We start from the raw sequence: 105,022 nt of genomic DNA on the forward strand, positions 1-105,022 counted from the left end.
ATTACATAGATTTAGGTAGGAAATTTTGTTAAATACCTCTCTGGCACCAATTACCTAATCTAAGACTCGGACTTGAATTAATTTATAATGGTATCTAATCCACATTCAAGTGAGATTAATAGTAAATGATAGAAAGTAACTGAGCCTACAGGCTAAAATTTTCTTCACATCTTCTGTAGTCCACCTTATTTTCACAACTTGACTAACACGTACAGGTAACCAGTAGATAAATTTGTCCTTCATCAAAGAATCCAAAATAATAACCGTAGGCCTGTGGTTCGTAAGAAACTATAATTTGTTATATTCTGACATTGGCACTTAAAAAAATGTTAACAACTAAAGTTTCTCTAAAAATTTCAATACATTACAATAAAGGAGATACACAATTTAAGACTTTAAATCTGTTACTGTGAAATTCCAATAATTCCCATTTTATTATGCATAATTAGATCTTTAAAATTGTGGCCATTCCCCAAAGACACCAATCTATATTACGACACACTCAGGAGAGAACTCATCTCCTTCATAAGAATGGTTGTTTTTTTCCCCCCAGCTAAAAATTTCTAATACCCTAAACCCAATCACTCTTGGTAAACGTTTTGGTGACTCACACTACTGAAAATAATTTGAAGCAGAGAGCTGAAAAGAATGGAAATGACCTCAACCAAAGGTAACTACACATTCTTGCACCCTGCTTAAACACTTAGAAAAGTCAAAGGGATACTTTCTTGAACAAATATAGATTCAAGGTCATGGTACAATTTTGATTGTATTAAGGCTTTGCTATCATGATCTCTTTTAAGTCTCTCCACTTTAGTGTTCTCATTTTGATTCTTATGGTGAACATAAATGGTTATTAAGGGCCTTGTTTTGGCTTTTCAGTGGGCAAACACTCTATCATCTCTGAATGTTTAAGGTGATCCCACAGAGCTCAAAGAGAAGAGGCAAAATGGTAAGGGAACAACTTGAAAGTCTGCAATACCAAGACAATGATCAACACTTTGAAGCAAGATGAATAAATTAAAATTCTTGGTTAGACATTAAAGCATTCTTGCCAAGAATAAGTGTACGCTGTATGGAGGGATATTTGATTCCTACACATGAGTCCCAATATGCCCATTACATTTGTTTATGGGAGACACTGCAAGTTTAAGGTAATTTACATTCCTTGGCAATCAAGTTACTCTGTTATAGGCAATGTCTTTTATTGTTCCATCTGGCACTTGCTAACACCATTCTTGAAGAACCTAGAAATGAAGGTCAGTCACTCTGTTAATCAGGAACAGAACCAAATGAAAACAAATTTTTGGAAAACGACCAAAAAATTCTGGTTCATCATTATTTTCCATACCTAACGGTTCCTTCAAGATAAAACGTTAACTCTTCCTTCCATGATAGCTTTCAACAAAGGGAGATTAAAGAAAAAAAAAAGAAAAGAAAAGAAAAGAAAGTTCCCCATCTTACCCCCCTAAATTGTCATTCGTACTGGTGAAAGAGCCAGTCTTGTTAGCAGCTAAATATTGCACTGCCTTTCATTCTGTGTACAGTCAGGGTCCAATGAAAGTGGCACACTCATTGTCTAAGTGATGGATGATGACACTGCCGGCTCAAGAGTGAAGACTCAGTATATGGAGGGACAAGAAACATGTCAGCACTAATCACACATCCAGTTGCAAAAGTCTGGTTTCCGGAAGTTAAAACTCATCACTTTCAGCTGCATGAAGTTGTGTGTCGTCTGCATCTGTCATGCTGCTCTCCTGGGATTCATCTGTTCCCACTTTAAAAATAAAACAAAAGTCTACAGTCAGGTGTCTGATGAATATCTCTTGTTGGTTCATGAAAACAAGGGAGACTATTCTACGTAGAGATGAGATCTTAAATTAAGGCCCTTAAAATCCTGACATCCTTCAATCAAATGCAATTCAGATTCCTTATTTTACAGCATGTCTGACAAGACTGGTTTACTGCATTTAACCTTTAAGAGTTTTAACAAAGCTACCTCTCCCTAATAAATTCCTTATTCCAACACTAGGAATTAGAACTAGTTCTCCATGACATTAAAAAAAGACTGACATTCCCTCCAACTGTTGACTCCCCTCTGGGAGTCCCTGCTAGTCCACAGAAATATAGAATATAACCCTCAGTTCAAAAAGGGTTATTGGGATTATAGGAATTATAATTTTAATTACAGCCTTTTGCCAAGTTTTCTGGAAAAAACCATCTTAGTTTGCCTCATCAGAAGTTTCTCAATTCTCTTATTAAAAAATACTACTTTTTTTTAAAAAAAGTATTTATTTACTTGAGAGAGAGCACATGTGCATGAGTGAGGGAGGGGCAGAAAGAGAGAGGGGGAGAGAGAGAATCCCAACCAGGCTCTGTGCCGTTAGTGCGGAGCCTGACGTGGGGCTCGATCTCATGAACCATGAGATCATGACCTGAGTCAAAACTAAGGGTCAGACGCCTAACTGACTGAGCTACCCAGGTGGCCCTAAAAAAATACTATTATGTGAGGACTTAGTTCTCACTACTTATTTTAAGATATATACTCAATTTAGGGATAGAGTATTTACTACTGCCTTAAACTCTGTTCCTTCCTCTTGACCCTTCAATTAATACATATAAGCCATATTTTTGGATTGTGAATTTGCCAGAGCTTCATAGAATTTGAATAGTTACTGCAGATCTGTCAATACTTTAAAATGTGCAAAATTGGGGCCCCTGGGTGGCTTAGTCGGTTAAGCATCTGACGTCGGCTCAGGTCATGATCTCAAGGTTCACGAGTTCAAGCCCCGAGTTGGGGTCTGTGCTCAGCTCAGAGTATGAAGCCTGTTTCGGAGTCTCTCTCGGTGCCCCCTTCCATGTTAGTGCTCTGCCTTTCAAAACTAAATAAATGTTAAAAAAAATTAAATATATTTTTAAAAATGTGCACAAATTTATTATTCATTTACTTATCACTTATAATGTCTTCAACATATTGTCACATCTATCATCCTGCCCATCCCACTCTGAATTCCTATGAAGCAGATAAGGCAGGCAGGCATTAGTTACATATTTAAACTTAAACTGAGGTCCAGGTAAAAATCTGCCAAGGATTTGTTAAAGTCACACAGCAAATTAGGTTCAAAACCGAGACTAGTTACCTGACTCCACATGCACTTTGTTAATATATTGCCCTAATTTAATTTCCCTAAAATTCTATTTGGTATAAAGAATATACCATGGTTAGAAAAATAAGTTAGGGGTGCCTGGGTGGCTCAGTTGGTTAAGCGTCCGCCTCTTGATTTTGGCTTAGGTCATGATCTCAGGGTCATGAGACTGAGCCCCATGTTGGGCTCAGCATGGAGCGTGGAATCTGCTTGGGATTCTCCCTCTCTCTCTGCCCCTCCCCAACTCGTTCTCTCTCTCTCTCAAATAAACTTAAAAAAAAAAAAAAAAAGAAAATTAAAAAGCAGCCCACAAATTCTTATGCAAAAGGTAGCTTTCTGAATACTCAATACTTGAAAAAATGTTTACTCTGTGTCATAAAGAAATATCTGTACTGCTCTGCCTACCTCTGGGTTGATGTTTTACTAGCCCTCTGGTTCGATACACTTAGAAATCTAATTCATATGGATGGTACTCACTGATTTGCTCTTCTTGGGTTATTGGCTCCTCATCATCTGGAAGGTAGCGCTTGTCAATTGCCTCTTTAATCTGGTTATTGGCTCCTTTAGGATCTAAATCCATAGCCCAAGAGAAATTCATCAGGGCGAGGTGCGTTTGACCTAACTTCTTGTAAACCTAAAAATAAACAGCAGCACTACATTTTTCATTAAGTTGTGAGCTTCAATTATAAAATCCTAAACATTAACAATTTAAATAGGCTTCTAATTTACATGCTGTAAACCCATTCTGATGAGTAGGTCATTTTCATCCTACAGAGGAACTCAGACTAACTTTTGAGTTACTTTTGATATAGATATTTTCAGAATTCCTTGTCTCTGTCTCTCCAATAGTGAGCTTCCAATAAATCACATTCTGATTGGATCAATGACAATTGAAAGAAACGGACTATAAGCTGCTTGATTAGCAATTCATTTCCACTGATTTCAAACGTTGTTATATCAACTCCGAACACCTGTCCACCGTTCTCAGCCTCCTTAACCAGTTGGCGTTTAGGGGCCCAGTCTGTAAAGTCCTTACTAGTCTGGCTTTGGAAATCTCAGAAGTCGTTTCTTCTAATTAAGACAACACCAGCCATTAATTGACTTTTTTGGGGGGATGCCTACATATTTTTTGGATAATTGGAAGCTAAGAGCTTTCCAAGATATAGTCTCAGTTATGAACTCACGGCCACTGGCTGCAAGTGCTAATATACTTCCAAAACCATAGTATGGTTAGGATATACGGTGTATGTTCTTATTCCTTCAGCAGGATATCATCTTCTTAGATCTTATAACTAACTCTGTTCTTCATTCCCAGAGCATTTAGTTCAGAGATCTAGTTGAGTTTGCTCAAGAGATGTTGCATAATATGTATAATATTTCTCCTTCAGAAGTTAATGTTTGTTACGAAAGTCACAGTTTAGGACCTTGGCCCCAATCTTTACCTTTCCTATTAAGAAGTAAACGAGGGATTCTTTGGGAACAATTTGTTTCAATTCTTCAAGTTCTTGTAAAGCAGACTGAAAAAAGCAAAGAAAAACAGAGTAGCAAAATTTTACAAAGTTCTAACTAAGCAAGTGTTATTTGATTTCCCAAATCATCTTAACTAAAGCTTACTAGATCTTTATCAATGCACTTCCTTCTTGCATTAATTCTTGTCATGAAATAAAATGCATGAAAAATACTTATGACAACAGGGACTAAGAAATGGCAGGAATTCACCAGAGTACACTGAGAACACACACACGCAGGTGGTGACAATACTTGCTTTGGCCACCATTTTATATAAAATAACAATGCTCCATTACACTGTGTGTGTAAGAGCTTCGGAAACTAAGTTGCAGAACAAAATAATTCTGAAATTCTGTTCATAGACCTTCTCCCTGATGCAAGCACCAAGCTTTGAATACCAACCTGCTATTTTAACTAATGATGAAGAGTCTAAAATTTAACCCTCTGAATTAAGTCAAAATTGTCTACAAATCTTTTGATCATCGCTAAAGGGGTTGGGGAAATTGAGAGAAAAGATAGAGAAAAAAGATTTGTATTTAAAAGAAAGACATGATGATCAAAAATAAAACTGGGTCCCCAACTGAGATACTGTCTGCTTTTCACCTAAGCAAATGGACAAAAATAAAAATAACTTGATATATAAAGTTACCATGACTGAGGGGAATGAGGCATTCTCATCACTGAAGGTGGAAATGTGAACTGATGCAAAGCCTGTTTGTGAACTCTATTTAGCATTACCTATTATGTTAAAAACTGCATGTAACCATTAATTCAGCAATCCTGCTGCTAGGAATTTATCCCAGGGACATATTCAAAAAAGTTCATTAAGCCATCTTTGTAAGAAGATTCCATTCAACATGTTACTGCAAATCATTAGAAGCAATGAAGGCGTGTCTAATCACAGCCTAGTTAAAATAAATTATGGTCCATCCTCTATGGAACACTAGATCTGTAGGTACTTAACTCTATGCTAAAAAAAAAAAAAAAAAAGATACAATAAAGTATGTGCAATACTATTTCTTTTGCAACAAAACATATATATGACACATATACAAATAGTTATGTGGGTATTCTCATAAACACTTTATAAATACACTTATGTGAGCACATATATGTTTCCTTTTTTTTCTGGCAGAAATCAATACCTATATGCCCCTAATCAAGGTAAAGGTGGCTTACCTTTGGAGAGGGGATGACTGAGGTAAAGGGGAAGACTTTCTATTTTTAACATGGCAGCTTTCTCAATTTTTTGAATTTTCTAAAATAAATATTATACTTTATTTCTCTTTAATGTCCACAGAGATTATCTACTTTTCTTCTCTATACATACCTCTTTGTAGTAAAACAAAATCCAAAGTAAGTCAGGTTAAAAAAAAAAAAAAAGATAAATACCAAATATCTATCCACAGAAACGTTAAAGTGGAAGAAAAAGCAAATTACAGAATACGTGTAGTTGTATTAGCTTCTTATTTTGTCATAACAAATTACCACAATTTTGATGGCAAATAAAACACATTTTTTCATCTTATAGTCTGTGCATTAGAAATACAATTTGAATCACACTGGGCTAAAATCAAGGTGTCTTCCTTTCTGAGGGTTATCTGTCTCCCTGCCTTTCTTCCCAGACTTCTTAAAGGCTGCCCGCATTTTTTGGCTTGTAGCCTCCTTCCTCCGTCTTCAGAGGCAACAGACGTGGGCCGAGGCCTTCTCACGTTGGTTCTGACCACAGCTGGCAAAGATCCTCCATGTGATCTTTAAGAGCCACGTGATCAGACTGGGCCCACCTGAATAACACAGGATACTCTCCCCAACTCAAGGTCCACATCCTTAATCACATCTGCAAAGTTTCTTCTGCCGTGTAAGGTAACATAGTCACAGGAACCAAGGATTAGGGCCTGGACATCCTCGAGGGGTCATTACTCCGCCTACCACAGTAGTGTAAGCCTACTTTGTTACAATTAAAAATATGTACATGATGAGAAAAAGATCTAGAGAAGTGTGTTCTGAGTTGTTAATAATGCTCCTCCCTTGGAGGGTCAGCTTATAAGGCACATTCAACCTCGTATTTTTTTTATACTTTCATATTATTTGAGTTGTTTGGTAACAGGCCTATTACTTTCATAAAAAGCCCCCACAGAGATACAAGGACTAAAGCAGTGATCAAAGATAGTGGGCTCGCAAATGTATCAGAGGATTATAGAATTTAGGTAACATAAGAGGATTTATACGTTGATTGGTATAAGACTTTAGTTTTATTTCTCTGAAAAGGGTGGAAAGGAACCAATCTTACTTCCCAGTTATAAAAAAGTTTAATACAGTCCCATCCCACCCTCCCTTCACCTAAGGCCAAATGTAATTTCTTGGCTTTTGTAAAATTTCTACTGGCAGTATCTAAAATGAAAGGTTCACATACAATATTTTTGTGGAAAGCAGTGTGAAAGTAGCTGTGTGGTAGATTCCACAGATTCGTTACCATACTAGAGTGATGTGTGAAATTTTCTGTAATAAAAAGGATTGAGAAAAGAGTAAAGGCACACACACACACAAACGCGCGTGCACACTCTCTTGGGACAGTGTGTTTGTGTCAAAGGCTGTGTTTTTTACACAAGTATGTAGGGGGCTCTGGTGCAGCCTGAACATTTCACATGTTCCTAACTGCTGGCAACACACGAGAAATAAACTCAAAGGACTGCTGGGCGCAATGGGTCTGAGAATCACATCTGCCTGTCTAGGAATGGAAGATTTACTACATGTGGTAAGTCTACGAGGTAGACTGTTCTCTTTTCCTTCCATACTAGTAAATATTGTAAAATATACACGGAATAAAGTCTCAAGATAAAAGATCTGTGGTCATGGATATTAGTTACTTAACGATCACGGTTACACCTGTCCGACATTACTGACAGGGACTGATGAAGCCTGTATCACAATGAAGAAGCCTGGGGCTGACTTGTAATACCACAGAGAAGCAGTTCTCACACTTGTTGGGTCTCCAGACCTCTTTATACTCTTAACGTTTATTGAGGAACCCGAAGAATTTTTGTTAATGTGGGCTATAGCTATCAATACTTACCATATCAGAAATTAAAACTTGAAAAGCTTAAAAAATATTGATCCATTAATTTAAAAGTAACAACAAAGCCATTACTTGTTAACACAGATAATATCTTTTTAATGAAAAATAACTTTTTCAGAATAATAAGTCAGTAAGAATAATGGCATTGGTTAATATTTTTGCAAATCTCTGGTTGACAGAAAATAGCTGCACTCTCTTATCTGCTTCTGCATTCAATCCATTATGTCATGTAGCTTTTGGAAAATTCCACTGTACATTCGTGAGAATAAGAGTGAAAAAGGCAAATAACATCTAAATATTATTATGAAGATAATTTTGACCTTGTTTACTCCTTGAAAGGATTTCTGGGGACCTCCAGATGTTCTCAGACCACACCTTGAGAATCACTGCTTTAAAGCAATCTCAGTCGGAACAATGCACTCCAATCCTTCGCTGCTACACCACACACGTTTCAGAACTGACAGCTTTTCTCACTGTGTTGTAATTGTTATAAAAATTTCATGCATCTATCATACCTCCCCACCTTGATAATCTAATTACAAAGACTCATTGAGAAACAGTGTCTAACATAGTGTCAGAGTTCTCATTTTTGCCCTAAAAAGACTTAAGATTTACAGCACATTAAATGGGGTGATATTAGCAATGCTTTTGCCACAGAGAGGTTGAGGTGGCCCTCTAACACCATTGGATTTTCATTTTGGAGCCAAGACATTTTGGAAGCAATCAGTAACTTTTACTTATGCCCCTTTTTATATTATTTTAATATAGGTATACTGGATACACCCGTGCTTCAAAGTAGGTCTTATAATTTAGCTGATACTCAAAAATGGCTATAACTTGAACAACGGGAAAGATTAGAACTTGGGCTTCTTGAAGCAAGTACAGGGCTGACTTAAATGGCATAATATCTGGTAGGTGTGTTGGCATTAAAATGGCCTTAAGAATAATTGAATAAAATCCTTCAACTGAAGACCCTGACCCCATATCTAAAGAGGTTACAGGGGTGCCTGGGTGGCTCAGTTGGTTAAGTGGCTGACTCTTGGTTTCGGCTCAGGTCACGATCTCATGGTTCTCATGGTTCGTGTTTGGGCTCTGTGTGGGGGGCTCTGTGTTGACAGTACGGAGACTTCTTGGGAGTCTCCCCCCCTTACCCACCCCCCATCCTTCCCCTGCTCACTCTCTCTCAAAATAAACAAATAAACCTAAAAAAAATAAATAAATAAAGAGGTCCAGTGAAGCAAAAACATGAAAACAAATGATGAATTACAATTACAGCACCTCAAAGAACAAGTTAAAGTTGAAAAGTGCTTATTAGATCTATTTTTTTCTTTTTCCTTTTTTTTTTGGAGAGTGTGTATGCACGTGGCGCAAGCTGGGGAGGGGCTGAGGGAGAGAATCTTAAGCAAAAGGTCTATGCCCAGCGCAGAGCCTGACACCGGTTTGATCTTATGACAGTGAGACCGTGACCTGAGCCGAAGAGTTGGGTGCTTAACCAACTGAGCCAGCCAGGCGTCCCTAAAAGTTGTTTATTAGATTTAAAAGAAGCTTTTATAAAAGAACAAAAACAGTAAGGACTAGACATCCACTTCTTTGATAAAGAAAAACAGAGTAAGATTAGTGGAAATCACTGAATAAATGACAACGAATAAATTAGATGACTGATCCCTTATATATCTTTATTAGTCTGCAAATGTTAAGAGCTTAATATTGGTCTTGTATTTTTCAATTTCAGCAAATGTCAATGTGTACTGGAAGAACTGACTTCTTGGGAGAGTCTACTGAAATGGATTATTTGGTCCAACATTTTCTGTGCACTTAACTTTGGGTTTTTTGTTTCTTCGGTAAGTTTTTACTCTTTTTAGAAAGAAGAGCCTAAATTTATTAAAAAAGTAAACTGAACTTTCAATCAACACTTTGGAGTCATGGTTTGTGATTCAGTAAATGATAACAAAAAAACCCATGTCACTTTATGCCTCTTTTCTCTTTCTCAATTTTCCTTCTCTTCTTTTCTCAGTATATGTATGTATGTATTTTTTTCAGGCTACAGCTCCGTAATTGGGAAAACAGAGTGAGAACTAAAGAGAGAAACACATCAGACTAGATCAAGTAGCCTTGTTCTAAGCTTTTATAACTCACTATACTTTTCCTTTATGTACTCAGCACGCACTTTTTTTGTGATTATTTGATTAATGTCTATTGTCCCTCTGGAAGGGTGCTAGCTGGTGAGCTCTTCAAAGGTAGGAAATGTGACTGCTTTGCTTTTGCCCCTTTATCCCTAGTCCCTGACATGGAATAGGCAGGTACTCAGTACATATTTGTTGGATTATGCACAAACATTCATTTGTCACCTGCTCAGATATATTGGTCTTAGGGGATGGTTTAGGTCTTACCTTTAAGATAACTCCCTGATGGAAAAACTGCCGTTCTATATACGGAATCTTTATAAGGGATAATGACATATTCCTAAGTAGCCACACACTCATCCTGCATATCAGTATTTCATGAAAAAATAAAAATCACAAAAGAAAATAAATAGCTTTTGAAAATGGGAAAATAAACTATCAGAGATGAAAACTATAAATAACTTTTGGTTTATTAAAAGAAGGGGCAAAACTTAAGCAATAAAATGCTGAAAACCATTAAAATATGTATCTTACCTTATATTTTTCATTTGCAAATAAAACTGAGGCTCTGTGAAATTTGCATAGAGGGTTCTTGGGATCAATAACAATGGCTTTGTTTAGGGTATCCAAAGCCTTCTCAGATTTTTTCAGTGCATGCTGAACCTGTAAGAAGTAAAGATCACATTAATGTTTCCTTTTGATATTTATGGAGAAAGGTGAGAACCAAATACTGTCACTCAAAACCAACATAGAAATAATAAAATCACTGGGGCACCTGGCTGGCTAAGTTGGTAGAGCATGTGGCTCTTGATCTTGGGGTTGTGAATTTGAGCCTCACATAGAGATTACTTTAACAGCAACAACAACAACAAAAAGATAATAAAACTACTAAAGATGTATGGTCTAACTGGATTTTCCACAGGGTTAGGTGGACTCAATAATTGAATACCTGACTATCAACAGAGTATCTCTAAAGTCTCTTCCAGTTCTATCTAGTTCAAATGCTTCACTTTCAAGAGGAGAATACTGAACCCCAGAATGTTAAATACTTTGCTCTGGGATCAGAACCTAGGTCCTCTGACACCCAATCCACCATTACCCATAATGATAATCCATACTGATAATTCTATCTGTAGAGCAGATATTCAGTTACTTTTAAGTCTAAAAGACAAGGAAAACCCTGGTTTTCCCTTCACAAGAAAATCTGTACTATTTAGCTAAATAATACTCACATTTCAATAGGTTTATTATGGTCCTCTAAATATCAGGCTTTGCTTTTTTTGTTGTTGTTTATTTATTTTTGAGAGAGAGAGCATAAGCAGGGGAGGGGTGGAGAGAGACAGAGAGAGAGAGAGAGAGAGAGAGAGAGAGAGAGAGAATGAGAATGAATGCATGCAAAGCAGGCTCCAGGCTCTGAGCTGTCAGCACAGAGCCTGAGGTGGGGCTCGAACTCACGAACGGTTAGTTCATGACCTGAGCTGAAGTCAGAAGCTTAATGTACTGAGCCAATCAGTTCTTCTCCCAAAATGAACAGTGAAATCTCAAACTAACATAATTTCCTCACATTGTACACCCATTCCCACAAAAGCCAAGCTTGCTGAGAGAAAGAGAAGGGGAGAGGAGGGAAAGAGGAAGGAGCTGGGTAAGAGGCAAGAACAAAAACTTCTGGTAGCATGCTTACAGAGAAACTAGTACGAGATTTCAGAAAGCAAACAGACTTTTTCTCCTATCAATGTACAACTTATCAGTTAAAACACTTAAAAAAACCCCCATGAAAATGGTGATCCAAAAACGGACTCAATGGAATAATTAGAAATATTATCTACCATCATGCATGGATTTGAATCATTTTTAATATCCTATCCTAGAAACATCGTACAAATCTTATGATTAAAAAAATTAAGTCTCTGTTCTGATTTTTGAAAGATATCTTTTGAGGCGCCTGGGTGGCTCAGTCGGTTAGGCATCAGACTTTGGGTCAGGTCACGATCTCACAGTTTATTAGTTTGAGCCCTGTGTCAGGCTCTGTGCTGACAGCTCAGATTCTGGAGCCTGCTTCAAATTCTGTGTCTCCGTCTCTCTCTTCTGCTCCTCCCCTGCTCGTGCTCTGTCTCTCTCTCCCTCTCTCAAAAATAAATAAACGTTAAAAAAAAAAAAAAGGTATCTTTCTATGACAATATCCGTAACATTGACAGGTATGTGTTAGGGCTAGTATCATAGCCTATTATGAATTTTTTTGACCTTTTTTTTTTTTTTGTTTTAAAGAAAGATAGTAAAAGCCGGACTCCCTTGGGGCTTCGAACTGTGCGTACAGAAGACAAGTGCAGTGAACACAACTTTCAGTCCCGTAGTCAGGATGAGGCCACTCCTCTCCATTCCACCGGATACTGCACCTTTCTGACAGGTGTCACCCAGCGAGCCAACACCTGCTATTTTCCACCATGCGCTCTTCTACCTGCAGCACCAAACTAACTGGTTATGGCTTTTTTTAGACAACTGATCTGCTCCCGACCTGCTAAGTTATTTGAAATCTCTGTGCTGAGTTCATCAAATTGGTAATCTTTGCCTTCATCATTTTTCTATTTAGTCCACTGAGTCAGTCTTTGTGGTCAGTTGTTACCAGATCAAACAGGTCATGTAGACAGAGGGTACAAGTATTTTGGGGAATGCTGCCTGTTACCAAAATGTTGGAAAAAATTTATTTCAATATCTTTCAAATTTCAAAAAGTGCAGTGGATAGAATGCCTACTAAATGACTGTAAAATACTAAAATCTTCCATCAAGCAACGTGTAAAAAAAAACCCAAAACATTCAGCCTATAAATTGCTCTGTGATTACACTTCACTGTCGTCTTAACGTAGTCCTTTTTCTTTTTCTTTTTGAGTGAGAGAGCACTTGCGATCAGGGGCAGGTGCAGGGAGAGAATCCCAAGCAGGCTCCCTGCTGTTGGCACAGAGCCCAAAGTGGGGCTCAAACCCACTAACTGTGAGATCATGACCTGAGCCGAGATCAAGAGTGAGACACTTAACTGACTGAGCCACCCAGGTGTCCCCATCTTAATATGTTCTTTGTATGTGCATATACACACACATATGTGTATACACGTATTATGTGATCTATGCAATAGAAATTACGGGAAGGGGCAGCTTTGGAGTATATATCCTGTAATTCTTTTACGGGAACAGGTGGCAGTGTTTACATAGCAGCACTTCATCTTCAGGCTTGTACTGGGTGCTGTTGCTTGCTATCTATGAAATGTGTCACACAAGTTTAAAGTTAAGTGTGTTCTGAAGAAAGGTGTGAACAATAGTGTTCATGGGCTTTTAGAATGCTTTTCACTTTCAGTCCTTGTAACCCAGCTGTTTAGCAGCTAGAAGCAATTCAAATAATATGAGCATTATCTCCTGCTAAAAGTAACGTTTTCAAGTTTCCATGGCATATTATGATTGTAAACATCTCTCAGTTTCAACAGTAAGTCCATGGGAGTCCCATGAACTTCCTGAAATGTCTGTAGTAACTGTGAGTTATGTTGAATAAGTATAGCATGAACAAAGTGTTTTATTGCACAGAGTTAAATAGTATGTTGCCTGACAAGGCTATTGCTATTTTATTACAACCTTACCTCTTGTTTTTATAAAATGTACCAAGATTTAATTGATAACTTTATTTTACAAGTAAACAAAAGTTTCTTTAAAAAAATGGCGATCCACATCGCCTTTTAAGAATTTTAACTAGTGGGGGGCCTGGTGGCTCTGTCGGTTTAGCGTCCAATTTCGGCTCAGGTCATGATCTCACAGTTCATGGGTTTGAGCCCCACATTGGGATCTATGCTGACAGCTCAGAGCCTGGAGCCTGATTCAGATTCTGTGTCTTCCCCTTTCTGCCCCTCCCCTGCTCATGTTCTTTCTCTTTCAAAAGAATATATAAATATTAAAAAAAAAATTAAAAAAAATAATTTTAATTAGTTCTGGGGTACATGGGTGGCTCAGTCGGTTAAGCATCCAACTCCTCATTTCGGCTCAGGTCATAATCTCATGGTTTAGAGGGTTCAACTGCCCCACTGGGCTCTGCGCACTGACTGCACAAGGCCTGCTTGGGATTCTCTCTGTCCCTTCCCTACTCACGCTTTCTCCCTCTCAAAATAAATGAATAAACTTAAAAAAAAAAAAACCGATATTAATTAGTTCTGACATACCTATGTCACTCAGAGGCTAAAACACAGGGAACCATGTCTTGAAATATTAATTACTGAATTTAGGAGCTGTATTAATATGGAAAAGCACTTTCAAAATATGAAGTATCTCATGCGAGTCTTACAACAACCCTAAGAGGCAGGCAAGGTGGTATTACTTGTCATCCATAAAATAAAAGCTCAGAGAAATGGACTTGCCCAAGGAATAAGGGTACTCCAGTGATTTCTCTTTATGTCAAGGAAAAAGGTGATATTTTTGGCTCTAAAATAATCCATGATATTGTTCCAGGAATATGAAAAAAAATAACAAAGTCCTAATTCTCACCACAGCGATTAAGTCAATAACCAACACATTTCAAAAGGGAGATTAACTGAAAAATATTTAGAAAGCTACTTACTACTCCAATGTGGCAAAGTAAAACTGAACTTTGAGGGTTGATATCAAGTGCTTTCTGGAAATGCATTTCTGCAAGGCTGAATTTTTCTTGCTTGTAATAAATCATTCCTAAGCCATACCTGAAAGTATAAAATAAAATATAAATTTAGGGATATGAACTTTTGGCTGCTAATTTAATTCAACTTAATACAAGGGTGTATATGGAATCTGGCTTTTTAATAAACTAAAGAAAAATACTGGTGGTGTCAGAGAAGGCAAAAACTATCAGTCATGATAAAAAACCATCAAGACATTTTAGACAAGTCCCTTTTATAAGTAAAAACAATAAATCAAATTCAATCAATCAATCAATCAAATAGAACTTTAGCAATGAGGAAAAAAGAAACTATATCCTTAAACCCGTCATTACAATCTAGATTTAACACCTCATTTTCACTAAGTGGCTAATGATGTCTGTGCCAATTAACTTTGTTAAATTCTTTCATTTAATCCTAGAAGGAAACAAAGAGATAGGTACTGTTATCACTCATATTTTCAAATAAGGAAACCAAGTTGAGAGAAGTTAAATAACTTGCCCACATTCATACAGCTAATAAGGATTCTAATCAGAGCCTTCCTTTATGATTCTCAACTCTAAACTCCTAGTAATGCTACTTCCATATTCTTGGTGCAAACACATGTGTATCATTATAATTACATATGCATAGATAGCATCATGTTCTGCTTCCCCTCTCACTCACTGTATCAAAAATACACTCCTACATGGGGCGCCTGGGTGGCGCAGTCGGTTGGGCGTCCGACTTCAGCCAGGTCACGATCTCGCGGTCTGTGAGTTCGAGCCCCGCGTCGGGCTCTGGGCTGATGGCTCGGAGCCTGGAGCCTGTTTCCGATTCTGTGTCTCCCTCTCTCTCTGCCCCTCCCCCGTTCATGCTCTGTCTCTCTCTGTCCCAAAAATAAATAAAAAACGTTGAAAAAAAAAAAAAAATACACTCCTACAGACTTCACATTATAAATTTGGAAGGCTATGTAACAATATATTAAGTTGATATACAGGTATTTCTTCTGAATTTTCAAAACCTCAAATGAACATAATGTGACTGATATACATTAAGGAGAACTTTCTTGGCCACTACTAGATGATGATAATGAGGAATAAGCACCAAATTAATGAAATAAGAAAAAAGCACAATGTGTTTTCTTACATCTGATATAATTATACCATTATAATTGTGTTAGGGGTGAAGAAAAGGTATACAAAGCTCTGCACTAACAATGGTGATGGTCGAATAACAAAAGGACTATTGTGGAGTTGGAATAATACATTTCCTTAGTGTTTCATTAGATACATAAAATTACCTAAATACCTCAACATTTAAATTCTTCCTGTGAAAGCTCACCAATCTGAATACTTCTTTTTTTCCAACTGAAACAATTATTTTTATAGCAATTTTTGGTATGGTATAGTTTCTTAAGAACTCAATTATTGCGGGGCACCTGGGTGGCTCAGTCGGTTAAGCGTCCGACTTTGGCTCAGGTCATGATCTCACAACTTGTGAGTTCAAGCCCCGCGTTGGGCTGTGTGCTGACAGCTCGGAGCCTGAAGCCTGCTTCAGATTCTGTGTCTCCCTCTCTCTCTGTCCCCCTTCCCTGCTCATGCTCTGTCTCTGTCTCAAAAATAAATAAAAACATTAAAAAAAAAAAAAAAAAAAAAGAACACAATTATTGCAATATAGGGCAGACCCAAACATTTTAAAAACAACACGAGTCCTATTCAGAACTGAATTCCTAAAATATTACAGAGTGCTTTATGTGAAGACAAGGCAGTGTCAGCAAGCCTGACTGCTTAATATGTCAGCAGAAGCTAGCACCTGTCAGGCCATCTTTCAGGTAATGTGCCTACTTAGAAATGAGACGTACTCCATTAAAAAACATACATACACAAATTAAAAATGTTTTAGTAAGATAGTGATTCATATTTAGTGACAGAATGAAAATTCAACTGCTATAATGATTACTTCAAAAGATACAAAAAAACGTCTGACAAAAACCGTGGCAGTTATGATATCACAATTATACTTCTTGTTATTTAAATTGTCAGTCAAGAAAAATATAATAAAATGTCAGCAGTAGATACAGCATTGAGGCAGAAATAAGAACTTTTTCAATGTCTTCTTAGTTTGCTAACTATGTGAGCCAGCTAGTAACTTCCTAAATAGAGACATCACTTAATAAACTGGAACACTAAATTCTAAATAAACCTAATGAACTGAACTAGTATCTAATAAACTAGAACACAGCCAAAGAGCAACAACTAATGGAGAGTTTTCAATGTTTACTTTCTATGATCCAACAGGTGATTACGCCAGTCCTCTCCACTTTCCCAGTTTCTATCCTTTTTTTTTTTTTTAAACTTTAAACAAATTTTTATTACACAAAGGTTGTCACATAAATGGATATTTCTTTACTTTGTATACAATTATTCTTATTCTCCATGGAAAGACTGCTTAACTTTTCATCTGGTGATGGCAAGCGCTAAAATCCTGATTTTAACAGATAGTAGTAAAAATGCTGCAGTGATTTAAGTTGAAAGCAGTACATTGGCACATGGCTCTTACATTGTTATCGGGAATGTACACACGTCCTGTTTAAAAATACAAAATAAATTATCTGTAGGTATGGACAATGATGGCAGTAAACCATTATATGTTTGTCAACTGAAACCAGTAACTGATGATTATAGTGATTTTCTTAAACATCAGCCAGCCTTTTCTTCAGTCATTTCCTTCAACCGACTTCTCTGAAGCTCTTGTTAAGCACTGCCTTCAGCTTCCTGTCACAGTTCATCAATCATGGTAAAGCGCTATTCTAGGAATTAGAACATGCCACCTCCCATACCACATCCCATTCCACCCATTCCAGGGTCTTTCTCTTCCTTAGCAATTTTGGGGACTCTGTTGTACTTAACAGAGAGGCCACTCCAGCAGCATCCAATAAAGCAGTTCTTAGTTGGATCAATGATTCCCTTTTCTACCATATTCACATCTTCAAGCATAGCATCATAACCAGCTTCTGAGGAACTCTGCATAATTTTCTCAACTATCAATGATTCTTCAACACCTGCATTCTCAGTAATGGTCATTGCAGGAATTTGGAGTGTTCTCTTAATGATTTCTATACCAACTTTTTGATCTTCATTAGCTGGAGTTATTGGATCCAAGGCTGGAACGCACCAAAGCAGGGCACAACCCCCTCCCAGAACAATGCCTTCTTCAACAGCAGCTCATAAAGCATTGAGGGCATCTGTGACTCTTTCTTTTCATTCACTTCAACATCACTTGTGCCACCAACCTTCAGCACAACTACTCCATCTGAGAATTTTGCCAGACGTTCATTCAGCTTTTCCTTTTCATATTCTCTAGTTGTGATAGCCAACTGCTCATTGATTTCTTGGGTACGTTTTTTCAATTTGAGCCCTGTCACCTTTTCCTTTTAAGAGCACGGCATCATCTTTGGTCACAATGACCTCTTCAGCTTTTCCTAAGTCCTGAGGCTGAACATCTTCAAGATTTAGAGTCACCCTTCTTCTCCGAACACTGCACCACCAGTAGCAATAGCCATATCTTTAAGCTGGTTCTTTCTTTTGTCACCAAAACCTGGAGCTTTGACGGCTACAACCTGAAGACCAACTTTTAGCCTATTCAAAACAAACGTACTCAAGAGCTTCTCCACCAGCATCATCAGCAATTATGACCAAGGGCTTATGGTGAGCATTGGCAATTTCAAGAGCAGGTACAATGGACTGAACACTAGAAATTTTCTCTTCACTCAACAGAACATAGGTATCTTGGAATTCACATTTCTGCCCTTTTGATGTATTAATCAAGTATGGAGAAATATAACCTTGATCAAACTTCATGCCTTCGATAATTTCCAATTCATCATTTAGTGGTTTTCCATCCTTTACTGTGATGACACCCTTTCTTCCAACCTTTTGCACTGCGTCAGAAATGATGTAGCCAGTTTGTCTCCATTTGTAGAAATGGTGGCAACCTGAGCAATTTCTTTAGGGGCTGTCACAGGTTTAGACTGCTTAAGTTCAGCAATTACAGCATCAACAGCTAACATCACACCTCTCCAGATTTCCACTGGATTAGCACCTTAGCTAGCCTTCTCGAAGCCTTCCTTGGCAATAGAGCTTGCCAGGCAGCAGCAGTAGTGGTGCCACCTCCAGCCTCTTCGTTTGTGTTATTGGCAACGTCCTGAACAAGTTTAGTCCCGTATTTTTATATTTATCTTTTAAGTCAAGTGACTTTGCAGCGGTTACACCATCTGCTGTTACTGTGGGACTGCCCCAACTCTGTTCAATAATCACTATTCTTCCCTTTGGCCTCATGGTAACAGCTACAGCCATCGGCTAAAAGGTCTACACCTTAAAGCATTAAGGTTTGGGCATCTGCACCAAATTTTACATCTTTGGCATCGGCCTGAGTCAGATGAGGAGCCAGTGCCCTGGACACTGGCCTAATTTGGCAAAGGACTGCGGGTAATCCAAGCATTTCTGAAGGGCAGCGGCAGCGCATGCGGGTGATGAGGCAGGCTGTTGGAGGCGAGTGAGGGACAGAGAGAACGGCACACATGGCAAAGAGACCGTATCCCCTCCCTCCCAATCAGTGTCTATCCTAATCACGATGTCAGTGTTCTAAGAAAAAGAAACAAATCAAGTAACAAAATCAATTACTTTCAAAAGGTTGGTAGGAGAAAAGGTTGAAACTGTAGAGTATAAGGATCTGGTATTCTGTCATCATTAGTTAATTTAAAAGTTTCTTAAATGTATACATTTCACATAAAAAAATTTGGTTACTAGTTAGCAACCAGTATGTACTATTCTTAAGTATTAGTAACTAAGTTCATGACAATAGAGATTTCTAACAAGACAAATTAGTGAGGGTCAGTCCTATCAGCAGGACATTGTCTTTGTACTTCATCAGCACTTACCATGCATTGTAATGTCTCGGATTGACTCTGATAGCATTTCGAAAACAAGCTAATGCTTTGTCTAATTCTTCAGTTAACACAAACTCGTGCCCTAGTAGAGTATAGGCATAAGCATAATTTGGATCAACCTGGATAGCTCTCTGGAAGAATTTAATTGCAATATCATGTTCCCGTTGCAAACTGAAACAGTTCCCTGCAGCACACCAGGCCTTAAAAAAAATGGAAACAAAACACAAGCATATAGTTAAAATTTTGTTTCAATTTTTCTATCAAAACCAAATTTATGACTAAAATCAATGTTTTTTAATAGATACGGTGGATCTTCATTGTTTAAGGATTTCATATTAGTGAATCTGTCTACCTGCTAAAATTTACAGTATTTGTTAAACCCAAATCAACATGGAGTATGTTAGTGATCACTGTGGGCCCAACATATGAGTGGTCCAACAGGCACGGTCTCAGATGAGGTCAAAAAGGGCGACTCTAGGCCTCCCTGTTTCATCTCTCATAGAGAGATGACCAGAGGACAGCAAGTGGAGGGGCAGCTCAGTGCAAGAAACTCTGGCACTGGGGCCAGGTGGACAGTGACAGACTCCCAACTCTAGCACCTTTGCAGGGAGGCCTCAGACAAATGACCTTAGTTAACACTTCTGAACCTCGTTTTCTCTTTTATAAAATAAAGAAAATAGAAATCTACCAGGATGGGTTGTTTTTACGATTTAAGAATATAATCTGGGGGTGCCCGGGTGGCTCAGGCGGTTAAGCGTCGACTCTTGGTTTCAGCTCAGATTATGATCTCATGTGAGATCAAGCCCCGAGTCCAGCTCTGTGCTGACAGCCAGCTTGGGATTCTCTTTTTCTCTCCCTTTCTCTCTGCCCCTCCCTGACTTGTACTCTTTCTCTCAAAAATAAATAAACTTAAAAAAAAAATTATATATATAACCTGTGTGAGGTGTGTGTGCCAGAAGCAATGGTTCAGTCTTTGCTAACTCAGTGTTCACAGAAACTACTGAACATAACTATCAAGAATAACGAGAACTGAATGTTTTTTTTTTTAAATGTTTTATTTATTTTTGAGAGAGAGAGAGACAGAGCATGAGCAGGGAAAGGGCAGAGAGAGTGGGAGACACGGAATCCGAAGCAGGCTCCAGGCTCTGAGCTGTCAGTACAGAGCCCAACGCAGGGCTCGAACTCACAAACTATGAGATCGTGACCTGAGCCGAAGTCGGTTGCTTAACCCACTGAGCCACGCAGGCGCCCTGAATTATTTTAATTCTAAGCTTAAATATGTTACAAAAGTACCACTAACGATTCCTGACATGCAATGAAATAGTATTCTTACAGGACTGAAGCGTGTAAATGAACTGTGCCTGTGTCTTAAAATGACAATAAAAAGCACTATTTTAATTAGCACTTTTTCCAATCTACATAATTTCTGCTTAATGAACACCAATTTTGCTGACAACAGCAATGTTCATGTAGCCAAATCTTGATTGTTCTTGGATGAAATACATGCTCGTGAATCTGCACCACACACTCTAGGACTTTCTCTTCTCTGAATCCCTCTTGGTCTATAGAGAAGGTTGCAAAAGTAAGTACGGATGATGCTAAATGGGGTCTGAATTATTTGCTTCATCCCCACGTGTTAAAGGTGATCAAAAGGCAACTACATAAGCCAAGTGTTTCAGTTAACATACCTCTGGTGAATTTTTATCCATGTCTGTTAAGTCTTTTGAAAGAACTGAAAGAGCAACATCTTTCTGAAGATGCCAAAGTGTTGTAGAGTAGATCTCCATGCCTTCGACTCTGTAATTCTCAATCCTTCTAACCTCGGAGAATATTCTTTCAGCCTGAAATAAGAAAAAAACTAGTTAAGGGGAAAACAAGTTGATACCATTTACGTATATACGGGGAGAATACTGGGTACTGTTCTCATAAGACCTAAATGCTGCCTTGTTTTACAGCGCTGATGTGAATTAGCCAAACTGAACAGCTTTGACAATAGGTCAAACTAGGTATATACAAATCAAGGTAAAAAAGTAAGAACACGAATTGTGAAAGCAAATCCATGTTTCCACCAAACAGAGGAGAAATCTATACAAAATTACAATTTGCAAAGGACGAGTCAATTATTTAGTTCACAAAACACACATTTCTAAGTCTTAATAATGGCTTCACAGAATAACTCTCTCAGGAAAGGTGAAACGATAATGACTTCTGTAACACAAAACTACTTTTGCAGTGACTTCTATTAAGAGGCTGAGTTGAAAACTTTAGGGGAAGGGGCACCTGGGTGGCTCAGTCAGTTAAGCATCCGACTATAGCTCAGGTCATGATCTTGCAGTTTGTGAGTTTGAGCCCCGTGTTGGGCTCTGTGCTGACAGCTCAGAGCCTGGAGCCTGCTTCGGATTCTGTGTCTCCTTCTCTGCCCCTCCTCTGCTCATGCCCTCTCTCTCTCAAAAATAAATAAACATTTAAAAAAATTAAAATAACAACAACAACAAAACAAGCTGTCATCAAAGAAAGAAAGAAAGAAAGAAAGAAAGAAAGAAAAACTTTAGGGGAAAACCAGGTTCTGTTGGCCACCAGCACTGAGGCATGTTGAGTACTGAGCACAACCTCCAAAGTTGTACCTGATGGGAAATGTAGTCCCAACCTAGTAATTCCCTTTTCTTTTGCAGACCTCTCCTGACTTTAGGGTCCCTCCTCTGCTAATTTTTTCCTACCTACACTCACAGCCCTTAGAATTGTTTCTCTCACCTTGAAGCTTTGGGTTATACCAAATGAATTAGTGGTTCCCTGGTTTATTGATTCAAAAGTTCAAAATTCTGAAAGTCAAGTTTGGTTTAGAATAAAAAATATTGGGGCGCCTAGGTGGCTCAGTGGGCTGAGCACAGACTTTGGCTCAGGTCATGATCTCATGGTTTGTGAGTTTGAGCCCTGCATCAGGCTCTAACAACTCAGAGCCTAGATCCTGCTTCAGATTCTGCGTCTCCCTCTCTCTCTGCCCCTCCCCTGCTCACGCTCTGTCTCTCTCTCTCTCTCTCAAAAATAAATAAAAATGTTTTTAAAAATTTAAAACAAAGAATAAAAAAGATTAGGACTGTTCTTAATGAAATGAAGATGGCAGAAAATAAGAAAATTGGATTTATAAAACTAGGAACTCCAAGAAATGGCCATATACTATGTATAATTAGCTTAATGATTTGTAACTTCCCTGAAATCCCTTAAAAGTTATACAGGTAAGTTTTTCAAATCGGCATTGGTTCTAAGAAGATGTACTTAACCACAAGTCAAATATGGGTTCTGCAAATCTTTTGGTTTAAAATTTTTCAGGATCTATTGCTTCCTCTGAAAAGTGTGGCGTAGACCAAAAACAAAACCAACCGACCAACCAAACAAAAAAACCAAACTCATGAAATTAAGTTGAAACAAAGGCTTCTGTTAAGTATCTGTGTCACTGCTCTATAGTTAGAGGGAAACAATACAAATTATGTATTTTAAAGTACCTGTGAAACAATAAATCAGAAATAATTTTGAAAAAGGCTTGCCAAACACAGTTCTTATGTACCAGTAAAGGGCCATTACCCGAACATGGAACTTCTAGAAATGAATAAGGCTATGTGTCTACAACAACACTTTTCTCTTTACCACGCGAAAATACACGAGGTGGTATCTTCTGCATTTATCCTCCACCTGGAAGAACAAACACTTCACCCTCAGGGCTTTGCATGGTTCATGACGGGAGGAGTGACCTTTCTCTAAGCACACTTTTTAGAAAATACCACCATACGTCACTGCCCTGCGATCTTACCATGCCTCATTTTTTACTTCCTATGACCTAGTGCTACCATCCTTATAGATTTATTGGCTTACAACGTGTCTCTCTTACTAGAATGCATGCTCTATAAAGGCAAGCAATTATTTGTCTAGCTATATTAGAGTCTAGAAGAGGCTAAGACATAACACGCACTGAATAAATAGAATTGAAAGAGAGCAAAAGTAACTTTATTATAAACTTTGAATAATTTGTATTAGAGAAATTTTAATCAATATATAGGTTTCTTAACATTGTTTTTTTATTTTTTTACGTTTAGGGGTGAGGAGAGAAAATGCTCGGAAGATGAACTAGGGGGAAAATTTAAATTGGAAATTAGAATTTTCTTTGGCTTGATATTAATACTCTCCTTTTCTGGTATAAACAGATAACTTAAGCAATGAATATAATTAAAAGGGTAAAAGTCTTGTGAAGGACATTGTGTCCTCGATTATATAAAATTTTCTTCATAGCACTTTTCAAGTTTATTAAATATATTAAATGCCAAAAATTCATCCCAGGAGGAACTCTGCATATAGTAGAAAAAAGTTTGATTATAAACATCTGTTACATGGTAATATAGATTTTCAGATCCAACTGAGTATGTACAAATATCCACATAAGAATATATGGATGACTTGGACTCTCTACAAATCTATTTCTTTTTTTGTTTATTTTATTTTTGAGAGAGAGAGAGGGAATGAATGAGCAGGGGAGGAGCAGAGAGATGGAGACAGAACCCAAACCAGGCTCCAGGCTCTGAGCACAGAGCTCATTGTAGGGCTTGAACTCAAGAGCAGTGAGATCATGACCCGAGCTGAAGTCAGACACTTAACCAACTGAGCCACCCAGGCTCCCCTCTACAAATCTATTTCAAGCAATCCCCCCCAATTTAAATGACTCCTTAAACACAAGAAAAAATTTGACTATTTATAAATTACAAATGCTCAGAAAATAAAGACATTACATAATAAATATTGACCTTTTAGGTCTAGCTGTCTCAAACAGAGGCATCTTAATGAAATTTAAATTATCTCTTACCTGCATGTACTCTGAAAGTTCAAAATAGGCCCTTCCAATTTGGCACAGTACCCAACCAGTATTGTAGTGGTGAGAAGGTAGGTGGCTCAAGATATATATAGCTTCTCTGCAGTTGTACGAGCACAGAGCTAAATAACCTTTCCCCATTTCACGAAGAAGGCTCATCAAACCTTCTAGGAGAAAACAATATAGTAAACAAAGGAGAAAAACACAGTAAAATAGTTTGGTTTTCTAGAAAGGCTAAATACAAAATAATTTATTAAAAATCCCAACCTCTATCTGGAAAAAATGGAAGGTACTTTAATGAACATAAAAAAAAAAAATTACTTAAAGTAAGTGAATAAAATAAAATACAAAGGAAACATTAAGCATTGACACAGACCTGCTGCTGCTTTCTGCAGATTAAATGCCTGGATCTGAGGTGTGATTGTGGAGATTTTCCCTTCTGAAATGATGGACGAGTCCAATTTTGTAATTTCCAGGCTGTCATTTAAGTTAGGTTGAGTTATTCCTCCTTTGTTAGTTTTACTTTTAGTTTTTCTGTTTGGGATTTTAGGTGGAAACTTCATTTTTAACTTTTTGCTATTCTCCTGTAAAAAAGAGGAAAATCCCACACTTATTAAACTCATGTATTTTAGATTTCCCAATCCTTTCTCAAATAGTAGACACAAAATAAATGTTCAGTCTTGAATGGTCTATATTTTTCTCAGAAAACATTTATAAATCAAAAATTTTCAAAGTCTTTTAACTTTAAATGCAGCAATTCTGAAAATAAATTGTATTAATATATTAGTATGTAAGGTAAATCTGCATTAAGTATTGCTCTTTTCTGAAAGTTTATCAGTTTCATTTATTACTTAAAAATAAGAAAATAAATGAATGCAATACTACCTAATTGTCTCAGAGTATTATAGCTAATAAGTCATAAAATTGTTGATTTGTTCATGTCAGAGTTAAAAATTGTCCATATTTGTTGATGGACCAAGAAAACTTACCAAGGGCATAATGAGGCCCTCCAATTGTGCAAAAAAAACAAAGGACATGTGTTATAGTATCTGACATAGCCATAGCACACCATCAAATCCAGAAGACTGGAATTGGTTTAATACTATCAACTAAACTACGCTCTTACTTGGATTTCATCAGTTTTTACATGATGAAATCATGTACTTCTTTTTTCTTTTTTTTTTGGTGTGATAAGTCAAGAAATTTTGTCATATGTATGATTTGTGTAATCAACCATGACAGTAAGGATACAGGACTGTCCAACCATTACACAAGAAATCCTTTGGGTTATACCCCATAGTCACATTGTCCCCCAAGTCCTAATTCCTAAAAACCACTGATCTGCTTCCCATCACAATAATTTTGTCTTTAGAACAATGTTTTAGAACATTTATTGAAAGACCAAGAAAATTTACAAATGTTATAGACAGCTTTCCCAATCAAAAAAATATTAAAAAATTTTAAATAGTCTCTGAATTTATTCATTAGAGATGGAGTCATCAATGAACTGAAATTTAAGAGAGGGACGTGTTAAGGAAATGTGACATACAGAAATCTTTAAATTACCTTGGTTGTAGAGCTGTCACTAGTAAAGAGTCGCGAACTTCTTCGAGGCAGTGCGTTTGGGGGAGATGTGATAGTGGGGCTCAATACCTGAGGTGTTGTACTAAAAAAAAATGATGAAAAGTAGACATTAAAAAAAAAAACCCAGCTATGACCATTAACTATGGATTCGATTCAGATGCATTACAAAATATTCATTCATGTTTGCACTCTAGTTTGGTGAGTTTGGTCAGTCTGTCATCCCTCTATGAAAACTCAGGATTTAAAAACTGTGTTACCATAAAATGATGATGATTATAGGACCAGTCTTCACTCTATCTGAAACTGCTAATTTGAACTTAAAACAATCCACATAAAAATTCTGGGTCAATAAATGATAAACACATCTATAAACTAATTCTTTCTAGCCTTCATTTGCAACTATACCAAGCTAGAGAAAAAAGATAGTTGGACAGGGACGGTCTAAATGTGGGATATCTGCCAATAAATAAATACCATTGTAACAACTGATACTTGAGAAATTATTTCCCTATAAATTCAAACAACCACATCAAGGTTTATTTTGTTTATAACAAAGGAATCTAACAATTGCTTGGGCACTTTTTTTTTTTTTTTTACTTTAAAGGCAAACCCTAAGATACAAGGATTCTATTCTTCAAAAGTAAGCAAACTTAGGGGCCTGGGTGGTTCAGCTGTTGAGTATCCAACTTCCGATTTCGGCTCAGGCCGTGATCTCACAGTTGTGGGATCAAGCCCTGAGGTGGGTTCCACGCTGGCTGGGCTCACGCTGGCGTGGAGCCTGCTTAAGATCCTCTCCTCCTCTCTCTCTCCCTCTGTCCCTCCCCCACATGTGCGTTCGCGCTCTCAAAAGAAAACGTGAGCAAACTTAAAACTTGGAGTTATCTGAGAGTGGGTAAGTCTACGGGCTTAATGGTTTACAATTTATGGGAAATACCACTAAGTTACCTGGATTTGAGTCAAAGAGGCTTTGGAGAATAAAAGAGATACTGACTAGTGAGTAAAGAAAGCCCACGTGGTCCTTAACACTGTCAAAAGACAGAATCTCAATGTAGGGATTTCAGCAAAGGATGTCATTTAGGTTGATGAATTAATTTTATTTTATGATAATTTCTTTTAATTAAGATTATTTTTTTAGAGCAGTTTAAAGTGATAGCAGGGGCTCCTGGGTAGCTCAGCTGGTTAAGCATTGGACTCTTGACTTGGCTCAGGTCATGATCTCACGGTTTGTGAGTTTGAGCCCTGTATCAGGCTTGTGCTGTCAGTGTGGAGCCTGCTTGGAATTCTGTCTCTCCCTCTTTCTGACTCTTCCCTGCTCACACACTCTCTCTCTCAAAATAAATAAATAAACTAATAACAACAACAAAAAAGGTTCACAGCAAAAGTGAGGGGAAGGTACAGAGAGAGCTGCCATATACTCCCAAGTCCCCACACACGCATAGTCTCCCCCACTATCAACATCCCCCACCAGACTGCTACATTTGTGACAGGTGATGAGCCTACACGGACATTCTATAAAGTCCACAGTTTATCACAGAGTTCACCCCTGGTTTTGTTCATTCTATAGGTATGCACAAAGGTATAATGACATGTATCCATCATGGTATCTATCATACAGAATATTTTCATTGCCCTAACCTCTGGGGTCTGCCTCTTCATCCCTCCCCCTCCAACTCCTGGCAACTACTGATCTTTTTATTGTCTCCATAGTTCTGTCTTTTCCAGAAACCAATCCATTTTTAAAAGTACAATATTCTTTATTTGAACAACTATGTGTCATTTACATTACAAATGTGAATTATATGTTGTCAATACTATTACCTAACTATAGAAGAGTTTGTCTGAGAAGTGGGAGGGAAGAGTTTGATCCATGGAGCAGTTTATAGGGAGGACAATGCTGAGAAAAATGCTGAGACTGCTTAAATGCCACAAAAAGTTGTATAACATAACTCTTGTGGGGGTAGAAGTAAAAATAATAGTAAGAGGATTCTGGGGCTAGGAGTCTGAAGAGACAAACTCTTCCTCTATTATAATTTTCATTAGGGTTCTGTTAGCTCCGAAGGGCAATGTAACAAAAGAAAACAATGTTCAAAGTCTGACAGGCATCAGAAAAATGAAGCAGGATACTGTGTGAGTTTTGAAACATTGGTCACAGCATGTGAAATATACATATCTCTTTATAACTTTCATCTGTGTAACTAGGAGTTTGAGAAGGAAAAGAATGTGCTCTAGAATCAAGACTGTTGAGGTTTGAGATCAAGTTCTATCACTTATTACCTATGTCATTATGTACCACTTATATTAAACACTTTTTAAAAAAGCTTTTGTAAATAGTATCATTTTATGGCTCTGTAATAATATCCTACTAGTTATAAAAAGATGCCTTGGAAAGATTATAAAAATGATTTTTATAGGTTAATATAGAGAAAATGATATGTAAAAGTTTGGGGCAATTTAGCTAAGAGAACTAGGCTATTCTAATCATCTCTAAAAAAACAACTTTCTAAAAAAAGAACAGACTTCCACTGCCAATTGTAATGAAACCCTATGGACCAGATTTACTCTCCCATCTTAAACAACTATAACACCGAACAAAAGATACGAAACAATGTTTTTCAGACATTGGACAGCAAGCACATATGCCTGAGGAAGAGTCCTGAGGACACGGTGCTGGGAAAGGGAACACAAATAGAACTCAGGGTCTCCCTGTGCAGAGAAGAAAATGCTGAGACTTCTGGGTAGTGAAGGCAACTAGAATATGCAGGGCAGAGTACTAGAAAAGGGAGAGCTACAAAGAGGGAGAGCTTCAAAGATCTGCAGGAAGTTTTCCTAGAATCCTCAGCTGAAAAGTGAGTAGTGCAACTGTGTGTTATAATAAGGTATGTTATAATAAAGAATTCATTTGGTCTTTGTCTTGGATTCTTGAGAAGAAGCTTCTAAATTCTTTAAATTTCCCAAGTGATAGGAGTGTCTGCTATTTATGGCGGGTCCCTGAATTTATGCTAATGAAATGACTCGTGATGGGGCCCTAGACAGTTTTGGGATACTGGGCTGCCCATGCTGAAAAGACCAACCACTGGTTAGAGGGTTAAAGCTTTGAGCTAAGTGTTAACAGCCTGGTCTCAAGGAAGGGGAGGGTGGCTAGGGATTAAGTTAAATCACATAGCCAATGATACAATTTATCATGCCTATGTGATGAACCCCAATAAAAACTCTATCAAAACTCAGTGTAACTTCCAGGTTGGCAAACACACTGATGTGCTGGTGGGGGGACATATCTTGATTCCACAGGGAAAGGACATAGAAGCACTGTGTTCAGGACCCTCCCAGACCTCAGTCTTACTTGTCTGGTCCTGACTGGTACCCTTTATGATCAAGCTGTAAGTAGAGAACTTTCCTAAATTCTGTGAATTGTTCTAGCAAATTACTAAGCCTGAGAGAGTAACGAGAACGCTCAAATTTGTAGCTAGTTGGTCAGAAGTGAAGGTGACCCAGGAAGCCCCTGAATTTGCAGCAGGCAAGTCAATGAGATTTGATAAGTCTTGTCGGGACTATGATCTTATTAGCCTGCAGAGTCTAACAAGTCTGGGTGATTAGTACCAGAACTTACTACAGTATTACAGTGAGGAAAACTACCTGAATCTAGAGAAAGAACTACTGGAAAGGAGCTGGCAGAACCATTCTTGGAGCTCACCCTGGGCTTGGAGTAGCCCATATTTTCAATAGCTAGAATTAAGAAACCTCACACTCAACAGGTCATTGAGTAGATACTCAAAGGATACTGCCTCAATAGCGAAGCATAATTAGTCCAGACTCAAGGCCACTCTTGTCGTACCTAACAAAACTTAACAATCAAGACCTAAAGGAACAAACTGTTAACAACTACATCGCAGAACAAAACAGAAGTACTTAAAAGAAAATAAAGTAGTCTAGCACTCAACAATGTAAAATTTCCAATAAAAAAAAACAAAACTAGGCATACAAAGATGCAGGAAAATATAATTTATATTGAACAGAGGGAAAAAAAATCAATAAAAAACAGACCCAGAAATAACATAGTAAAATAGTAGACAAAAATCATTAAAAAAGCTATTATAGACATATTCCATATGCTCAAAAAGGTAGAAGAAAGAATAGGCATGTTAAAGGAGGGAAGCAAATCAAACTTCTGGAGATGAAAAATAGGACATCTGAGATTAAAAATATCTATACATACTGGATGGGATTAACAGCAGACCAGATGTTGCAGAAGAAAACATCGGTAAGTTGAAGACACAGCAATAACCACTATCCAAAATGAAACAGAGGAAAAAGACTAGAAATGAAAATGAACACAAAATTGAGCTGTGGGGGACAACTTAACAGTCTCATACACATACATTTGGTGTCCTAGAAGGAGAGAGGGGGACATGACCAGAAAAAATATTAGAAGAAATAATGGCCAAAAATTAGCTAAATTTGATAAAAACTATGAATTCATAGATCCAAGGAGCTCTCGATCTCTGGCCAAGAAAGAAGAAAACTACGCTAGAGCACATCACAACCAAATGACTTAAAAATCAGTGATAAAAAAGAAAATCATAAAACAGAAAAAAAGAGATAGATTACATATAGAGGAACAAAAATGAGAATGAGAGCAGACTTGTCAGAAACAACACAAGCTAGAAGTCAGCAGAACATCTTTAAAGAAAAAACTGCAAACGAGAATTCTATATCCAGTGAAAATTCATTTCAAAAACAAAAACAAAGGTGAAATAAAAATTTTTTTCTAGACGTACAAAAGCTGAAAAATTCATTACTGGCAGACTTGGACTATAAGAAATTTTAGTCTTTCAAGATGAAGGAAAAGGATACCAAATTGAAGTTTGGACCTACAGAAAGAGGACCAGAAATAGTAAATATGTGGGTAAATATAAAATAAATTTCTTTTTCTTATTTAAAAAAATTTCTATAGAAGATAACTATTTAAGGGAGAAACCACAACAATGCACTGTAGAGTTTATACACATACAAAATATATGCCAACAATAGTATAAAGATGTGGAGAGGAGCATGAAAACATATTTTTATAAGGTATATGATGTATATGAAGTGGTACAACATTACTTGAAAATAGACTTTAAGTTAAAGTGTATACTCTAAACACTAAAACAGCCTCTAAGAAGACAAAATAAAGAGTAATTGTTAATAAGACAATGTTATGGGTTGAACTGTTTTCCCAAAGAATATGTTGAAGCCCTAACCCCCCAGTACCTGTGAATGTGACTTATTTGGATGTAGGGTCCTTGTAAATGTAATCAAGTTAAGATGAGGCCATTAGGGTGAGCTCTAATTCAGTATGACTGATGCCCTTATAAGAAGAGGGAAATTTGGATACAAAGACACACAGGGAAGATGGCCATGTAAAGACAGAGGCAGATACTGGGTTATGCCCCCACAAACTAAGGAATGCCTGAGGCTACCAGAAGCTGGACAATATAAGAAAGGATCTTCCCTTGAACGCTTCGGAGGAAGTATGGCCCTGTGAGCACCGTGACTTTGGATTATAGCTTCCACCATGAGTGAATGCATTTCTGTAGTCTTAAGTGACCCAGTTTGCAACACTTTGTTATGGCAGCTGTAGGAAACTAATACAGGCAATAAATAAGACAAAATGGAATCAATAATACAAAAACAAAACAAAACCCAAAACTCATACAAAATCATTAATAGTTGCTTATTAAAGTTAGTGTATTTGTTTAGCTTGAAGTGAAATGTATTATTCACTAAATTACGTTTCCAAATTCTTTAGGATTAGCATTTACTCAGCCTCTATCATGTTGTTCTGCAGGAGGCCTCAGGCTCCTTCTCATAATCGAGCCCAGGCAATCACTGTCATCTGTCTGTGAGCTGGCTCTCATGATAAGATTACCATCCTGGCATTTCAGAAATATTGAGGCCTTTTATATAGTCAAGGTATATGCACGTGAGTGACTGTTTTAAGTCTTATAGTACACATTCACTATTTTAGAAGACAGAGCCGTATTCTTTTAAAACACTAGCTATGATTTATTTTTGAGTGCTTGAACAGGAAAAGAAATCCTATTTAACACCATTTCTGTGTGGAAATGGATTATTTAAAGGTTTACCAAAAGATGATCTGTATACAGAAGTGCATAATAGGGGAAGAGGAGAATGAAATCTATTGTACTTGACCAACGAAGGTCATATAATAAGAAGAAAATTATTTTGGAGGAGTGTTCAGAATATCAACTAGGGGCACCTTGGTGGCTCAGTCGGTTGAGCATTGGACTTCTGCTGGGGTCTTGATCTTGCAGTTCATGAGTTCGAGCCTCACAATGGGCTCATTGCTGACTGCGCAGAGCCTGCCTCAGATCCTCTGTCCCCACTTCTCTTTCTGCCTTTCCCCTGCACTCTTTCACTCTCTATAAAAAAATAAGCCTTTAAAAAAATACTCAATTAAAAATTATACTAGTCTTTTCAGTAAGTTTGAAACTTTTTTCTTCCTTCCTTCCTTCTTTCCTTCCTCTTTTTAAAGATCTTATTTTTAAGTAAGCTTTACACCCAATGTGGGGCTTGAACTTACAACCCCAAGATCAAGAGTCTAATGCTCTACCGACTGAGCCAGCCAGGTGCCCCTAGAAATTTCTAGTATGACATATTCAAAACTTGTAAGAGTCATTCTAGAATCTCAGGGAGGGTCAAAACCTGCCTAAAGGGAATAAAGTCATGTTTTATAGCAAGAAAAGCCAAATAATATCAAATAATGACACCACAATAAATACCTTGTTTGTGGGCCAGAACTTTGTGTTTGTGCAACAAGAATTGGAGTTACCTCTCGACTATTTCCGCTCTGTGAGAAGACAGACTTTGTTCCAGTTTGGCCGATTCTGGCAACAGACTGTAAAACACAAAAAGTCTAAGGTTTGTGAATTATAAATTGCACTGCAAATGATAAAAGACACCACGATGCTCCCATCTACATTTTCCCAGTGCAAGATTTCATAATACGTACTGTCATCTGAAAACACAAATTAATGTCACAAATTAATGTCAATTAATATAGTAGGATTAACATCAAACTATTTCCTCACCTTAACATCAATATTTTTCTTTATTCTATCTTTTCATTTTTCACTTTAGTTTTTAAAGAAAGGCTCAAACTTCCTGAAAAAATTCCTAAAAAGCCAATTATTACATGTTCTCTAGGTGGAGCTAAGTGTTAACAAGAATTTTAAGACAGCTACTACTCTTAAGATTTATGAACATAAAAAATAACAATACAGGGAAGATTTTATAATCCTTCTTTGACACTTAGTAAAAACATTCCACAGTAGTCCAAAGGAATAAATTAAAAAAAAATCATCTCATTATTTCCCACATTCTAAGTATATTGCTCTTAGAATTAACATTTCTTCCTGGTGTGTTCAACTTTTCATTAATTGGTCTCTATTCCCATGGAGGAGGAAAAAAACTTGCTTGCCTCTTCTGTCTCTAATTTATCACCTTTCTTATATTAATTTTCAACACTTGGCTTCTTTATAAAATGCTCTGCGACTGTTGCATCAGTGGATATTTTTAATTCTTTTTTACTACCAGATAATTTTCTTCCAAATTTACTATTACTTTGATAGGCATTGTACATAATTCTCAAAGTGTACATTATAATTAATAACTAATAACTTTCTCACCAGATAGGAAAGCCTTATTTTGGCCTTTCCTGTATTCAACATCACTGATCATGCCCTCCTTTTTGAGAGTGTATAACTTCCAAAATAGTATGGTGTCTTGATTATTTGTCCTATCACTTCATTTGCTGCCCTCTTCTTTCCACTGTTTTTAATTAAGTATGCTGTGTTCCTTCTCTACTCTCTTTTCCTAGGAGAGCCTGGCTATTTTAATAGCTTTAACTACTATTTCCATCACCAGGCCATATTCTTTCCTCTATGACTAACTATCCAGTAAATATTTTCATCTCCTCTACCCCCGCCTCAAAATAAAACTTTACAATCCTTCCGCCTCTTCCTTCCCCAAGTTGGGAATTCTACATTCACCCAAGGGACAAAACCATCAACTCCGGACCTTCCTTATTTAACAAAGGTGTACTATGTACTGCATACAATATTCAGTTTGATATTTTCAGTTGATACTACGTGCAGACCTACAAGTACAGCTTTCCTAGGAATGTCTTGTAAGAGCAAGGGCAGAAGAGGGGAAGACAGCAGGTGGCTTTATCGTTTGGGCAATGAAATCGCCTACCCATCACTAACTGTCCTTAATGGTTTTGGCCTACTTCACCCGATATGCTAATTACCATCCTACTATGCCTCCTTGTAATTATAATAAACTAATTTCCACAATTATACTCCACTCCTATAACGATGCAATGGCGGGTAGTTGTCAACTCTTAAAAATGAGATTTAAAGTAATCCAACACATTCAGTACTTTGCAGCCCCTTTTTTACTATTCTTGGAGTTTCTATTATTACTCATTAAGGAACTATTATAGAAACAAAACTTTACAGACTCTAAGGAATATCTGGAGTAAAAAAACAAGAATAAACAGGGTAAAGGGGCTGTATCAATCACATACTAGTATGACTTATTTAGCTCCATTTCTTAAACATCTATTGAGCATGGCAATAGGCATTTTAAATACATAACCTGATTTAATTCTCACAGAAGGTAACCCTGTACCATAGATGTTTGAAACAAATGGCACTTTGACCTCTACTGCCATAGATCTATATAAGAGAACATTATTTAAAAAGTCTCAAAACTTGTAGTATTTACTATGAGGTTAAGGATACTGTCAAGTATTTTTCATTTTACTATACATTTACTATAAATTTACTATACATCCAAGAGAATCCACCATAAAAACTTTATTCTCAGAAACAGTTGGCTTTATACAAGTCAATTTTTTTCATGTTAATAATAGTACAATTAAAAGACAAATACAGTGGTGGGGACAAGTAAAACAATGGCAAGTATAGTTTCTGTTATTTATATTCAAAGGATAGAAACCTTTTTATTTTTGTTTAAAAATGGGGAAATGAAAAGTACAAATCTGAGTCTTTATTTACCTACATGCCGAAATAAACTATTCTTGTGAGCTATGATCTTACACAGTCGAAGACCAATCAGCTTTGTATCTCCTGCTATAACCAGCAGCCTATGACAGTGATGACCTTCTTTCACATTTAGGTCAACAATTCTAAGGCAGCAGTAAACTTATACAGTTAGATTCTCTCTGAGATTGCCTTTAACAGACTAGAATTTTAAACAAATTTCTTTCATCAGCATAAAAACTACTTTACATGGAAAATACCTTTTTTGAAGGGGCTCCAGTAGATGGCACGTCAATTACAGAAGATGTATTAGTGTAGTTTTGTAAATAGGATCCATCTCCAGGACTTGGGGTTTCTAATGGCAAAATCCCAAAACTGAGAAGAGGTTGAAATCAAGGTGTCAAAAAGTCATCAAGGCATATATAAAGCAGCAGTATACTTAAATTAGAAGGTCTAAAAGGAAGAGAATGGCAAATCAGTCTTGGGGGCAGTGAGGATCTGAGGGGCAGATTTAAAATAAGCTGTGAATGTAGACTATTCCACCCACCATAACTAAAATTAAAAAAGAAAAAAAAATCAAACAAGGAACTAAATTGAGCAGCAACTACTGATCTCAGGAGACTTATTGGAAATAAAGAAGAACAACTTTGTAAAAGTGAAGATCCAAATGACCAAATTATTTCAAATTCCTGGACTTTATGGGATTTAAACGACACTGTTACAGAGAGAGTGTCTCTAGAGATGCTGAATCCACACATGGATTCAGTGAGCTGTTAATGTCACGGTCATGCTGTTTTAGTTAGCTCTCTGGCCCCAGGACCCAATTCCTAGCATCAGTTCTAGCACAGAATTTTTAATTTTGATACTTTTGGATATGTACCCTCTGGGCTGGATTCCTATATTTACACACATATACATATACGTCTAATAATTTTGACAAAATACTTCCTACTGATACATGTCAATTCTTCTGTGGTTTGGAAAACAGTACTTTTAACAGTAACCACTGCTACCGCTCTGATGAGATCATAAGCATTCCAACATTCCAAAAGGTTCACTGCGATTCACTGACACACAGCCAAAAAGACAGTATCTTTTAACGCATACACTAGCTGAAGAAGGCGTACTTAAGGGTACTTAAATTTTCCAATATTTAACATTAAATTTTTATCACAGGTATTATATTTTTAACTTCATTTTCTGGAAACAGAATAGGTCTATTACTGACTTACTAAATGCTTCTATTTCCATAGAAATTTAGAAGTTGCTGTTCATATTAATTTATATTACTAATATGAATTATTAAAAATCATTTAATATTATAGCACATTTTAAAGTATTTTTTGTTTGTCTTACCTTGGGGTTAATGGGCTAAGAGCAGCTGGTCCTCCTAATAAGCTTCGACCAGTTTTTGGTTTATTTTGAACCTGTTTAGATAATATGGAAGTTCCTGTTCCAAGAGGGACAGTATCTGGTGAAATTACAGCTGAATCAATATAAGACACTGAGGAATCTGTAGTCAAGGAGTACTTTGAATTGGAAGATTCTAAATTCAGTCTGTTTAATTCCTGAAACAGAAAATTTCCACCATGTCATTTATGATACATTTGGTTCATTCTTTTTTGTTTTCCATAATATTTGAACACTAGGATAGGATTATACTTACAATTGTGTCCTGGGGTGTTTCTGTAAGAACGGTCTCGGGTTGTCTATGAGATAAACTATGATTAGATACTAGTGTTGTGCAAGAGCTGGGCAGACAGTTGCTAAAGTTCTGTAAAGATGTTAATTTAAATGTTTGGTCAGGATCTGGCTTTTCACCTATGAAGGGAAAAAAAAAATGTATGCCTCTGAGGAAATGACGATTAATATCTTTTTAAGTATGCATATATCAGTGGAAATAAGGCCTCACCCAGAGTTTTAAAGTTCTCCTGTTTCAGCTAATCAAATTTACTTCCCCAAAGCCCACCTATCAACTCATTACAAAAATTTTCACATGAAGCTGTAAATTTAGGAAATAAACTATAACACTATTTTAAATATAATAAATCATAGGAAAATGCAGATTTCTGTGCTTTTTTAAAGCAGAAAGCAACTAGATCTCATTTTGCTCAAGGTAAGGAGTGATGGTGCAGAACTGAAACCTAACAGACATTACAGTCAAGTTAGAAGCACTGCCATAGATACGTCCACGAGGTTTTAAAATGATCCTCATGCATTCTAGAGCACACAGACTAAGACACTCTTCCCCCATATTGTCCAGGTCTTATTTACATAACAGTTTCTGCTCCAGGAATTCTATTAGTTTCTTTCCTTATCCAGAAAGCTATTTTGCCTAGTGTTACACTCACAATACAAATTCTAGAGGACACAAGGCCACATCAGTCCTTAAACATGATTCTATTACCTTATTTCTTGTTCTCAACTTAACAGCCTTTAGCTTTGAAAAATGTTTTTCTTGTGAATAATTTGTATCACTCTCCGAGAATTAAGGAGCTGAGACAAAAAAGAAGAGGAAGCGGGGAACCCTCCCCTAGTCACCTCTACAAACCTACCTATTTCACATAATGATTCAAAGGGGGACCAGAGGAAAGGATTTAAACTAAGGCTCTTTTGGTAACATTCTGATCCTTTGGCAAGCCGATCTGTCTTGCTGTAAAGACAAACACATATATTAGACAAGCTGCACAACCCAAAACATCATAAAGAATTTTTTGGTACAAAAAATTAGGTAACTCCTATATGTGTATTTGTACACACACATACAAGTTCTGAGAGTACTCTTCTTGACACATTCCCTAAATTACTAATTTCCCCTTCTCACCACTCTCTAATCTATTATTTAGGGCAGTTCGAGTCAAAAGTCTGGTGAAAGCAAGCAGAACATGAATTGAACGGAATGCTGGCAAAATCAATTATCATTGCCTTCTTGAGTATTAGAATTGCTTTTAATTTGCTGTCAGAATCTAGAATTACTTAAGGAGATATGGACAATATCCAAATATTTCAGTCTTATGCTTAATTTTTAATGTAATATCCCAATGGTAATTTTGAAAGTGACTTAAATGCTTTAAATATAGTATATTTAAATGATCAGGCTTTCTAATGAAGTGGAGGTGGTAGCTCTTTAAAAAAAAAATTTTTTTTAAAGATTTTATTTTTAAGTAACCTCTGTACCCAAAGGAGGGCTTGAACTCACAACCCTGAGATCAAGAGTTGCATGTTCTGCCAACTGAGCCAGCCAGGTACCCCGAGGTGGTAGCTCTTAATAAAAAAAATGTTCTAAAGAATTGGGGTGAAAAAATTATCAGATGGTACTGGGAAGAAACAGGTTAATCTAAGAACCAGACTTACCACCAGTTGTGTCCTAAACAGAAGTCTCATGAGCTATTATAGACAAAAAGATCAATAAGCTGTCTACCAAAATACTGGAGTTAAAAAAGATATCTTAACAAGCTACAGCTGCAAAACCACAACAGCTATGTATCCAGATTACTGGGTGCAATTTTGGTCACAAGACAGGCAAATGATGGCTGAAATGAAAAGCCAGTCTTTGGAGTAGAGTTTTCCCCCACTGGATGTTTAACCTTTAATATTTATAATGAATAAAAATAACCCATCCTTATCCTTTTTTAAAAAAAAATACACTGTTTTAAGTTTATGAGAGGGAGACCATGAGTGGGGAAGAGGCAGAGAGAGACAGAGAGAGAGAATCCTAAGCAGGTTCCATACTGAAAGCACAGAGCCCAACAGGGGCTTGAACTCATGAACTGTGAGATCGTGACCTGAGCCAAAGTTGGATGTTCAACTAACAGCCACCCAGGCACCTCCCTCATTCTTTTAAAGAAGGGGAAAACCCTTCTTCATGGTTAGGGACTCATTCAACTCTACCTTCAAAACTTTTATATTTTTAAATGTTTATTTATTTTGAGAGAGAGTGTGCATGCATGCACATGTGTGTATGAGTGGGGGAGGGAGAAAGAGGGAGAGAGAATCCCAAGCGGGTTCCACACTGTCAGCACAGAGCTGGAAGCAGGGCTCGATCCCACAAACTGTGAGATCCTGACCAAGCTGAATCAGGAGTCTGATGCTTAACTGACTGAGCCACCCAGGCACCCAGCTCCTCTAAAACTTTTATTAATCTTGTTTAAAAAAATTTTTTAATGTTTATTTATTTTGAGAGAGAGTGCAAGAGGGGGGAGAGGCAGAGAGAGAGAGAGAGAGAGAGAGAGAGAGAGAGAATCCAAAGGAAGCTCTGCGGTATCAATGCACAGCCCATCATGGGGCTTGATCTCATGAACTGTGAGATTATAACCTGAGCTGAAATCAAGAGTTGGACACTCAACCAAGAGAGGCACCCAGGCACCCCTAAAATAATTAGTAATACGTAATAGTATTTTTGTGATTTTAATACTTTATTTTGTTTTATTAAACTTTATTTTAAAATAATTTTAGACTCACATACAAGTTGAAAAAAAATAAGAGTTCCCATGTACCCTACATCCAACTTCCCTCAATGACAACATCTGATATAACCATAGCACAATTATCAAAACTGGGAAATTGACAATAGCATAATACTGTAAACTAAACCACAGACTTTATTTGGGTTTCAGCAGTTTTTACACGCACTCATTTATGTATGGTTTTATGAAATTTCATCACATGTATAGATTTGTGTAACCATCACCACAATCAAGATATAGACAGAACTGTTCCAACAGCCCAGAGAAACTCCACAGCTGCCTCTGCACAGCCACATTCTTGCCTCAACTCTCCCCTCCGACAACCACTGATCTGTCCCTATCGTAATTTTATCATATCTATGTGTTTTTTTTAAATTTTTTTTAACGTTTATTTATTTTTGAGAGAGAGAGAGAGAGACAGACCATGAGCAGGGGAGGGGCAGAGAGAGGGAGAGACAAAGAATCTGAAGCAGGCTCCAGGCTCTGAGCTGTCAGCACAGAGCCCAACGCGGGGCTCGAACTCACGAACTGTGAGATCATGACCTGAGCCAAAGTCAGACACTCAACTGACTGAGCCACCCAGGGACCCCTATCATATCTATGTTTAATGAGAAATTCTATTGTCTGAATCCTCACCAGCACGTGGTACTTTTTTTTTTTTTAATTTTTTATTTGAGAGAGAGAGAGAGACAGAGACAGAGACAGAGAGAAAGAGAGAGCATTAGCAAGAGGGGAAGAGGGGCAGAGGGAGAGAGAGAGAATCTCAAGCAGGCTCCACGCTCAGTGCAGAGCCTGACGTGGGCCTCCATTCCATGACCCTGGGATCATGACCTGAACTGAAATCAAGAGTCAGATGCTCAACAGACTGAGGCACCCAGGCGCCCCTGTCCGTTCTTATTTTAGCCATTTTAACAAGTGCGTAGCGGTTTCTAATGGTGTTTTTTATTAGCCTTTCCTTAACAGCTAAGGATCTGGTACAACTTTTCATGTGCTTACTTACCATCCATATATCCTCTTTGGTGAAGTAGCCATTCAAATATTTCACCCACAGTCTAATTCCTTAGGTTTTAATTTTATTATTGAGAATTCAAGAAACAAAACTGTTTCTACCAAGTTTTTCCTACTTAGCATCTTACACTCCTTCTTAACTAGGTAGAACTGATTATTCCCTCCATTGGATAAAATACTGCTCAATTTTTTTCTTTTTTTTAAGAGAGAATGGGAGTGTGGGCTTGGGGTGGGGGGAGGGGGAAGGGGGTAGATGGAGAATCTTAAGCAAGCTCCATACCCACAGGGCTCCATCTCAGGACCCTGAGATCATGACCTGAGCCAAAATCAAGAGTCTGATGCTCAACTGGCTGAGCCCCCCAGGTGCCCCCTGCTCAAATTTTATCACAGCATTTTTATTGTGATGATAAAAACTTATAAACTTTTGTTTACTGCTTCTCTCCTATTCTATTATAAACCTTTGAGGGCAGGGACTGTGAGTGATTTATCTTTACATCCTCAGGACCAAGTACTATGTTTAGCCACAAAGGGAGGATGGACCTCAAAGTTTCTCAAATAAATGATAAAAAGAATCATAGTTGCATGAACTAAATTCATTACTCCATGTCTTTTTATTAAGACAAATGAAGATATTGCTATTGTATCTTTATTTACTCCTGTTCTCAAAAGAGTGGTGTCATATGAAAATGAGCCCCCAAATTCAGGCAAATAATTTATTCTGTACAAAAAGACATTTTTGAGGTTTTTAAAAAACTACTATTCAAACTAGCCTCGATTTATCTTAAATCAGGTGCTTTCCTAATTCTTCAGACAAGCAATCCTCAACCAATTCTCCTACAACATGTAACAGGTGACATTTACACAGGCGATGCACTCCCACGCGTGGATGAACAATTCCCGTCACCTGATTATATCTCCACCCTCTACTCCCCAACCAAGGAGTATTTCAGACTAAAAATGAGTGCGAACAATATTATAGTGATAACTTTGAATTCACTCTCCCTTGCTTTCAAAAGACTAAATTTAAGTAAGTGTAGAGAAATTTTAAATACATTTCAAATGATTTGCAGATCACTGTTATTTCTACAACCATCGTGGAAATTTCTTAGGACATGCCTCCAAATTAGTATGGCAAACCAGATGGGAACTGCTATGCTTTATTACTGAAATTTATCTTCAAGCCTTGTTCTAAGGAGCCGAGGTGATATTTAATATTAGAGAAAAAACTTCACTCATTTCTTCTTTTTCCTCAGTGGATCACATGAAGATATTCTCCTCACCCAAGGTGGAAAAAACCTCCTATGTGCACTCAAATATCAGGTAGTGCTGCTGTGGCTATCATCATTAAGGCAAAGCAGATAGTGACAAATGGGATCAACATCTTCACGACTTTATAAGTTTAATAAGGTCACAGAACTAAAAGACTGTACTCTTCAGCCAAGTGCTATTTGATAAACACAGAAAGTGTAAGTTTTTTTAAACCACAAAGAATTCTACCACTGGAAACAATTTTCTGGTCGTGTGAATCATTGTTACTTACCAATATACATGTCCCAACAATGAAAGAGTAAAGCAAGCTGAATCACCAAACTCAGTAACAATATCATCATGGCTTTTCTGCTTATTAAACACTCCACCAGATAAGATCTGTTCCCCTTCTGCAAGCCTTTAAAACACAAATTTACAGATTAAAAAAAGTCAACATAAAAAGTACTGTGTGTAAAGACATCCTTCACTACCAATGTACTTCCAAATATGGGGATAGATAAAGTACAAAGTCCATGGCACCTTTAGAACAGCAATAGCCATGTATTTAGAATCATTTGGAAGACTGGGAATTTATGGTCTTAAAATTCCAGTCTTGCCTTTAAGAACAGAACCAGTTAAATTCAGTCCCTATATGTACAAATGTAGTGTGAGCAACATACACATTACTCATGTCAAAAGAAATGGAAGGTCTTTATACTGGGGGAAAATGTGTACGGTTCTTCATTAACAGACGTAGTGGTCCTTTTTATTTAGTTCTGTAATTCCTTGAAATAGGAATTTGCAAGAGAATTTAATAACACTAATTAGATGTTAGTGAAAAACTGCATACTTAATGGTCTCACTCGTTTTTAGGTTCATAAAAGAAACCCGAATAGCACTTCATCTCTTTTTATTTACCAATTATGTTTTCTTGATATAGAAAATCACAAGTGTTTCCCAAAGGAAAAAAAAAAAAAAACAACTTGACTTCACTATATATTTTTAGCATATCAGAGTTTATAATGGTATCTCTTTTAAAGTTTTTTCCAAATCATCATGTGGAAAATACTCTAGTAAGTTTACACAGCATATCCTAAACATTAAAGGTGATATCTATATTTCTTCTACGGTCAGTGGGACTTTTAAAAAACCATGAATACTTGTAAATGAGATAAGAATGTCCAAGGTAAGAATTGGCTTAAGAAATTAGCAAATTAAATATATTTTTAGGAAGTTAGCATTAAACCTTCGGAGTAAAAATAATTCAATAACAAATATTTCAGAAATTTTATAGGTATTTTAGCTAGTTTTTTAATTTAAGTCATCAGTTAGACAGTGGACAAATACAATAATCATTATTAGTCTGTGGAGACTTCAGGAGGCTCATTTGTGTCCTCTCGCTATAAACCTACCAACTACATTCACAAACACACTTCTGCGATTATCTATTTATCTAGTCCCTTTTAGCATCATTCCATCTCTTACAGCACAGAACAGAGTTTAACAGAAGATAACTACCTATATCTCTACCTGCCTCCAGATTCAGAATAGGGACAGCTGACATGTTTAATTGTAATGTTCAAAAGAAGTGCTCTCCTGAACCCGCCCCCTCGCTTCAAAGGGGTAGGACAGAGTGGTCTGGAAAGCCAAATAACTACACAACTACTTAGACATAATGAAGCATTAATCTCAGGTGAACAGGTAAGGAGGTTTTCAGGCGTATTCCAATTGAAAGCAAAGGAAAGGAAATAACACTTGGGATAATTTTGGGAAATGATAGGAATTAGTTATAACTTAAGTTTCCCCAGAGTTAAATTCTATTATTTATTACCATAACAATGAAATCTCTCCATAACAAAAGTGATAATGCCACAGGCAACAGTATAAACATTTTAAGTTACTGAAATAGACAAATTGCTACTACCAAAAAAGAGGGGAGAAAGGGAGTCAAGAGTTTAATCTATCGAAAGGATTTTATCCAAAATTCTACAGTGTAAGTAAACAATATTAGATAGAAAAGATTTAAAAACTTACTTGCTGAGATCAACACAACATTTTGCAAGCAGGTATTTACACTGCGGTGTAGTACAACTGTGTCCTTTCAAGAGTCTATATGCTTTATATGCCTTTCCTGAGCGGTAATAACAGGTTGCCAATAAAAACAAGGCTTCCTCTGAGTGTACTAAGAGCACATATGAAAAAAAATGGCTATTATTCAGTATGTTGAATGGTAATCACTGTTTATCTGGCAATAAACAAGTTTAGCAACAAAAAATTAGTCATGTTATTTAATATAAAACATTTATTAATCCAAATTTGAATTGAGAAATACTTTACTGACAGAAATCTTAGTTCCCCAAGTCCTGATTACCTTCTTCTTACAAAGAACCAAGGAAGTAATACAATGAAGACAGTCATGGTATTTTCTGTAAATCCTTAACAAAAGTGCACACTTGTGTGCACACCCGCACACTCACACCTACCTTTAAATAGACTACCAGTAAACGGTCTTGTTTTTTGTAGTATTTTTCTAACAGACTCTTTGAGAGAACAGATGTCCAATTTCATGAGAAAGGTGCACTCAGGGTTGCGAAGCTAATTACCAATCTGAGATTATTTTCTACATTAAAAAAGGACCAGATTTTAAAAAACAAAAAACACTTCTTTCTAACACCAAATGTATACTAAATTACACTCAAGATAATTTAAGACAGAAGAAAAATTCTAAATTGTGAATACCCACAGCATTTAAACCACTCAATCGACAGACTTAACACTTCTACAGCAACGACAATTATACTGCCTTGCAGTGCAGGAGCTGAATTATTCAGTCTGTCCCCTGGTCTCCATACTAGGAAGGAAATGCCCCTTCTGTCCTAGTTAATGAAATGTGGCATTTTCCCCTTTATTCACTCTCTCCCAAACTGACCATCACTTCACTTCTATCCTTGCAATCTCCCAACCAATCCAGGTGAGAGTCCAGAGAGGCCAACAACAAAGGAGATAGAAAGAAAGCAGGAAAATCACAAATCTGTGCTTCTAAAAACGGGTTCGGTAATAATCTCAGTGGGTTGAGGGGTGTTCTAAGCCAGTGGTTCTAAAAGTGTGGCTGGCCCCTCTACCAGCACGGCATGACTTGGGAGCTTGTTAGAAATTCTTAGCTTCAACCGAGACCCACTGAATCAGTAATTCTGGGAGTGAGGACCGGTGGTCTTGCGTTGTAACAAACGCTTCAGGCAATTCTGACGCATGCTAAAGTTTGAGAATCACTGTTCTGAAGTACAAGATAAACTTGACACATCTTAAAAAGTTAACTTCACCCAAAGCTTGGGATAAAAAATTGTTAACTTCAAAGTTTAGGATAAAAAAGTAGGTGATTTGAAAGATTACTCTTACACAGGTTTTTGGGTCATATATATGTATATGCAAGCAAAAACAGAACCCTTCTTCTCTGGTCCATCTTAACATTTTTCGTGAAACTCTAGTATAAAAAAACAATATGCAATGAATGATATGGAGTAAATGATCAGGAACTTTGGCACACACGTTAATGGGGTGTACATAGTATTAATGCTTCAGAAGCAAAAAGAATGAATAGGGAGCTCTACTGTAGGGGGAGCAAACTTTTAATTTCACTGAACTGTAAGTGCTAATTCACACAAATTACAAAGTGTGATTTCTTTTTGATCTCGCGATAAAGGCCTTGATTCTGGTCACTTTATAAATTAAGTTTTTTAAAAACTCATTGATTATACCAAAAAGCAATGGTTCCCCAAACCTAAACTTTTAGCCGTAACAATGCTTTATCAAATGTTTTCTTTACAAATACTTGTTTATGCATAGGTCCATTTTCACTGCTTTAAAATTCCCTAATAACATAAAAGTACCAAATACTGTGTGTGTGCGCGCACGATTTTAGTGTGTAATGCAATTACCTTTTTGAAGCGTGATACCTTAAAATCTACAAGTTCAAATGGGAATATGGATTGGAAGGCTGAGCACGCCTTAAGATTAATGGACGTGTAAGATATTGATGTAAATCTGGAACAACTTGAAGGGTTGTAAAAGACATGGAGAGACACGGGTGGTTTTTGAGGCTCTCCAGAAATAACTTGACAGTCCTAAATACAACCAGTGGGCCAGTAGTAAGGAGTTATAATAAAGCTAAGCTGCAGAGACTTTCAACAAATAGATTTTGTCTGGAACAATAACTCCAACCGATTGATAGTGGCTGCCTCGAGTGCTAAATTCAGAAAGATTCTAAGGCTGATCATGGCTTAGGTAGTAAGTGTGCAGAGATCAAAGCAACAGGACCTAGAAATAGTTATAGATGTCTCCATGACATCCTTTTATTTACCATCCTTTACTTAGAGCCTTAATTAAAATATGTGATTGGGAATTAGAAGGCCCATAATTTATTTTATAATCAGGAATAAAGTGAGAATTGACTCCAGTCACTCTTAACATAATATTGAGGAATCAATCATGTACTAATTAAAGTATGGTACTTCCATATGGTGAAACACTCACCATAGTCGTCCAAAAAAAAAAAAAAAAAAGACATATTTCCAGAACACACTATTAAGTGAAAACAACAACAACAAAAAACCCCAAACGAAGTTGTAGAATGATGCTGAAGTCCCTCTTCTTACAAACAGGCTAGGCTTCAAAAACGAAAGGTCATTTCATAGAAGTCCAAAATAGTTAGGAGAGGTTTAAGCTTGCATCTTTCAGATACATTTCCATCAAATAGGAAGGTGAATTAGTCTTTCAATGCTTTCAAGTCAGACAGACACCTCTTCTTTGTGTTGACTTACAATGTAAATGAGCAGACTTCCAAAATGGACCAGTTCTGGCAAGACTTAAAAGTTTGGTGAGGTGAGGGTTCTTGGTCTTGATAAACTCTACAATTATCATCGAGAACTGCTTACAGGTTAAAGTACTCTGCCTGCTGCCTTGTCAAGAATTCTGATATTGTTAAGTATTCGAAGGGCATAGAATCTATGAAATCATCTATGATTTGTGACACACGTCATCCTGATTAACTTTTAAGTTCGTTTATTTATTTATTTATTTATTTATTTATTTAGAGAGTGCACGCACAAGAAGGGGAGGGGCAGTGAGAGAGGGAGAGAGAATCCCAAGCAGGCTCTTTGCTGTCTGCATGGAGCCTGATGTGGGGCTTGATCCCATGAACTGTGAGATCATGACCTGAGCCAAAATCAAGGGTCAGATGCCCAACTGACTGAGCCACCCAGGCACCCCTTAAGTTCTGTTTTTAAAAAATATTTTAATTTACTTTTTAAAAGTAAGCTCTACACCCAACGTGGGGCTTGAATTCAAAACCCCAAAATCAAGAGTTGCATGCCCTACTGACTGAGCCAGCCAGGCACCCCAATCATCTAAGTTCTTAAATCAAAGAAAGGCAGTACAGCACATGCATTTAGGAGTACAACACTACTAAATTTACAATACCTGAATAGTCATTGGATAGTAATGTGGGTTACACATACATGACAATGAGCCACAAGCTCAAATAATTCCATTTCATCACTAACTTTTCTATTGCGAAGGATTTCAACTGCCTGGATTCTATGCTTTTCAGATGCAGCATGATTCAGTCCATCCTTCAGAATCATTTCTTTTGTTGAATACCTCATCTACATACACAACTTCAGTATTTTAATACTATTGCCACTTTTTATTTTCTCTACATTTGTTTACATCCTAAATTGCAGTATTAACTGGTTTTGTCTTTATTGTATGCGATAGGATTAAAATGTTTTAAAATACTTTGAAACTGTGCTTAGAGTAAATATACCACAGGTAAGAGGGCTGGAGGAAATTTTAAAAAGGTTCCTTAGTGTTTGAAGGTGGAAAGTGGTCATACATAAGGAGAAAGCAGATCATGCAGGGCTCTGAAAGCGATCTAAAGATTTAGGGATAAATCCTCATAGCAACTAGACATCTCTGAAGCATTTTAAGAAGGAAAGTAAAGAGAATGGGTTGATTTGGGAAGGGGAAAGGAAAGAGGCAGGGAAGAGTAGATATGGGAAAAGCAGTTAGGAAGCTTTTTTAGTAAGAGATAGCAATGCCTTAGATTAGCGTGGGAACATTATGAGTCCAGGCTTACATGCATTGAGTTTGATGTCTGTGATGTTTGTGTGAAACAGCTAAGTTAATGCAATGAAACATTTGAGTCTCGAATAAAAAAAAGTTTGTTCGAAGACCTGAGTCTTAATCACTAACACATTATAAAAATGAAAACTATGACAATAAAAAAGCATCATCCTTTTTACTGGCAAGCATTTAACTTTGACAGTAAAAGGTTAGGCCAATGGACCAGACACCCTTTTGATACCCTCCCCTCCTTGCTCCACCCCCATATAACAAACTGACTGAAATTTTTAGGAACCAGATATATTTATTAAATTTTCCAATAATGGCCTACAAATGAAACACTATGCCATATCATTAGTAGTACTCTGGACATTTCCCCTCAATGATGCCCTTAATATAACCTGATAAACAATTTTTTCTAAAAAAAATGTTACCATTTTTAGTCACATATTTCTGTGAGTCTAGGCTCTCGGTATCCTGGCTAAGACAGAGAAGAGAAACAGATGCTGAACCTTTTACTCGGGTTCACTTCTCTTCAACTGAGCCCAATTTACTGAAACTGATATACCCTGTACAATGTCTACATCTGGGCCCATTAATCGTTAAGACAGGTAGAAAACTGGTGAACAATTTTACAGTAACTTAAATATGTTCATATTGAAAAATGAACATTTTGTAGCGTGGGATGCAAAATCTACATCAAGATAGAACACTAGATTTCAAGCAATTGGGAGCTTTGCCCTAGGACCCTCAGAATAACTTAGGGAATACATGTTGACACAATGTCTTCAGCTACTTCTTCTTCCTTGCTTTTCACCAGTTACAACTGCCACTCCCATGCAGTCTCACGGATAGCAATTCTTCATCTTTCCCCAGAGGTCCTGGGGAAAGTATATAATATAATGTACACAAAATATAATGTACACAGAACTTACAACCGGTTAATTTTCTGAACATAAATAAATCACCTCTAAGGACCTGCCATATTTATTGTATTAATGTATTCTTTGTCCATATAATCTAAGACTGTTTCTATTTGTTCCTAACCACCCATTTCTATTCATTCTCAACAGCTAAATACATTTCATAGCAATTAAAAACCTTAGATATTGCAGTACTACATGCTATCTATTAGGGCAAAGGGGAAAGCTGAATCTATATTGTGTGTTAATTAGCAATGGAGAAAACCTTTGATCAAGGAGATCAGGTATGGCAGTGGGAAGGAAAAGTAGGTGAAGGGGTATGGAGGGAGGTGATACGATTAGGAGTTTTTCCAAACAGCAAGGCTCGATTCACTATGCACTGTGAAATCAATTCGGTGAATTTCAACCTGCATTAAAACAACAATAATAACAAACACTCAGAGAAAATATCATCATATGTAAGAAGAGTAAAAAAAAAAAAAAAAAAAAAAAAAAAAAAAAATCTGAAAAGCCACCGTAATAGAATATGCTAGGGGAGAGGAACTTGTAAAGGACTTCCTACGTGCCAAAACCACAGATTATTATAGTTAGTGCTGAAAACTATCCTGTTAAGTAGGTATCTCTCTTCCCAAGTTAAAGATGAGGAAAATTAGGCTCAGAGTAACTTCTTACTGAAGATCAAATGGCTAATGAACATCGGAGCTGACATTCTACACCACCTGGCTTATAGCACAGTCTTAGGTGGTCTAACTATGGAATTCTTAGGAGAAAGACAAATGGGTGACAAAGAACTAGTGAAATTGAGAAATTACTTCAAGAATTTGGCTTTCAGAGGGTCCTATCCATCTACTTCGTTAGCCTCATGCACTATAGGGTGTCCTTCTCTAAAACACAGGAGCTATGGCTAGTGGCATTAGGATGCCACTGAGCAAAAGGGCACCAGGTTACATGTAACATACCAATTCTCATCAACTATTACTGTCGGCCAGCAACACTGTGTTAATAAGAATTATGAGGCTGGTTCAACAGGAACAAGTAGTATGATGGATTAGTAATGTCTATCATGGGTCAGACTGGCCTGTATCTGCTGCTACCCTTGGTAAAGTGGAATCAGATCTACCACTTACTGCCTGTGAACACTGCTCTCCGTTTCTTCATTTCTAAAATGGCAATAGTAATGTCTATTTTATAGGATTATTGAAAACTAAATAAGAAATTAAGTATTACAGTACCTAGTACATAATAAGAAATTAATAAATGTTCTTTAGAAGTTACTGTTGTCATTGGTATTGAACTAGGATAGTATCTGCTCCCATAAAATTTTCCCTCATAGAAATTAGAGTTCAACAGAGTGGTTAGGTTCAACAGTTAACCCTTGAACAATGAGGGGGTCAGAGGCACCTACCCTGCAGAGTCAAAAATCTGCCAGTAATTTTTGACTTCCCCAAAACTTAACTACTAAAAGCCTACTGTTGGGGTGCCTGGGTGGCTCACCTGGTTAAGCATCACTCTTGATTTTGCCTCAGGTCATGATCTCTGTGGTTCCTGAGTTCAAGTCCCAAGTTGGGCTCTGAGCTGTCAGCATGGAGCCTACTTGGGATTCTCTCTCTCTCCCCACCCCTCTTTTTGCCCCTCCCCTGCTCATGTTCTCTTTCTCTCTCTCAAAATGCTATTAAGAAAATCATAAGAGGGGCACCTGGGTAGCTCAGTTGGTTAAGCGTCCGACTTCAGCTCAGGTCATGATCTCACAGTTTGTGAGTTTGAGCCCTGCATTGGGCTCTGTGCTGACAGCCTGGAGCTTGCCCTGAATTCCGTATCTTCCTCTCTCTCTGCCCCTCCCCCGTTTTCTCTCTCTCAAAAATAAACAAACATTAAAATAATTTTAAAAAAAGGGGAAAATCATAAGGAAGAGAAAATACATTTATGGTACTATATTGTATTAAAAATCTGCATTCGAATAGACTCACATGGTTCCAATCTGCGTTGTTCAAGGGTCAACTGTATGTTGAGAGAAACTAACACTGAACAACTTTCCAAGTGTCAAGCACTGTATCAAACACAGAAAGTGGATTAAACAGCTTTATCCAGATTCATCTGGAACCCTGCCCCAATTCTATGGGAAAACCTACTTGTTTGAATTTGAAACCACTAACTCACAATCTTTTAGAGCCTAACTATAATAAACTAGAAACTGCCAATCCTTTAATAAGCAAATACAAAAAAGAAAGTATAAGACAGCAAAACATGAGGGTTGCGTAGGTATCAATGAAAATATATGTCAGTAGGTTTTGCATGATACACCTTGCTTTTAAAATATCGAGTAGAGTAGGGCAATCTATTGCATTATTTTCTTTCTAAGCCTCTCTCACCTTCTAAATCCTTTCACTGGGACCTCAGACTCCTGTTCCACACACAGATCCTCCCCACTTTCTTTACTGAATTTCCAGTCTCTCTTGAAGGACCTGACAGCACTCTCAAAGTGATGCTATTTCCCTCATATCCCACTTACATCAGAATCAAGGTAAGGTTTCCTCTTTGCTTCGTAAAACCATTTCCAAGCATTACTCTTTGCCTGTTTGTGAAACTCCCTGCTCCTGAGTTCATACCTTCTCCTCATAACTCTCAGCTACTAAATGCAGGACATTCTGCTTCATTAATGGAAAAATTCTGCACCTGATTCATGGTCTTCCGCTCCCATGTTATTCCCCCACATCTCCCAATTCAACCTCATCTAGATTTCTGGCACTTCTCTGAATCTTATTCACCAATATTCTTCTGTGTTAACTTTCCTATAGTTTACATTTCCTGGTCCGTATCTTGTCTGTATTTTTAATGTTCTTATCCCTTGTCCTTTCTGGTGACACATGCCTGGCAAATCCCTAAGATCTACTTTCTTATGCTTGCAGTTAGGTTACTAAGCACTTGCTACTAGAGTAAAATCATACAACTGATCAGAAAGGTTCCACTAGCAATTCAGACACAAACATACAAAATACGCAAAAATAAAGCTCATCTACAACCACAAAAAAAATGGAAACTCTTGGCAAGTAATCCAATGGGAACATACACAGAAAGTACAAAAACGGATTAAGCAAACAAACACCTGAGTAAAAAGAAGGCAGCACTATTTCTTGTTGGGAAGGCTATCTATAGTAATTTAGAGAATTATATGTTTGCAGGTCAGCATTGGTCAAAATCTTTGTGAAATTTCAAAGCAATAATAAAATAGACATAGAAAAATAAAGGATAAAAAAAGGGGAAAGACTTCTAATGAATGAATTGGAAAGAAAAAAATGATGGGCGATAGGCCTTATGAAATATTAAAATATAAAGTGTTAAAAATGGTATGGGGGTGCCTGGGTGGCTCTGTGGATTGAGTGACAGGCTCTTGATTTTGGCTCAGGTCATGATCCCAGCATAGTAGGATCAAGCCCCATGTCGGGCTCCATGCTAAGTGTGGAGCCTACTTGAGATTCTCTCTCTCTACCTCCCTCCCCCCCTCCCCAATTTGCACTCTCTCTCTTAAAAAAAAAAAAAAAGGCATGATATTGGATTAAAAACAGAAAATTAACTAATGGAAGAGAGGAGAAATTCTGGAGACAGAACAAAGCGTTTTTTGTTTTTTTTTTTTTTTAAGTTTATTTATTTATTTTGAGAGACAGAGCAAGCATGAGCAAGGAAGGGGCAGAGAGAGAGGGAGACAGAGAATCCCAAGCAGGCTCCATGCTGTTGTGGAGCCTGACACAGCGCACGACCCCACAAACTGAGAGATCAAGACCTGAGCCAAAACCAAGAGACTGATGCTTAACTGACTGAGCCACCCAGGCACCCCAGAACAAAACATTTTTTAAAAATTTAATATAAAACCAAGTAAAACACCATGCAGGAGGGAAAAAAGCATTGTTTAATATACAATATTGAATAAATTAAGTAATAATACCATGATAAATTCTTTAAATTTTTTTAACCATCAATAACCACATATTAATTGTAGTTGTAGAAAGATGACTTTTCCACCTACTGAAGCAATAGAAGAAAGTATAAATGATAAAGCAGATGAGGTCAACTACATAAAAATTTTAAATATACCAATAGAATTAAGATTAAAAAGCAACAATCTGGGTCAAATAGACAATAAAGATATACCTTATAGAACTAGGAATAAATTTAAAACAAACACTTGAGAAAATACCCAGAATCCCTTGTAGTTATAAAAATGCAAGACAAAATATTTCATAATTCTCAAGTAAGCAAAAATACATTAAATTGATCAAATCTAATACTGAAAGGATTATGAAGGAAGTCTTATGGTGTTGGTCACACCCCAGATTATTTTACCCTTCTCTCTGCTGGGTTATCAACTGGGGAAAAAGTAATTTGTTGTAGAACTGATCACAGTTTGACTTGTAAGTTCCATTCTAGAATATATAGCCCCACAAAATGACATATAAAAGAAAAAAAAAGCTGTACCTAATTATCTGTATTAGCATCTTAGAAAGAGAATTACAAGAATTAATGACAGAAACAAAGCATACATTACCAGCACGTGTTTATCGAACATTTATTACCATGCCAGAAGGCTGTGCCAAGTGCTTTAAATACATTATCTCATTTCACTCTTCAACGTTCGCAAGCGATTATCGTTAACTTTATTTTATAGATGAGAACTCTGAAATACTCAGACACTGAGTGACTGTCCAAGGTCTACAACTGCATATTTAAGTGACAGGGTGAGGGTTTATACCAAAGCTATAGACTAAATTCATGCTCTTAGCTATAGAATATAGACTCTCTTAACAGAAAACCTAGACAAAAATATCTAGAGATTGGAAAATGATTAAGTAAACCATAGTGTAAAACCTGAAACAACTCTACAGTTATTAAAAGTAGCACATAAGGGAGAAAACAGATACAAGGAAAAGTTTTTATGAACTAGTACCAATCATAAAGAAACAACAAAAGCAATCCCCAGAGTCTTGTTATATTGAAGTCATAGGAAAGGACAGAATTCCATTTATTTTATTCCTTTATTGTTTTATAGAAATGAACAGATTACAAACCTTCTGCATACAGTCGTTCTGCAAGAAAAACTGCATCTCGGTAAGCATAGTGGTTTAGTGCTTGCCATATAGCAGCCTGAAAGTAGAGGGAAAAGAACATAAGTACACAAATATACAGTTTCAAAGTAACGCCTAGCGGAGCCTGACATAGTGTAATCAAATCAGTGACACTAATTTAAGTAATAAAACAAAACCTCAATGTCCATAGTGCAAACTCCATGGCATGTTACACAAGGCTCTTCACAGTATGGCTCCTAACATACCTGAATTTACTCACTCAATTCTCCATGGACATTTAGGCCTCTGTGCCTTTTTGTACTTCCTCTTCCCCCACAGAGGAATGGAGGCTCCCTCACATACCTCCTTTTACAAATTGCTCATCTCTACAGACCCAGCTTAATTAACACCTACTTCATGAAGGTTTCCTGGCTGATTCCTAACCTTTTTTTTTTTTTGGTAAACATATCTCTTCTAGTGGCGCACTCATATTTTGTTACAGTTATGTGTTTATGGGTCTGCCCACCCCACCAAACTACACTGCTCCAAACTAACAACGGTGGTTTAAGCAATTTTTCACGATATGCATGAAATGTCATCCTCCACAAAAACTTCCCCACCTATTTTTAAAAATTTTTATTAAAAATTAAAATAAATAAATAGTCTTAAAATTTTAGTGATTGTCCTAGGGTTTACAATACACATTTTTAAATGATCTGAATTTAAATGCAAATAACGTTATACAGAGCCACATGTAGTATCAAATCCTTGTAAAAGTACATAATCAATTCTTCTCTTCCACCCCCGGTGCTAGGTTTGCCATATATTTCAGTTTTCTATATAAAAGCAAAATACTTGAATACAAATTTTGTTTTAAAAAGTGGTTACTTCTTACAATAAAAAAATGAGAAAAATGTAAAAAAAATTAAAAAAAAATTTTTATTTGAGTGTGCGTACTAATGAGTTGGAGAGGGGGACATGGGGTGGGAGGGAAACAGAAAGAGAATCCCAAGCAGCCTCCATGCTCTGACCCAGATCATGAGATCATGACCTGAGGTGAAATCAAGAGTCAGCCACTTAACTGACAGGGCCATCCAGATGCCTCTCCACCTATGACCTTTAAAGCAACCCTATTCTCACCCACCCAAGGAAGCATATTGGGAGACAAATGAGCAAACTATAATAGCACTAATCTTTAATCTAGGTGAATATATTTTTCTTTTTCTAAAGTTATAAAACATAGCTATAAAGTATATAACAGCTAGAATGACATTTTAATTAATAATAAATGAAAACATTTAGACCCATGTACTCACTATCCAGCTCAAGAAATAGATATTACCAATATATTTCAAGCCCTCTCCCACAGGTGCTCATCAGTCACATAACCTCTCTGAAACCACCACTCTGAATTTTGTTAATCTTCAGGTTTTCTTTACAATTTTTATACATTTGTATGTATGTATCATCCTTAAGCAATGCAACACTTTTCCCTGTTTCTGAATTTTTAAATAAATACAAGCATGTTGTACATATTATGCTATAATTTGCTTTGAAATCCAATATTTAAAAAATTCATTCTCAATCTGTGTAGCTAGAATTCATTCATTTTGATTGCAGAATAAATAATATTTCCATTGTAAAAATACATCAAAATCCATTTTATCTATTTACAATATATGAACATTTGGGCTATTTCCAGTTTTTTTCCAGTTATAATAATGCTGCAAAGAACATTCTTATATTTATCTCTTAGGGTACCTATTTAAGAATCTCTCCAAATTGGGATATATACTTAAGAATGAAATTATGGGGTTGTTGAGTTCATGTTCATACACAGGTTCATCTTTACTAGGTAATACAAATCATTTTCAAAGTGTGGGTTTAATTTACACTCCTACCAAAAACATATGACTACTCATTATGCCACATCTTTGTCTACACTATGTACTATCAAAAAAATCTTTGTTTATTGACTGATTGATTGTAATCTCTATCCCTCTCTCTATGTGGGGCTTGAACTCATGACCTTGACATCGAGTTGCAGGCTCTAATGATAGCCAGCCAGGTGCCCCCCAATTTCTTATTTTTACCAGTCTGACAGATGTAAAATGCTTATCTAGTGCCTTTAATTTGCATTTCTCTGAATATTAAAATGAGTTCAATAGTAATTTATTTCACGTTTATTGGTCTTCTGGCAAATGCCAATTCATGTGTCATTCATTTTTCTGTTAGATGATTTACCTTTTCTTACTATTTTATCCAGAATTTTTGAGAGCATTAAACCAGAGAGGTTTTTTTTGTTGTTGAAGTTTTAGTGTATCATATAACACTAATTTTAAGTCTGTTATATAAATTGTGTATCTGTAAATTATGTGTTTACATATATTTATGTTTTGCCTAGCATTTTTAGGAGCACAACACCATAGGAGTTTCTTTTAATCTTTCTGGGTTTCTTTTTAACTTCTGGTCTATCACAAGATATAAAAGTCACCAATTGATTAAAAAAATCATCAACTCACAAAGTGAGATATCTTACAAGTGATCATGATACAACAGTGTTTATTTTTAGCCATGTATACAGCTCATAATTTGTTGAACAGTTTAATAGTTACAATAAAACCAGCACGGTGGGATGACCTCATGAAATCACTAGCTAACACTGTAACAGTAAAGCTAGATTACATTGTAACAAGTGATTAATATGCCTTGGCTATAGTACAATCTCAAATATTTGAATGAAAAAGCAAATGTTTACTAACATTTCTATGAGTATTATTAATTATAATTTTTTATATTCAAAGTCCTAGTAGTAGTTGATGACTTACTTAGCCCAAGGGTGTAGTTTTCTATTTTCTCATGGGGTCTCTGGAGCCTCTTGTTTAAGCTTACTTTCTATACAGTCTAAATTTTTTAAAGTCTCAGGACTGTCTAATCTGACCATTTCCATCTAGGCACAAGGGAAAGGAAAAAGGTGGGAATTTAAATTTAATTCAAATTTAAATTTAATTTAAATTAATAATCTAAACTATCACAGGCAGCATTTTTTCCCTCTAACGTTACCGTTCTTAATCCAGTCATTTCCTACCACTTTGAGAACTATCTAAAACTGCTATTCAAAGTGTGGTCCTTGGAGCAACAACACTAATATCTTCTGGAAGTTTTCTGGAAGTGTGGAATCTCAGACCCAATCCTAAACCTACTAAATCAGAATCAGCATTTTTAACAAGATCCTCGGGTGATTTATATGCGTATTAAAGTTTGAAAAGGACTGATCTAAAAAAGATTTATTCTAATTAAAAATATCCCTGCTCAGCAGATTCCCCAAAGCCAAAAAGGCTGTCTCATCTGTTAATTCAAGATGTTATGAATAAAATACTTTCTAATCCTTCAGGCCATGGCCCTTAGCTTTAAAAGAAAGGCTTGAGTTACTCAAGTTCCAAAGCCTCTTGTTTGTAGGTCTTCACGTTCCTTCTTGGGCAAGTGACAATGTCTCAAGTCTCTTGTTTTAAAACATAAGAGTCCATAATGGTTAATATGTACATAATGTTACATAAAGTACATAATGGCTCCTAGTACATACCTAATAATCACTCAAATTTTAGCCATGCCATCAACATTATCATCGTGTCTTCCTCCCTAATCAAAGCTTTCTAATGTGTTTTTAAAAGTTTATTTATTTAAGCAATCTGTATACCCAACTTGGGACTTCAAACCGATGACCCCAAGATCAAGAGCCGCATGCTCTACCGAATGAGCCAGCCAGGCACCCCTGTGCTTTTGATTTTTTTTTTTATCAAACAATTGAGAAGGTGAACCTTCCAACAAAAATAGGTGGCACTGGCAAGGAGTGAATATAAGAGCAGGTTTTAAACATGCTACAGGCTCTCTGCTATCTGGCCTACATCTCCTCTGTACTATGACACAGAAAAGACATACGTAAAAGGTAATGTGACAAACTACGAGTGTTTTCCTCAGAGAACTTCAACATTTGCACGGTGGAAGAACTCAAAAAAACGTCGTTCAGAAAACAACAGGCTAAAGGGTGTTCAAATCTAATTTGATTCAATTATTTCTTGACTGTTTAATATAACCTCCAGCTTCAATCCATGGCCGATGAAACCTAACTCTAACCCTCTGACACTTTCTAATCAAGATATCCAAGTCACTTCTCTGACCTTCAGTTTTAATCATCTGTAAAATAAGTACAAAAAACACTACCTTTGAGATAAATCTAGCACAGTACTTGGCTGAATTCTAAACCTCCATAAGAACTTATCTGTCCCTCTGGTGTTCTACCAGACCATCCCATGACCTAGGGTTCTGGAACCGTGCATATAGGTATATGCCAAAATGATACTCATTTAAATTAGGCAACTGCAATGGTGATGAAAGGAAGAAACTCAATGAAACATTTACTTTCTAAGGCAGACCTGTCCCCCCCCCCCCCTTTTTTAAGTTTATTTTGAGAGAGTGTGTGTGCAAGAGGAGGGGCAGAAAGAGGGAAAGAGAGAATCTCAAGCAGGCTCCACACCCACCATGCATGGAGCTGATGTGCGGGGCTTGATTCCATGACCATGAGATCATGATCTGAGCCGACACCAAGAGTTGGACACTCAACCGACTGAGCCACCTAGGCGCCCCCCACCATTACTTTTAATAGTGTCTTATTTGTCTTCCCTGAATTCTTTCCCACCCTGTGATCCATTTTCTCTCTGTGAGCTTTTCACAAATCAGATCTGATCATATTATCCTCTCACTTAAGATCTTTCTCTGGCTTCTCATTGTCCTTAATGACAAAAATCCAAACCACCAAACCAGGGAGGATGGTATAGTCCGTGCTTACCTCTCCAATTCCTCTTGTATCATGCTTTCTTACGCTGTGTTTGGACAATGGCTTTCTTTCAACTCCTCAAACCTACCATGTTACCTTCCTGCCACAGGCCCTTTAAACATATACATAGTTCACTTTACCTGGTACCTTCCTCCAAACTATGCATATTCGAGTCATTCTTTGGACTTCTTTCTCAAGGAACACTTTTTTGGGGGAGCTCTGATGAGGTCAGGCATTCCTATTACACACTCTTATAGCACTAAGTACCTTTCCTTTGTAATACTTCTCACTGCTGTAATTTTACATAAATAAGTAATGTCTTCCTCACTATAAACTGCAGAAAGGTAGAGACTACTTCTGGTTTTGCTCATTATTAGATTCCCAGCATCTATTATGTACTTTTTAAGCAAGGGCTTAACTAATGGATGTTGAATGAATAAACAACTGATCTTTGATTTCTGCCAGTCCTCCTACTGGTAGTATCTTATGTTAGTCTTAGCTTTAAGTTTCTCTGTATTCATATACAGTTGACCCTTGAACAGCATGGGTTTGAACTGCATGGGTCCACTTACATGTGGATTTTTTTCAATAAATACAATATACTACTAAAAATGTATCTTCTCTTCCTTATGATTTTCTTGGTAACATTTTCTTTTCTCTAGCTCACTGTATTATAAGAACACGTATATAATACGTATACAAAATATGTGTTAATCAACTGTTTATGTTATTGGCAAGGCTTCTAGGCAACAGTAGGCTGAAAGTAGCTAAGTTTTTGAGGAGTCAAAAGTTATGTTCGGATTTTTCCACTACATAGGGGTCAGTGCCCCTAACTCCTGCCTTGTTCAAGGGTCAACTGTAAGTCCAATAGGTAAGAATCTCTGGAAATCTCTACTGAAAGAAACTCTGTGGCACACAATTATTATTTTGTGATACAAATAATTACCACCTAATTACTCTTTTACAAAATATGGAGATTTCCTAAGAACCAACTTGTTTAATTTTGTTGTAAATGAAAGAACATGGGGAGTAGAAATGATATACTCAGGATTAATTTTGGAGGTATGTGTTCAAATTTGTGTGCCAGCACTTCCAAGAGTGTGACTTGGAAGCCTCAATCTCCTCATCTGGAAAACAGAGCTCTATTTCTTAGATTGTGTGGATTAAATGACATGATACATATACAGTGCTCCTAGTATACGGACTAGCACATAGTAGACACTAAAAACCTCCTCTTTTCCTGTCTTCCAATATAAACAAACTCAATAAAGACACAGTTTCCATTATTATAACATCTCCCAACATATCTGCCACAATTGCTTATTTTGTTAATATATAAGCCACAAAAGACCCAAATGATTCACCAGCTAACTCAGTACTACTGATCACCAGGAAAATTTGACACACATATGGCCATATACTATGGCCATAAAGTCCTGGAACTTTGCTTTTTTTTCCCGTCTTTTCAATATTAAATGAACAAGAGAAAAAGTATCATAATCAAGGATTCTATCCATTTCTGATATAAAATCAAGCTTTGCTCAGAAGAAGATAATTTTTTATTACCAATTCTTTTTAAAAAAATTTTGTAATGTTTATTTTGAGAGCGCGTGCGAGCGAGCAAGCTGGAGAGGGACAAAAAGAGAGGGAGACACAGAATCCGAAGACAGGCTCCCGGCTCTGAGCTAGGTGTCAGCACAGAGCCCAACACGGGGCTCGAACTCACGAACAGTGAGATCATGACCTGAGCTGAAGTTGGACGCTTAACCGACTGAGCCACCCAAGCGCCCCTGTTACCAATTAAGAGGGTGAGAAAGTGATAGTAAAGGCAGCCAACTCAAACTCTCATATACCCCGTAAAATTTGCCACTTGGAGAATCCCACCTACAGCTTCTATCACCACTCTGCTCAAGCACCTCTAAGTTCCTCAGCGATGGTGTCTCTTTGGTAGGAAATAGGGAGGAAATGGGCTATTTTCTAAGGCACTACAGATTGGGAGCTTATGAAGAGCAGGGCTAAGATCAGCCCCCTGGCTAGTCATCCACTTTGGCCCAACTGCTGGTGTGGACCTGTCCCCAAAAGAATATCATTCAGTGCATCATCTCAGGACTTCTACAAATTAAAGCCAGATGGATGAATGCTGCTAACAGGGAGACAAACAGCAACACCACACCCATCCTCAAAAAAAAAAAAAAAAAAAAAAAAGTTTAAAAGAGAATTCCTACCGATTAAATTAATGGGTTAGTCCTAGGTTGCATTAATTTAAAAGAGGAATCAACAGCACAAAATGGCAAAATTTTTTCCTTGCTTGTTCTTAAACATGTAATATTTTTAAAAATATAAAGAAACCTCTGTAACTGTACAACTAATTCAGACCTAAATGTGACCATATAAATTATTTTGTTTTATTCTTGTTTTTGTCAAAAAAGAAGATAGCTGCCTTTTTTTTTTTTTTTTTTGAACCATAAAAGAAATGGATAATAAAAGCTTCAGACAATATAAGGAGGTATAAGGGGGAAAAAAAATCACTGTGGAATTTTCCTGTTACACATTAAAATCTTATTTTTAGAACTTTAATTTAGTTTAGGTCTGTATCAGTGGTTTCCCATCTGGGTGATTTTTGCCCCTCAAGGGATATTTAGCAATTCTTAGTGGGGGGCACTTTTGATTGTCACAAATGGAGGGGGCACCTAGTGGGTGGAGGCCAGGGATGCTGCAGAACACTCTATAATACATAGGACAGGGTCCCCCACAACAAAGAATTAGTTTGCCCCAAACATCAATAGTACCAAGAATGAGAAACTCAGGTGTATGTTACCATGTAACTCGATTATTTTACTAGCCCATATGTCTCCCTAACTCTCGTCTTGTCCCTCCTTGCCAACAGCACCAGATTAATCTTCCCAAAGTAGTGCTTTCATTACAAGTCTTCTGTTCAAAAACGTATAATAGCTATGTATTACCAATGCCTTAAACCCCTCAACGTGGATGTTAAGTCCCCTATAATCTGATTCTACCTGGCTAGCAAAACCTTATCTCCTCCTGCTCTCAATTCCCATTCCAACCAAAACTATAATATTTTATGGTTCTTTTGTTCCTAAACACCATTCTCAATTTTAGGCTTTTGCTCGTGCTATTCCATGCTAAAACCATTTTTTCCCTTCTTTTTTACCAATCCAAACACTTCCCATCTTCTAAAGCTTTAAGTTCCACTCCATCAAGAAACACCATTTTTCCAGTCTACAAGGATCTGTTTACTGAATTTCTTTATTATTATCTGTGCAATCAAATACATACTGACTTGTAACATTATCCAATTGTTCCTGTTAAACATTCTTAGCTTCCCAACAAGACTAGATCCCTCAAAAGATTAGAGGTTTTTTTCTCCATATTTCTACTGGTTGGCTTCACAAATATCTCCAACTCATTTTGTTCAAAACAGATTGTCAGGGCACCTGGGTGGCTCAATTGGTTAAGTGTCGGACTCTTGACTTCTGCTCAGGTCATGATCTCACAGTTCATGAGATCAAACTCCGAGTCAGGTTCCTCACTGATGGCACGGAACCTGCTTGGGATTCTCTCTCCCTCTCCCTCTGCCCCTCCCCTGCTCGCTCGCTCGCTCTCTCTCTCTCTCTCAAAATCAATGCTCTTAAAAAAAACAAAAACAGGTTAATTATCCTCCTTCAGATTTGTCCCCCTCTCACAGGATTCTTCATTTATTAAATGGCACCACCAAAATGAAATCCAGGCAGCAGTCTTGATCCCCACCCTCTCCCATTCAATCAGTCTCCATGTCTCATTGGTTCTACCTCCAAAACATCTCTTGAATTTACCAATCTCTTTCCTACTCCACTACTACCACTTTGGTCTAGGTTACTTTCATCCTAAGCCTACTTTTTTAAGTTTTTATTTATTTTGAGAGAGAGAGAGAATCCCAAGCAGGCTCTGTTCTATCAGCGCAAAGCCCCATGTAGGGCTCCATCTCACAAACCATGCGATCACGACATGAGGTGAAATCAAGAGTCAGACGCTTAACCGACTGAGCCACCCAGGAGCCCCTAAGATATTTTTATTCTTGCCTCCTTCTTCCATTACATTTCACATATAGTAGCCAAGAGATCTAACATCTACATCAAGTCAATCCTCTTCTGAAAATCCTTCAATGACTCCCCACACACTTAGAATGAAAACTGAACTCCTTATAATGGTTTTCCATTAATATGCAACTCCAGTCACATTGGCCTTCTTTCAGTTATTTCAGTGCCAAGTGCTGCTATGTCTTAGGGACTTTGCACATACTGTTTTCTCCTTCTGTTATGCTCTTCAAATTACTGTTTCCTTCTCAACCTTCAGATCCCAGCTTCAATGTTATTTGCTCAAAAAGGACCTTCCTGACACCATTTTTAGAGAAGATTTTAGGATGTCTTTCATACTCTTCTGTGCTCGGTACATAGCAGGTACATAACATTCTTTCCAATTTGATTTTTTTGTTGAGGCGGCTTAACTTTTTGCTATTTTCTAGTACCTCTTTCGGTGGTTCAATTGCAAACCTGACACCTGGGCGTAGGTCAAGTCCCTCATTAGGTCTCTCTCCTCACACCCTATTTATAGTGGCCTTATCAGTTTGTAATTACAAATTTGTGATTATTTGCCTAATGCTTTCTCTATATAAACAGCATAAACACAAAAAGGGCTATATCAGAACACTAGTCCATAAAGAAATGAAATTATTATGTATGTTTGCAGTGACCTCCTCCTCCACCCACATTCCCCAAAGCTTATTCTCCCAGTTCAGGTACGATGTAGCACTGCCTTCAAGATACTATACTGTACGTAAATATAAGGTATTTTCCCATTTGCCAAAAGGAAACTTCATAAATGTGTTTCAGCTGACTTAAGTATATGTTGTTTGAATGAAGATCAAAGAGTCAAATGCCTATTGCTTTATCAATTTAGTTACATACACATATTTCTCAAATGACAAAATTTATTTAGGAATTTCATCTTTTTCTATTCTCATTGAACAGAACGATTTTATGGAAACTGTTCACATCTATCTTTGATATCAACAAAGCCATTTTTTTCATCTAACACAACTTTCCTGAATATACATTTAATTCTAAGTTATTTGAAATATGGTACCCTTTGAATCCATGCTAGATGCTATCCCAGTATACCTTATTCCAAGCCCAAAGTATTCCTCCACTAGCTGAATGATCTCTAAAACAATATCATATGTATACTATCCACTTAATACACTGCTTATTAAGGCGACTTTTACAAAGCTTGTTTACAACTTCACACTTCCATGAAGTTCTACCCCCAGGAAGAACTGATAAATCCATTAAAATGTCTTCGCTTTTTTTTAAATCCATTTCATCAGGTGAATTTTATAAATATCCAAATTGACACTGATTGAAATCATTTAGGCTGTGTGTCTTCCCCAAACAATTAAAAATAAAATAATTGACAGAATTTCTGCCTCATAGCAGGAGAGTCTTTTGTAAAGACTCAAATATAAAGTTTTTCTATGAGAGACAATTTGGAGGAGGAGCTAATATTTAGGCTGACGCAATTTATCAGACTGGCTATTCCGTGTCAAAAGTTTAAAGAAAAAAAAAAAGCAGCAAACAGTTGTTCATCTTTCCTCTCAACTTTTTCCTAAGCCTGGTAATATCATGATGCCCCAAACAACTCCCCAACTTACACTCGTTCCTTTACAAGTACATGCAATTACTTATCATAGTTTAAAAAAACAATAGTATCTATCTGTCCTATTTTCTCCTTAGTGATTCTTTCCCATGTTCAGCCCTATCCCTAATCAGTTGATCATCATCATCATCGTAGCTAAAGTTGCTTGTTTCTCCCACTGCCAGACCCCTTACTGAAGGGCTTCTTCTACTATAAATTACAACCAAAATTCTCACCTAGCCCTATCCTAAAACTTCTTACCACAGTCCCCAAATCTAATGGACAAAGGTAGTATGGGGGAAGAAAAATGGGACAAATTTGACTTTTAAGCCTCAGAAAGACCTAAGAGCATTACCACTACGAGTACTGTAAGGAAAAAGAGGAAACTTGATGGGTACCATCTAGGAACGGGCTACATAGTCTTTTCTTCTCCATGTTTTTATACAAGTTGAAATTGTTATTAAATAGTGGCTATAGGCTAGCATTGAGAGTAGTTTATCAACTGAGAAAACTGGGGGGCCAGAGGAGGCAAATGTATCATTAATGAAGACAAAATTACATACAAAATATGAAACAGAAATTAAACAACTTGAGTGATATACTTGTTCATTTAAGGTACAGATAACTTTTGGGGCACCTGGGTGCCTCTTGCTGTCAGGGTCATCCTCCATGACAGGCGTGGAGGCTACTTAATAACAACAACAACAAAAGATACAGATAACTTCTAATTTAATGTTAGGCCTAAAAAAAAAAAAAAAGAAAAAAGAAAAAAAAAGAAAAAAAAGGGACTCTACCAGTAAGAGGAATTTGTTTGAAAAGAAACAGCTTTGGAAGCATGGATACAATTACAGACAGGTAAATTTCCTAAGACAGAATTCCACATTATATTGGTTCAAATACTAATAGTTGCTATATGTAAAAAAAGCAAACTGGGAGATCCTTGTATTTCATTCCGGGAAGAAAAATTAAAGGAAATATGGAAGCAGTGATGTATTAAAATATTTATTATTTGGTCACAGGCCTATTAAGGGTAATGTGAAGTAATTTCTAAAATTGATTTGCTTTGTAACTTCAAAAAAAAAAAAAAAAGTCCATAACTCAATGACAGCACTTGATAGAGGTCAACTCTTCTATTCAAGTCAAAGATCCTATGGTGAGCTGAAAGTCTCCCAGACCTGGTCCATCAGTAAGGGACAAAAGATTCAGTTTCTTGAGATGGCAGGGGGAAAATGACTGGCACTGCATCACACTTCAAATCCAATAGGGTTTCTCCCGTGCCAACAGAGCACTGTGCGTCAAAGCATACCTTGGTGTCGTAAGGACAGCGAAATGGATGTAAAAACCCTTATTTGTCTTTCATTTCCTGAACGCACTATCAACATGCACAATAAAACACTCCTGATCCCCATCACACCGGTCACGGGAAAAAAAAAAACCAAAACACCCAGATTTGCCGTTTCCACCCCTTCCCCTCGTATAGGTGCTTGCCCCTCAGCGCTGGGCCTCGGGAGTTCTCTTCCCAGATCATTGTCCAGTGGGAAATTCACTGAGCGAGGAAAGCAACGTGGGCTATAGGACGTCTGTTACCAAAACAGAAATTAGTATTAAAAATACCGATCTTATCGGCCCTCCGCCCTCTCACATAAAACAAAAACAAAACCGAACACCACCACCCCCACCACCCCCACCCCGCCAACTTGCCCCACCATTACGAAGATCATACAAGCTCTGATCAAACGTGATTCCCAATCATCCCGGGGCAAGAGAGCACCTGGGGCGAGTTTTCGGCCCCTGGTCTCTCACCCCGGCCGGGGGGGCCAGGCCCCTGGACTGACAGGAGGGGCTGGCCCGACCGTGGCCCGGCGGTGGACAGAGGCATTATCGCCGAACCCCGCTCGCACCCGGGGTGGAAGCAAGGCAGGACCAAGGCAACGCGGGTAAGGTTGCGGGCGAGGCCTCCGAGCCGACGCGGAGACAGGCAGGACCCGGCAGCAGGGGAGGCGGGAGAAGCTGCCGGGCCTAGGCCGCACCAGGCCGCGGAGTGGCCGTACGCGGCTTCCCGGCCGAGGCTTCGAGCCAAGCCTCGGCGAGCGGGGTTATCATTACCTGGACGGGTTCCTGCAGCACCGTCATCCTTGAGGCTCAGGCCCACTTTCTGCAGTGCCTCAGGCCCCCCCCGTAGCGGCTCCGGCCCGGCCAGCCCCGGCTCATTTAAACTCACCAGCGACCGTTACCGGGGGATGGGGGAGGCCGAGCGATTGCCGAGTACCTCCGAGTGGGACACGGAAATACCCGAAGTGGTGAGATCCGCGCGGGAGCCAGACGGAAAATTCCGAAGGGGACCGGAAATGCCCGAGGCCGATCGGCTGAGGAGGAGCCCGTTGCCGGAAATTGTCGAGGATTCCCGGGGACTACCGAGTCCGATCCAGAGCGGAGTTTTCCCCTCTCGGCCACGCCTTCACTCACGCACGCCACGCCCAATCGGCCACCCTAGGCTGAGCCACGCCCAATCGCGACCAGCGGGTTGGGCGTGGCTTACCGGAGCGGGCGGGGAGCGTTTCGTGGCCGGACTACCGCCTCCACTCGCCGCTGAACCTCTCCGAATCAATTGAGGCGCGGTAGTTTGAGGAGAGGGTACAACACGAGAGTTTGGGGCTGACTTTAATTAATCAAGAAGTACTTGTTGAGTTTAGTTCATGCATCATTCCAGAAGTACCTATTCAGGGCTCAAGGAAAATAGGAAATTTGGAAGGATTGCCAGGCTTCAAAGACTGGTAAGGACATGGGCTGTCCACCTTGAAGAGATTACGGTCTCTTTAAGGGAAAGACAATGTAACAGACTGCTACGTTATGTGGTGCCCATTATAAGCGACGTAAAAATTCAGAAGCGAGGGAAATAAATTGGGATTAAGATGAGAAAAGTTTCAGGGAAGGAAAAAGGGAGACTTAAACTGGACTCTGAAGGATAGGTGGAATGAGAAGAAGAGTGTCAAGTGAAGGGAAGCAGAAATGAGATCAGTCTGGTAAGAGTTAAGGCATTAACTGGAAATAGTTACATAGATGACTGGATCATGGAAATTGTTATTCCTGATAGGAGAGGCATTGGGCGTATTGGGAAATCTAGAGGCTTGATTTTGAATGTCATCTCTGGCACCAACTAGTTTTAGGTCCTTAGGCAAGTCACATTTCTGAATTTGTATTTCCTTAGTCTGAAAATAATGATTAAAAGAATTAAATGGATTGATGTATGTGGTTGTGTCTGACGCACACAGTAGGCTCTCTCAAGTTTCCTTCCTGCTCCCTCTCCCCCGCAAAACGTGTGAACCAGGGAACTATTAACATTTTGTTTTTTGATAGATGATGAAAGCACTTTTGGAAAGTTGATTGTCTAATCAGGACATCTCTGTGCTAGATGTGGAACTCATGGTATAATCTATGATGTGGGAATTTCCCTTTCTGGTTCTCACATTTTATGCAGATGAAACAGGTTAGAATGGATTCCTTCCTTCCTTTGGGTGATGTTGAAGGGAGGGTTTTTTTGTTTTTCAATACTAGTTAACAGAGCTATATCTGTCACCACCAACCATCTCGAGTAACTGCTTATTTGTAGCACCGTAAAGCGTAAGTGCCAAGGAGATCTTCTGCCCTGTGCCCTGTTTTTATTTTATTTTTTTTGTTTTTAGCAGGATTATGAGTCGTCTACACTGTCCAACTGCGTAGTCACTAGCTATTTAAAGCTTAGTTAAAATCAAGTGAATTAAAAATGAAAATGTTCAGACACCCTAGTCACATTCCAAGAATTCAATAGACATACGTGGCTAGTGGCTCCCATACTGGGTAGCACAGATATAGAATATTACTGTCAGTGGCTTGACTGGGGCTGGAGATCCAAAATGGCTTCACTCACGTTTGGGGCCTTGGTGCTTGCTGTTGCCTGTGCCCCTCAGTTCTCCACATCGCCACATGACTTGTGTCTCAGCGTTGGCCTCTCATCAGTCGGTAGGCTAGCCCCATTCTTGACTTTGTGGCTGGCAACCGAGAAGGTAAAAACTGAAGCCAGGAGGCCCCTTAAGGTATAGGTCTGTAAATCAAACCCCATCACTTCTCATTGATTAAAGCAAGATACAGGGCTCGCCTGGATTCAAGGGGAGGAGAAATAGACTCTAGATGGGAGAATTGGCAACATGACACTACAAAAGGCTTGTGCCACCAGAGGGATGGATGGCCGGACCGTCTTTGGAAACAGTCTACCAGATGTGAGATGAGAGAATCTGTAATGGTAATGGAAAGGAGATGGGCGAGAGGTATCACTCTTAAAATGTGATGCTTTTAGCTGGTCACAACACTCCACCTTTATTCTGATTAATGCAGAGAGCGCTAAGACTATTGCTTTTATTATCGGGATGACTTTTAGTAAAGTAGACTAAAGTTGTATTTGCGTTTTTAATTGGCACATGACATTATTTGCCCATGCGAAGCTTGTGGTTGTTTTACACACACAGCTCTTCTACATACAACATGCAGCCAGTAGATTTTTGTGCAATAGATTCTTGTAAACTTGAACGTAGGAACTTGCAACACAGGATACGTAATGATGATATTTGGTGTGTGAAAATGTGTATCTAGAGTCAGAAGCGTCTCTGATGCTTGGTGTTCTGGCTCTTAAACTTACAATTTGCTTCTAAAATCCCTGGGATTTTTTTTTTTCTCCCTAAAAAAAGGCATGTCTTTTCTAACTGTTCTTCACTAGGCTAATACATCTGTTGTGGTTTTCTGCTCATCCACAGCAAGGCCACATTGTTTGAAGTTGTGCTTTGATGGGATCTTTTAAAGCATTTTTACTTCCTTCTGTGTTCCTGATTGACCTACTTTAACTTGCCATCCAGCAACCACTTAGGCATCCTGCTGTCATCCATTATCCACATAATGTTTAGCTGGTGAACGGAGCTGGGTTACAATAAGCATTATTCCAAACATGGTAAATTATCTCTTTTCCTTAGCCTGCCTCTTTGTCTGTTTCATGTTCACTCAGATTCAGAGGCCGGCTTTCAGGGAACCGTTTAAGAAGCTAGACTTGGTTTTCTTGCCAAGATGCAGGTCCCACTAAATACATAGCCCCCAACAAGATTGCTCTTCTGAATTCCTTCAGTGACCCTTGTCTGTACCTCCTGTTGTCCCTGTTCATGCTGCGGTCGTATCATCTTATATTACCTGACCTTGAGGCATTTACTCCTGTGTTGGCTTCTCCCTCTTGGTCAAATCATCCCTTTCCTTTGGCATCTCTGATCACACAGTCTCCTGGTTTTCCTCCTACTGCTCTGTTTTTATTAGTTTCCTTTGTAGCCCCTCTAATGTTAGAATGGTTCGGGGGCCTGTTCTAGGCCTTCTTCTCACCCCTATGCTTTCTTCCTTTCCAAACCCATCCGTTCTCTTGGCCTCCGCGCTCATAGAATTGTTCCAAAATCTGTATCTCTAGTCAGACTGCTCCTTAGAACTCCAGACCTGAGTGCCTAGCTGTCAACTGGACGTCTCACAGGTTCTTGTTGAGAATAGAATTCCTTGTTCCTCATACTTGAAGTACTTCCCATCTCAGTTTAAGGTATCACCATCCTCTCCATTACCCAAACCTGAAACCATGCTCTCTCTTTGACCCTACCAACTAGTCACAAAAGCCCTACTAATTTTACCCTGAATATACCTTCTCATCTCTTCCTGTCTCCAGCCTTACCTACCCTCAAAAACAAGTCTGATCATGTCAGGACTCCCTCTTAATCCTCCCCTCCCAACTCAGGATTTCCCATTGCTCTCAGGAGATCGCTCAAACCTGTTAACTTCTCTTCTAAGGTCCTCCACGGTCTAGTCTCTGCCACTTTTTTCAGCCTTGCCTCACTTCCCTGTTATACTCTATATTCCCCAAAGGGGACCAGAATATGTCACTTTGGCAAAAGGATTATTTTGACCTGAAAAAAACTAGGAAGCAACAAACACAGAAAGTGCTCTTTGCTTTCCCCCATTTGCCTAAAATCAGGACATCAATTTCCCTTTGTGAAGTTGTTTCCTCTTCCCCCCTCTCCTGTACCAGGAGGAGGAAAACAACCATTATCACCAGAGACAAGGAGCTGGCACTGATTCTGCACAAACAAACGTTACTGAAATAACCCTTATCTCCCATTAGTTCCCCCATATGTTTACCTTTCCACAGCTTACCACCCCGCAAGCCCAAACTTTTCTCCTTTGTTTTGTCACTTCTCCACAAATTTATTGCTGTTTGCTAAGATGGTATGTAAGCCTCAAGTTCTAACCACCTCTGGTTTTTAAACTCTTATTTTTAAAATTCTGTTAATCTGTCTTTCATCAGTTTAATTTACAGGGTCCATGATACAAACCTAAGAGGGTAGAGGGACGGTCCATGATACAAACCTAAGAGGGTAGAGGGACGGTCTAGCACATAGCAAGAAAGTAGCCATCTACAAGCCTGGAAGAGAGCTCTCATCAGAAACCAAATTTGCTAGCACCTTGATCATGGACTTCTAGCCTCCAGAACTGTGAGAAAATACATTTCGGTTGCTTACTCCACCCAGTCTGTGGTATCTTGTTATAGCATCCTGAGCAGACTAATATGATCAAGATTATTTATGTCATATCTCCCGAAGGGAAGGCTAAGCCTTACATGTCTCTTTATTGTTTTAGGAAAAGAATTACATATTTAGTAGACAATTAAAAAATATTGACTGATTAAAGTGGAACTCTTTACACATATTACTTCTTCTTCCTAAATCACTTTGCCCTTATTCTTTTTTTTAACAAGGAGAAGCTATTTAGTTAGTTATAATTTGTTTTAAGTTTATTTTGAGACAGAGAGAGAGAGGGAGAGAGAGAGTACGTGAGCAGGGGAGGAGCCGAGAAAGAGGGAGAGAATCCCAAGCAGGCTCTGCAGTGCCAGCGAGGAGCCCGATGCAGAGCTTGATCTCTCGAACTGTGAAATCCTGATCTAAGCCGAAATCAAGAGTCAAACGCTTAACCGACTAAGCCACCCAGGCACCCCTGCCCTTACTCTTTAGCTAAATTCAACTCATCCTTCAGGCCTCAGGCCTTGATGTTACATCCTTAGAATATTCCCTGTCCTACCTAACCAAAATTATTAACTCTACCCTACAATTCTCTCTCACAACATCTTTATTCTTTTCCTTCATAGTATGTACGGCAATTTTAATTATATGTGTTTAATATAAATTCCTTGAAGGTAGGGACTTTGCCTCACCCTGCTGTCCTCATTATCTAGTATAGTGCCCTGCACAAATATAAAGTTATTAAAATATTATAAGTATATCTGATGATTAAATGACATCACTACTCAGTGTTATCCCTTATTGGTCATAACTTGATGCTCTTTTGACTGTCCCTTTCTGGACCCAGAGAACAGGCTGGTTTTGCACACAGGTCCGTAAGGGATTTCAGGTCAAAGCAGTCTGAAGTGTTGAGGCTAATCAGATGCATCCTGGTTGAGGTGAGCTCTGAGATGGTCTACATGGCTGATGGCAAGGAGGGCTGGACAGACTTCAAAAGCACAGGGAAGAAGATAAATGGTAAGCAAATTAGCTTGCCTGCAGTGGAGGCAGCTTAAGCTTGGTTGAAGTGGTGGTGTGTGGGACAGTTGATAAGCTCTGGGTTCCAAACTGATGACTTTAGGTTGATAAAATAGACCTATGGAGCTGCTGGTGGTGATTGAGCTGGGCAGTGACTTCACGGGAATGGAATTTGAGAAAGATTATGCTAACAGCTGAGGATTATGTGAATTGGAGGAGAAAGACAGTAGGGGCCAGGAGTGCAGCAAAGAGGCTGCTAGGGAGATAAGGCAATTCTAAATTTCCATTATTCTCGGATGGTTGTGACGTGGGATCAGCGAGCCCAGCGGTTGGTTGAAAAAGAATTCTTGAGACATTTTATGGTGCAAAAAGGTGTTTTGATTGTAGCACGGGAGCAGGACCCATGGGCAGAAAAGGCTGCATTGTGATTGTGAAGAGTGACTGATTATATAGGGTTTTCTATCCTATGGAGGTGAAGGTGATGCTAGGTCTCCAGGAAATGGAGTCTATAGGTTCCTGGAGGTCTATCACTGAGATTGTGTTTTTCTTGTAAATCATTAAGACAGTTACAAACTATAATGGAGTTTCATGTCCTGCATGACTGTGATCTTTATCAGTTAACCATTTGTTTTTCCCCTGTCTTTGTTCTTAGGTAGTTACTAGTGCCAATATATATATATATATATATATATATATATATATATATATATTCCACCTTAAGGCAGTGGGGAGGTTGCCCCTAAAGGGGGGATTGCAGGATGTTGATCGTGTTTTGCCCTCAGCTTGCCTTTTTCTCTCTCATAATTGAATCTGAAAAAGATGGAAAATGAAAATAGTTACGAGTTACTTATTTACAGTGGGAAATATTCTTATCCAATTCCTTTTTTTAAGGGCATTCAGATTCCAACCAGAGGCTGCTTATTGAGTACAGACAGATCAGAAGAATGAATTCAATGATCTTACCAGCTATTATCTCCCTTTCCTCAGAAGGCACTTATATGCCTGATTGCTAGATAAAAAATATTTCTATTATCTGGAGAGGATGTTCACCAAATAATAGATTCTTTGTTTCTCCCCTTTTTAAATGTATATATTTTTACATTTATTTATTTTTGAGAGACAGAGCACAAGTGGGGGAGGGGTAGAGAGAGAGGGAGACACAGAAACGGAAGCAGGCTCCAGACCCTGAGCTGTCAGCACAGAACCCATTTGCGGGGCTCGAACTCACAAACCGTGAGATCATGACCTGAGCTGAAGTCAGACGCCCAACCGACTGAGCCACCTAGGTGCCCCCTCCCCTTTAAAAGATTTTTTTTAATGTTTATTTTTGACAGAACGTGAGTGGGGGAGGAGCAGAGAGAGAGGGAGAATCCAAAGCAGGCTCCATCCAGGCTCTGAGCCGTCAGCACAGAGCCCAACGTGGGGCTCGAACTCATGAACCGTGAGATCCTGACCTGAGCCAAGTCAGACGCTTAACCGACTGAGCCACCCAGGTGCCCCTGCCCCCTCCCCTTTGTAGCTTCTAGGCAAAATTTAATTTTTCTCTAAATAATTGCATAGCAATGAATTAAATGCAGACTTGATTCTGTTCCAGTCTGGAGTCTCTTCTATAGTTGTCACAAATAGAACCTGTTGTTGTTTGCTTGTTTTATGTGTCACAAATATATGATTTGGGACATAGGTGATGAACTCAGTTTAAAATATACTGAGTTTGAAATGCTCAGGTGAGAAATGCCCAAATTTTAATTGAATATGTGAAGCTTGAACAATTTAAGAAAGAAATTGAGGCTGGAGATAAGAGATTTTCCCGGTTGAACTAAATGCATTCTATTTTGGTTATATAACACCTTTTAAAACCTCCGTGTGAGTATTTGTCATTACATTAAAACTATTTATATATCTGCATCTTCCACACCAGACAGGAAGCTCTTTAGGGGCAGGGATGGCCTCTTACTCATTTTAGTAAAAGTAAGTGCATACTGTAGGTGTTTAATAGGTGTTAGCTGAATGAATGAATGAATGAATGAATGAGAGTAAACTGGATAAAGGAGATACAGGAGAGGAGGGTCAATGACAGAACTTTGGTATGATAAGTACAGCAGAGAAGGCCCAGAGACAAGACCACTAGATCTAGCCACAGAGAAGTCAGGGAGGAAGTCAGAATTTAAGAAGTAAAAGAAGAAGTTGGTAGAAAGGAAAACCAAGAAAAGAGAATCATTTTTAGCACTAAGAACATCTCCCCAAATGCTGAGGCAAACTGCTTGCTAAGGGGTAGAGTCTTTTTTTCCTTGCTAGGAGCCATCCACACTGTGGGTGACAGGGCCAGCTGTCATTGATGCTTTCTTTCTCCCTTCCCCGCTTGGGGGCCAGGGCTCTCCATGGAGGAATCCTTATCAGCTCTACCAGCTTCCATTGTTGCCTTACAGTAGTGTCCTGGGTTCTAGTCTCAGGTCTGCCATGACCTTGGTCTAGTCACCCCTTCTATCTGCACCTCTAAAGTCCCTTGCAGCTGACAGGATGTCTGGGGCAGCGGGGGGGGGGGGGGGTGTAGTTTGGATGACGGTGAGGGTTCTGACTTGCTCCCTGTTGCTTTCAACTATAAATCACTTTGCCAGACACCAGCTGTCCTGCCCTCTGCTTTAGATTCTCAGGCGGACTCCAACCCACCTGTTGTTGGAGCCCCTCCCAATGTCCTCCTCCCACAGCTGAGCTCACAGATACAGCACTAGGCAGCACTGCCTTGATCACAGCACAGAAATTAGCTTCAACCATTTAGATGGACTCTCGAGTGATTAGGCCAAATGTGTAGCATTCTCCACCCGCACTAAACAGCCAAGGAAATGAAGTTGGACGGGATGATTTAAAGCGCTCTGAGGACTAGTCCTATCATGGTCTTTGAAAAATTGCTTTTAGACCCTTTCATTCTTTCTCTGCCTTTACCTTTGGTGCTCTGGGTTTTAAAGGTCACGGAGACTTCAGATTTTCATTGCTTTTTTCCTTCTTCCGTGGTCACAAGGAATCTTAGATACAGGGGATTGGGTTAATCATTCTCCTTAATTTATAGCCTTCTTTCATCAGTGGTCCATGCAAGGCCTCTCTTGTTTAATTTTTTATTTGCGCCCTTTTATCTCACCGTTCCATCCCATCCAAACAACACTCACCATAAGCAACCCTCAAATATTTTTATTTTAATTTTTTAATGTTTATTTATTTTGAGAGAGAGAGTGAGAGGGAGGGAGAGAGTGTGGGAGAGACACAGAGAGATGGAGAGAGAGAATCCAAAGCAGGCTCCATACTCAGCGGGGAGCCCAACACGGGGCTGAATCTCATGAACGTGAGATCATGACCTGAGCCGAGATCAAGAGTTGGACGCTTAACTGACTGAGCCACCCAGGCGCCCCAACCCTCAGAGATTTTTAACGTGTATTTTTTTGTTTGTCTGTGTCCTTGAATAACACGTAATGCTTCTAGTATCCATGTACTTAATAAAATTTAATAATATATCTTATTCCACCCAGTAGAGCCAAATGTTATTTCAACATGTGAATGATATAAAAATTATTGATAAACTGTATTAAACTATTATTATTTTTTTGCTACTAAGTCTTCAAAACCCAGTGTGTGTTTTTTCTGATAGCACATCTCAGTGTAGATGTTAAATTTTCGTCAGAAATACTCGATCTGTATTTAGATTTTGTAATTTCACAGTTGAAAAAGTAGATTCACATACTAAGTTGTTTCAAGTGTACTTTAGAATTTTCCAATACCTGAATCAAGTACAAAAAAAATCACTTTCCTCTAATATTTGCCTCTAAATGGACAAAATTGCTTCATCTATTTTAAAAGAATTGATTTGACTTTGAAGCAAAAGCAAATCAGTATCAAAAGTATGTCCAAGTTAATTCACTAACTCCGTGTCAACTCAGTATTACCAACATGAAATTCAAGGAGATATTGCATAAATTGAAAAGGAACTCTAAATTTATTAATATCAACGAAACATTTAAAGTTTTCTTGCCATTTTTGCAGCCCGTTTACATAATGCTGTTGATTAAAATCTGCATTTTTATGTTAGAGAAATGTGTATTAATTTGCATTGTGAGCGGCTTCAATTGTAGCAGAAATTCTTATACCTATCTAGCTGGCTGAGTTGCAAATAAGTGTTTTCTTTCCTTGGAGCTTGAGTTGTGGCACATTCATATGCAGTGTGGCGTCAGTGAGATTATATGCAGGTATTTTAAATTTATAGAAATGTTATTGTGGTTTACATCTTTTTCAGCTTCTTACTCATCACTGTGTTTCTTCTGGGTATACATCTAATCTATTGCTTTTAACTGACATGTGGCATGGTCTCAGTGATGGGGACCCACATTGCTTCCACCTCCTGCCACCGTAAGTCATGCTTCAGGGAACCTCTTTATTCATGTCTCTCCTGAACTCGGGTGAGATTTCTGTCAGATGTCCACTCAGCTTGATTGCCCTTCTAAACCACAAAGCCCTTCTACCTCTATCCCCTGTATTTCCTAGCTTTTCTATTCCTTTGCCTTTTTAAAAAATGTTTATTTTTGAGAGAGAGAAAGAGAGAGAGAGAATGAGTGGGGAAGGAGCAGAGAGAAAGGGAGACATGAAACTGGAAGCACGCTCTAGGCTCTGAGCTGTCAGCACAGAGCCCGACACAGGGCTAGAACCTATGAGCCATGAGGTCATGACCTGAGCCAAAGTCAGACATTTAACTGACTGAGCCACTCAGGTGCCCCAAGAGAGACACTTTTTAAATTGTAATTCATCTGTCCTGAGATTTTAGGGGATAAGGGAGAAAACAACTGTCCAAAGTTCAGTTGCCCCCTCGCTGTTTTTTTATCAGTTCTTTACAAGCACAGTACATCTTCAGTGCCCTGATGTACCCTAACCAGCACCTGGATCATAGAGTTGAGTCACACAGGTGATGGGGCATCATTGCATGTTCGAAGGCAATAGTGGAGGGAAAGACAGATCAGGACCCCAGAGCTCTTTTTTTTTTTTTTTTTTTTTGGTTGTTCCACAGCCATGCCTGGCCACATCTCTCTGACACACACACACACACACACACACACACACACACACACCAGTTCAAATAGGGCTCCCCTTCATCCAAGCGGCTTCTCACAGTTCTCTTCATTTCTTGTTGGTGTTTTTCTCTGTACAATTCTTCTGCTGTTGACCTTGGAAGAGGGAGCAGCAACCACACTATTTCAATCAGGAGGCAAACTCAAGGATTTTGAGCACTTGCTCTGTGTTGGACACTGTTCTAAGGATGTCACCCACATTAACTCATTTAACTCTCTGAGGTTGTATTGGCTGCCCCATTTTATAGATGGGAAACTGAGACATAAAGAAGTTAATTAGCTGGCTTAACTAACTGAGTCAGGACTCTAACCCAGGCAGTCTGGCACCTGAGTGGTCTCTCTTACCCTCTGCCGATTTACCCAGTGCCCTGTATGGGGACAGATTAGTGTCGGCCAGGGCGTTGCCCCATGATGTCTAGTTTATGAGACACTGGCCAGAAGAGAGGAGGGAGGGGTGACTAGGACAAGGCATTAAGAGCCAGGCCTGCTGTCAGCAGCATTTGATCCCAGGCAGGAGACTCTGATGGATCTCTTTCAGGATAGGACACAGGCCCTGTGTGGTTAGAGGGGAAGGGAGAAGGGTGAGTGAGCGTGCGTAAGCCCAGCCTAAAGGAGGCCTGATGTCAGTTCTCTGTGCATCTGTCTCTGAATTTGACATGGGGCATAAATGGGTTGGTGTGAAATTCTGTCCTGCGTTTTCCATCTACTGAGTTTGAAGTCCTTCCAGTGGGAGCATCTGAGTGTGTTGGCACAGCTCTGGCTCAGGAACCATTCAAAGCCTCCCAGAGGCACCGGTTAGGCTGCCAGGACCCGCTGCCACGCTCGCCTCTTCATACCCTGCCTCTTCTTTCCTTCTCTCTTTCCTTTGCTCTAATTGGTCCACATGTATTGGGCGGGGAGGGTGGGGGTGGTGGTGGCGGGCACTGTCATAGACCCTGTGCAGGATACTCTGGATGGACAGGAAGGTAAAAGTCAGTGACCGTGAAGCAGAATGGGGACCATAAAAGTGGACCCTCTGACTCCAGTAATGGGCCCTTGTGAACCGTGGGCATCATGAGCTATGGTAATAGCAAGGCCAGCCTCTGGTGTCTTGATTCTTGATGCATGGCTCTTTCTGGAAAACCACACTCTCCTCTCGCTGCTGCTGAAGTGCCAGATACTTTTTTAGCTGGTGTTGCTCAAAGAGAATCAGAAACTGGTTTGAGGAGTGTCTCCTCTCCTGCTGGAGTGCTTGTGGCCTAAGGTTTCAGGCAGGCTGGCACCTCGTCTGAGTGTGGCTGACAGGCAGGCCTCCTGGCCCCAGGGACTTGCTACATGCTTTCTGAGCCACAAAATATGTCACACTGTGGGTACCCAGCTGCCATCCTTCTCCCTCCCCCATTCCCTTCCACTTCTTCCTCTTTCCTAAACCTACACTTTATAATCCCAGTAGCCTCTGCCGCCTTACCTGTGCCTCCCCCTGTGGTCCCCTCTTCTGGAATTCCTTCTGGAAAGTCTGAGAAACCTGAACACTCGTCTAGCTTCATCTGCCTGGGAAAGCAAAATGAAATTCACAGCCAGGAGTGTTTCCAGTGTGCGAGGGATGGTTTGTGGTGCCTTGCTTACGATATTTCATACAGATCTCACAACAGCTTGAGAAGGAAATGTTTATTGTTGAAGGTCCTTAGGGTGCTGGGCCCAAGATTAGGAAATGCAAAACGGGGATTCAGCCCTATGCTTGTCTGCCTCTAAAGCCCTCCCCCCCACCACACCCTTTCCATGTCTGGATGTTCAGTGAGCCCCATTCGGTTTTCCCAGTTTTCTAACCTCATAGTTCTGTTCCCAAGCAGGTTGGATATTTTACTCCTCCTTAGAATTTAAAAAAAAAAAAAAAAAAAAGGAAAAGAAAAAAGAAAGGGCGCCTGGGTGGCTCAGTCAGTTGAGTGTCCAACTTCTGCTCAGGTCAAGATCTCATGGTTTGTGGGTTTGAGCCCTGCGGCAGGCTCTGTGCTGAACGCTTGCTCAGAGCCTGGGGCCTGCTTTGGATTCTGTGTCTCCTTCTCTCTCTGCCCCTCTCCCCTCATGTTCTGTCTCACTCTGTCTCTCAAAAATAAATAAATGTAAAAAAAATTTTTTTTAAAGAAAAGAAAAACAAAAAGATAAATGAAATTAAAGGAAATGCTCGACTCTCGCTTTTTAAAAAAGTTTATTTTATTTATTTTGAGAGAGACAGATAGCAGAGAGAGGAAGAGAGAGAATCTCAAGCAGGCTCTGCACTGTCAGCACAGAGCCCAATGTGGGGCTCGAACCCACAACCAGTGAGATCATGACCTGAGCTGAAATCGAGAGTCTGATGCTTAGCCGACTGAGCCACCCAGGCGCCCTCCAACTCTTTCTTTTGAGGATCAAACTTCTTACTAGAATGGTTAGAATAACCTATTTCTTAACCGGAAGGGGACATATGAGATCATCCCATTCAGTGGTTATTTTTAGACTCTTAAACCATAGAATACTTTCTTAGAAAATGATCCTGGGGCCCTGGTACATAAAACACACAGGAGTGCTGCTGGCTGAAATGGCAGGGGGAGCTCCGAACCTGGCCTCTCTGCGTCCTTACAGCCGGAAGCAAGTTAAGGAAGCCTTGGGTGTCTGTTGAAAACTGTTTGAAAGCTTCTGATTATCTCTCATTTTAGAGATAAGCAAGCTGAGGCCCAGAGAGGGGGAGTGGCTGGCAAGGTCAGGGCTAGTGTCTGGGTCTTCCAGCTTCTGGCTTGCAGCCTTCCACCAAACCCCAGGCCCTGTGTCTTCACAAACCCTGCAGCACACCTGGTCCAGGAAGGGGCTGCAGTGGGAGTAGAGGAGGGGAGAGGCTGGGCTTCCACTCTCCTCCTTCCTCCTTATCAACAACCTGGGCCCCCAAGGCCGTGGGGAACGAGGAAGTCAGGGAAGGGACAGACACGGAAAAGGGAAGGGTGCAAGGGGAGGCCCTGGGAAACAGGTAACGCAAAGGAAGAGAAGGTGAGGCAGAAAAGGGGTGGGTGAGGTGAAAGAGCTAGCAGCTGCTTGCTGTCCCAGACGGGACCAGCACTGGCCTAGGGTTTGCGTTCCCCTTTGGGCGAGTCTGGCCCCTTTTCCTGCCTCAGTTTCCTTTGAAGGCTTCTCTGCTTACCAGTGGTGAAAGCACACCTAGGCTACGGGAGCGGTAGGGTGGGGTAAGAGCGCCACACACCGGGGGCCAGAATTAGTTGGCTCAGCTGTGCCTATAAATAGCTGAACGTCTTGAGGCTGCTTAAAAGTCTCTCTGGGCATTAGGTTCTTCACCTACAAAACCAGGTAGGATAAGAGCAACTCTAAGGGCCCTTTCGTCTAGGAAAGATCTGGCAAATGGAGCCTGGGCTTGGGGAGCCTGGAGAATGGGCTGGTGCGGGCTCCCGACGCCTGGATTTGCAGGCTTAGGAGCTGGCAGGGAGCCGGTGTTGTGGGAGTCTAGCAATCCTGTTTTATAGGCAAGTAAACCAGACTTTTCTGCTCTCAGCTTGGTCTCTCCTTATCTTCTGAACTGTAGAGTCTTAAAGTTCAGCTGAAAGCAATTCTGTGCGGTGGATGAGTTTTCTGGACACTTTATAGACTTTCAATGTTTTTTACAAAAACAGCACATGCTCGTTATAAAAATTTCCATTAATATAGGAAGTGAAAAAAGTACAAAGCTACAAATTGCCGTCCTGTTCCCTTCCTCAACCCCCTCCCCGCCCCAGGATCCCAGGGGTGTTTCTTCCTACCAGTTTACTGTGTATCCATCCTGAGCTTTCCGATGAACACAAACATATCTGTGTGCGCGCACGCCCGTCCCCATAAATGGGATTATGCTATCAATGATTTAAGCATAAACTTTAGAATCGGACACACTTGGGTTGTAATCCAGCTCATAGCTAATTAGCTGAGTGACCCTGTTACCCGACCACTTTTGGTTTCAATCTCCCCAGGTGCAAAAGAGGAGTAATAATATTTATTTTATAGTATTGTGGCAAAGATGTAATGAGATTTTATATGACAGCACTTAACAGTACCTGGTACACAGTAAGCACCACACACACATCTGCACATGCACACACACACAGAGTCCAGGGGCACAGAGCGAGTTAGAGGTGTAGTGACAACAAGACCCAAGTTTTCTGACCTCCAGTCTCGTTGACTTTCAGCCACACCTCCCTGCCTCTCACCTAAGACCCCCCCCCCCCCCCCAAGCACAAGTTCAGTGCTCAGTACTTGTTGAAGGCATGACTGAGGTTGGTGGGGTGAGGGCAGATAAACCCAGGGACTCGAGATTGGTGCAGCTCCTGGGTTGCCTGCTCTGGAGGATGGAGGGCTTTACCCTGTGGATAGGGAGGGTGTGGGGACAGTGTGGGTTGACTGGACCAGCTGTTGCTTCAGGGCTCCAGCCCGGAGGCAGAGCCGAGGCCCCAGAGTGGCTCTCAGCTTAAAGGAGCCTGGCTTAAAAGGAATGCGCAGTGGGCTGCCTCTGCTCAGGAGGGGCTAAAAAAAGCCTTACCCTCCCCTGGGCTTTGTGTGAGGGTTATCAACTGCTCAAGTCAGCTCATCTCTCTGGCTGGACTCTGGCATTTTCGAGAGGGTCTGTTTTCCTGGCCCCTCTGGGTTTCCACTGATTGGCAGGAAGGGATCAGCCTGTCCCAGAGGTGGAGGCCAGGAGGAGTGTGAGGTGTGGAGGGAAGGGGCGGTGGGGGGAGGGGGGCTTGTCGCCCCAAACCTGGTGACAATACACAGTTGTCAGCTGTACCCTGCCGGTGTTTCTTCCTTTTATAGTCAGAACACTTGCTCTTGCTCTCACCCAGCCCCTCTGTGGGGGCTCCTGCCCAGGATAAAAGGGGAGGGAGGCGGCCCGGCCTCCTGTCTCATCTCCCAGGCGCCACATCTCTTGATTCCTTCCTAGCTCCCACCTCCACTGAAGATCCCAGCAAGACAACATGCCTCCCAAGAAGCCTGAGCCTAAGAAGGAAGCAGCCAAGGCCGCCCCAGCCCCAGCCCCTGCCCCAGCTCCTGAACCCCCCAAGGAACCTGCCTTTGACCCCAAGAGTGTAAAGGTGAGTGAGCCTCCGCCACTGGGATGGAGGTGGGGATGAAATTCAGGATCCTGTCTGTCCTGGACCTTAGAGATCTACTTCCTGGAGACTGGACTGGCGTGAGGGCTGTGGCGTCCATGCCCCACATCACAGTGCGTGGGGCAAGGGAGCCGGTGTTGGAGCTGGTGAGGGGTATTTGGGGTTGTAGGTCTTTCCCCTCAGCAATGGATTTCTGCTCTGTCACCCCAAATTTACCCAGCAGAGTTGGGAATGGCAGGGAGGTACAGCCAACCGACCATTCAGCCTTAAATTTTAAGGCACTGGGGGAGCCACCATAGCAAAGAAAAAGAGACTGGCCCTTTTCTCAGAGGTAGTAGTACAATATCTTTCTGGAGAAGAGACACATAATGATAACTGCCCGCGCAACTTGGAGTAAGTGATTTAAGCAGTGAGGAAGCAGGGGGTCTGGGAGAGGCTTCGTCTGTAAGACCCTTGCAGTGGGTGGGCGGTGGGGGCAGAGAGGCTCCAGATAAGGGAGAGGAGGCCTGCTTCCCTCTCCCTTCCCCTCCCCTCCCCAGGTGGTTCCCTCCCTCGGTGGCCTCAACCTGGGCTCCTGGCTGGAGTGTGCAGGGAACTGGCCCCTCCCAGGCTGAGAGCCTCCCTCTAACCTGGTGAGGGAGTGGGGCCTGGTTCCCTCTGCTCCCCCGGCCCTCTGCCCTCTCTGCCCTCCCTGCTCCCCCTCGCACTGGAAGGTTCCTCTCCCTGGAGCTGGTGTAGACTCCGCCTGCTGACTCAGTCACTTTAGGCCTCCCAGCTGTCTGGCCCAGCTGCTGAAGGAATGGGACTGGGAGGGGATGGGCAGAGGGAGGAGTCAGAGGCCTCTGGAGAGTGAAGCAGTTCTGAGCCTTGGCACCAGAATGTAAGAGGTCAAGTGCTACTGGTATGAAGAGCTATTAATAACAGGTTGGGAGTGGTGGGCCCCTGGGGATAGCCACTAGGGCAGGTCTGGGGGTGGCAAGGGATTAGATCAAAATAAGAGCTCAGGACTGGGTTCTGTGACGAGGAGGCAGGGAAACTGAAACTCTGGGCTCTAATTTGGATGACCCTCCCTGGCTCTCTCAGTGTTCCTCCCAGCACCCACAGCCCCCCGAGACCTTGCAGTTGTGCCAGGGACCTGAGGTTGATCTATGGTAATCATTACAAGGGTCAGGAGTCAAGCAGAACTGGGTTGGCCAAGAAATGGAGGCAGTTGCACGTCCCTGGGCTTGGTTAGGGTCCACGTGAAGGCAATAGTGTAAGACCTTGAAAGTCCCTGGGTCATTCATTACTCCCACTATGGGCAGAGCCTAGCAAGAAAAGCTGACTATCTCCCACCCCCATCAGGATCCTTTTATTTCTTTACAAAACATTTTTTTTTAAATAAAGAGACAAACAGGGATGATGACTTTATTTTTAGTTTTTGAGAGAGAGAGAGCGCACGAGCCCACAAGTGTGAGCAGGGGAGAAGCATAGGGATAGAGAGAGAGAGAGAGAGAGAGAGAACCACACTGAGCTTAGAGTGTGACAGGGGCTCCATCCCATGAACCTGGGATCATGACCCCAGCCCAAATCAAGAGTCGGATGCTCAACCGACTGAGCCACCCAGGCCCCCAGGATGCTTTTATTTCTGATTTGTTCTGATAATGCACTACTCCTGTGGGGCAGCCTGGTCCCTGACATCTGCATGGCAGGTGCCTAGTGATCTCAGATCAGAGCCACCCTCCCAGTCTCTTTGGCCCGTCACTTCTCTCCATCTACCCACCTCCCCCAGTTTCTCACCCCTGGTTGAAGTCCTCTTTCCCATGTCTGGAGCTTCCCATCCTGAGGGTTGTTGAAATTGCTTTAAAGTGAAAAAAGAATTTATGTATCCTTCATGAGGACTGTTTCCCCTATTATTGTACTTCTCTGGTTCCTTTGCTTAGAAGACTCTTCGCTCAAAGATAGAACGAAAGTAAACTTAAGCCCAAAATGTGTGGTTATATATTCTGATTTTATGTTTTCATACTAATTTCTCTTACACATTTACTCCTGGGGCTTAACGCATTACGATGTGAGGCAACCACACCATTTCCTCAGAAAGTTCGTGCAAAGCATCCTTTACCCTATTTTAGGGGTTCCTTTACCTTCCTGACCACCCCACCTTCGCCAAAGCCCGTTCCTGGTCACAGCCAGTTTCCTTCCCAACCCACTGTAACCCCTCCTCCGCTCTCCTAGCTCCTTCCAGTCACCCCCGGAAGTCCTCATTAATGGAGGTCAGCCTGTGGGGGGCAGAAGTGGGGGGGGGACACATCACAAGTGGCAGAGTTAGGACTAGAAATGGCTGTCCTTAAAGATATACCAGGAGTGGTTACCACCGCCACTGGGAGGGTGGTGGTAGATAAGGACGATGAAGTGACACACAAAATCCCAAATTACAATGATGACTCATGCTTGTTCATTGCCATTCATTTTCAGAGCTTCCCACCTGCCTCTTCTGTACTCAGCATCGGATTATCATGAGTTGTGGGGGCGAACCCAAAATTTATTCGTTTGCTCAACAAATAGTCTTTGAGCCTCTACCCTGTGCCAGGCATTTCTGTGAACAGTAGCAGAAATGCCTGCCCCTCGGGAACCCTGGCCTCAAGGGGCCCCCCGCCTGGGGACACCTAGAGGCAGGACCGCAGGTTATGAAACATCAAGGGTCCACCCAAACTAGTCTTGCTGTCCCAGTGCCTAAGAGGGAGAGGTGGGGGTGGAATGGGGCGCAGAAAGAGAAGGCGTGATTGGAGGAGGTGGATCGCCAGTGGGAAAGGGAGCCCGAGGGTGAGGAGGCGGTGGGAGAGGGATTGCGGGTGGATTGTGGAGTAGGGATGAAAGCGAGTGTGGTTTCTTGCCGGCTGGGATGAGGAATTATTTACATTTGACCCAAAGAAATTACAATAGGGAGTCAGCATAGGTTCTAACATTATCTAGCATACTTCTCTTTCTCTCTTTCCCTCTCATTGTGAGCCATGGCTTCACAAATGGTCCTGACGGAGCTCTGGTGGCTGCCCTATGTGATAGCCTGTGAGCCGTGGCTCCTAGTCAGGAGGCTGGGTTCTGTGCTCAGTCTCCTGCCCTGCTTATTGGTGACCTGCGGGAGGTGACTCCGACTGCGACGGCGGAGGCCACTTGTGCTTCGGGAGCCTTCGGCAGTCTCAGCCTTCATTCCTGTGTTTCCCTTCCCCACAGATAGACTTCTCTGCTGACCAGATCGAAGGTGAGTACTGACAAGCCCACCTCCACCCACACACCCTCTGTTGCACTTTCCTGGAAGAGGAGGAGGAGGAGGAGGAGGAGGAGGAGGAGGAAGGAGAGCAGTAGTTGTAGGTAATAATAATCACTGTCATCATCATCGATAACCTGTATTTGCCAAAGGTTTTCTGTGTGCCCATTTTCAACTACAACAGATATGTCCTTCCTTCCTTCCTTCCTTCCTTCCTTCCTTCCTTCCTCTCTCTTTCTCTTTCTTTTTTTTGAGAGAGAGGGAGTGGGGGTGGGGAGGGTCTGAGGGGGTGGGGGAGGGGGGAGAGAGAGAGAGAGGGAGAGAGAGAGAGAGAGAGAAAGAGGGAGGGAGGGAGAGATGTAAGCAGGCTCCATGCCCAGCACAGAGCTTCGGGATCATGACCTGAATAGAAACCAAGAGTCAGATGCTCAACCGACTGACCCACCCAGATGCCCCTAAATGTGTTGTTTCTTAAGTGTTCTACATGGATTAACTCACTTAACTCTTACAACAACCTGATGAGATAGAGACTGTTACTCCCCCCATTTTGCAGTGATAACACTGAGGCACAGAGAGGTTTGGTAGTTTGCCCAATCTCACACAGGCAGTTGGTAGTGGAGCCAGGATTCAAACTCAGGCAATCTGATTCCAGACCTGAATTCCCACCTATTCTGCCAGACTGCCTGGAACATATTACATGCACAGCACAAATGTCTTTTTTTCCCCTCCACCCCCAAAACCTACTATTCAAGATATTTAGAACTCCCGTTTCTGTTCCTGGTATTAGAAAGCCCTCCTTAGGTCACCGGCATCCTCTCCCCTCACCCTGTAGCCCACTGAGGTGCTCACTCACTAAAGGGGGAAGGGTCAAGGGTGACTTTGGGGTGCTTAGTCCACCTGTGATCCCCACCACCAATCCTTCTCCATCTTTGATGAAGACATAAAGTTTTATTAAGTACAGCTTCAAGAGAAGCGTCAAGATCTCCTTCCCTCCGACCTGATTATTGCCCGTCTCCTGTAGGAGTCTGGTGTTTTGGGAATGGAATGTTTCATCATGTGATATCTGCTTTATAGCTGGGGCTCACTGCCATTGCAACTTATCCCTCTGTTTTCCCCACCAGATGCCTCCAGGACATAAAATCATGGGAGCTGGAAGGGACCTTGAAAGGTCCTCTGATCCAACCCCTTGATTTTAAGCACGTAACTATATTTTTTTTTTTTTTTTTTTTTTTTTTTTTTTAAATTTTTTTTTCAACGGTTTTTATTTATTTTTTTTGGGACAGAGAGAGACAGAGCATGAACGGGGGAGGGGCAGAGAGAGAGGGAGACACAGAATCGGAATCAGGCTCCAGGCTCTGAGCCATCAGCCCAGAGCCTGACGCGGGGCTCGAACTCACGGACCGCGAGATCGTGACCTGGCTGAAGTCGGACGCTTAACCGACTGCGCCACCCAGGCGCCCCCGTAACTATATTTTTAAAAAGTAGACTAATACCTGCAAATGGTTAAAAAAAAAAAATATACTACTTAAAAATAAATAATGAAAAATAAAAATATTTTCCCTTTGCTTTCCTCTGATGCTGATCCCTCTCCCAAATCCACTGTTGATAAGACTACGTGTCCTTTGAGAAAAATATAGTGATATACCAGTATGTATAAAATGTATACATATTGAGTCATGTGATACATACTGTCCTATACCCTTTACTTAATGCATATTTGGATTTACTAATATATAATATATATTACTTAATACTGTATCTTGGTATCTTTTTATAGTTTATACAATTTTTCATTTTTAAAAAGAATTACATTCTTTTCTTTTTAAGTTTATTTATTTATTTTGGGTGGGTAGGGGCAGAGAGAGAGGGAGAGAAAGAATCCCAAGCAGCCTCTGCATTGTCAGTGCAAAGTCCTACTCAGGGCTCGATCTCACAAAGCATGAGCTCATGACCTGAGCCGAAATCAAGAGTTGGATGCTTACCTGACTGAGCCACCCAGGCGCCCTAAGAATTACATTCTCTAAAAAAGAATGGATGCACCTTTTTTTTTTTTAATTTTTTTTAACGTTTTTATTTATTTTTGAGACAGAGAGAGACAGAGCATGAACGGGGGAGGGGCAGAGAGAGAGGGAGACACAGAATCGGAAGCAGGCTCCAGGCTCTGAGCCGTCAGCCCAGAGCCTGACGTGGGGCTCGAACTCACGGACCGTGAGATCGTGACCTGAGCTGAAGTTGGCCGCTTAACCGACTGAGCCACCCAGGCGCCCCTGGATGCACCTTTTAATTTAATCAGGCTAGCATTGCTAGACCTTTAGGCTGTTTCCAGTTGGGGGGTATCGGCATGGTTTCCCCAGGGGAACTTCCTAGCAGGGGGTCAAAGGATACATGCATTTTAAACTGTAATAGTTATTGCCAAATTGCCTTTCCAAAAAGTGATGCCAGTTTACCCAAACACAGGGCATGAGAACTAGTGGATGCATTTTGAAACTAGTGGATTGAATCTGACTCTGCTTTTGCAACACCCTGTGGATGCTCACTTTTCAGTCAATAGTCTGGGGTGCAGTGAAATACTTAAAATTGACTTCAGTGTATTTTATTTTATTTACTTTTTACTTTTTATTTATTTTTTAAATTTACATCCAAGTTAGTTAGCATATAGTGCAATGATGATTTCAGGAGTAGACTCCTTAATGCCCCTTACCCATTTAGCCCATCCCCCCTCCCACAACCCCTCCAGTAACTATCTGTTTGTGCTCCATATTTAAGAGTCTCTTATGTTCCCTCCCGCCGTTTTAAAATTATTTTTGCTTTCCTTTCCTTATGTTCATCTGTTTTGTATCTTAAAGTCCTTATAAGAGTGAAGTCATATGATATGTGTCTTTCTCTGACTAATTTTGCTTAGCATAATACCCTCTAGTTCCACCCACGTAGTGGCAAATGGCAAGATTTCATTCTTTTTGATTGCCGAGTAATACTCCATTGTATATATACACCACGTCTTCTTTATCCATTCATCCATCAGTGGACAGTTGGGCTCTTTCCATACTTTGGCTGTTGTTGATAGTGCTGCTATAAACATGGCGGTGCATGTGTCCCTTCAAAATAGCATACCTGTATCCCTGGGATAAATACCTAGTAGTGCAAATTGCTGGGTTGTAGGGTAGTTCTATTTTTAATTTTTTGAGGAACCTCCATACTGTTTTCCAGAGTGGCTGCACCAGTTTGCATTCCCACCAGCAGTGCAAAAGAGATCCTTTCTCTCCGCATCCTTGCCAACATCTGTTGTTGCCTGAGTCGTTAATGTTAGCCGTTCTGACAGGTGTGAGGGAGTATCTCATTGTGGTTTTGATTTGTATGTCCCTGATGATGAGTGATGTTGAGCATTTTTTCATGTGTCAGTTGGCCGTCTGGGTGTCTTCTTTGGAGAAGTGTCTATTCATGTCTTTTGTCCATTTCTTCACTGAATTATTTGTTTTTTGGGTGTTGAGTTTGATAAGTTCTTTATAGATTTTGGATACTAACCCTCTATCTGATCTGTTGTTTGCAAATATCTTCTCCTATTTCATCAGTTGCCTTTTAGCTTTGCTGATTGTTTCCTTCGCTGTGCAGAAGCTTTTTATCTTGATGAGGTCCCAGTAGTTCATTTTTGCTTTTGTTTCCCTTGCCTCCGGAGACGTGTTGAGTAAGAAGTTGCTGCAGCCAAGATCAAAGAGGTTTTTGCCTGCTTTCTCCTTGAGGATTTTGTTGGTTTCCTGTCTTACACTTAGGTCTTTCATCCATTTTGAGTTTATTTTTGTGTCTGGTGTAAGAAAGTGGTCCAGGTTCATTCTTCTGCATGTCACTGGCCAGTTTTCCCAGCACCATTTGTTGAAGAGACTGTCCTTATTCCATCGGATATTCTTTCCTGCTTTGTCAAAGATTAGTTGGCCATACGTTTGTGGGTCCATTTCGGGGTTCTCTATTCTGTTCCATTGATCTGAGTGTCTGTTCTTGTGCCAATACCATACTGTCTTGATGATTACAGCTTTGTATTACAACTTGAAGTCCAGAATTATGATGCCTCCTGCTTTGGTTTTCTTTTTCAAGATTGCTTTGGTTATTCGGGGTCTTTTGTGGTTCCATACAAATTTTAGGGTTATTTGTTCTAGTTCTGTGAAGAATGCTGGTGTTATTTGGATAGGTATTGCATTGAATATGTAGATTGCTTTGGGTAGTATCGACATTTTAACAATATTTGTTCTTCGTATCCAGGAGCATAGAATATTTTTCCATTTTTTGGTGTCTTCTTCAATTTCTTTCATAAGCTTTCTATAGTTTTCAGTGTATAGATTTTTCACCTCTTTGGTTAGATTTATTCCTAGGTATTTTATGGGTTTTGTTGCAATTTTAAATGGGATCGACTCCTCTATTTCTCTTTCTGTTGCTTCAATATTGGTGTATAGGAATGCAACCAATTTCTGTGCATTGATTTTATATCCTGTGACTTTGTTGAACTTATGGATCAGTTCTAGCAGTTTTTTGGGGGAATCTTTTGGGTTTTCCATGTAGAGTATCATGTCATCTACGAAGAGTGAAAGTTTGACCTCCTCCTGGCCAATGTGAATGCCTTTTATTTCTTTGTGTTGTCTGATTGCTGAGGCTAAGACTTGCAATACTATGTTGAGCTTTAGTGGATTTTAATTAAGTATATACTTTTGTGTAGACACAAGCATAGTGGTACTCACGAGGACTAGAAAGTCAACTAATGACCACAACTTTTCATTTTCCAAGTGGGAATCATGGTCAAAGCCAAGGGGGACGGCTGGTTGCCTCTTTCCTCTGTGAAGATATTTAGGGCTGTGGCCTAATTCCTTTCAGTCTGTCATCCCTCTGGCCTTGAAGATGTTTCTTATTTTGGATCGGAATTGTTTCTGTTTTAATTTTACTCCTGCTAGCTCTTCATTTGATCTTTGATGAAGCTGAAGATGGTTGTGTTATGCTGGAAATAATGTTATTTGGAATGAAACTTTGGTATTAGCCCTAATTCTGCCACTGTTGGCCATGAGACTTTCGGCAAGTCACTTTTTTGAACCTTAATTTTCTTATTGGCAAAGTAATATTTGGTTCTTTTCAATTCAGAAATTCTGTGACTCTTTTCAGCATGTCTTAGCTTTATATTCTCCAGGTGATATGGCCCCATTAAAAAAAATGTTTATTCATTTTTGAGAGAGGGAGGTGCATGAGCAGGGAAGGGCACAGAGAGAGGGAGACAGAGGATCTGAAGCCAGCTCCACACTGACAGCAGAGAGCCTGATGCGGGGCTAGAACTCACAAACCTAGAGATCATGACATGAGCCAAAATCCGATGCTCAACCGACTGAGCCAATGAGGTGCCCTGGCCCCATTTTTTAATGCTGTTTTGTTGTTGTTGTTGTTGTTGTTGTTGTTGTTGTTGTTGTTGTTTTACCATAGGAGTTAGCTTCTAACTCTTGATTTACCAGTCCCTCTCCAGATTTCCATATTCTTGTAGGAAGGAATTACCACCTTTGCTCTTTGCACTAGTAAGCACCTGACTACTACAGACTATTGAGAAAAGGTTTCTTCTGGGCCATGAACATCACCTCTCATGCACCCCGTGATCACGCTGGCTTTGTCTTCTACCTAGTAGCAGCCCTAAACTCCAGTGTTTGGGGTTTCTGTGCATACCAGGACTCTGCAGCAGGCTGGAGTTTAGCAGGTAAAGCAGGTCCTTCCCTCCTCCTCCTCCCTCCTCACTATTTTCTTGGTGCCATGAATCCTTGGTCAGAAGTCATGGGCACACTGGCCTATAAATGAGGGTAACAATACTTGTAGCCTAAGGTTTTCGAAAGATTAATGAGGTAATCCATACAACATTATTAGTGCAGATCTTGGTCCGTTGTAAGTGATCAAATCGCAGGTCATCGTTCTTATTACTTCCCCTGTCAGGTCCCACCCTCCTAATAAGTATCATTATGGTCTTCTTTGATGAGGAGACTCCTTTTATTAAACCTGACCTCACTCTTCTGAATGAACTAGAAGATCAAAAAGTCTGAGTTCAGATTCGGCTAACATACATTCATCGAGCACTGAATTTGTGCCAGAAGCCATGCTCATTGCCTTAAATGTTAAAAAAAAAATTTGTTTTAATCCTTCTAACAAAACTGTGAGGTGGGTGTTATTTCCTTTTGGCAAAGGAGGAAACCAAGGTTCAGTGAGGTTAAGTGACCTGGCCAGGATTGCATAGTTGAGTGGTAGTGAGATAATACTACCTCCATTGTTTGAGCATTTACTATACGCTGGCCATTTTGTTAAGATTTTTAACATACGTTATTGTATTTAATTTGAATGTAATTTAAGAACCCTATGAGGTAGGTGCCATTTATGGAAGAGGAGAGGTTTATGGAGATTAAATATTTACTTGCCCAAGGTCACACAGCTAGTAAGCAATGGAAATGGAATTTGAACTCAATTATTCAGTAATTGCAAGACATATGGTTTTCTATCTTTTTAAATTCTTACAAAGCCCAATAAAGACTTGCAAGTAAACATCTTGGGGAACTTGCTTTGATGTGCAGAATGATTTGTAAATAATCCATAAGCAGCCTCTAAGGAATAAGTGTTTCTAACGTATATGGTGAGGGTTTAAAGCAGCTTTCTTCCTAAGTGGTTCACGCATTCTTTGGTTTACGTTGTTAATCTATCTGCTTAGTAAATCATTTCTTTGCCATTCCCAGTCCAGATTATCCCCAGTAATGAACTGGTTGAATCCAAATTAATGAGGAATTAAGGTTCTTTGCAAAAGGCCCAGGAGTGCCTTAATTCGGCCCTGCCTCTTTGATACCTAACCTGGTACCTTCAGGAATCGAGTCCTAGCTCTGAGCTGGCTCCAGAACTAGGGAATACAATAATAGCCACCATTTGTTAATTCCTTTAAAATACACTAGACAGCATGCTTGGTGCACTTGGTAATCCGCACAGCAACCCACTCAGGTGGACATTGTATCCCTGCTTAGAGCTAAAAAAAAAAAAAAAAGAGGGCCGATTAAGGCTAGTAGTTTGCTCAAGGCCACATGCAGGTCAGTGGTAGAGCTGGAGTGGTCTGATGGTCTCTACCAGGTCAGCTTGTCTGGCCTGGAAAAGGCAGTACTGATAGTAGCCAGCTTTTGAACAGGTCTTATCACTTTGCAAAGTGCCTCCACACGCTGCCACCTCCTTTGACACTCACAGTGGAGCCTTACTCCCTGTGTTTGCACAAGGAAACAGTCTTAGCTGGGCTTATTCTAAGCTACTCAGCAGAGCCAAGATGAGAACCCAGGAATCCTGACTTCTGAGCTAGTGCTGTTTTCATTTCCCTGACATTTTCCACAGGCAGGCACCTCCCCTACAGCAGGGAAGGGTGGATGGATGGGAGCCATGGAGTAGGGGAGACATTGAGGTTATATGACCATGACTGATAGATCCCAGGCCCAGTGCTGGAGCAGGTCATGTAGTCTCCAGGATGCCCCTTTGATTGTCAGAAGATGGTGTGGGGTGGCTTCCAAGGAGGGGTTGGAACGATGGCCGAAGGGAAATACTGAAATGTTTTATCAACCACATTGACCTGCTCTTCAGCCTGGGTGGGTGGAGGCTGATCAGCCTTGGCCCAGGGGCCTGCAGTCGGCTCTTCTCTCTGCAGAGTTCAAAGAGGCTTTCTCGTTGTTTGACCGGACGCCAACTGGGGAGATGAAGATTACCTACGGGCAGTGTGGGGACGTGCTGCGGGCCCTGGGCCAGAACCCCACCAACGCCGAGGTGCTGCGTGTCCTGGGCAAGCCTAAGCCTGAAGGTCAGTGTGGGCCTTGTAGCTCACGTCCTGGTGTCTGTCCCGCTGGCCCCTGGGGCTCTTTCTCCTCTCCCACTTTAACCCTTCAAGACCAGCCCCCCTCCCCAGGTTAGGAGCTGTTCTTGTTTTCCCTGTGAGGTCGGAGCTCCTGGAGAGCAGGAGTGACATTCTGTTGCTTCAGTGTCTTCCTCTGATGCCCCAGGGTGCAGGGAGGTGAGGCGGGGATCTGACCACGAACCACTTGCCCGTACCCCTGCACCCAGTTGCTCTTAGTTGAGGTGTCACCACCCTGAAATGTCCTGTGACCACTTGTTTCCAATGAGGGTCAGAGAACTAAAGATTGCAAATTACTTGTTTGATAGAAGTTGGAGCAGACTTGAGATGAGCTCTGTAATGATGCCTCTTTCGCTCATTTGCATTCAGTAGGTTTTGGGGGATGAGTTTCAAAAGTGATATAAGGGAATGTGTCCCATTTGTGAATATCACTTGTCATGTATGGGTAGTAAGGTTAACAGCTGCTCCAACACACACGTCCTTCTGAGAGGTGTAGGTACTAAGCGGGGCAGGCAGACCTGGGCAGAGCCCCCAGCCGGGCGGGGGGCTGGGATGCATCTCTAGAGGTTTCCTGGGCTCCATCTGGATCCTTCCCCTCCTCCTCTTGCTGGTGAAGACAACAGTGTGGGGTGAAGGATGTGGGCAGGAAAGGGTCAGAGGACCAGCAGGCCTGCTTAGAGGTTAAAAGATGCTTGGAATTTCCATTTTTGGAGGTTCCTGTGTTGTTATAAAAGAAAGAATTGCCAACATTTGCGGTATTTAAAAATTAAAGCTTTTAACACATGTCAACATGGAAAAGTGGGTTAGTTACAAAAGGATTGCAAATTTATAAAAATTATTGATTCAGAGTTGTCCCAGGCAATGCGGTCTAGTAATGAGACCCAAAGGGAGAATTTTGCAAAATTCTCTTTTTTTGCAATCCTATTGGTTTACCTCTGTGACATGCCTGTCACATGTCACAAGTCTACCTTGTGAATGTGAGGCCTGGTTCTGTGACCTGTTGGGCCCCCTCAGATCCTGCTGCGGCCACCCTCAGCTCCCCTGCCTAGCTGGCCACCTGGAACTGAGAGGTCTGGCTGGGAGTCATGGCGGCTTTCCCCTTCTACCCCGGTCCTGACCTGGCAGAGCTGGGACCAGGCCCCCTGCCGACCCTCTGCTCCCATCACATTGTTTCCTTCCTGCCTACAGAGATGAATGCCAAGATGCTGGACTTTGAGACGTTCCTGCCCATCCTGCAGCACATCTCCCGCAACAAGGAGCAGGGCACCTACGAGGATTTTGTGGAGGGGCTGCGCGTTTTCGACAAGGAGAGCAATGGCACCGTCATGGGTGCTGAGCTTCGCCATGTCCTTGCCACCCTGGGTATGCAGGCCGGTGGTGCCCGAGTGGGAGGAATGGAGGGTCGGAAGTGCCCGGGTGGCATATGTTGGGGGCGTCCAAGGGCCCTTGCGTCCTTAGGGTCACATCCTGATTCAGGCCCTGTCTCCCCAGGCCCAAGGTTGTTCCAACCTTCCCCAACTGGGTTTGCTCAGCTGGCTTGGGAGGAGAGGAGAGCAGGTTGGGAGAGCAGACAGGGATGAGGCCTGAGACGTGGGACCCAGGGCCCCGTCCTTGTCTTTGCTTCAGTCACCGAGGCCCTGGTCTGCTTGCCCAGTGCTGGCTGTAGGGCAAAGGGAGAGGCCTCAGGGAGTAGGAGGGACCTAAGACCCTTGGCTCCCCTTCCAAAGCTTGGATGTCCACCTCCCAGACCTGGGGAGCCTTGGGCCTTGAGACTCAAGGGAGTGCTAGGGTTTTGCCTGTCCCTCCTTGGCCATCTGTAACTCAGAGTCTACTTCTCCGACCCCAGGAGAGAAGATGACCGAGGCTGAAGTGGAACAGCTGTTGGCTGGGCAAGAGGATGCCAATGGCTGCATCAATTATGAAGGTATCGGGTCATGCCTCACTCCCTCGGACACCCAGGCATGGTGGGCACAGTTTGGGCTGGGCGGATCTGCAGAATAGGACGGAACAGATCCAGGGCCTGGAGGCTGTGTGTACCAGATGGGCAATGGTCAGCTCTCGGTGGATGTTCTTTTCCCTCCTTGCAGTGAACAGCATAGTATAATGGAAAGGGCACAGGGTTTGGAGATAGATCTGTGATAGACTGGCTGTGTGACTTGGATCAAGTCACTTACCTTCCCTGAGCCTCAGTTTTCTCATCTGAACAATGGGGTGGTGCTGGTACCTTTCTCAAGGTTGCAGGGATTAGCAGAGAAAACGTAGCTCATTTTGTCCATGTCTGAGTGTCAGCGGCGAAGACACAGGGCAGAGGTTCCGTCTCTTCTTCCAGCTGCTCCCCTTCAACCCCAAATAAGAGAAAGAGTCACAGTCTGGAGAAAGGGTGGTGGGGAGGTTGGAAGTCTGGCGGTATATGGGAGGGGAAGAGGTCCTAGGGGCTGGGAGGTGCCAAGTGTGTGACTGATTTCTGTTTTCTTTCCCAGCCTTTGTCAAACACATAATGTCTGGGTGAAGCAGACCTGTCTAGGGTGAGTGCGGCCTCTCCCTCCTGGTCCCTTCTGGGGTGTTCCGGGGCCTCCCAAACACCACCACATGCCCTAGAGCTTTTCTGTCCTAATCCTACCCCAGATTAGGGGTAGCGGGAAACTGGAGGGGGTAACCGGAGGGGGTCATGATGGGAGAGCAGCTTTGTCTGTCTACCTATGCTCTCTGTGCTCCTGCCTCCTGCCCTTGCTCCCTTCCAGCCTGGCCATGCGCTCTCCCTGGTCTTTGTACCCTATCTCCACCCCCATCAGTCATACTTTATGGCCTCTCTTAGAGGCTCTCAAGGCAAGACCATTTCCTTAGGCCTGGGGTCTCCTGTGCAGGCTCCTGCAGTGAAATCCAGGTCCTGGGTAGAAGAGAGAGTGCTTCTGGCCGGTGCTCTGGACTCTGTTCCTATTCACTCCCCACCCCCTGAGCTCCCCTGGGCTTAGGGCCATCCTGATTGGGGTGTGGGGTTTGTGATATGGGGCTGGGGTTCATCTAGCACTTTCTTTCAGGTGCCTGGCCCTTGGCCTTAGCCTTTCTGGGGTGAGTTAAGCAAGAGGCCCAGAGTGACTGAGCTGGAACTGGGGTCCTGGACTTAACCGCTGTGCCGCAGCCCCAAGGACTCCCTGTAAATAAACAGTTTGAGTAAGCCTGGGCCAAATTCTCTGATTCCAACCAGTCTCTGAATTTTTTTTTTTTTAAGTAATTAATTGAGGTGTGTGTGTGTGTGTGTGTGTACGTGTGCGCGTGCGTATGAGATATGAGGTTTCATGCATATTCCTCAGAGAAATGAGTAGTATCTGGGAGCTGGGAGGCAATATACATACAATATAGAATTTCCATCTTAACCATTTTTAGTGTATAGGTCTATGGTGTTAAGTATATTCACACTGTGGTGTAACCAATCTCCAGAACCTTTTCATCTTACAAAGCTGAAAATTCTATGTTCATGAAACACTAGCTCCCCGTTTCCCCCTCCCCTGAGCCCCGGGTGATCACCATCCTATTTTCTGTCTCCATGAATTTGACCACGTTAGATATCTCACGTAAGTGGAGTCATCCAGTATTTGTCTTTTTGCATCTGGCTTGTTTCACTTAGCATAGTGTCCTCAAGGTTCATCCGCGATGTTGCCTATGTCAGAATTCCCCTGTTTTTTAATGATGAATGGTATTCCCTTGCAGGTATGTACCACATTTTGTGTATGGTCCTTGTTTCTTGACGTGGGCCCCTGTAGGTGCCTCTTCCACTGAGTACAAAGCCCCTGGTACCTGATCCAGCCCTGCGTGTCCTGGACATCTCCCTGACTTTGCTGCTCAAACCTTGGGCTCCATACTCAGGACTCCAGCTCAGGGCCCTGGAAAGTGTCAGGGTCAGAGGGAGCACAGACTTCAGCCTGGGAGGGCAGGGGAGCAGTGGAGGGCAAGTGGCAAGAGGAGATGAGAAAACCAGGCTAGGGAAGGAGATGGAGGATGCGATGAAGTTAAAGACACACACCCAAGAGCAGAAACACTGATATGGGAGCTCAGGGACCCCCTTACCCCTGTATGGGTGTCCCTATATCCCTGAGAACTCTCCAGGGTGGATCAGATTCTCCTCTCACAGCCTTTCTGCTGCCCTGCTGGGGCATCCAGCCACAGAACTTTGTGGAACATCCATAAATCCAGCCATTGTTGAGATTCCATGAGCCCAAATGGGAAGATTGTTGTGGGAAGCAGAGAACCGCAAGCCCAAATTTGCCCTTCTCAGAATTTATAGTCTGGCCAGGAAGAGGAGACCAAGGCCCATGTATAGGCCTTCTTCTTTGAAGAGGGCTCCTGCTTTGGGAGTAAACTGGTTGAATCATAAAACCAGAGATCTTTATGTAGTTGTGAGAGGGGTCGTTGACTCCAGTGGTTTTTAAACTGTTTTAGCTCCAAAGCCTTTTGCTCGAACTAACTTATATTCTATGGGGAAGCCAATCATGAAGCTGATGGGAACCGAGCTCTCTGGCTGAGACGGCGGGCTGGATTCCAGCTTCTTGGAGTCTCTAATTGGGCTCCTTGGAGCACAACCAGAAGACCAGTGATTGAGCCAGACCTAATTGTAAAAATAAAAGAAATGGATCAATTGAAGTAAAGTGACTTATCCAAGGTCACAGCTAATAGTAGTCGAGCCCACTTTCCCAGAATCCTATCTTTTCCCCATTTTCAACACCAACCTGCCTTTGAAATTTTTTTTCAAGTTAGGCTCTCGGGAGTCTTTCACTCTTGTTTACTCCCTCCCATTCTGACTGCTCTTTTTTGACCTTATTTATTTCTCCTTTTTGAAAATCACCCTCCCCAACTTGAAATCTGACATTCTTCCTCCACGTTGGGGCCTCATCAGATTTCCTCCCTTCTTTTCTTCATGAAGTGTTTATTGTTCACTATATGCATTTCTAAGGAACTGGGGCTAAGGCTCCCAATGATTACAAAACTGAAAGTGTTTTCCCTGCCAAAGAGTAGCGTATGGTCCAGTTCAGCAATGACAGAAGCATCCAGGGACTAACCAGGAAATGACTGCCCAGTGGCGTAACAGCAGCAAGATGGCTTCATCCTTGTAACTTATGGTGTAAGTTCCAAGAGGCCTGTAAGAAGAGGAACCAGAAGGAAGTGAGGTGTGACAGGGAAGATTTTCCTTGGGAGATGGGCTTGAAGTGAGACCTTAAAGATGCCCCAAGGCTGGTGCTCAGCCCCAGGGAGAAAGAAGGTCTCGAGCAGGGATTTTACCAACTCCTTCAATAGACACTGGGTGCCTGCTGTGTGGATGGCACTGGCTTGGGCCTTGGGGATTCACTGCCCAGCCATGGTCCCTGCCCTCATGGAGCCTACAGTCTAACAGGAAGACAGACATTAAGTGGTTGTAATCACGTGACAGAGAACAGCCAACATTTTTGGAACACAGTAGCAGTTATGCTTGTGTTTGGCTGTGAGTCACGAAGACCAAAAGTGGCTTAAAAGAAACAAAAGTGCATCTTTCCCTCCCGTCGAAGTCCAGAGGCTGGCCGTCCACGGCTGGGATGGCAGCCATTCTGCACAAAGCCCTCCGGACCCAGGCTCCTTGTACCTTATGGCCCCGCTGTGTGTGACCTCTCTTCATGGTCTAACATGGCTGTTCTGGCTCAGCTACCGCTTCTACCGGGGGAGGAGCTCCGGAAGCATTTCCTACTTGGTGAGCCTCCTCGGGCACCAGCACAACCTCTGTGGTGGTGGGCTTGTTCACGCGAAGACAGAAGAAACCCCTGTCCTCTTAGTCACCCCTTCCCTCCCCAGCCTCCCTCCGGCCTGACATGCCAGTCAGCACTTGCCCCACCAGGGAAGAGGTGTGGGTGAAAGGCGACCTATTTCCAAGTTTTTCTTTGGACTGACTTCCAGGATTTCAAACCATGACCCGGGCCATGTCTTCGTCTGCTCGGGCTGCTGTGACAAATTGCCACAGACCAGGGGGGCTTAAACAAAAGGCATTTATGTTTCACAGTTCTGGGGGCTGGAAGTCCGAGATCAGGATGCCAGTCTGCTTGGGTTGGTGAGGACTCTCTTCCTGTCTTCCTGTCGTATCCCTAGAGAGGAGAAAAAGTGGGGAGAGAAGGAGAGGGAGAGAAGAAGAGAGGCAGAGGCTAACCCCATATGAGGGCTCTACAATCGTGACTTTGCCCAAACATGGTTATCAAAGGCCCCACCTCCAAATACCTTCACACTGAGAGTAGCAAGCTGGGGCTTCAACATATGAATTTGGGGAATTCAATTTGGGAACCGAATTTGGGAACATAATTCAGTTCTGTAGCAGACCATATACTCTATAGGAATAGGACTGAGCCCACTGTGGTCCCTTCCACCACCCTGAGGGGGGGCCAACTGTTGACCTAAGAGGGTGGCCCTTCAAGGAGGTCGAATGAAGGTTGGGGGAAGGGCCATCCCAGATCCTGTGCAGATGGGAGGAGGGCTCCGGCCTGGGGCTAGCAATGCCATCGTCCCCGTGGGGTGACGGCCAGTGATGGCACACGGAACAGCTGCTTTTGTGGAAGGATGAAGGCGACTGGATGTGCCCACAGGCCAGACTTCCCATCTCCCAGCGCCTGGGACAGTAAACACAGACCCTGGTGTAGCTTCCTCACCACCCGAGCCCTGCGGACAGATGCTGCAGAGGAAGCTTCCTGCTCCAGCTCAGAGAGGATGGGCAGCTTCACTGAAAGTTCCCACCATCAGAGGGGATGAACCAAAGCAGGACACAGGGAGGAGATTTAGGGAAGGTTCCTGCTTACACTCTCCCCTGCTCTGCCCCTTCACCACTGCCCGTCCAAAGGGTATTGTGTGCGTCCTGGCTCCTAAGCCCAGAGCCTGTCCTGCCCCCTGGAGACAAAATGGGGAAGGCAGTCACTAGGGCCAAGGTGATTACGGAATGGGGTCTGCTGAGGCCACAGGCAAATTTCAGAGAGATGACGATAAAGAGCATTATCAACTTAGCGAACACCTACTATGTGCTGGGCGCTGTGCTAAGCACTTCACTTTTTCTCATAGCAGCCTGCGAGATAAGAGTCCTTATCCCTGTTAAGATTTTTAAGACATGACAGAGAATGACAAGCTCTATTCTTTAGTCTCTTAATTTCCCTGCTGCAGTCGAAGGCTGTAGCATGGTATAATATTAATATTCCCAGAACGCCATTTTCATCAAGTTGCTTCCTCAATTAGGACTTCCAAAACCTCCCTAAAAGCTACTGGTCACTCCCAAACTTTTCTGTCAGTTTCTTCCTTTATTTGGCCCTATGCTCCTAGGGACACCACTTGCTGTGGCCAGCTGACCTCTTTCCCCTCAGTTAGCTCCCCCATTCTGCTTCCTCCTCCTCCCCCCTTCCTCCTCCTCCTCCTCCTCGTCTCCCTCCTCCTCCTCCTCCTTGTCTCCCTCCTCCTCCTCCTCCTAGTCTCCCTCCTCCTCCTCATCTCCCTCCTCCTCCTCCTTGTCTCCCTCCTCCTCCTCGTCTCCCTCCTCCTCCTCGTCTCCCTCCTCCTCCTCGTCTCCCTCCTCCTCCTCCTCCCCGTCTCCCTCCTCTTCCTCCCCGTCTCCCTCCTCCTCTTCTCCGTCTTCCTCCTCCTCCTCCTCCTCCTCCTCGTCTCCCTCCTCCTCCTCCTCCTCCTCCTCCTCGTCTCCCTCCTCCTCCTCCTCCTCCTCCTCGTCTCCCTCCTCCTCCTCCCTGTCTCCCTCCTTCTCCTCCTCCTCGTCTCCCTCCTCCTCCTCCTCCTCCTCCTCATCTCCCTCCTCCTCCTCGTCTCCCTCCTCCTCCCCGTCTCCCTCCTCCTCCTCCTCCTCGTCTCCCTCCTCGCCTCCACGTCCTCTTGATCCATCTCATTCCTCCCTCCTGATGCGTGCTCTTCTTTCTGCGCAAATGATTCCCACCCTTCAAGACCCAAGTCAGGCTGCCCCTCCGCCCCGCACCCCCAGCTTTCCCCGCTGCCAGAGGTCTGTGCTAATTATCGATGGCCACAATTTAGTCTCCTTAACACAGCTGTCAAGTTGGAACCCAAGATATCAGAGCTAGAGGAGACCCTGGAGACTTCCAGTGGAGTGTAATCACCCGAGAGCAGCATTTCGCGTAGTGACATCACGTGCCTGGGTGGCGGTCTGTAAAACGTCCTTGGTTACCAGGGCTTTCAGGTGGAAGGTGTGTTGGTGGAGACTGCCAGTGGTGCAATACCCGCCTCACACCGCTAGATGGCAGAATTGCAGCGGCATGTTTCCGCTGGGCGCCCAGGTGTGATCGCACAGCTGGACCCGAGAAGCGGAGGAAGAGGAATTCTCAGGCTGGGCTGGAAGGAACCCTAAGAAGTCACTCAGTCCATCACTATGCCTTCAGGAAAATGGGGGGTTTATTCACTTGCAAAGACTCACAACTATTAGCCAGCTTGCTTCAGTAACCCCACAAAATTTTGCAATGAGGGGTCAAAGGGAGGACACTATCCCGGACACGTCCAGTCGGCTCCTAAGTCGCTTCCGTGCTCGTCTTCAGTCCCACAGGTTGCAAAATGAGGAGGATGATGAGCTCATCGTTAATCCCTTGCAGCTTTCTGATACTGACCATTTAGAACTCGACAAACTTCTTGCTATTCAGTTTTAGTCCATTTGCTCTCTTTTCATAGTCATTGTGGTTCTAGAACTTTCAGTGGTAGAAAGCATTCACTCAGAAGAACTATGGAGTGCACCGTAGTAGGTGCTTTGGGAGATTAACAAAACAAAACAAAGTTTTGAGTTTAAGCTCTCTTGGAGGACAAACAACCTGCATGTGAATAGTTAAACTACGTTAAAAGACGAAATAGAAGAAAGGACACCAGGCAGTATAAGTCTATGTATCAAAGGAGAGGCTTGGGATCCCACAGAGCAGTGGGAGCTCAGAGGAGATGTAGTCAGGGAGGGTTTCCCAAGAGGTGTGGCAAGCTTGGATCTCCACCAACTAGAACCAGTCTCTGTCTTTTAGGACTTGGTAAAAAGAAATAGGGAAGAATGAAAGGACAGGGAGAAAAAGAACTGGAGAATGGGACGAGAGGCGAGCAGAATGGAAGAGAGATAGAGGGGTGAGCAGGGACCACACTCTGGAGTGATGTGCACCAATTCAGAGGTAGAGAAGACATATAAAAACAATCTAAAGGTAAACTGGGAAAGTACTTTCTTTTCTCCCCTAACCTTGTAGAACCACAGAATTATAGACTTCCAGGCTGGGAAGAGACCTCTGGTTCAAACCCTTCCATCAGAGCTGTGTAACATGACTACCCATTGTTCACTCGAATACTTACCGTGATGTGGGACTCGCCACCTCTCAAGGTAACCCATTCCATTTGAGAGAAACTCTAATATTCTTCTTAGTAAGAATCTGATATTTACACTTCTGAGATTTCTATCAAATGGTCCTGGCTTTGTCTTCCAAAGTAACCCAGAAAAGATGTAAGAACATTCCCCATGACAGAAGTTGGCATTTCTTCTTTCCTCAGCTGAGGGCCTACCAGCAGGTGCTTGTTCCAGGCCCAAATCCTTGAATCCACTTAACGTGGCCAGTTGCTTTCTAACTTGTTCTATCTGGGGCTCAGTTCTCTCTTAGCAGTGTACTTGCACACTTAATTTTTTTTTAATGTTTATTTTTGAGAGAGACAGACATGAGTGGGGGAGGGGTAGAGAGAGGGAGACACAGAATCCGAAGGCAGGCTCCAGGCTCTGAGCTGTCAGCACAGAGCCCAACACAAGGCTTGAACTCACAAACGGCGAGATCATGACCTGAGCCGAAGTCGGACGCTTAACTGACTGAGCCACCCAGGCGCCCTACTTGCACACTTTAGAGTCTGGAAATTAATCTTCTGGACAGAAAAGATGTAATTGAGGTCAAAACTGCCAGCACAAAGGACTGTACTCTTCCCGTTCTTCTTGCTCTGAACATATGCACATCATATTCTTATTGATTCTAACATTAAAAAAATTTCCTCATTTAGGACTTATGCCTTCTTGGCCTTATTGCTCACAGCCCCATGCCCCAAGTTTATGTTCACAATCAGCCCTCAGCTGCCCCTCCTTCCACCTTTACGGATAAGAACCCTCAGAACCTCTTTCCTCAGCTCCATCGGCCTCTTTGGAGCTCCTTCCCCACCTTTTTCCTTATTTAGTTGTTTGTGATTTGCTTTTGAATACCATCCATTCCGCTGGTGCTAGGAACAGAGATTTAACCATAAAAGGCCCTTGTGGGCATATTCATGCTCTTTTTCCAAGAAGATTTATACTTTTCATCATATTTTCAAAGGGGTCAGAGAACCAGAAAAGGTTAATAACCATTGTTTCACAGTCTTTGTGGGATTCTGTTTATCTTTTCCCTCATTGTTCTGACATTGCATCTGGTGTGGCCAGAGTTCCTTCCAGACTACCATGACCTCTAAGATAGCTCACCCCCTTCTCGAAGGACTCTCTTCACTTCTGCCTCTCTCCCAGACATCCCTGAGTCACACTTAGGTTTAAAGAGGCAATTCCACTTCCTCTGTGGCCCCCCTTTGAGCTGACTAAATGTTCCTACCAAGCTGGACCCACGTGGGTGTGCACCACTGCCCCCCTCCCAGCTGGAGCTCGTTGAATTTCTACCGTCACTTCTCTTCCCTTATCACATTCGATGGCCTCCTCTGGGCTTCCAGACAGTGGGTTCCCTGTGGATGTGAGTCTTCTTGGTGGTCAGTATTCTCATGCCTACTCTCCTACCAGTTTCATTTTTCTTAGACAGAGTCCATTGTCAAATGGAGATGAATCCCATCTCATAAATTTTTGGTCATCCCCAAGACAGTATGTGCAATTTCTACAAGAACTTAGTCATTCTGTGTTTATATGAATCTTATCTGGTGCCTCTGACAACTAAGGGCCACAGTCAGTGTGGAGATAGGGGCTTGGGGTTGTCTGCGTCTCAGTTTTCTCTGTGGCACGTGAGACTTTGGTCCCAGCCTTTGAGGACCGGGAACTGCACATCTGGCTGGGCTGGTCTCAGGGCTCCCTCAGCCTCCTGACCCTCAGGCTTCAAAGGAGATTTAAAGGTAGCCCCCTGGGCCCTACCACCCCTTCTCCCATTCCATCCCAACCCAGGCTCACTGTCTGAACTCAGCTCCTCTGTGCCCTACATGCTATGGAGAAGCCAGGGCTAAACATCCAGCGTTGACAGCGCGGTTACCAGTTGGAATGTGAAGAATTCCACACCGACTTCATGTGTTTTACTGCTGGTACTGCAACTTTTCGTTTGCCTTAGAATTTCGTCTTTGTGACAGTTTGCCAGGGTCTAGTCTCTTGTACTGAAAAAGCTGGCATGGTGCCAGGACTTTGTTGTTTAGGAAATTGAATAGAATCTGGTCCTTGCCCTCAAGGAATATCGAGACTGATGGGTAAGCTAAGACATGTTTTGTGCACAAACACGAAAACATCAAGCAGAAGACAAAGGCTTGTAAGACTGATACTCGCAAAGAAGTGGGGGGGGGGAGCTTGAGAGGGAGAAGCAGGCTTATTTCCAGTTAGGAGATCACAGAAAGCTCGTTGGAGGAGGAGGAGCTGACATTGAAAGAGTAGAGGTGGGGGGGGGGGGGGTTGATCCACACCCACAGAAGCGGTAGAGCAGTGGGTTAAGAGTAGAATCTCAAGGGAGTAGATCCCAAGCACTTGGGTCACTCAGTCGGTTGAATGTCCGACTTCAGCTCAGGTCATGATCTCATGGTTTGTGAGTTCGAGCCCCGCATCGGGCGTGTGGCTGTCAGCGCAGAGCCCGCTTC

General features: G+C 41.0%; 2 protein-coding genes and 1 pseudogene across 12 annotated transcripts; 1 reads left to right on the forward strand and 2 right to left on the reverse strand.

Annotated features, from left to right (window-relative positions):
- Positions 1-400: 400 nt before the first annotated feature.
- On the reverse strand, positions 401-66,635 carry CDC27 (cell division cycle 27). Of its 8 annotated transcripts, none has more exons than XM_060645828.3 (19): positions 66,408-66,635; positions 53,780-53,855; positions 43,711-43,858; positions 41,969-42,094; positions 37,510-37,607; positions 36,621-36,775; positions 36,311-36,522; positions 35,215-35,329; positions 32,669-32,784; positions 25,869-25,968; positions 24,679-24,886; positions 24,297-24,466; positions 21,136-21,288; positions 19,439-19,647; positions 14,445-14,562; positions 10,389-10,517; positions 4,589-4,663; positions 3,624-3,716; positions 401-1,777 (listed from the first exon to the last, which is right to left on the reverse strand). In XM_060645828.3, exons 1-18 carry the CDS (start codon positions 66,432-66,434, stop codon positions 3,642-3,644), a joined length of 2,310 nt encoding a protein of 769 aa, XP_060501811.1. In that variant the 5' UTR covers positions 66,435-66,635; the 3' UTR covers positions 401-1,777; positions 3,624-3,641. The 8 variants fall into 8 exon arrangements, 7 of the variants coding, with proteins under 7 accessions (XP_060501811.1, XP_078293159.1, XP_060501810.1 ...); XM_078437033.2 differs by having other exon boundaries at positions 3,624-3,780; XM_060645827.3 differs by having other exon boundaries at positions 24,297-24,469.
- LOC132687507 (60 kDa heat shock protein, mitochondrial pseudogene) lies at positions 14,582-19,424 on the reverse strand (annotated as a pseudogene). Its single transcript, XR_013551909.1, has 2 exons — positions 15,449-19,424; positions 14,582-15,214 (listed from the first exon to the last, which is right to left on the reverse strand). The product of XR_013551909.1 is annotated as a 60 kDa heat shock protein, mitochondrial pseudogene (transcript).
- Positions 66,636-66,865: 230 nt separating the features above from the next.
- MYL4 (myosin light chain 4) lies at positions 66,866-96,409 on the forward strand. Of its 3 annotated transcripts, none has more exons than XM_078437036.1 (8): positions 66,866-67,075; positions 81,920-82,070; positions 85,299-85,326; positions 93,008-93,157; positions 94,397-94,570; positions 95,055-95,132; positions 95,689-95,733; positions 96,247-96,409. In XM_078437036.1, the coding sequence occupies exons 2-7, from the start codon at positions 81,954-81,956 to the stop codon at positions 95,715-95,717; spliced, it is 576 nt and encodes a 191-aa protein (XP_078293162.1). In that variant the 5' UTR covers positions 66,866-67,075; positions 81,920-81,953; the 3' UTR covers positions 95,718-95,733; positions 96,247-96,409. The 3 variants fall into 3 exon arrangements, with proteins under 3 accessions (XP_078293162.1, XP_078293164.1, XP_078293163.1); XM_078437038.1 differs by lacking the exon at positions 66,866-67,075 and adding an exon at positions 70,754-70,846; XM_078437037.1 differs by lacking the exon at positions 66,866-67,075 and adding an exon at positions 81,571-81,688.
- Positions 96,410-105,022: the final 8,613 nt, after the last annotated feature.

The sequence above is a fragment of the Panthera onca genome, assembly GCF_046562875.1.
Source record: "Panthera onca isolate mPanOnc1 chromosome E1 unlocalized genomic scaffold, mPanOnc1 haplotype 2 h2.Chr16_ul_2, whole genome shotgun sequence".
Classification (NCBI taxonomy): Eukaryota; Metazoa; Chordata; class Mammalia; order Carnivora; family Felidae; genus Panthera; species Panthera onca.

Bases quoted from the DNA above. Each gene is read 5' to 3' on its own strand.
- CDC27 (XM_078437032.2), bottom strand. From the start codon at position 66,434: ATGACGGTGCTGCAGGAACCCGTCCAG. The intron at 14,563-19,438 runs GTAAGTGCTGAT...TTATACTTTCAG, and splicing joins CCGAGACATTACAATGCATG to GTATGGCTTAGGAATGATTT. The intron at 1,778-3,623 runs GTGAGTACCATC...TTATTTTTAAAG, and splicing joins AACCCAAGAAGAGCAAATCA to TGGGAACAGATGAATCCCAG.
- MYL4 (XM_078437036.1), top strand. From the start codon at position 81,954: ATGCCTCCCAAGAAGCCTGAGCCTAAGAAGGAAGCAGCCAAGGCCGCC. The intron at 82,071-85,298 runs GTGAGTGAGCCT...CCTTCCCCACAG, and splicing joins TTGACCCCAAGAGTGTAAAG to ATAGACTTCTCTGCTGACCA. The intron at 95,133-95,688 runs GTATCGGGTCAT...TTTCTTTCCCAG, and splicing joins TGGCTGCATCAATTATGAAG to CCTTTGTCAAACACATAATG.